This window comes from Triturus cristatus, chromosome 11 (genome assembly GCF_964204655.1).
Source record: "Triturus cristatus chromosome 11, aTriCri1.1, whole genome shotgun sequence".
Classification (NCBI taxonomy): Eukaryota; Metazoa; Chordata; class Amphibia; order Caudata; family Salamandridae; genus Triturus; species Triturus cristatus.
Window position 1 is genome coordinate 832,425,575 of NC_140594.1, and position 144,179 is coordinate 832,569,753.

A 144,179-nucleotide genomic window follows, 5' to 3' on the forward strand; every position below is an offset into this window, starting at 1 on the left:
GGCACACAACTTTACACAACTCCATTATACACCACTCCCATCTACTGTATTGCACTCCACTCTGGTCTACGCCACTTCACACTTTGTTATTCCACTCTACACCACTCCAGTCTACCCCACTCCATTCTAAGCTATTCCAATCTATGCCACTCTGCTCTACACCACTCCACTCTGCACTGCACCACTCCACTATTTGTTATACCACTATGTACTGCTTGGCGCCAATGCAGGCACCCTTTCTCTATGGTGCAAGGGTGCGTGCGTTGAAGTTAGGATTGTTTTTGGGCAGAAGGGTACACCATCCTGCACAAAAACAATCATTTGATGCTTTTTACTCTTGCTATGTGTGCTGCAGAATGCAGCACACATAGAAAGAGGAAAAGGTGTTGAGAAAAAAAAAAATTCTCCTCGATAGACCTCCTCTGGAAAGGCATAACGTCTTGAGACATTCCCAAGTCTACCACTCAAAGTATATTTGGGAATGCTCCAAAAGAACACCCATGGTCCACCAATGGAAAACCTCCATGGGATAAAGTAACGCAAGGCAGTGACTCACACATCCTTGCGTTACTTCAGATTTAACAAGCCCCACAGGGCCAAACAAGGTGACTTGGTAAATCTCATTCTAGGTTTTGCATTGCCGTGTGTCCCCTTGCGTGGCACAAGGGCGATGCAAAACCTTTGATAAATATGCCTCTATATTTAAAATGCATGCACTACCTTTAAATTATTATACCTTTATATGTTACTACTATAAAAGCCAAACAAACTAGACAAACATTAGAAATTATAAAATTATAGTTATACCTTAAATTTATCCTTCAAATTATTACAACTTGTACACCACTATATACAGTGTAGTGAACTCACTGTAGTGAAACACTACATTAACTTTAACTTGTGCTTTCTCAATGCACTGCTTATACCCCTTTATATTACATCACTTATACAATCGTAAATTAGCACAACTGTTATTACATTGTAATTCACATGATTTGTCACAACGCAGTGCATGTTAGACTGGTGAGTTATAGGTAATTTAGTGTGGCCACTGAGATGCCTGCTCCGTATTCCTGTGCACATGTCTATCCAAAATATGAAGGAGGTAACCAGTCCATCAATCCTCATCCACTCCGACCATGTGCAGGAGAGGAAGAATATGGAGCTCTCCCTGTTCTCCTGTCCGGGAGAATGGGTGGGGTTGTGAAAGAGGATGCCAGATCTGTGCCAACACACAATCTATGTTTGTCTGAGGGAGTTGGCCATGCCACTCAGGGTGGGCTTCTGTGTGGCCCAAGAAGGACTGCATCCCGGGTGTCCCATAGACGCAGGGGCACCTAGATAAAAAAGCCAGAGCTTTTCAGTTTGACACATCAAAGCTAAGGGCTAGAAAATCTGTGTACTGGGTTTCATAATGCCCCAGGAAGAGCAGGGGCATCATACATGATTTAGACTTTATTGTTGACACCGGGAGGAGAATAGCAGGCCCCAAATGAGTCCCATTATTCTTTGTTAATATTGCCCTAATTCTCTCAGGTCGTCAAATCAGTGACTCTGGGAGAGGTTGGGGATCGTTCAAGCACTTTTGAAGACAAGGAATTTAGCTCACAGGTTCTAAAAACGCAAGGACACCTGCTGTCTTAAGGCTACATTGTAGAAAGTAGAAAAGTGGAAAAATTAATGCACACAGTGTATTGAAAATTGATATGCTTTAGTGACAATGACAAATGTAACAATGAATCTCTGCATGTTGTGATGAATGTCATTATAAGATCATACCATCCTTATTGTTTTTAACTTTGTTGCATTGTTTTTTTGGGACCTATTTCTGAGGTTAAGGTGGTGAGACCTGAAAAAGCAAGTAGGTCCTTCCTTTTGATAACATTAACCCCATTATATGGTGCTTAGAATTTTGTATGGATGATTGTGGTTTTAGGGTTTAGTGCTTGCTGGGTGTGTGGACGTTTAGGAAGGCATCGCCATAGGTATTTACAACTGTCATCATGTGTATATTGTAAGTAAATGCATAGTATTGTGTAGTGAGTGTGCTGTAAAGTACTTTTCCTTTTTAAATGTGGAAGCACTAACTGGCAATGATTTATTTGGTGTTATTTGTTGTGCACTTGCTGACTGGAGTACTAGTTCACAGAACCTCCCCTGTCAAGGCCTTGAACTGCTCTGTGTAGATACCCCAAGAGATTCAATTTCTACAACATGGTACAAGGTTCGCCGTAAACAAAAGGTTGCAGATGTACTATTTGAGAAGAACCTACACTCTTCCTAACTAATAAATCACTTTCTTACATCCTCAAACAAGTATGGTCATTCCCCGTTCCACTCTAGAAAAGGTCAGATTTTTACTTTAGCCATGGGTTGGTATAAATCCCTTTCCAGGATGGGAAAAGGAATGGATTACCACCGAACTTGCTGAAGATGACAATTTTTTTCATGTACAGAAAAACAAGTGTGCAAGTTTGCACAGGGGATCCTATTCCTCTGTGTGGAGTTCTCGACTATTGAGAACTCAGCACAGCAGGAATAGGATCCCGATGGGTCCGATGAACTAGCCAGAAATCTGCATATAAATCTGCCCTTGACACAGCTTTTCATGTGAGTTTCTGTGAATCTTTTGAAATCCCAGTTGTAAATCTACATTTGCATGCAGTTCTAAATCTATGAGTGTAGATTTACTCCTTTCTTTGTGAATTGAGTGCACTTGGTGCTTGTGAGATATCTGTAACTAAAATATTAGGTAATCATATATTTATGAATTATTTTGAAGTGCTTATGTGGCTATGTTTTAATGGTGCCTTGATTTTAAAGTGACACCTTTGCTTTAAGGCCTTGGCTCCACAAATTAAAGTAGGATTTCACAGTGCTATGGCTGTTGGGTTTATCACTGAGTGTATCCAAAATATATGCAAATAGAGTGTGACAATTCACACATTTTAGACATTATTATGTGTAAACTGTTTTTGACAGTTTGTTAAAGTGGCACAGAAAGAATAAAGCCTCAGGTTCTGTGTTTAATTTGTTTCTTGGCACCCATCATGAGTAGAAACATTTCTCCATAAAATTGGACAGCTTTCAGTGCTAGATATATATTACAGAGAGCTTAGAGGGCTATTGTAAGTGTAATGAAATAACTACATATTAGGCAAGAGTAAGTTTGCATAGAAAATTGTGGTTTGACCTCGGTTATTATAACTTATCATTTTGAGTTACTGTATCACTAGTAGGCCAATGATTACAATTACTGATGGAGAGGTAGAACTAGTATAGCAGGCTGAAATGAGAAAGAAACAATAATTATACGTACACTCAATGTGCCTTTTTAAATGTACAGCATATCAGGTCAATTTGCACTGCAAACAGCTGGTCACTTCCTAGACTCAGTCCTAACATTGTGATGTCACTCTGCAGTAATCATAAGACAGCTTTCTTACGTGATCACCTCTCCTCAATGCTACAGGAACCCTTTGTGGATCTATGTGCACTGGACTGCAACTCCATAAATAAACAACAGTAACATCACAGTATGTACATCAATCCTGCATATTAATTAATGTCACTTACCAGAGACAATTGGAACTGCAGTGTTTCCATTGATGATATCTTGAGGACCTGCTCTTGTTCAAGGAAGGAACGTCAAACCTCGTGCCTCACTTACTTCATTACTTCTGCAATTTCACTGCTGCATTAGCATCTTCATACATATTAACTATCAGGCGATCAGTCAAGGCATGGTGCTTCAACCCCTTGGTTTTCTTCCAAAGCGTTGTGGTTGTGTTACTGCTTGGCTGGTGAACCTGCACAGGCGTTTCTTTTCATTACAAAATGTATCCTCCTCAGTGGCAATGAGAAAGACTGACATGGTCTTCTGCTTCTGATCACCCAGGAAGTACAGCACTCTAGTGCAGCTTAAGAGCTTGATTCCATTTCCACCTTGAAGAGTTCCATCACTTGACTGAAATCATCCTTCTCATCTGAAACTAAGAAGATTGAAGATAACCAAATCCCTTCTAATTCAACTTGTTCAATACTTATCAATCACCACACAAATGACTGCCATTATAACATTTCATATGTTATATCCATTTTCTGCTAAGGAATGAAACACAGCCTTGTTCCATTCTTTTTACATTGTTCTCCCACATGTTTTGCATCAGTGTTTTGGGATCTTTGCTGCAGTCAATGCAGTTCCTTTTTTTAAATAACTGTCAAGAATGCTAGACTGAGGAAAGTTACTCCCTCAATCCATTCTGTACTAATGATCTAGGATCAATCAATTTGCCCTTATCGACCTTGCTTTACTTACGCATCTGATCTTTCTATCACAGTGCTGATGGTAACTAAATAGTCAAACTGTTTGCCAGGCTGCAGTTCAATGCAGTTCAGGAAAAGCAGCTGCAAAAGCCTGGTATTTGAAGATTTGTTCAAGCTTTACATTGGGCACTCTGGAATACCCACTATTTCCCATAGGTCTAAACCCGGCTGTGAAACTTTCTGCAGCACTCAGATCCATCCCTAATCCTCCCATGTTCAGTCCACATGGCTTAAAATGAGAAGCCTTTGGACCTGCAACTCAACACTGTAAAGCCATCCATTCACAGTCAATCACCAATAGATCAGTACAATAAAATATCATTGGAAGAAAAGAATATTAACATATAATTCCAATTTCTCCACACAAAAGCACTCTTAATGCAGTGAGCAAGTTAAATCAATATCAGTTCATATCTCACCTTGAGGAAATTAGATTTTCGATCACGATCGCATTGAGCCGCCATTTTGTGCTCCGCCGCCATTTTGTGTTGCCCTCACTCAGGCAGCATGACGAACGAAGTCTTTTCTGCTTTTCCTGCAATATTGTGTCAAAATAGCCTTGTGCCTCTGAAAAGAAGATACCAAGGTCAGTGTGGTAGAGCTCCTTTATTGCGATCCAGTCACTCAGATTCCCCGGCAGCAACTGCCAACCCCAACCGCTCCACATTCCCTGCACGGAACCTTCATTCCAGGTTCCGTGCAAAGAACCAGAACGCGGTAAGAACCCCAACACACCCTCCTTCCTTCACAAAAAAACACAAACCCCTAATTACATAAAAACAAACACTACCCACATGAAAACGCATAAATCACCAAATACAGAAAGTCAAAATGTAACATAATCCTGTAATTTAACAGGAGATGACCTGGTTCTGGCAGGAAGAAACTTAGTTCTCAAAGGACCCTGTTGAGGAGCAAGGTTGCTTTCCGAAGTGCGACCCCCATGCGTATCCATGCTGGAGGGTAGAATTGTACCCTGTGTATCAACACCAAATCTGTCTCTCACAAACTCCACTTTGGACTTAGGTACCACAGAAACAGCAGACTTATTCCAGACCTTGCCATTATCCAGAACAACCACATGATCTCTCACCTTACTGACCTTAACCGGAGCAGAAAACCGAGAGAAACCCTTACGAACAAAAACAGGTTTCTTAATCCTTACCCAATCCCCTTCACACACAGAAGACTGCTTGGGACAATTAGAACCATACTTGGCTTGAGTGGCAGCTCTAACATCCGCCACCGCACCCAACCTTAGTGGATCCACTACCTTCCTTAGCATCCAATCCTTGTTGAGCTTAGAACCCGCAACTCTCCCCCTTAACAAGGAAAATGGAGACATACCAGTACTACAGTGTGGGGTTGTCCTCATTGCCCACAACACGTCCGAAATCACAACCTTCCAATCAAGACCATTAATGGAGGCCAACTGTAGCTGTTCCTTGATGACACGATTAAAACGCTCAACCAACCCATTGCTACGTGGATGGTAAAGGGAGGTAAGTGTGTGTTTGATCCCATGCTTGCTCAGAAAACCTTGCATCTCAGTAGACACCAACTGTGTACCATTATCTGTTACCAATTCTTCTGGAAATCCCTCCCGAAGGAAAACCTCCATCAGAAATTTAATAATGACACTTGAGTTAATACCATCCACAAATTTAACCTCTGGCCACTTGGACATATAGTCAATTAAAACTAGCACATATTTGGGAGAAACCCCTAAACCACTGAATGGACCAGCCACATCAAAAGCCAATTTAAACCAAGGTGTCTCCTTGACAGCAATGGGACTGACAGAGGATGGGCAAGTTACCTGAGATTTGTCACTCAACACACACGCACCACAATCCCTGACACAATGTTCGATGGACCTGTCAACACCCGGCCACCAAAAATCTTCCCTCACCCTCCGCTTCATTGCTCGAATACCCAAATGACCTTCATGGGCTAAGTCTAAAACCTTCTTCCGTAATGACAAGGGAACAACCAGCAACCCACCTCTGCGCAAAATCCCATCAACCAGAGACAACTCGTCACTAATTCTCGAGTAAGGAATCAATTCCTCAGGAATAGCAGTACTGTTGGGCCAACCCTGAATTACCAAATCAATTACCCTGCAAAGCTCCACATCTTCAGAAATGGCCAGTTTCCAATCCCCTTCAGATAAGGCAGCTCCCGTATCAGCAACAGTACTGACTGCACACACCATTTCCACAAAGTCATTAGCAGGTTCACTAACACTTACCGAAAGAGGCAACCTTGACAAACAGTCAGCCACACGGTTCTTCACACCAGCAACATACTCCAGGCAATAATTGAATTCATTCAGTCTGTACTGCCATTTAGCAATACGAGGCGTAGCTCTGCCACCACCTTTGGTGGTAAACAGGTCTACCAAAGGCTTATGGTCAGTTCTGAGAACAAAATTGTTTCCCCACAGGAAATTACGAAAATACTGTACACCCCACCATAGCGCTAACGCTTCCTTTTCGATGGTAGAATAGGTTCCTTCAGCACCACGAAGTGTTCTAGATGCAAAGGCAATAATTTCTTCCTTACTGTCCGATCTCCTCTGCATTAAAACAGCACTTAGACCCACATTGCTGGCGTCGGTGGTGACAATGCATTTGTCATTGATGTCGAAAAGTTTAAGTGGCTGTGCTTGTACTATAGCCTCCTTAAGTAACTTAAAATCAGACGCACATCGATCAGACCAGGTATACTTCACATTTTTCCTAAGAAGACTACGCAAACATACAGTTCTATCTGAAAAGTTGGGTACAAATTTAGCGTAATATTCAACTAGCCCCAGAAAAGAGCGTAACTGGTCCTTGTTTTTAGGTTCAGGTGCATCCTTAATGGCATCCAGTAATTTCATTTTTGGTTCTACACCCTTAGCGGAGATATGGTGACCAAGGTAATCCACCCCATCTTGCAGAAATCTGCATTTGTCTCTTCTTAACGTCAAACCACTAGATTTGACTATGTCCAATACGTGCCTAACTCTAACATCGTGCTCCTGTACGGTCTTCCCATGAATAAGAATGTCGTCCTGGAAAAACACCACCCCCACAGTGTTCCTGAACAAGTTTCCCATGAGACGTTGGAACACTGCGGAAGCTGATGCCAACCCAAACGGCATGCGTAAATATCGGAAAGCTCCATCAGGAGTCACAAATGATGTAAGATGTCTGGAGTCCTTGCACAGTTCGACTTGGTGGTACGCAGAAGATATGTCAAGGGAAGTAAAATGCCTGGCACCCTCCAAAGTCGACAACATCTCATTAATGTTGGGTAGAGGTTGTCGATCCACCCAGATGCATGCATTCAGATCGCGCAAGTCCACGCACATCCTAAGAGACTTATCGGCCTTGCGCGCTAAAACAATGGGTGACAACCACTCAGACCCTTCAATAGCTTCAATCACCCCCAATGCGCATAACCGTTCTAACTCAAGCCTCAATTCCCCACGCATACTGAGTGGTACCTTCCGTACCTTGTGCGCCACAGCTCTTGCACCTTCTTTGAGAACAATGCGGTGTTGAAATCCCTTGAGTTTGCCCAACTTCCCACTAAAAACCTCAGGGTAACTTTTAATCCAATCATTCTCAACGCACACATCAGTCGTGATGGTATGCACTGGAGCAACTTCAGAAAGACTAGCATAGTATTGTCTAGCCTCCTGTTTGGATAGCACCATGTCGGCATGATTCGGATCAAGGATGATTCCAAGTTCGCCTTGTTCATGCCATCCTAACAAATTCGCACCTTCCTCCACTATAAATACAGTACCGAAAATGCACTCGCCCTTGAATTCCAACTTTCCCTTGAATTTGCCTATTACTTTCACTCTTTTACCACCATAAGCAAAAATTCTTATACTGGAGTGAATTACTGGAATATTGCCCAAACCTTTAAAATCCTTGACATTAACCAAAGTAAAAGGGGAACCGGAATCAGCAAGAAACTTCATGCCGTTCCCATTCACATTTATAATACACACAGGACTTTTCCTTCTTTGACCCTCTCCGATAGAAGCTATTTCTACAACCCCTTCTTCTTGTATAGATGGCGAAGATAACATTAATAGTTCGTAACGCTCATCATCTTCATACACGCAGTCCTCTTCTATGGCCCTCACAGTACGAGGAGGTGCTCTATGTGGTACAGTTGCCTTGCACATCCGCGCTAAGTGTCCTTTCTTCCCACACTTGAAACAAGTCTGATTTATGGCATAACAAAACTTGAAGTTTCCCAGATGAGAGGTGCTACCACAACGATAACACGAAGGATGTTGTTCAACTCTTGTTTTCGGAACATTAGACACTGATGGTGTCCGGGAAGCATTGACGTTAATAGTCTTGGCCAACTTAACAGGAGCTTTTGTGGTGACTAGCTTAACCTCAGATGCAGAAGTGGTTTCAGATGTCGATACAGGTGTATTTAACTCTTTCATGCAAAGTTGAGAATGTTCAACACTCTTGGCTAAGATAAGAGCAGTCTCAAGATCAGGATCATCAGAGGATAGAAGCTTCTGTTGGACTTTCTTGTCACACGTGCGCTCAATTAGCTGATCGCGAATTATTTCATGAAATTCTCTATAGTTACATTTGAGAGCCAAAATTCTGAGAGCAGCAACGAAGTCATCAATGGATTCACCAGGCATCTGTGCACGCTGTAAAAATTTGTGCCGTTCCAGAACTACATTGCGCTTGGGATTAAACCTTTTATCAAGAGTTTTTACCAAGGAAGCATAATCATCGACAATTAGTGCATCCCCATCTTCACCACCGCTGGTGCACGTCCACACCGACTCCCGAGGTAAAGTTTGCAAAATTGACCTTGCCTCCGCACCTACATTGTACATTAGTAAGGCCTTCTTTTTCTTGGATGTGAAAGTGTCACCATTGATTGCTTCCAAATAAGCCTCAAAAGTAGCCTTCCATTGTTGCCATAGCATAGGAGGAGGACCAGGTAACTGTAAAAATGGAGGTGGAGCAGCAATGTTATCCATTGTTAATCTTGCATGGGTGAGTTGCTGCCACTTAAGATAAACACTATCTTGCAAATGCCACTTAAGAATCTTTGTACTACTACTAAAGATGTCTTTTAACGAAAAATAATAATCTGATTAAATTCCAAAATTGCTTTCTTCTGCTTAAAAATGATTACATGTGTACATAACTGTATATTGCCGTCTTCTGCATAAAAAATGCTTTCCCGTGTATATGACTGTACACTTTCACAAGGCTTAAGAATTGTAGGTTAAAAATGTTCCTTCTGAATTATTCCATCTGCCATGTCGACACTTCGCTTTGAAAAACGCAAGAAGGATTAGCGCTGAACCGCACGCACTGCCTTTATCCAAAGCGCATGCTTCAGAACGCCAAGTTGCCAAGGTTACAGTACACAACAACCAACAAGGCAAGGAACGTCAGAGCGTGACGCTCGCGCTAACGCCGCGCGCCGATCTACGCGCCGAGCAAAATACCAGAAAGAGGAGAAAAACCCAAAATACTCTCACCGCCGAAGATCATCGTTGGGGGAAGAGCAGCAGAGGAAGATTCCAAGTCCGGCAACCCCGAAGCTCGATGACGCTCGATTTCTTCGTGATCGTCGTAACAACAGCAGTGCAGGCAGAAGACGGAATCACCGAACAGATGAAGGGAAACTGGGAGCTGGACCAGCCCGTCGCCAATGAAAAGAAGATACCAAGGTCAGTGTGGTAGAGCTCCTTTATTGCGATCCAGTCACTCAGATTCCCCGGCAGCAACTGCCAACCCCGACCGCTCCACATTCCCTGCACGGAACCTTCATTCCAGGTTCCGTGCAAAGAACCAGAACGCGGTAAGAACCCCAACAGCCTCTGTTTACAAAGCTGGTGTTAGAGACTGGCCGAGTACGCTAATCCCTGTCTGGTTTTCCTAATCCCTTTCTTAACTATCTGTTGGTTCACACTATTCTCTTCTGACTTTATCTCATCTTCTGGCCTTCGCTGTCCTCTGCTCGTATTCTCTCGTTTCACAACTGTCCTCCAAAACACACAAACGTATCTCACCACCTGCAAGCCAGTTACAGACATGTTAATACCTACACCTGTGGGAGGGGTGGTAAACACAGTTGGAGGAGAGGCTTCTTTGAGTTACTCGATACTTTTGTTTTTCAACTTTTTCTATTGGCTCTGACTTATTCTTGAACTATTCTTATTGGTTTTTCATGTATGTTTCAGGTGTGTCCTTCGTTAATGTATATGTCACCTATGTACTATAAAAGATTGTGCGCCACGGAGTGAAGTGGTAGTCTCCTGAGAACATACCGTGTGTACTTCTAGGACAACTGTACTAGCTGCAGATAATAAAATCTGATCTTTTATGCCGACAGAGTGTCCCCGTGTCTCTGTTAACTGAAGCAGGAGAACCCAGGAGATTAAGGCATACCATGCGCCGCCAGGCCCAATTGGTTCTGGTTCTTCAACTGGCGCCCAACGTGGGGCGGCTTCAGAGGTAGTGGTTCTGCCTGAAGGTCGTGAGGAACCCCGCAAGAAAATTCTGGAGGAATCGCGAGCCACGTCAAGCGACCCCTGTATGTCGAAAGTGGTCCGAAGGTCTTTTGCAGCGTGGTTACTCCTTCCTGACGGCTACTGACGACTGCTGCCCTGACTGCCGCCCTGCCTTGGCCCTCTGTTTGGTGATGTATGGTAAAGCGAGATGATAGACGGGCCTCTGTTGGTGTAAGAAGACATCTTAGTTAAGTATTGGTGGGTCGCTCCCACATTTGGTTCTTTGGTTCTTTGGTCCTTAGGTTCTTTGGTTCTTTGGTTCTTTGGTTCTTAGGTTCTTTGGGTCTTTGATTCGGGTATTGCAATAACCGAAGCCGAGGGGTAAGTACATTTGTGCTGTGTTAATTAATTTAACCCCCTTGATGTTTGTGAACAGTCCAGTAAAATAACGATGCCTGGTCTGACTAGGTTTGAGAAACTTTGTTGTTTTGGTTGTAATAGGGATTCCCGGCTGGAGGACTCTTGTCTGATTCCTTCGGTTGGAACTCCCACTTATGAGCTCTATTCTAAACATGGTGTTGGCCCCATTGCCTTTAACGAGGCATGGATCCGATACACGAAGAAGGATGGTGTTTTAAAATGGCCAGAAAATGGTAGCTTTGAGCCCGACATACTAGATAATTTGGAAACTATTTTATTTAAAAGAAAAGCCCGGCCGGCAATGTTTGATTCTTTCCACCTTTGGCGTAAGGAAGCCAAACAGAGAAAAATTAAGCAAGAAAAACGAGATAGGAAAGCACAGGGTATGACAATTATACAGGCTGCTCAGCAACTTAAAGATAATGAAGTTGATAATGCAATGGAAATGTCAGAGAGACAGCATCGTATGGCAATAGATAAATGCTATCCGATGTTGCCAGCTTCCCCTTCTGATAGTAGAAAGGATTTAGAGGAAGATCCCTTGATGTCTCACCTACTGAGATTGCCTCCACCCTGTGTACAAGGTGCTAATGCACCCCCGTTGTTACAGCCTGTTCAGCCGCCAGTTGCGCCTCTGCTTGCTCCGGCTCTTCCACATTTGCCTCAAGTATTGCCGCCTCTGCCAGCTTTGCCTTCGACTCCTTTACCTTCATCTTCTTTGCCCTCTGCTCCCCCGGTAATTACTGATTCCTCTTTAGTTAGTTCGCCTAATACCTTGTCCCCTATCCTTATGTCCAATTCTCCGTCTATGCGTAAACGACTCACAGAAACGGTCTCTGGTCTTTTATCTCCTTTCTTTGAGGCGTTAAATGTGTCTCCGGCATTTTCTCGAAGACAGTCTCGTAGTCAGTTCCCAGCTTCCGAAGAACGAGAAAGGTTGGATTCTCTCGCTCGCAAATGGATTGAGAATTGTCCTCGGTATAGTGTACCCGACATTATGCCTACCTTCTCACAGTGGAATGCGCCTACGCAGAGATATGTTTTCAATGCTATGTGTGATACTCTTGTTAAAGTTTGGGAAGACATGGACTTGGGTTCGGTTCCTCAGGGTCTGTTAGATATTCAGGCTAATTTTGATAAGGGACTTATTGTGGGTTCTAAGGTTGAGGACGCTGTAAAGACACTTGTTTCCTTTAGACTAGGACAGCCATGGACAAAGTAAGGGAGTTGTGTCGATTCCAGTAGATCAGAATGGACCTTATGTTAATGTCACTACAATGGGCGTTTCAGAGCCATTTCTTTTAGATACTGGTGCGATGAGAAGTTCTATTATTCATTCAAAACTCCCTGGGGCACCTTTGTCTGGCTTAACGAATGCATCTGTAGGTTTTTCTGGTGCCCCAGTTCGTAATCCGGTTTCTTGCCCTTTGCCTATTCCAATTGGCCCTTATGATTTAGAAGTTCCGCTTCTCTTAACGAATGGTTGCGGCGAGAATCTATTGGGCTTGGATCTATTAAAAAGATTGCATGCCACAATATCTTGTTCTCCTTCTGGTGTATATCTTACTTTAGGACAAAAACTGTCTTCTCCAATGTATTTGTCTAAAGATCAATTCGCACCTGAATTGCTCTCTCTTCCTACAACGCTTTGGGCTACGGGTCCAAATGATGTTGGTTGTCTTGAAATTCCACCTTATGTTGTTACTCTCAAGCCCAATGCTGAATTGCCACGTGTTCCTCAATATAGAATTTCCACTGAAGGTGAAAGAGCGCTTCTGGAAATCATTTATGACTTGATTCAGAAAGATGTGGTTGAGGAAACGAGAGGTAACATATGTAATAGCCCTATTCTTCCTGTTCTTAAACACACTGATCCTTCTCAGCCTCCTGTTTATCGCTTTGTAATTGATCTTCGGGAGGTAAACAAAATTGTTGTACCACAGTTTCCTGTTGTCCCAGATATCACTGCGCTGTTGACAATGATACCTTCTACAGCGGTTTGGTTTTCTGTTATCGATCTGAAAAATGCTTTCTTTAGTATTCCCATCGCCGAAGAAAGTAGGGATATTTTTGACTTCTCTCTTGGAGGCCGAAGCTTCCGGTTCAAGCGCGCACCTCAAGGCTATTGTGAAAGTCCCTCTATTTATAGTCAAACTTTGAAATGTCATCTTGATGCTTTTTCCTTGACGTCTGGTGCTGCTCTCATTCAGTACATGGATGATTTGTTAAGCGCTGCTTATTCAGAGGATATATGTAAGAATGTGACGGTTGAATTGTTGCGACACTTATCCAATCTTAATCATAAGGTTTTACCTTCTAAACTACAAAATGTTCGCCAAGAGGTTACCTACTTGGGTCATCTCTTATCAAAGGAGGGAAGACGATTAACCCCAGAACGTATCCAAGCAATTGCGCAAATGTCTGTGCCATCCACACAAAGAGAGGTACGTGCCTTTCTGGGCATTACTTCCTATAGTAGGCAGTGGATCCCTAACTTCTCTCTGTTGGCCAAGCCTTTGTTGGCACTCACTTTGAAAGGTACGCCTCAGCCCCTTCCATGGACTGACGAATGTCAGAGGAGTTTTACTGACTTACGTACTGCTCTGTGTTCTGCTCCTGTACTAGGTTCTCCTGATTACAGTAAACCTTTTACGCTCTATGTTCATGAAAGAGAAGGTTGTGCGTTGTCAGTCTTAACACAACGATTTGAAGATAAACAGCGGCCATGTGCCTATTTTTCGGCTACGTTAGATCCAGTAGCTAAAGCATTGCCTAGTTGTCTTAAAGCGACAGCAGCAGCAGCAATTTCTATTCGACAGTCTGCTGGAGTGGTGCTATATAATACTCTCATTGTTATGGTGCCACATGCAGTGGATACTTTGCTAAACAGAACAAAAACACAGCATCTTACGAGTGCTCGTTTGTCTGGATATGAGCTGACACTTTTGGCTAGTCACGTGCATATCAAACGATGTAATACTTTAAATCCAGCTACTTTGTTGCCTCTTCCAGAAGAGAAAGGTGTTCAGGAACAACATGATTGTTTCTTTCGTACTGAGGAAAAGACAAAAGGTAGAATTGACTTAACAGATACGCCATTAGTGAATCCAGATGGAACGCTATGGGTAGATGGTTCTTGTTTTAAGCTTCCTAATCGAGAGACAACTTCAGCCTATGCTGTTACTACCTTGAATACAGTCGTGGAAACAGCACGCATCAGACATGACTCAGCTCAGGCAGCTGAACTGATAGCCTTAACCAGAGCATGTGTGTTATCCAAAGGAAAAAGAGTGAACGTGTACACCGATAGCCAATACACTTTTGGTGTGGCGTTCAATTTTGGACGTTTGTGGAAAGAAAGGGGATTCCTTATTTCCCACGGCACTAAGATACAACATGGTCAGTTGGTGACTGACCTTCTTGAGTCACTTGCTTTGCCTACCCAGATAGCAATTGTGAAGTGTAGTGCACATAAGAAGATTACTGACGATGTTGGTCGCGTGAATGCATTTGCGGATGAAGTAGCGAAAAAGACAGCCAGAGATGCTACAAGTCGCATGTATGTTGCGGGCCCTGCAAATTGGGTCAGAGAAAGAGGAATATATGAGGATACAGTAGAAAGTGTGAAATCAATTCAAGAAGAGGCTACAGAGAAAGAATTGAATAGGTGGAAAGAAAGTACACGAATGTTAGATGAGATGGGATGTTGGGTAGAATTGTCCGAGCACCAACGTTGGCTGTTACCAGATGCCTATGTACTACCTGTAGTTACTATGGCGCATGGTCCAGCCCACCTAAGTGCGAAAGGAATATGCAAGCTTCTGGCTCCAGTATGGCAAAATGAAGGAATCCCGAAGTGTGCAGACAATGTAATGAAACATTGCATTATTTGCTTGATGTACAATCCAGGAAAGGGAACCCCAACTCCAGCAGGTCACTTTGCTCCTCCGACCTATCCATTTGAAGTGTTGCAAATCGATGACATTCACATGGAACGATGCAACAATCTCAAATATGTTCTAGTGGTGGTATGTGCCTTCTCCAGATGGATAGAGGCTTACCCCCTGAAAGACAATACTGCTTTATCTACAGCCAAAGTACTTCTGAAGGAGTTTTTTCCTAGATTTGGTTTGCCGTGCATTGTCTGGAGTGACAATGGGAGCGAATTTGTGGGCCAAGTCATGCAAAAAGTTTGTTCAGGTCTTGGTATAAAACAGAAGTTCCATGCGGCAAACCATCCACAGTCAGCGGGTCTAGTGGAGTGCTATAATGGCACTCTAAAACTCAAGCTTGAGAAAGTACAGGCCAGTACAGGCCTTAGTTGGCCTGATGCCTTACCTTTGGCTCTTCTATCCACCAGAACGGCTGTGCATTCTCGTTTGGGACTTAGCCCTTATGAGATAGTTTTCGGACGCCCAGCTAATATATGGGGAGTCCCTCGCCCTAAAAAATATTCAGACTTGCCATACCCAATGTTGATTGATTATTTGCACGACCTCACAACTAAATTGCGTGTTCTCCATCAACAGGTTCAGAGCGCTTTGCCAGAGGCCTCCACAGACTCAGGTCATTCCATCCAACCAGGTGACTGGGTTTGTGTGAAGAATTTCCAAAGGTCGAAGAATTTGGAGCCTCGCTGAAGAGAACCCCGTCAGGTTCTCCTGACTACTCGTACAGCAGTAAAAGTTGAAGGAAAGAAGAACTGGATTCACGGTGTACACTGCAAGAAGGTTCCTTTGCCTTTGCCCTTTGATCAGTGGGTCCGCAAGGGTATAAGTGACTCTGAAAGCGAGAAGGTTCCACGATTTATACCTTTTAGTGATGCACGCTTGAATGGAACATAGTCGGAAAAAGAAAACGACGACATTCTCCAAGAAGCTGTACCACCACATTTTCGTCTGAATACCACAAATCCACGAACATTGTTTCAGGATCAGACTGTACCTAATAAGGCTCATTACGATTTAAGACCCAGACTGATGAAGAAAACTTGAGATTCTCTCTTCTATGTAGTTTCTATCCCGGTTGCAGGGTCACGGTAGGAGTCTTGGTTGTGACCTGAGTAGTGGCAATAGGCCTGCAGGACTTGCAGTGTGATAGGACGGCAGACTATCGTGACCAAGTGATTAAGGAAGATTGCCGTGAGCATCCATTTAAAAGATGGAAACTACATTAGTCGAAAGAGAGAGAAGGAACAAAATGAAAGACAATCATTGTAAAATAATATACAGTCGTTGTGGTATAACTTTATGTGTTTTCATATTATTGTGTATTTTATTGGCGTGTATAGGTTGGATTGTTTACGCCATGCAGCAAAAAGTTGTCCCTTCTTCTATCTCTGTGCCTTCTTATTCTACTATCTCTCCGCATCTGTTTCATACACTTCCTCAACATGAACTCGTTAGAAGAATCGAATATTACAATAATTCGTTTATTCAGTTATTACACCAACACCAATTAGTATTTAATACAACCAATTGTTGGGTGTGTGGACTAATGCCTCATACCACAGAAAAAGGAATGCCATATTTAGTCCTTCCGTTCTGTTATGAAGGTTCTGCTTGGGCTTATTTTGTAATTTTCTCTAACGCCTATCAAAGCCGATTTAAACGACCTGTCAGTTCTTATATTGGTGGACCAGATTTCAGTCATAGTTCATTGATAAAGGGAATGGTAGCTATGGCTAAAATCATGGAAAATAGTAAAATTTCTGTTGATGAGAGAAAAGCATATACTAATTGGAACGTCACTCATTATATCACTAGCCTTAGTGATACGGTTAAACAAGGAAAGTCCCCACCAATTTGGACTGTACCTCATCAAGGTAATTTCTGTTTGCAAATAAATGGCCAAACTACTGACCCCGAACAGAGAAAAATCTTTTGTTCCCATACTTACATCCACTCCTCTCAGAATTCACCGCCGTTAGTGCCATCTCAGGGCACGTATATTATCTGTCACGATAGAGCCTATACGTGGTTGCCGACTGGCTTTTCTGGAACTTGCTATATAGCTTTTCTTCTTCCCCCTACATACACTGCTTCTTCAAATTTCCATAAAAACAGATATGGCAGAGGAATTATTGATTCCAAAGACACAGCAGGTCAAGAGGGAGGAGACATCCTAAAAGGATTTCTTCCTTTTTGGGGTCCTATGGCAAACAGCAGGAATATGAGACAACTGATTTGTGTTGTAGAGACTACCATAGACATCACTGTACGAGCTTTGAGTAATATTACAGCGGAACTACAGGCGGATCGTCTTATGACTTTACAGAACCGAGTTGCCTTAGATGTTATTCTTGCAGATCGTGGTGGAGTCTGTAAATTGATCAAATCGAGTTGTTGTATTTATATACCTGATGACGCTCTGACAGTATACCAGGCCATCTTTAAATTACATATAATCTCTGAGTCAATTCATCAGGACGAAGGAGATTGGTCGTTATTGGGATGGTTTTGGGGACTACTGTCCAAATGGGGTTGGAAAGTGCTAACATTCCTTGGTATGGTTTTAGCCATCGTTTTCTCTTGTTGTCTTTGTATGCACTGTGGTCCCGCCATCTGCGACCTTTGTGCTACTATGTGCATCCCAAAACCTAAGACACAAAGAACAGAGAATTTTAGAATGATGTTACAGCAACAGCTTGATGACCTCATGGCCATTGACATCGACTCAGATTGACGTGAGTCTCTGTATCTTGCCTGAGTTCTGGCAAATGGAGGGTCTGAGGAAATTCGATTTTCAATCAAGATTGCATTGAGCCGCCATTTTGTGCTCCGCCGCCATTTTGTGGTGCTCTCACTCAGGCAGCACGACGAACGAAGTCTTTTCTGCTTTTCCTGCAATATTGTTTCAAAATAGCCTTGTGCCTCTGTTTACAAAGCTGGTGTTAGAGACTGGCCGAGTACACTAATCCCTGTCTGGTTTTCCTAATCCCTGTCTTAACTATCTGTTGGTTCACACTATTCTCTTCTGACTTTATCTCATCTTCTGGCCTTCGCTGTCCTCTGCTCATATTCTCTCGTTTCACAACTGTCCTCCAAAACACACGAACGTATCTCGCCACCTGCAAGCCAGTTACAGACATGTTAATACCTTAACCTGTGGGAGGGGTGGTAAGCACAGTTGGAGGAGAGGCTTCTTCGAGTTACTCGATACTTTTGTTTTGCAACTTTTTCTATTGGCTCTGACTTATTCTTGAACTATTCTTATTGGTTTTTCATGTATGTTTTAGGTGTGTCCTTCGTTAATGTATATGTCATCTATGTACTATAAAAGATTGTGCGCCACGGAGTGAAGTGGCAGTCTCCTGAGAACATACCGTGTGTACTTCTAGGACAACTGTACTAGCTGCAGCTAATAAAATCTGATCTTTTACGCCGACAGAGTGTCCCCGTGTCTCTGTTAGCTGAAGCAGGAGAACCCAGGAGATTAAGGCGTACCCTGCGCCGCCAGGCCCAATTGGTTCTGGTTCTTCAACCTCTTACCACAGAGCATAACTAAGCACCATATCAAAACTAATAGTAATACTACAGTAAACATTCAATTAACAGAATTTTTAAGAACATGCATCCAGTGGTTAATTTATAAAGCAGTATGTGCCAGGGCCTTCCTCAGGATGATACAGCAGTTAGCACCATCCATTGGCCCTGCCAGCTGTGCCAATTACAGTACCAACAACACTACTAACCACCACACTCCTACAAGTGTGACAATTTATACTATTCAAGGCCCCCAAAGTTATAAAAATGGCTTGGGTGACACGTATCAGTGATTGTTAATGTATATCAAATGAATAAATACCTTTTGTTATGCTCATACCCAAATTTGGCAGAGAGCGCCACCATGTGCAGACTATCAAATGTGCCAGTGCTAAGCGTTAAGTGCCGGTGCCAAGCACCGAAAACCACTGGCTCAAATTAAGCACTGCATGCATCCAAACTCAGAAGCCAAGCCTACCGCTTTGAAAGCACATTAAAACATCTCCTAAAAGAATCTGATCAAAAAGGCCTCCAAACGTATACACAATTTGTCACTAGTTTTTCAAATTCAGTGATCATACTTCAGACACCCAAACACAGTAAAACTACAAAATTACTGCTAAGCGAATTTCCATGATACAGGACCCACGGCTCAGGTTTTTCTCTTTTCCTTCACAATTAACTATCATTTATTTTTCATGATGTCTTTCATTAGATTTTGAAGTAAATTCTACAAACATCAAAGGCCATCAAAAAGATAAAAGAATGACATGGAAATTAAATAATGGCATTTATGAACTGGCAAGAGCATTACACCATTTTAATTACAACCACATTAAATATCTCTCTATATATATATATATATATATATATTATCTACTGGCGGTCGCCAGCAGATAGTTATAGTTAGGATCGTGTTTCAATAGGAAATCCGCAACATTCTATTTGGAATAACTTTGGCGCCGATCGACGAATCCTCGCGAAATTTTCAAAATAGGTGGGGCGCTCCGCTCCTTCTCTGAAAGTCTCGGGGGGATTCGTCAAGTGGGGGCTGAGAAAAAGGGAGGGTCCCAAAACACGTTTTCCCCATGCATTTTTCCATAGGACCTTTAGTCCAAGCTACAGCCCGAACGGCTGAACAGAATTACTTGAAATTTGGCAGAGAGGTAGTCATCAGGTCAGGGATGTGCCTTTTGCAGGTCTGGTGTAAATCTGTTCAGTATTTCCTGAGAAAATAGCATTTAAAAGCATATATATATCTGTAAGCGCGCACTGTGCGCGTACGGTAAAACTTACCGTACGCGCACGCTGCCGTGCGCGAGCGCGATTCTGATTGGTTGTTAGATCTTAATAAAGATTCGAATCGGTCGAAACCAGGAAGTGTCGGCCGCCATTTTGTCTCTCGCAGTCTGAGGGGGTGAAAAACAAAGGTGGAGAACGTGAAAAGGGGGCAGGGTGGACAGTTCCTGACCCCCTAGCCTTTGTCAGGGGGTCCCAGAAGGACCCCCAAGGGCCAAAATTTCCTTTAATTTTTTTGCGAAAAATCGCGGAGTACGCGTAGCGTGCGCGTACGGTAGAAACGGAAAAATTCTGCGAACTGCGTAAATTGGGCGCGCGGTGCGCGAAGCGCACCGTGCGCGTACGGTACGCGCACGGTGAAAAACCTTAAAAAAAAAAAAAATACATAACTTAGCATTTAAAAAACCGTACACATTCACTGAAAAAACCATAGGTTTCACACACGTTATAGTTAGGAATTAGCATTTAAAAAACCTTGCAAATTCACTTAAAAAACCATAGGTTTCACACATGTTATAGTTAGCTGGACATTTCACTCGTGAAAAACCATTGAAATTCCCCCGTTATAGTTAGTGCAGGCAACTATAACTCACGCGACCGCAATCCTCTGCTGATGACGTCAGATATTACATCACTGATGACATATGTGTCTTTCTGAAAAAAAAATATTTGTAATATATATATAGCTAAAAATTAATGGAAGAAGACATGGGTAAATAAGTGTCTAAATACAGTGATGTAATATCTGACGTCATCAGCAGAGGATTGCGGTCGCGTGAGTTATAGTTGCCTGCACTAACTATAACGGGGGAATTTCAATGGTTTTTCACGAGTGAAATGTCCAGCTAACTATAACGTGTGAAACCTATGTTTTTTTAAGTGAATTTGCAAGGTTTTTTAAATGCTAATTCCTAACTATAACGTGTGTGAAACCTATGGTTTTTTCAGTGAATATATATATATATACATACAAAACGTCATTTGAGATGTCATCAGTGATGTCATCAGTGATGTCACTGACCATGTCATGAATGATGTAATATGTGACATCATCAGCAGTGCATTGCGGGCGCGCAAGTTATAGTTAGCAGAACTAACTATAACAGAGGAATTTCTATGGTTTTGTACAAGTGAAATGTCCAGCTAACTATAAAACCCCTGAAACCTATGTTTTTTTCAGTGAATTTCAAAGCTTTTTTTAAATGCTAATTTCTAACTATAACGTCTCTGAAACCTATAGGTTTTTTTTTGTGAAATTCAAAGGTTTTTTAAATGCAAATTTTTAAGTGTAATAGTAGTTATACCTCTTTTTTTGTACTGATTTTCTACAGTTTTTTAACAGTTTTATTTATAAATATTTTATTCATTAAATAACATTATACTTTTTTCTGAAAATTGCAAAAAAAATTAAAAAATACAACTGAAATATTGTTGAATTTTTTTTTTATTTTTGTATTTTAATATATTTATATTCTTTTTTTTTTTTTTTTAATTCCAATTTTTTTTCGGAGTCTCGCACCCAAAGCGTACACATCACGGTGGGTGCGCGGATTCTAGCTACCATTTTAGAAACATCGTGAAGGATCCGCTTACAGTGTGCGACGGCTGCATGTTTTTCAGTTACATCATATACATTTAATATTACGTGATGTGCGCGATTGGTATGCGACCAGTCTGCGACTCCTGCTCCCACGCATTCACGACACATCCACATTACGGTACACGACGCTTGCGCGGTGGCAGGTCCCACGTGACATCATATACGTGCTGGAGCTGTTCTAAAATGATATGCATGTGTGTTTAATATACATATTAGGGCAAGGGACTATCTAAGATATTCATAAAATAATATATTTGTTCTTATAATAAACTTATATTATTTTTAAATATATTTTCGCGAAGTCGCGTCGGGTGCGTGCTTTGTGAGCGCAGAGTGCTGTGCACGATTGGTATGCGACCAGTCTGCGACTCCTGCTCCCGCGCATTCACGACACATGCACATTACGGTACACGACGCGTGCGCGGTGGCGTGTCCCACGTGACGTCTTATACGTGCTGGGGCTGTTCTAAAATGATATGTATGTGTGTTTAATATACATATTAGGGCAAGAGACTATATAAGATATTTATAAAAATAATATATTTGTACTTATAATAAACGTATATTATTTTTAAATATATTTTCGCGAAGTCACGTCAGGTGCGTGCTTTGTGAGCGCAGAGTGCGCCGATCCCATGTGACCTAAAAAAAAAAAGATTTCATTGGTTCATAACATTTCCCACTGTAACTATTGAAGAACCCCACCCATTTTAATCATTCTTGTTGGAGCATCTTTAGAGAGACATCTCTGTTCCTACAAGAACCCTTTTTGCTTGTTTTTTTGGGTGTTTTTCAAGAAGAATTCTTGCAGGAGGCACCACGTCCACAGAGGCAGGAATCTGTTGTGTGGAAATTCTTCACTTTTCCACCTGGAGAGAAGAAAGTAAATGCGAGAAAGGTGACGTGCAAAATTTGTGACCGAGTCCTGTCAAGATGCAGTGAAAAAAAATACTCTTGTGGCACTGCTTCTATGTACAAGCATCTCCGGACCACACATCTTTTCAATCTTGCTCGGGAGGAAATGAGGCGAGCTGCTTTGAACCCCTCACCTGCTGTGGCAAGTACATCTGGAGCGTCCTCAGGAACATCTGCAATGGACATTAGGCCAGAATTCGCCTTTCTCGAGCAACACTGCGTGAAGTGTAAGAAACTTATATGTTTCGGTGAGCAGTCGGTGGATGCAGTTAGTGCTGCGCAATGCAACCATCATTGTTAATTTTTTTTGTTTTTTTGTTTTTGGGATGATAAGTAATTCCAAATGTTTCCTGTTTTATTCGTTCTTTTTTTTGTTCATTTTTTGAAAAAGCACAAAAGAAAAAAGAAGAAAAAATAAAGTTCTTATCAGAACTACCTTATCTGGTTAAAGAAAGAACTATAATTGCAAGGTAATGTGTGAAAGTTTGGTTGAATATATTATACAGCATTATTGACTGAAAGAACGCATTAGTAGTGTATGGTGAATTTATAGGTGGAGATTTATGAGGAAGTACTGCAGCGTGACACTGCACTGTGGCACTTCTGAAGCACAGGGATGTGACATATGTACAGGAATATGTTGCAACTCTGCGCTTCCCTCTGCACTGCTGCACAAACTGCAGCCATGCGGTGACACAGGCACCCTTGCACCATGGTGCAAGGATGTCTGTGTCGTGTGGAGATTGTTCCTGTGCAAAGATTGTTTTTGTGCAAGAAGGGACACCTTCATGCACAAAAACAATCAGTAAAGGCATTTTCCTCTTTCAATATATGCTGTGGAATGCAGCATGCATTGAAAGAGGAAAAAAAGAGGAGAAATGAAAAGAATTCTCCTCGTTGCACCTTGCTCCACCAACTCTAGTATGGCGCAGCATTCACACACATCTCCAGATTTACGATTTCTCATAAATCTGGAGATGTGTCTTGTTCTATGGGTGTTGCGTGGGACCAACCTCAGCAACACCTATGGGACGCCCCTTCAACGCAAAGTTCTGTGTATGAAGTGGTCGTATTTACAAGGAGAGGAAAAACCACGCAGGGTGGCTTTTCCTCTCCTTGTAAATATGAAGGAGTGCCTGGCGCTGGTGGTGCAGGGTGCTTGTAAATCTGCCCCATAAGTGCTTAGGTATTGGCAGACTGATACAATAAGAACACAGTGCTGGATGGGTGGTTGAAGAATTGCATGAGACTGCCAGGAGGTATCCTACGCTGCATGGGTCCTACTTCAGCATTTAATGGAGTGGACCAATAGTATGTATCTGCTTAGAGATTTGTAGGGATTATGCACAGAATATTTTATGTGTACTTTTGTTGGTGCTTAGGTCATTATATAAGAATACCACTAGTATCTGGAATCATGACAGTGCTGCAAACAGAGTGAACACTTAATTTATAAGTGCTTACTTATTGGTGGAGTGATAGGATAAGTAGATAGTGGTAGATAAGTGATTAAAGAAGTGCATGGGACAGACTGGACGATTCCTACACTGCATGAGTACTAACTGGGTATTTAGAAGAGTGTATCAGTAGTATGTAGCTAGTTAGAGGCCTGCTTGGATAGTGCACAAAATATTATAGATATACTTGTGTTAGTAGCTAGACCATTCCATAAGTTCATGACTAGTAACTAGAATAATTACATTATTACAAACAGAGTGTATAGTGAATTTATAAGTACTTAGGTATTGGTGGAGTATTAGGATAAGTAGATAGTGCTGGATGGGTGATTGGAGAACTGCATGGGACAGACAGGAGGATTTCTTCTCTGCATAGGTATTAACTGGGTATTTAGAAGAGCGTATCAATAGTTTGTAGCTGGTTAGAGGTCTGCATGCATAGTGTACAAAATATTGTACCTGCACTTGTGTTAGTGGCTAGGTTATTCCTTAAGTATATGACTAATAACTGGAGTAATTTCAGTGCTGCAAAGAGAGTGCATGCTAAATTTATTAGTGCTTAGGTATTGGCAGAGTGATAGGATACATAGATAGTGCTGGATGGTTGAATGGAGAAATGCATGGGACAGACAGAAGGATTCCTAGACTGCATAGGTACTAACTGAGTATTTAAAAGACTGTATCAAAGCTATGTAGCTGATTAGAGGTCTGCATGCATAGTGCACAGAATATTGTAGCCGTACTAGTATTGGTGTGTCTATGGTTTTGAGAATGGTAGTCTGTAATTTAGGGTGCGCGGAGGTGCATCAGATGATCACGTAGATGATGTCATCAGTGATGTCATCAGTGATGTCACTGACCATGTCATGAGTGATTTAATATGTGACGTCATCAGCAGTGCATTACTTTAATCCAAAAAGGTGGTGGCCATATTAGCCTGGTCACGATGTGAAAATTCAGGAATTGATACAATAAAGAAACGAAAACAAGTGTTAATATGGACACAATGTCATTTCAGCATATCTTGCCCCGTGACCGCCATACCTGTATGTTCGTCAACATGACTTATTCATAATAAACATACTTAGAATTGCAAACATCAACATAAACAATGGACTACACATTACTTTAAAGTGAAAGGCTATCGGCCATATTACTCTGGGCACTTTCCGTATTATAATGGTTCTTACACAAATGAAAAGGAAAAAAAGGGGTGTTAATATACACACTGTTGGAAAACGAGGCAGCATCTGTGAGGCCTGCACAAATAACATGACTACATTTGTCCTTCACTGGGAACCAAACACCCAATTGTAGCGCCTGACGTTGCAGAGCAGTCTGAGGCTTACTCAAGGGAGGTGGTGTGGGCTAGTAATCGCCATTTGCAGGTGCACAAAAAAAACACTCAATAATTGATTGTCCAGTCTGTACTTTGCTTTATAAAAGTAAGAGTACATTTATTTAACACACACACTACTCAATACTATGCACCAATATACAAATATACATAAGCTGTTGGAATTACTTTGTGACATTGCATAGCATCTCCACCCCTCCCGCAAAGGGGGGGTGGGGTCTAGTACCAACACTCCCATGTATGCACATCGACTTGCTCCCAATGCAGATAGTTGAACATAACCTGGAGCTAGGGCCCTGCGCACTAGCACCATCCCAGAGGCGACCCACCCCATTACCTCAACAAGCATTAAAAAGGGGTAAACCTGCCTTGGTGACACATGACCCTGACTGAGCATCTCCTACTGACCATAAAGTATGCACCTCTATATCTTAAGGGCTAGCAGTCTGGGGACTTCACCTAAGCGCAGCAGCAAGAATCCATGTTTACGCACACTTTAGAATGACAGTACTCATCACCTTGGTTGTTCATTTGAATGCATTGCAATTACAGTCCCTAAAGGCATCACAGATGAAATCACAGGATTGCGCATATACAGCCAGACACCCTAGCAGGACTGTCTGGCAACATAGCCCCACTTGGCTTATGACATCTCCTTACACATGTGACTTACAGTCCCTTCAAAAGAAGTACTCCTGGCAACTACACTTCTCCTGCAGTGCGCTTCTTCACTTTAAAAGGAATCAGAGGTAAAAGCATGGGATTACGTAAATACAGCCAGACCCCCTAGCAGGAAGGTCCCGCAACATAACTCCATTTAGCTTAACATCACCTTACACATGAACTTCACTTTACACATGTGACTTTCAGTCCACCTAAAAAGAAATAACCAATAGTTAATGCATTTTGGTGGGCTGGCTGAGCCCTTGAGGGGTTATTCTTTCAGATGCCCCGTGAAACATATGGGTGGACTGTTCTTCTTTATGCTGGGGGAGGCTGCGGTGCTCCTGCAGCCCCCCTGCACCTCTTTTCACACATGAGGGTGACCCCCTCCTCTGGGGGCCACTAGGCACCAAAACGGCAGATTTCTTCGTGCTGGGGGGGGGGGTGAAGACTGCGCTTCTCCAGCAGCTCCCCCAGCACCTTTTCACAAGTGAGGGTGACCCCCCTCCTCTGGAGGCCACAAAGCATCAAAACGGCAGATTTCTAAATGCCTGGCGAGGCATTATGGGGTGCTTCATGCTCCTCTTTACCAGCCCCAGCCACTGGGAACACTCTCCTTCGCCCTCGGGGTCTCTGATTCAGCAGGGTGCAGTGTTCACTGGCTCCCTGCACCAGCCTTTCGCCTGGCTCTCCTCCGTGACCTCTCTTCTCCCTGCGCAGAGGCCACTGCTCCTGTGCACCGGTCCTGGCCTCTTCTTCTGGTGCTGTTAGGGTCCTGGGGGCAGTCGGGGGGTCTCTCCTTCCAACTGCCCATTGTGCCAGGCTCCAGCACCTTCAGCCTCAGCAGACCACACCCCAGATAGAGCTTCTCTTCCTGTGCAAGCACTTTTTAAAAGTTGAGTAGGGGGCTGGCAGGAAGTCTCTGTTGGTCCTATCAAACAGCGACACATCATGTCCCTGCCCCTGCTCCCCCCTTCTTGTCCAGCCTCTGGGTCTGTTAAAAATGGCGTCCAGTGTCTCTGGCCACATGGCCTCTGAAACCCAACTCCTTCCCTCCTTGGTGCAGCCTGGTGCCTGGCACCTAGTGATGGATGAGTCTGTAGCCCCACCCATCATCTCTTCCTGGAGAGGAGGCCCTCACTTGTGGAAGAAAGGCTATCAATCCACCCAGCTGAGGTCAGCCCTCAGCCTGGGTCTGGTCATGGCTGTCTCAGAGAAATATGACAGTTCTGGATGACCCAAAATCAGTACAAATATGACTTTGGACTCTGCAGAATACTTATTTTCACATTCGCTACATTGGACTTAAGTGCATGTCTGGAATCTATAGGCCTAACAGAAGTTAATCTAGCCATGGGCCCCACATCCCCATAGGGGAATAATGAAGTGAAAACACAGTAAAACACACTGAATTTCCCTGGCATGTTTCTTTTCTATGTATAAAGCCTATTCCATGTCACCACCCAATACTGCATAAGTCCTGCCACACCATTCACTTGGTAGCTGCTCCTGGACTGCGCACGCTAGGAATCTCCCCTGCGCAACCCGTACACGTGTGCACCCACATGTACACATGTGTCTGCATGTAACCAGCCCGGTGTCCCTTACTCCAGCTGCTGTGCAGTGGCCTGGTCAAGCCAATGGAACACCAGTAGAATCCCCATGCAGTCTCTTACATCCTGAGTTCACTGTGGGTGAGTCCCAACTTATGAGGCTCCCCCACAGTAAAAGCTCAACAATTAGGTGCTCAAAAAGCGAAAAATCCGGGCGGCCCATAGTGTCAGAACCACCTTCTAACACACACACTATTCATAAATAAAGTTCTAGTGATTATAGTTCCATTCCATTCACAGCTCATTTTAAATGTCATGAGTGATGTCATGAGTGATGTAACTGACCATGTCATGAATAATGTAATGTCTGAGGTCATTAGCAGTACATTGCGGGGGCGTAAGTTATAGTTAGCTCACTGTAGCAAAGCTACTGCTCACCAGGGAAGTCTGCTGCTGGTATTGAAAGTGCATGTTTCCGTCTGTATGTCAGAATGTTGTTGATGAAACAGAAGAGGATTTGAGAAGTCACTCAAAATGTGCCCTAATTTTTCTCTCTGCAGCACTAATCATACTTTCTATGGCAAAATGAACCCCGTCATTTTGTTCCTTTTTAAATAAATGTTTTAAGAGTTACCACTTTATTCCAATCAAGAAGGCTTCAGGTGTGCAATACGTTTGTCGTAAGTAGGACTGATAGCGCTCTAGTTGTTCTTTAGAACACTCTGGGAAGCTGCAGTAGAACACAAAGGAATCAACTGACAGTCTCTGCCCTTGTTGGATGTACATGTTTTACTGAGAATGTCAGACTTCATTCATATTAAAAGTGCATGTTTTAGTCTGCATATCAGAATTTTTTTATGAAATAGAAGAGGATTTGAGAAGTCAAAATGTGCCCTACTTTTTCTTTCTGCAGCACTAATCATAATTTCTATGGCAAAATGAACCCCCTCATTTTGTTCCTTTGTAAATTAAATGTTTTAAGTGTTACCACTTTATTCCAATCAAGATGGCTTCAGGTGTGCCATACTTTTGTCATAAGTAAGACTGTTAGCGCTCTAGTTGTTCGTTAGAACACTCTGGGACATTCTGTCATTGGGCTATACTTGGGCTACATCTGGGTGATATTTGGGCTACATTTGGGCTCTTTTGTCTCTGGTGGCCATTTTGGGAGACTTATTTGTTATGAAGTTTCCTAATTTCCTCATTTACTACAGTCTCCTCAGTAGGAAATACTTTCAGTGTTTTACTTTGGTTTCATCAAGAAGGCATTCAGATGTGTCACACATTTTCCATAAATTCAGAATGTTAGCACTCTAGTTGCTTATTAGATCACTGTAGTAAAGCTACTGCTCACCAGGGAAGTCTGCTGCTGGTATTGAAAGTGCATGTTTCAGTCTGAATGTCAAAATTGTTTAATGAAATAGAAGAGGATTTGAGAAGTCACTCAAAATGTGCCCTAATTTTTCTTTCTGCAGCACTAATCATACTTTCTATGGCAAAATGAACCGCCTCATTTTGTTCCTTTTTAAATTAAATGTTTTAAGAGTTACCACTTTATTCCAATCAAGATGGCTTCAGGTGTGCAATACGTTTGTCATAAGTAGGACTGTTAGCGCTCTAGTTGTTGCAACATGGAACATGGTGGGCGAAAAGGATGGAGCAGGGGCATGCACAAAGACATCGGAGGGCAGGGGGAAGGAGAATAGGGGCAGCAAGTTAAGCACAGAGGCTAAGCAGGAGGTCAATGATGGGCCATAGAATTGGGCAATGGAGGGCAGGAGGAGTGGACTGGTACATCATGCTAAATGGAGGGCAGTGGCAGCACATCAGACCATGCATGCAGGAGGGAGGAGGCTAGTCCATGGATTCAGACAACAGAGGATAGGGAGGAGGTGGATGGGGCAGCAAGCTAACTGTTCAGAGAAGGTGGGTATTAGGAACTTTATTGTTTTTTAAATGTGTGTCTGTGCGGACTACTTAAAATATGAACAAGTATGCAGCATAATCTCACTTTTATTCAGGAAGAAGAGGACGTTTGAGACTGTGACTCCGGGCTCACTTGGCAGAAACACCCCCTGACCCTCCACCCCCCATCGCAAAATGTAATGCCCGTGAAAAGGTTAGGTGGACGCAGTGGTATATAGAACATAGTCCTGAGAGCACGATTGAAAATGAAAACTACATATAGTATATGGTATAAACTATGCACCAAAAAGTGTGATATAAGATGAACCGGGACGTGAAATATAATATGCAATACATTGTGCGCAATGACAGATTCATTGGAGAGCGCGAGATAGCACAGGCACTAGCGCGTGCTATGCGATATGTGCCTTGGAGTGTAATATGCACAGGGCAGTGTTGTGTAACCTAACTAGTGTCTAAAGTTGTAATATAAAATATGTGCTGGGGAGTGTAATGTAGCATATGCACTGTGACAAAGATATGGATCCCAAATTGTAATATGTATGGCATAGCGCTGTGCGTTATAACATAGGCATCGAGGAAGGCACGTTAGATGGGGCAATATAACGCGTGCGAAGGCAAGTGTGGCATGACATATTCACGGGGTGGTGTTACAGTGCACATGGGCTAGAGAGTGTCATAGCATATGCACTAGCTGGTGGAATACAACACAGAGGTGTGTGGCACTCGGCGGGCACTGGTGGGTGTAACACAGCATTGGGCTCAGCCAGGAGCACGCTGTGACTCTCAAGTGAGGATCGTCTCCTTTCCGGAGAGTAAAATAAAAAGTATTACACATCCGGCGGTGGATGTGTGTTTTATTAACCGTGAGGGGGTTTCTTGCATAGTTTGGTCGAATTTTTGTTGAATCCCCTTTGAATGGCTTGGTGTGCGTGTGTATTAAATGTGCCTGTCAATAGCTACCCATGTTTGTATAAATAAACAACAAGGGTGTCTACTTGGAGAGTACCCACCGGCAAGGGCGCCGGGATTAGGCACGGTAGGGCGTCAGACACGTCAGACCTTCATTAGCGGTGTAAATACATTCCACGTGGATTCATAGTATGCATAGTCGCCTTTTAATGAATATCACGCAAATCGTCATGGTGATAGGTACATACGGGTTGTCCAGCATGTCCTAGGTGTTTCTATAAATATATATTTTTTTTAAATAATAAAAAACAAATGCCGGCACCGGGGGATGGGTTCCCCGGGGCCATAAGTGGCCTGAAGAGGGGGGCAACGCAGCACCCCTCCTAAAGAATAATAAAAAAAAAAAAACACCTTTAGCTTCTAGTTGAAACATGAATGACAATTAAAGTACCCGAATTCCAATATGGAATAAAAGGGAGAGTAATTCAAATCACAATTGACAACAGTCTTGCAACCATGATCAAGGCTGCAATGGCTTAAAAGCATTGGTGGAACAATGATGTTAATTAAATATATTTGGAACTCGAATTCCACAAGTGTACAGGGTAATTTTTGCTTAACAAATGATTGGGGAGATGGGTCACATCCTAATGCTGGTACCAGCAGCTAGAGCACACTGCTTTGACTGCTTTGTTTCATGATATACATACACACATATTATACATATTATTCCAAGGTGCCCGGATTTGAGGACGCACTTCACAAAAGACGATTCAACTGAAACTTTATTGCCTCCGAAGAAGTGAATACGAAACGCGTCAGGCTAAGTGAAGTGGCTGTCATATTGATCGGAGAGAATGCTGTTTCCATACCTGAAATAAAGCGAGTAGAGAAACTGCTGTCTCTCGAGTGCGTCTCATCCGGATGGGTAACTTCAAGCCTGCATATGTTTGTAGCCACCCTGCTACATAGACTGCACCACCCCTGGTGGGGGCCACGAGGTTAGGAAATTGCCGAGCCTCAATCTGGGGATACAGTTAAGGATTGAGGACACCGCACTCTCGCCGAGACTCATCCAGAGCTGTGTGAATTTTTAGACAGTAATTGTGCAATCCATCTGAGGAGTGATATCGTTTTGGCACCACATCGCCCAGAATGCCCTGTCTCATCTGAGCAGCCAATTAAGGGCGGGCAATCTATTTAATTGGGAGAGCGTGTCAAGCACAAACCAGCTTCCGCCAGATTCCGAAGAAGTGAATACGAAACGCGTCAGGCTAAGTGAAGTGGCTGTCATATTGATCTGAGTGAATGCTGTTTCAATACCTGAGATAAAGCGTATAGCGAAAACTGCTGTCTCTCGAGTGCGTCTCATCCGGATGGGTAACCTCGAGCCTGTATATGTTTGTAGCCACCCTGCTACAGAGACTGCACTACCCCTGGTGGGGGCCACAAGGTTAGGAAATTGCAGATCCACTCATACACCCACACACCCACTCAGACACTTATTCACCCACTCACTAACCCACAGAACTGCTTACACACCCACTCACACACCTGCACAGCCACTCACATACCATTTCACGCATCCATAAACCCACTCACACACCCATATGTCACTAATACATCCACTCAGAGACCTGTCACACAGCCCCTCACAGACCCACACAGGCATTCACAGGCATTCACATAGCCACATACGCTGGATGCGGGGGATGAAATGTATATATATATGTATATATGTGTGTGTGTGTGTGTGTGTCTATATATATATATATATTCACAGAAAAAAACATATATCCACTCAATCTACAGATTGGTATATATATATATAATACATATTTAAATTTCAAACTAAACTACATTCACTCGATGATGTCATCAGTGATGTCATTTGAGATGTCATCAGTGATGTCACTGACCATGTCATGAATGATGCAATATGTGACATCATCAGCAGTGCATTGCGGGCGTGCAAGTTATAGTTAGCAGAACTAACTATAACGAAAGAATTTCTATGGTTTTGTACGAGTGAAATGGCCAGCTAACTATAACACCCCTGAAACCTATGTTATTTTTCTGTGAATTTCTAAGGTTTTTTAAATGCTAATTTCTAACTATAACGTCTCTGAAACCTATGGTTTTTTCAGTGAATTTCAAAGTTTTTTTAAATGCTAATTTCTATCTAGAACGTCTCTGAAACCTATGGTTTTTTCAGTGAATTTCAAAGGTTTTTTAAATGCTAATTTTTAAGTGTGATAGTAGTTATACCTATTTTTTTGTACTGATTTTCAACAGTTTTTTAACTGTTCATTTACAAATATTTTAGTTATTAAATAACATTATATATTTTTCTGAAAATTGCCCAAAAAAACATTCAAAAATTATTTTAATATATTGATATTATTTTCTTTAAAAAAAATGTTTTTTCCCCAAAAAATTCGGAGTCGCGCACTCAAAGCGTACACATCATGGTGGGTGCGCGGATTCGAGACGCTATTTTAGAAAAGTCGTGAATGATCCGCGTACGGTGTGAGATGGCTGCGTGTTTTTCAGTTACATCATATACATTTAATATTACGTGATGTGCGCGATTGGTATGCGACCAGTCTGCGACTCCTGCTCCCGTGCATTCGTGACACATGCGCATTACGGTGCGAGATGCTTGCGCGGTGGTGGGTCCCATGTGATGTCATATACGTGCTGGGGCGTGCTGGGTGCGCAACTCCCGCAACAAACATTTTATGTTCCAAAATGATATGTATGTATCTTTAATATACATATTAGGGCAAGATATTATCTAAGATAGTCATAAAAATAACATATTTGTACTTATAATAAACGTATATTATTTTTAAATATATTTTCGCGAAGTCGGGTGCGTGCATTGTGAGTGCAGAGAACCAGGTCAGCAGAGGTGCTGTAGAGCCAGAGAAACCAGGTCAGCAGAGCCGTTGTAGAGCCAGAGAGCCAGGTCAGCAGAGCTGCCCTAGAGCCTAAGAAGCAGGTCAGCAGAGTTGCTCTAGAACCAGAAACCCAGGTCAGGAAAGCTGCTCTAGAGCCAGAGACCCAGGTCAGCAGAGCTGCTGTAGAGCCAGAGAAACCAGGTCAGCAGAGCTGCTTTAGAGGGAGAGAACCAGGTCAGCAGAACTGCTTTAGAGCCAGAGAACCAGGTCAGCAGAGCTGCTCTGGAGCCAGAGAAACAGGTCAGCAGAGCTGCTTTACAGCCATAGAACCAGGTCAGCAGAGGTGCTTTAGAGCCAGAGAACCAGGTCAGCAGAGCTGCTCTAGAGGCAGAGACCCAGGTCAGCAGAGCTGCTCTAGAGCCAGAGAACCAGGACAGCAGAGCTGCTCTAGAGGCAGAGAACCAGGTCAGCAGAGCTGCTCTAGAGCCGGAGAACCAGGTCAGCAGAGCTGCTCTAGAGGCAGAAAACCAGGTCAGCAGAGCTGCTCTAGAGCCAGAGAACCAGGTCAGCAGAACTGATTTAGAGGGCGGGAACCAGGTCAGCAGAGCTGCTTTAGAGCCAGAGAACCAGGTCAGCAGAGCTGCTTTAGAGCCAGAGACCCAGGTAAGCAGAGCTGCTCTAGAGGCCGAGAACCAGGTCAGCAGAGCTGCTGTAGAGTCAGAGAAACTAGGTCAACAGAGCTGCTCTAGAGCGAGAGAACCAGGTCAGCAGAGCTGCTGTAGAGCCAGAGAAACCAGGTCAGTAGGTCTGCTTTAGAGCCAAGGGACCAGGTCAGCAGAGTTGCTCTAGAGCCAGAGAACCATGTCAGCAGAACTGCTTTAGAGCCATAGAACCGGGTCAGCAGAGCTGCTTTAGAGCCAGAGAACCAGGTCAGCAGAGCAATTGTAGAGCCAGAGAACCAGGACAGAAGAGCTGCTCTAGAGCCTAAGAACTAGGTCAGCAGAGCTGCTCTAGAGCCTAAGAACTAGGTCAGCAAAGCTGCTCTAGAGCCAGAGAACCAGGTCAGCAGAACTGCTGTAGAGCCAGAGAAACCAGGTCAGCAGAGCTGCTTTAGAGGGAGAGAACCAGGTGAGCAGAGCCGCTTTAGAGCCAGAGAACTAGGCCAGCAGAGCTGCTTTAGAGCCAGAAAACCAGGTCAGCAGAGCTGCTCTAGAGACAGAGAACCAAGCCAACAGAGCTGCTTTAGAGCCATAGAACCAGGTCAGCAGAGCTGCTTTAGAGCCAGAGAACCAGGTAAGCAGAACTGCCCTAGAGCCTAAGAACCAGGTCAGCAGAGCTGCTCTAGAGCCAGAGAAGCAGGTCAGAAGAGCCGCTGTAGAGCCAGAGAACTCAGGTCAGTAGAGCTGCTTTGGAGGGAGAGAACCAGGTCAGCAGAGCGGCTCCAAAGGGAGAGAACTTGGTCAGTGGAGCTGGTCTAGAGCCAGAGAACCATGTCAGCAGAACTGCTTTAGAGCCATAGAACCGGGTCAGCAGACCTGCTTTAGAGCCAGAGAACCAGGTCAGCAGAGCTGTTGTAGAGCAAGAGAACCAGATCAACAGATCTGCTCTGTAGCCTAAGAACTAGGTGAGCAGAGCTGCTCTAGAGCCAGAGAACCAGGTCAGCAGACCTGCTGTAGAGCCAGAGAAACCAGGTCAGCAGAGCTGCTTTAGAGGGAGAGAACAAGGTCAGCAGAACTGCTTTAGAGCCAGAGAACCAGGTCAGCAGAGCTGCTCTAGAGCCAGAGAACCAGGTCAGCAGAGCTGCTTTACAGCCATAGAACCAGGTCAGCAGAGGTGCTTTAGAGCCAGAGAACCAGGTCAGCAGAGCTGCTCTAGAGGCAGAGACCCAGGTCAGCAGAGCTGCTCTAGAGCCAGAGAACCAGGACAGCAGAGCTGCTCTAGAGGCAGAGAACCAGGTCAGCAGAGCTGCTCTAGAGCCGGAGAACCAGGTCAGCAGAGCTGCTCTAGAGGCAGAAAACCAGGTCAGCAGAGCTGCTCTAGAGCCAGAGAACCAGGTCAGCAGAACTGATTTAGAGGGCGGGAACCAGGTCAGCAGAGCTGCTTTAGAGCCAGAGAACCAGGTCAGCAGAGCTGCTTTAGAGCCAGAGACCCAGGTAAGCAGAGCTGCTCTAGAGGCCGAGAACCAGGTCAGCAGAGCTGCTGTAGAGTCAGAGAAACTAGGTCAACAGAGCTGCTCTAGAGCGAGAGAACCAGGTCAGCAGAGCTGCTGTAGAGCCAGAGAAACCAGGTCAGTAGGTCTGCTTTAGAGCCTAGGGACCAGGTCAGCAGAGCTGCTCCTAGAGCCAGAGAACCATGTCAGCAGAACTGCTTTAGAGCCATAGAACCGGGTCAGCAGAGCTGCTTTAGAGCCAGAGAACCAGGTCAGCAGAGCAATTGTAGAGCCAGAGAACCAGGACAGAATAGCTGCTCTAGAGCCTAAGAACTAGGTCAGCAGAGCTGCTCTAGAGCCTAAGAAGTAGGTCAGCAAAGCTGCTCTAGAGCCAGAGAACCAGGTCAGCAGAACTGCTGTAGAGCCAGAGAAACCAGGTCAGCAGAGCTGCTTTAGAGGGAGAGAACCATTACTCTCTCTACTACTCACTCTCTACTACTCTCTACTACTCTCTACTACTCACTATCTACTACACACTCTCTACTACTTGCTCTCTACTGCTCGCTCTCTACTACTCACTCTACTAGTCTCTAATACTCACTCTACTACTCACTCTCTACTACTCCACTACTCTCTACTACTCACTCTCTACTACTGTACTAATCTCTACTACTCTCTCTCTACTACTCACTCTGTACTACTCACTCTCTACTACTCTCTACGACTCACTCTCTACTACTCTCTACTACTCACTCTCTACTACTCTCTCTCTATTACTCTCCCTCTACTACTCACTCTCAACTACTCTCTACTACTCACTCCCTACTACTTACTCTACTACTCACTCTACTACTCACTCTCTACTACTCACTCTCTACTACTCTCTACTACTCACTCTCTACTTCTCTCACTCTACTACTCTCTACTACTCACTCTACTACTCACTCTCTACTACTCTCTACTACTCTCTCTCTACTACTCTCTCTCTGCTACTCACTCTCTACTACTAACTCTCTACTACTCTCTACTACTCTCTCTCTATTACTCTCTCTCTACTACTCACTCTCAACTACTCTCTATTACTCACTCCCTAGTACTCTCTCTACTACTACTCTCTACTACTCTCTACTACTCCCTCTCTACTACTTACTCTACTACTCACTCTACTACTCACTCTCTACTACTCACTCTCTACTACTCTCTACTACGCACTCTCTACTTCTCTCTCTCTACTACTCTCTACTACTCATTCTACTACTCACTCTCTACTACTCTCTACTACTCTCTCTCTACTACTCTCTCTCTGCTACTCACTCTCTGCTACTCACTCTCTACTACAAACTCTCTACTACTCTCTACTACTCACTCTCTACTACTCACTTTCTACTACTCACTCTACTACTCTCTACTACTCACTCTCTGCTACTCTCTCTACTACTCTCTACTACTCACTCACTTTTCTCTATTACTCACTCTCCACTCTCTACCTCTCTACCTCACTCTACCTCTCTCTACTACTTTCTACCTCTCTACCTCTCTACCTCTACCTCTCTACCTCTACAGCTCTACCTCTACACCTCTACCTCTACACCTCTACCTCTCTTTACACGCACACATATGCACATATATATATGCATATATATGCATATGCATTTATATACATGTATGTGTACATATTATCTACTGGCGGTCGCCAGTAGATAGTTATAGTTAGGATCGTGTTTCCATAGGAAATCTGAAAATTCTATTTTGAATAACTTTTGCGCCGGTTGACGAATCCTCGCGAAATTTTCAAAACTAATCGGGCGCTCCGTTCAGCTCCTACCCTGATTCGTCAAGTAGGGGCCGAGAAAAAAGGGGGGTCCCAAAGCGCGTTTTCCCCATGCATTTTCCCATAGGACCTTTAGACACAGCTACAGCCCGAACGGCTGAACAGAATTACTTGACATTTGGCAGAGAGGTAGCCATAAGGTCAAGGAAGTGCCTTTCGCAGGTCTGGTGTAAATCTGTTCAGTATTTCCTGAGAAAATAGCATTTAAGAGCATATCAATATCTATACGCGCGCAGGGTGCGCGCACTGTGCAAGCCCAGTGCGCGCACCTTGCCGTGCGCGAGCGTAATTCTGATTGGTTGTTAGATGTCAGTAAACATTCAAATCGGTCGAAATCAGGAAGTGTCGGCCGCCATTTTGTCTGTCGCACTGAAAAGGAAAGGTGGAGACCGTGAATAGGGGGCAGGGTAGGGAGTTCTTGACCCCCTAGCCATTGTCAGGGGGTCACAGTAGGAGCACGAAGGGGAAAAAAAAAGATTTTAATTTTTTTTAAAAACATCGCGAGGTGCGCGCACTCTGCGCGCACCGGAAAAAAAAAATAGAAATAAAAATCACGTTTAAGTGTTTAGATATTAGGTGGCTCTAAAAAGAGCCCTTGTGTTTATTGAGTGTTTTTCGGTACCTACAAGTAAGTACCGATGCAGAGTCTAAAGTTCAAGAGGAAGACTCTGTTCCCTTCATCATTGAAATGTACACCGTCTCCTCTATAAATGTCTTGCATGTTGTAACGCAAGTTGTTGTGGTATATAGAACCCATACCATAATCTCTGAGGAAAGCAGAAACAGACTTATTGACGTGCTTTCTTGCTTTGTCAATTTGCAGACAAAATTGGTTGGACCAGTTCCACTTTTGCCTTTGGCATATATTAGAATATACAAAGGCAGTTTGTGGAAAAAGGGACATCAATTGCAGAAAGGTGTCCTTAATAAGCATTTCCAGACCTACCCCAGTTAAAGTGCCTAGGTCATTACCACCACAGTGCACAATAAGAAGGTTAGGCTGTGGGAGATGTAGAAAGGTTTTCACCAAAGGCATTAATTGGTGCCACTTTAACCCTCTCTGACCAATCCATTTAATGTCTACATTTGGCAAAGCAAGGTCTTTGAAAATACCTCTTTTTTCTGCATACTTTTCACTCCAGAAGACATAGCTGTGACCTACAATCCACACTGTGAACATCTTCCAAGGAGAACAGGATGCACTCAGGAGGTGTCTTTCAGTAGAATGGCAATATGAAAAGAAAGACAGTTGAAAAATGGAGGCATACATACTTTTTTTAATAAAAAGAACTCATTGGCTGATTCAAACCATTTTACAGTTAAAACTAGGCTGTATGTTTACATTTTTAAAAGCATGTTTTGGATTGGTACAGAAAAATGTGTTCCCACTGAACATTACTTTGGATTTGCTGTTAGATTTGAAAAGTCAAGCAGTCTTGCTCTAAGGATTAGAAACATTGTTTGCTGAACTTCTGACCTCTCTGCTCACACCAGTGTTCCATGACCTGTTGCTATGGTAGCAGGCAGAAGTCATGTTGGGGGAAGGGATGATTTTTAAAGGGGTTGAAAGTTGCAACCAATAGACATGTGTGATTCCATTTGAAAAAATGTGGGAAGGACTGTGATTTTACATTAACATGTATATGTGGGAAAAAAGAGAGGAAAAAATTGCCATTTACTGGTTGTGGAGAGAGGAGAGAGGTGTACAGCTCTGAGATTCTGGCTCTGATAATCTGCTGTTTGAGTGCCACATTTCTTTCTCAACTAATTAATTTAAAAAGTGAGTTATGAGTTTGAGAGGGGAAGTATGTGGTGTATTTTGATATAAATAATAGAATTGTCATTCTTGTTTTAAAGTTGTGTTTTACATTTTGTGATTTAGGAGAAATTTAACTGTCTTGAACTTGTAACATATTATGGAGTATGTCTTCACTGTAAGTTAAGGTGTACTGGTATCACTGAGGAATACTGTTTTGTGCCTAGAATCACATCATGAGTCTGTGTGCACACAGGATTTGTTGTCAGAGATTTAATTTGTGTTGCTCTTGTTCTGTTAGCCTTGCACTCGCAGAAAAGGGGCAGTTTGTTTGCTTAAAGTGTGATGGTTAGCATTCAGCAGAAATTAGTTACTCACAAAAAAGAGGCAAATGCAAACACATTTGAAAATAGCATGGTACATTTTCCTACCACTTTAAAAGTTGTGTTTCACATTTTATGTTAAGGAAGATATTTAAGTGCCTTGAACATGTTAGATATTATGGAGTATGTCTTCACTATAAGTTAAGGTGTACTGGTATCACCCAGGAATACTGTTTTCTGCCTAGAATCACACCATGACACAGTGTGCACACAGGAATTGTTATCAGAGATTTAATTTGTGTTGGTCTTGCTCTATTACCCTTGCACTTGCAGGAAAGGGGCAGCTTGTTTTTTGTAATACATGGTCATGGTGTCAAGGAGCTGTTAGGACATGTGCTCTTTTCTGCTTGTCTAAAATATAAGAAAAAAGTGTCAGGCTGTCACAGTAATTATCACTTACTCCACCATAGTACTAAATGTGCTTTCAAATTGCCAAAGAAAATATCGCTTTGTGCCTAGAATCACACCATGAGTCTGTGTGCACACAGGAATTGTTGTCAGAGATTTAATTTGTGTTTCTGTTGTTTTGTAAAACTTGCACTTTTAAGAAAGGGCAGTTTCTTTTTTTCAACTGTGTTGCTTAGCACTCAGCAGAAATCACTATCTGAAAAATGAGAGGCAAAAGCAAACACATTTGAAAATAGCATGGTACTTTTTCCAACCAATTTAAAAGTTGTGTTTTACATTTTATGTTAAGGAAGATATTTAAGTGCCTTGAACTTGAAAGATATTATGGAGTATGTCTTCACCATAAGTTAAAGTGTACTGGTATGACCCAGGAATACTGTTTTCTGTCTAGAATCACACCATGAGACAATATGCACACAAGAATTGTTGTCAGAGATTTAATTTGTGTTTCTGTTGTTCTGTAAAACTTGCACTTTCAGGAAAGGGCCTGGTATCACCCAGGAATACTGCTTTGTGCCTAGAATCACACCATGAGACAGTGTGCACACAGGAATTGTTGTCAGAGATTTAATTTGTGTTGCTGTTGTTCTGTAAAACTTGCACTCGCAGGAAAAGGGCAGCTTGTTTTCTTCAACTGTGATGGTTAGCACATGTAGTCTTACACACATATCTGCAGTCTTCATGCAGTTGAAAAAGTCTCCATGCAGATCTCTCTTGCAACTGACAATACACAGTCTCCAGAAACACACTCTTTGCACACATGCAGCAGCTTCTCCTACACTCCCAAGCATAATCCTCAGCTGTGTGTTGTGTTTCAGATAGCAGTGTGTAACGCGAACAGATTGAATGTCACTAAGGCTCTTTTCCTTTGCTCTACTCTAATCACTCACCCTGTAACACATGCTGATGGTCTCAAGTAGCTATTAGGACATGTGCTCTTTTTTGCTTCTCTAAAATATAAGGGAAATGTGTGAGGCTGTCTCAGTAATTATCACTTGCTCCATCCACAGTACTAAATGTGCTTTCAAATTGCCAAAGGAAATATCGTTTTCTGCCTAGAATCACAGCATGAGTCTGTGTGGATAGAGGAATTGTTGTCAGAGATTTTATTTGTGTTGCAGTTGTTCTGCAAAATTTGCACTTTCAGGAAAGGGCCAGCTTCTTTTGTTCAAATGTGTTGGTTAGTACTCAGCAGAAATCACTAACAGAAAAATGAGAGGCAAATGGTAACATATTTCAAATCAACACGGTAGATTTTCCTTTCAATCTTGTAATGGGTGAGGTAGTTCCTACATGTACAAAACTCCAATTAACCTTTACCAAACATGTAGTCTTACACACATATCTGCAGTCTTCATGCAGTTGAAAAAGTCTCCATGCAGATCTCTCTTGCAACTGACAATACACAGTCTCCAGAAACACACTCTTTGCACACATGCAGCAGCTTCTCCTACACTCCCATGCATAATACTCAGCTGTGTGTTGTGTTTCAGATAGCAGTGTATAACGCAAACACATTCAACGTTACCAAGGCTCATTTCCTTTGCTCTACTCTAATCACTCACCCTGTAACACATGCTGATGGTCTCAAGTAGCTATTAGGACATGTGCTCTTTTTTGCCTCTCTAAAATATAAGGGAAATGTGTGAGGCTGTCTCAGTAATTATCACTTGCTCCATCCACAGTACTAAATGTGCTTTCAAATTGCCAAAGGAAATATCGTTTTCTGCCTAGAATCACAGCATGAGTCTGTGTGAACAGAGGAATTGTTGTCAGAGATTTTATTTGTGTTGCTTTTGTTCTGTAAAACTTGCACTTTCAGGAAAGGGCCAGCTTGTTTTCTTCAAATGTGTTGGTTAGCACTCAGCACAAATCAGTACCAGAAAAATGAGAGGCAAATGGTAATACATTTCAAATTAACTAGGTAGATTTTCCATCAAATCTTGTAATGGGTGAGGTAGTTCCTACATGTATAAAACTCCAATTAACGTTTACCAAACATGTACTCTTACACACATATCTGCAGTCTTCATGCAGTTGAAAAAGACTCCATGCAGATCTCTTTTGCAACTGACAATACACAGTCTCCAGAAACACACTCTTTGCACACATGCAGCAGCTCCTCCTACACTCCCATGCATAATACTCAGCTGTGTGTTGTGTTTCAGATAGCAGTGTGTAACGCAAACAGATTGAATGTCACTAAGGCTCTTTTCCTTTGCTCTACTCTAATCACTCACCCTGTAACACATGCTGATGGTCTCAAGTAGCTATTAGGACATGTGCTCTTTTTTGCTTCTCTAAAATATAAGGGAAATGTGTGAGGCTGTCTCAGTAATTATCACTTGCTCCATCCACAGTACTAAATGTGCTTTCAAATTGCCAAAGGAAATATCGTTTTCTGCCTAGAATCACAGCATGAGTCTGTGTGGATAGAGGAATTGTTGTCAGAGATTTTATTTGTGTTGCTGTTGTTCTCCAAAATTTGCACTTTCAGGAAAGGGCCAGCTTGTTTTGTTCAAATGTGTTGGTTAGTACTCAGCAGAAATCAGTAACAGAAAAAAGAGAGGCAAATGGTAACACATTTCAAATCAACAGGGTAGATTTTCCTTTCAATCTTGTAATGGGTGAGGGAGTTCCTACATGTACAAAACTCCAATTAACCTTTACCAAACATGTAGTCTTACACACATATCTGCAGTCTTCATGCAGTTGAAAAAGTCTCCATGCAGATCTCTCTTGCAACTGACAATACACAGTCTCCAGAAACACACTCTTTGCACACATGCAGCAGCTTCTCCTACACTCCCATGCATAATACTCAGCTGTGTGTTGTGTTTCAGATAGCAGTGTATAACGCAAACACATTCAACGTTACCAAGGCTCATTTCCTTTGCTCTACTCTAATCACTCACCCTGTAACACATGCTGATGGTCTCAAGTAGCTATTAGGACATGTGCTCTTTTTTGCCTCTCTAAAATATAAGGGAAATGTGTGAGGCTGTCTCAGTAATTATCACTTGCTCCATCCACAGTACTAAATGTGCTTTCAAATTGCCAAAGGAAATATCGTTTTCTGCCTAGAATCACAGCATGAGTCTGTGTGAACAGAGGAATTGTTGTCAGAGATTTTATTTGTGTTGCTTTTGTTCTGTAAAACTTGCACTTTCAGGAAAGGGCCAGCTTGTTTTCTTCAAATGTGTTGGTTAGCACTCAGCACAAATCAGTACCAGAAAAATGAGAGGCAAATGGTAATACATTTCAAATTAACTAGGTAGATTTTCCATCAAATCTTGTAATGGGTGAGGTAGTTCCTACATGTACAAAACTCCAATTAACGTTTACCAAACATGTACTCTTACACACATATCTGCAGTCTTCATGCAGTTGAAAAAGTCTCCATGCAGATCTCTTCTGCAACTGACAATACACAGTCTCCAGAAACACACTCTTTGCACACATGCAGCAGCTTCTCCTACACTCCCATGCATAATACTCAGCTGTGTGTTGTGTTTCAGATAGCAGTGTGTAACGCAAACAGATTGAATGTCACTAAGGCTCTTTTCCTTTGCTCTACTCTAATCACTCACCCTGTAACACATGCTGATGGTCTCAAGTAGCTATTAGGACATGTGCTCTTTTTTGCTTCTCTAAAATATAAGGGAAATGTGTGAGGCTGTCTCAGTAATTATCACTTGCTCCATCCACAGTACTAAATGTGCTTTCAAATTGCCAAAGGAAATATCGTTTTCTGCCTAGAATCACAGCATGAGTCTGTGTGGATAGAGGAATTGTTGTCAGAGATTTTATTTGTGTTGCTGTTGTTCTGCAAAATTTGCACTTTCAGGAAAGGGCCAGCTTGTTTTGTTCAAATGTGTTGGTTAGTACTCAGCAGAAATCACTAACAGAAAAATGAGAGGCAAATGGTAACACATTTCAAATCAACAGGGTAGATTTTCCTTTCAATCTTGTAATGGGTGAGGGAGTTCCTACATGTACAAAACTCCAATTAACCTTTACCAAACATGTAGTCTTACACACATATCTGCAGTCTTCATGCAGTTGAAAAAGTCTCCATGCAGATCTCTCTTGCAACTGACAATACACAGTCTCCAGAAACACACTCTTTGCACACATGCAGCAGCTTCTCCTACACTCCCATGCATAATACTCAGCTGTGTGTTGTGTTTCAGATAGCAGTGTATAACGCGAACACATTTAACGTTACCAAGGCTCATTTCCTTTGCTCTACTCTAATCACTCACCCTGTAACACATGCTGATGGTCTCAAGTAGCTATTAGGACATGTGCTCTTTTTTGCCTCTCTAAAATATAAGGGAAATGTGTGAGGCTGTCTCAGTAATTATCACTTGCTCCATCCACAGTGCTAAATGTGCTTTCAAATTGCCAAAGGAAATATCGTTTTCTGCCTAGAATCACAGCATGAGTCTGTGTGAACAGAGGAATTGTTGTCAGAGATTTTATTTGTGTTGCTTTTGTTCTGTAAAACTTGCACTTTCAGGAAAGGGCCAGCTTGTTTTCTTCAAATGTGTTGGTTAGCACTCAGCACAAATCAGTACCAGAAAAATGAGAGGCAAATGGTAATACATTTCAAATTAACTAGGTAGATTTTCCATCAAATCTTGTAATGGGTGAGGTAGTTCCTACATGTACAAAACTCCAATTAACGTTTACCAAACATGTACTCTTACACACATATCTGCAGTCTTCATGCAGTTGAAAAAGTCTCCATGCAGATCTCTTTTGCAACTGACAATACACAGTCTCCAGAAACACACTCTTTGCACACACGCAGCAGCTTCTCCTACACTCCCATGCATAATACTCAGCTCTGTGTTGTGTTTCAGATAGCAGTGTGTAACGCAAACAGATTGAATGTCACTACGGCTCTTTTCCTTTGCTCTAGTCTAATCACTCACCCTGTAACACATGGTCATGGTCTCAAATAGGTGTAAGGACATGTGCTCTTTTCTGCTTCTCTAAAATATAAGAAAAATGTGTCAGGCTGTCACAGTAATTATCATTTGCTCCTCAACAGAAGTAAATGTGCTTTCAAATTGCCAATCAAATATCGTTTTCTGCCTAGAATCACACCATGAGTCTGTGTGCACACAGGAATTGTTGTGAGAGATTTAATTTATGTTTCTCTTGTTTTGTAAGACTTGGATTCGTAGGAAAGGATCAGCTCATGTGATAGGATTTGAAAAGTTGAAAAAAAAAATTGTAATGAATTAAAATTACATAAAGGTATTTTTTTTTAGTTTTTTGCAGGTATTGCTGAGCAACAGTGAAAAAATATAAAGATGCGTATAAAGTCAAGAAAGAGAAAAGAAAAGAAACAAGAACTATATTTGAAGACAACTTGTAAAAAAAAAATAGGAGGAGAAGCGTGTGTTGGAAAACAGAAAAAGTCTTCTGGTAAGCAAACTAAAGAATTTTTAAAAAATATCTTCCAGAAAAAAAAAATGATCGAAAGATAAATTCAAACAGTGTTTCAAGTACAAAACAACAACAGAGTCGACAGCAAAAACAAAATGCTAATGTAGACTCAGAAGTAAGAAAGAGTGACTTAACACGGAAAATAGATTTTAAAAACATTCGTCGAAAAATGTTTCAGAGAAGAGTGATGTTAAATTTGCTAAAGGATGTGAAAAAATATAAGAAAAAAACCAAATTTTATAAGAAAAAGAAATAAATTGAAAGTATTGTTACCAAGGCATTAGAAATAAAAAAAAACTATTCATTTTAATTTTGAACAGGATGCGTAGATTAGATAAATTAGTCAATGCAATGAAGTCACAAAGCAAAAGGAAAAGAGAAGTAAAAAAAAATAACTTTTGTAAAGTGTTCTTAGGAGAATGGAAGCATAGTTCAAGTACTGAACCATTTTTTAATAAAGAGAGTTATCTTCAAAGTAATAGTTTGCTGCATGCAGTTGACACCAATGGAAGAGCATATGAAGTTAAGGATGGTTGTGTAATGGAAAAGGAGAAAATGGTTCCAAGAAATGAGGAAGAAGTGATGGCTGATGAGGTTATGGGGAGACGTCCTAAAGCCCCAGTGTACACTTGGCATTTTAGTAGTATTTGTACTGTGCGTCAGGAATCTATTGATAAATTACGTGACTTTCTAAGAGAATATAGTAAAAAGAGTGTTAAACAGAAAATTAAGGTGCTTCAAAGACTAGATCCATGCAGAGTGAGAGAGAATACTGGTTTGCAAGGACATTCTCTGGCTTGTCTATCTAGGAAAGTGTGTCAAAGTGTTTTTCACCATTTTAGGATGCTCGCTGTTCATCATACTGAAATGAGAAAGTTTGTGAGAACATTGTATTTTGCTAAAAGTCCAGCACTAAAGTTGAATGAGTTGAATAATGCTCTGTTCCGTGGATCTGTATCAGATGTAGTGAAAGTTACTGATGAGATTCAGTTTTGTTACTGTGGTCCAGAACAAGAAAGTGCAGAAAATGACACAGTTATTGATGAAAATGTGGAAGAGAATGTAGAACTTACTGTTAGTAAACATTTTGAAGATGAAAAGACAAAATTTGCTATCATCTCTAATGAAAGACCAAATATTACTTGTATTTGTTGCCGGAGAAGCCATTACAAAATTCAAACAAGGAATGTTGATTTGTATAAAAAAAGTGAAAATGAAGATAATTATAAGTGGAAGGATTTTGCAACATATATATTTCTGGAAAATAGTTTTGATTTGGGTGAAGATCAGCGTATTTGTAAATACTGTTATAACAAGTTAGAAGAAAATAGAATGCCAGCAAGAGCTGTACATAATAAATTAGAATTGGTTGATATTCCTCCAGAACTTTCTGATTTAAATACGTATGAGTCTATACTCATTCAATGTGTCCATCCGTTTCAGACCATAGTGCGTATGGAGCCAAAAACAGGTAAATTACCTCCTTCGGATTTACAAAGAGGTTTAAAAGGAAGAGTTGTCTATTTGCCATTGGATTTGAAAAAAAATATGGAAACAATTGATGCAGATACTTTGGAAGCTGAACCATTAGTTATTCTGGTTAATGGAGTACCAACAAAGAATAAGAAAATTTGGCAGGAGCTGGTGGATGTACGAAAAGTACAACGAGCAAATTTGTATTTGAAAAACAATAATAAATGGTATGAAGCCATTTATATGGATGAAGATGAAGAAGAAATACTAGAAGACACAGGAATACCAACTGGGCAAAAGTGGATAAGTCAAAAGAAGAAGAAATTTATGAACATTTCAGCATACATCCTCTTCATTCTAAAGAAGTTATGGGAAACGCTATTGATCTGTTTCAGATGAAGAAAGCAAAAGGAACTCCTGTGAGTGTATGGGAGGAGAGCTTGGAAGCTTGTTGTTTTCCCCAACTGTTTCCTACAGGAGAAGGTGGACGATATGATGAATGTCCAGTACAGATTCCTGCTTCGGAGTATCGGACTACAAGATTATATGCAGAAGATCCCAGATTTCGTCAAAGTATTCCTTATTTGTTCCATCTTTTATTTGAAAGTGACTTGTCTGCACTATCTTATGCAGTAAATCACATTTTAAAAACTGGAGTACATCTACATAATGTGTCAGCAAAGGACTTTCTCAACAAAGGGCAACGGCGAGATGATCATTTGGAATCTCAATTGATCAATTTGATGGCTTGTCACGTGGAACTAATGAATATTGGTACCGACGCCATGGAGAATTGAAGTGTATGTTACGGAATTTAGGAACTCCTACATGGTTCCTTACCCTGAGCTGTGCTGAGTACGCTTGGGATGATTTACTGGATTTTCTGCGAGAGGCAAATTCAAACATTGAAAACATCCAATACAAGACAGCAGGAGAATTGTGCTCATTAGATCCGGTTAATGTTTGCAGATATTTCAATCATAGATTTGAGGCTATGATGTCCTTCATCTGCAATAAAAAAAATCCACCTCTTGGAGAAGTTGTGGATTTCTTTTGGAGAAAAGAGTACCAAGCAAGAGGTGCTCCTCATATTCATATGCTGTTGTGGATCAAGGATGCCCCAAAATTTGGAACAGATGCTGATGAAGCAGTTTTATCTTTCATTGAAGGATATGCAACATGTGCTATACCTAAAAGCACAGAAGAGAAAAACTTAAAAGAGCAAGTTTTACGTTTCCAAAGTCATCGGTGTGGAAAATACTGTCGACGAAAGTACAAGAGTAAAGATAAATTCTACATAAAATGTCGATTTGGATTTCCACGACCTATTCTTTCAAAAGGAAGAGTAAACAGTTTTATGTCAGCTGTGCGACATACTATTACAAGAAAATCGCCTAAGAATACCTACAACCTAAGAAGAAAAGAAGAGTCAAAATATATAAATGACTACAACCCAGTCATTTTATCCATGTGGAATGCTAACATGGATATACAGTATGTGGCTGACAATTCTATTGCTGTTGCTCGGTATGTCACATCTTACATCACTAAATCTGAGAATACGGAATTGAAGGAAATGTGGGAAGAAATTTCTCACGAGAAGACTGTCAGTAAGAAGCTATACAGTTTCAGTTTAAAGATGTTATCGCATCGAGAAATTGGATCCTACGAATGCTCAGATAGGTTATCATCTGCAAGTCTGTACTCGAAATCCAGAAGAATAATTTGGGTAAATTTAGGCCTTGCAGGATTGCGAAATCGGGTACTGAAATCTATTCGAGAAATTGAATATTTAGCAGAGTTCGAACCAGAAAGTAGAGACATTTTAAGAACAAACATGTTGGACACATATTACCCACAAAGAAGTCATCACCTTGAGGACATGTGTCTTTATGAAGTGCTGCAGAACTTCATTTTTAAACAGAATGCCACAGAAGATATCAACAATGGAAAATATAAAGTCAGTGGTGAGGAGGGATGTTTGGTGAAGCAAACAAAAGGAAGTTTGATAAATCACCGGAAGCTGAGTTGCGACACTCCTGACAAAAAGGAATTTTACTACTTGGCACTTTTCAGCTGTTTAAACCATGGCGTTCAGAGGACTACTTGGAGAATTCCAGAGTTATGAAGATTCCTTCAATGCTAGGAAAGACAGCATAGAATGCAGTACTTTCACAACTTATGTTCAAATGTTAAATGAAGAAATTGAACAAGAAGCAACAATTGCAGCTGAAGTAGCTAGAGACAGTTCTCAAGACAGTCAAAGTTCTGGGACATTCAGTCAAGATCCTCTAGGACAACCAATCGTAGAAAATGAAGCAGCAATAGCCATGAATGAAGTGGAAACAGCTATGAATCAAGCTCAGGAAGATTTAGTAGACTTAACATATTTGGAGCAGCAACTGAATGAAGAACAAAAACAAATTTATGAAGAAGTCAGGAAAAAAATTGATCACGGATTACTACATGAAAATAAAGAGTGCTCATGCACATCTTTTGAACCAATGAGAATGTGTGTAAGTGGACAAGCTGGAACTGGAAAAAGTTTCCTAATTAATCTAATTAGAAGCTACCTACAGAAGAAAATGGATTCCATTTTGTCTTGTGTTGTTACTGCTCCAACTGGGTTAGCAGCGTATAACATAAAAGGAGTTACCTTATATCGTTTGCTAATGTTACCAGTAGAGCATGAGAACAATATACAGTACCACAAACTAGCAGGAGAAGCATGCTTGGAAGTTTCAAGAGTAATGAAGAAATTGAAAGTACTCATTATTGATGAGGTAAGCACGGTATCAAACTTAATGCTTGCCTTTGTGCATTTAAGAATGCAGCAAATTCTGAAGACAGAGTATGACGTGTTATTTGGAGGAAAACACGTCATAGTTTTTGGGGATCTTTTGCAACTTACTCCAGTTAAAGGACAACCGGTATTCCATACTCTTACACATGAAGACACGAAAAAGTCGTTAGGAAGTATAGGTAATGTAAATATTTGGACATATTTTGAGTATAAGGAACTCATTACCAATATGAGACAAGCCAATGATGAAGACTATGCAAGTATTCTGAAAGATATAAGAATTGGACTACTCACAGAACATGGCAGAAAAGCATTACAGAGTCGATTGCTGAGTAATTTGTTTACAACAGAAGAAATAATTCCAGAGAAAATATACAAGAAAATTGCTGAAAAAAATACTGTAATCTGCTTAATGCCAACACTACATGAATGCTCTGTATTCAATCAAGAACTTTTGAAATTGGAAAATGAAGAGATCATAAAACTGGAAGCTGTGGATAAAATTCAACATGAACGAATAACTATTATATTGACAGGCAAATTGGCTACTAAATTGGATTCTCTGGAGAAAAACATTTAAAAAACAGCTGGTTTGGAAAAGAATCTTTATGTGTGTATGAACTGTAGAGTAATTTTAAGACGCAATTTGGATGTAGAAAAAGGTTTAGTAAATGGAGCTAAGGGTAAAGTTGTGGGTTTTGTAAAGTACCAGAAAAAAGATGGAATTGAATTCTTAAAAATAAAATTTGATCAGATTGAAGAGGTTAAAGTCATTAGTCGTTGTTCAGTTCGTTTTTTGCTGGTGAAAGACTTATATGTACGTAGGAAGCAGTTTCCGATTTCTCTAGCATATGCTGTAACTATTCACAAGTCTCAAGGATTAACTGTTGATAGTGCTTTTGTAAACATTGGGTCTACTGTGTTCAAAGAAGGTATGGCATATGTTGCTTTGTCACGCGTGAAAAAATTATCTGGTTTATTCATGATAGACTTTGATGACTCAAAAGTAAGTGCTGATGCAAACTGTGTAAAGGAGTATAATAGATTAAGAAAAAGCTATGCTCCTCATTTAGGTCAGTATCCTGTGTTTGAAAAACATGTTGTTTGTCGGAAAAGGAGATTTGAGAATATCTGTAATGAGGATGTACAGAAGAGAAAACAAAAAGATAGTGATGTGACTGCAAGCAAAAAGAAAAAGGACAGTGTGGAAGAGGTTGTTGGTTGTCATTTTGAAAATAGCTCTGGTGTCAACTGCTACGCAAATGTAGTGCTGAATGTTGTATTTTATCTTGAAACTTTGCAAGAGCAGATAATACTAAATCATGAAAAAAGATTCTGTTCTTTGCTGAGTCTCCTTTATGAGAAGCTGAGTAATGATAAAAATAAAATAGAAAGTGCTTCTGATGTTAGAAATCTTTTAGATGTATGTTCTGGATGTACACAGTTTACACAAAATGTCCAGCAGGATGCACAGGAATTCTTGATGTATATCCTGATGGTACTGGAAGATGAAGGAGTAGAAGTAGAAAATGTATTTGGTGTCTCTTATACATGGGAACATTGTTGTGATAACTGTATGAACACAAGCAGTAGTAATGTAGATTCTGAAAGGTTCATATATTTACCAATACAAGAAAGTAAAACAGTGACTTTTAGTAAATTAGTTAAAGATGCTAATCACAACATGGAATGTTCTAAATGTAAATCTGAAATGTTGTCAACGTTATTTTTAAAGAAATATGGACAGTATGTAATTTTAATGGTACAACGTTGTAGAGCTGATGGAACAAAATTGGAAACTTTACTAAAGAAGTTTGTTGGCAACCAATTATCTATATCTGGAAAAACTTTTGTAGCAGTTGCAATAATTTTTCATGATGGTCCTTCTATAACTTCTGGTCATTACACAGTTTATCTTAAATGTGAAAAAGGATGGACACTGTGTAATGATTCTCAATTGATTTTCAAGCAACGTTTGCCTTATGATTTACCCAATTGTTACTTAATTTTTATGAAACCCAAATTTTAAATACTAAAATCAGCATCGGAAGAAAGCATTATTAAAATTTAAAAGGATTAAAATTGGATATTTCACTCAAAAGGGATTTTAAACTTACCATTTGGCCTCAAGGAAAGGTAAAACAAACAATTGTGGACTTCTTTGACAGATATTATTTTGGAAAATGTTCTTTTGCAACAAGGTTTACAGACGTTATTTCTTGTAAATTGTTATTGTTCTTAAAAGGTATTTTTGACATTTCTATTAAGGTATGTTTTAGTGAGGATACATTTGGGGCTTTTTTAAACAATCTTTCAGATTGTTTTTTTTTTGCCCGCTGTTAAATGATGAATACAATTGATTTCACTATTTTCAGTGAAAATCAAAACATTCTGAAAACAGCAAAAAAAGGGCAAAAAAATGCTTTGCTAAATATGAAAAAACATGTACTGTTTAATAAAGTGTATTGTTGAATATTAATACTTTTTTTCTTTTTTTCAGAACTAGAAAGAAAATTTAGAAGATGTAATTCAGTTTCCTTGTAATTAAATAAAAACATTTATTTCTAAATAATTAACTTTGATGGTCAGGTAAGTTTAACATATCTGTATGTGTCACTGCTTTCGTTTCATGCTTCCTTTTCTTCAGCTCTCCTTACTCTGCTTTTCTCATTTCTCTTCTCACTCTCTCTTCCTGCTTTACTACTCTTTTGTAACTCCCTCACTCCTTCTCTACTACTCCCCTACCTTTACTACCTCCATCACTAATTTTTCATCCATGTTTCTTTCTCTGTATCCATATGTCTTAGTCTTTTTAACTGCCTTACTCCTTCTCAGTTGTTTGCTCTCTGTATCTGTCACTCTCGGTTTGTCTGTTTTACCCTTAATTTCCTTAACATCTCTGGGGCACATTTACAAGCCACCTGCACCACCACTACGTCACTTTTCTTGACGTACTAGTGGCGCAGGGTGCTTTTCCATATTTACAAGGAGAGGATAAGCCACTCTGTGTGTCTTTTCCTCTCCTTGTAAATACAGCCAATTCAAATGCAGCACTAAAATGAGCTATTATCTTTTTTGATAGGTTTAGGGTACCTATAGGTAAGTACTGATGCAGAGTTTAAAGTTTAATAGGAAGACTCTCTTCCCTTCATCTGTGAAATGTACACCATCTCTTTTTTAATTACTTTGCCACTCCCCTCTCTTTGTCAGGAAGTCCCTGAAGGTTTACTAAAGGTGAAAAAAATGATTTTTTTTGTTAAAAACCCCATTGGGTGCGCGCAGGGTGCGCGCACCCCAAAAAAAAAAAAATGACAAATAGATTCAAAAAACAAGTTTTTGTGTTTTGATTTTAGGTGGCTCTAAAAAGAGCCCTTGAGTTAATGTAGGGACAGAGGAAGAGAAAAACGGAAAAAAAACAAAAAAAAACTATGGCCTAGTGCAAGGGTGCTCCTCAAATTTTCTTTGAATGCGATCAATACTGCTCTCACCCATAGTAATAAGAGTAGCACAATCCATGCACCGTGTACTCATCCTCCCAAAACAAGGACGAATATCCAGAGGTGTGTTAGAAGGTGAAGGCACCATTGCAGAAGAAGTACTCGGCTGAGCTGCCGAAGATGTGCTCGGCTGAGCTGCTGCAGATGTCATCGGCTGAGCAGGTGGAGGGTTTGCTCCAGAAGCTTGATGAAAAGTCACAGGATGCATTTTCTCAACGTGCCTCATCATAGTGTGAATACTAAAAGAGTACTTCTTATTAGCATTCCCACGTGACAAGATGCGTTGACAAAGTATGCAGGTGACCTTTGGTGGATTCATTTTCTTTTGTCCCTCAGGAAAAGTGAAAAACTGCCATATAAAGGAGTCTTTCTGCTTCCTCTGCCTCTGTCTCTCGAGTGTCCTGCTCACTCTGAGAAGGTGGCTGGTGCTCTGCCATTGTCTCACAAAAACAGAGTAGCTCCTTCTCCAAGGGAATCAGAACTAACAATGAGGGGAGTGGGTGTAGTTTTGGAAGAATCTGGAACTGAAAGTACTTTGAACCAATGAAAAGTGATGTTTCTTGATCACATGACTTACCATGAGGGGATTGGGTGTGGTGTTGAAACAATCTGAAACTGAAAGTAATGTAAACCAATTAAATGTGTTGTTTTATTAATCACATAACTCGAGGTGCGCGCACGGAGCAAGCTCAGAGCGCGCACCGTGCAATTACGCATGCGCAAACGCGTCCGCGCGCATGCGCATAAGTATTATGCGCATACGTAACGCGCATACGCAGCACGCGCGCATGCGCGAACGTCGGCGCGCGTACTCTATGCGTATACGCGAGTGTAGCGCGTGGTGCACGTATGACGCACGCATGCATACGTACGCATGCGTACTGGGTGCACGCTACGAGCGCGTACTAAAACGTACGTATGCGTACATATATAACGTACGCATGCGTACACAAAAAACGTACGCATGCGTACTAGGTGCGCGCTGCGAGCGCGCACTAAAACATATGTATGCGTACGTAGATAACGTACGCCTGCATACATGAAAAACGTACGCAAACGTACTAGGTTCGCGCTCAGTGCGCGCACCCTAAAAATTTATAGAAAAAAAATAAATAAAAAATAAAGTGGACATAAGTTAATAGAAGATATTAACTATGCTGTTCAACTTTATCCAAATTCAAAGTAAAAAAAAAATGACCCACACAAAATTAAAGGATACAGATAATTTATAAATGTATACATAGGGAAATTTTTGAAAAAGAAATATATAAAAAATATATTAAAAAAATAAAAAATTAGCATTTAAAAAACCTTTGAAATTCACTGAAAAAACCATAGGTTTCACACACGTTATAGTTAGGAATTAGCATTTAAAAAACCTTGCAAATTCACTGAAAAAACCATAGGTTTCACACATGTTATAGTTAGCTGGACATTTCACTCGTAAAAAACCAATGAAATTCCCCCGTTATAGTTAGTTCAGCTAACTATAACTCGCGTGCCCGCAATCCACTGCTGATGACGTCACATATTACATCACTCATGACATGGTCAGTGAAATCACTCATGACATCACTGAAGACATCTCAAATGACATCACTGATGACATCACTGATGACATCATCCATTGAGTGTGTGTTTCTTAACAATTTTAATATGTTTAATATATATAGGGAAAGGCCTGTTGAAGAATGAGTGGGTGTACAAGTGTGTAAATGGATGATTTTCTGTGGTGCGTAACTAACTCTATAAGTGAGCCATTAAATGTATCTTACTGCAGACTAGTGACTAAACTGTGTAAATGTCTGTATGTTTCTGTATGTTGGTGTATAAGTGGCTGCATGGTTTTGTGAATAGCTATATGAGTGTCTATATGAGTTATTGATTTCTTGTCTCAGTATCTGTATGGGTTCCTGAGTGTTTGTGTGGGTAGGGTGTGTGTGACTCTATGAATAAATGTGTGAGTGGATGATTGTATGGGTGCATAGTTTTAAGAGTGCATCTGTGATGGACTCTATGGTTGAGTGAGTGTATGTATGGGTGTGTTAGGGATGGAATGTATATCTCAGTGGTACATTTGTGACTAACTACATATGTGAGAGGCAGTATATATGCGTGTAAGAGTATATAAGTGGGTAGATGTGAGAGTGTGTGATTGTGAGAGTGACTGTATGGATGAGTGTGTGCTTGTATCAATGATTCTATAAGAGCGTAACAATGTGATACTATTTTTATGAGTAACTTGAGTGTGTATAACCGCATAGGTGAGTAAATGGGAGTGTGATTATTTGCATGACTGAGTAGGTGTGAGAGTACCTCTATGGATGATTGGTAGTGTGTGAGTGTGTATATAGGTGTATAAATGCATATGATAGTTTTGTATGGAGTGACTGTAAGTATGAGTGACTGTACAGGTGAATGAGTGGAGGTGTATGTAGACCTAAGAGTTAATAAGTGGGTATGTAGTTATTGGTATTGCAGTATGTATGGTTTGTGAAATGTCCAGCTAACTATAACTTGTGTGAAACCTATGGTTTTTTCAGTGAATATATATATACATACATATATAAACATATATATAATCTGCATATCTGTATAAATACAAATATAAATGCATGTATACATATACATATATGCATACATATGCATGTTATGTACATGAAAGTTTGAAAAACACTAATACAAGCAAAGCTAAAAAGCCACCTAATGACAAACAGAATTGCTTTAACTTAAACGAGGGTGAGACCTATTGCATTTTCAATGCTTGTTTACTTGGTTCCATCAGGAAGGCATTCAGATGTATCACACATTTGCCATAAATTCTGAATGGTAGCACTCTAGTTGCTCATTTGATCACTGTAGTAAAGCTACTGCTCACCAGGGCATTCTGCTGCTGGTATTCAAAGTGCATGTTTCAGTCTGCATGTCAGAATTTTTTTAATGAAATAGAAGAGGATTTGAGAAGTCACTCAAAATGTGCCCTCATTTTCTTTCTTCAGCATTAATCATAATTTCTATGGCAAAATGAACCCCCTCATTTTGTTCCTTTGCAAATTAAATGTTTTAAGTGTTACCACTTTATTCCAATCAAGATGGCTTCAGGTGTGCCATACTTTTGTCAAAATCTGTTTATTTGGTTTTAATATGACCATAGACGAGCAGCATATACAATACATACAAACAGAGCAAATAGAGGGGGAGAGCCAGGTGTTACAGAGAGCTAGTAGGAGTTTCATCTTCGTCTCAAGTTCTATGGCTCGAAAAGGTCCCCATTCCAAGCACATACAAGAAGTATTGTTATGTGCAAGTCTTGAACAGCATATCAATTGCCCCCCCTATGGGGGGCGTTGCAGGGAATTTTGACAGATATAACAAAACAGGAGAACAACAAAAACAAGGGTGCCGTGGTGCCATAAACAAAATATGTGTATTGGAGGGGTTAGGTGTCTGTATTCTCTTTGTTGATTTTGGGCGACGCGCACAAGCGGTGGAGAAGCTAGGCCCCTAGATAAGTAACAAGTTGAGGGCTCTAAGCCTTGGCGAGCAGTCCGTAAGTGGAAGGCCTTCAGAAAGGTAGCCCACCAGCGGGGACCAGGTATATTCAAATTCCTTCCTGGTGTCATCTATAATGTCCGCCATTCGCTCGAGGGCCAATGCCCTCCACAATTTTTCGTGCCACTGAGTCAGTGAGGGTGCCTCTGGTCGCTTCCATGCAGCTGCTAGGGCCATTTTAGCGGCCACCAGGCACTGCCACATAACCGAACGATCACTTTGTGTTTGACACTTTAAAAGGGGGTCTTGTAACCCTAACAGGATGTGTTCTAGGGTCTGCGGGATTGGGTATCCCAAAATAAGCTTAATTTGAGAGAGGATCTCCTTCCAGAAAGGCTGGATATGTGGGCAGTCCCACCAGATATGTTTAAAGTCGCCCAGAAGGCCACAACCCCTCCAACATCTGTCTGAGGTATTGGGAAAATTCCTATGTAGTTTCTGAGGGTATAGATACCAGTCATACACAACATTGTAGTGCGCTTCCCGCAAGTACATTGATCGGTTAAATTTTGTAATGTTGTTGTGTAGGCGTTCCCATTGTTTTCCCTCGGGTGGAGTGTCTATTAGGGTATCCCAGAAGCCTCTGTATCTTGGGGTGGTGCGGGGGCCTAAGGACTGAATAAGTTCGTAAAGGAAGGAGATGCTCCCCTTAGAGCCACTTCCTGATTGGGCAAATTTTTCAATGGGAAGCCTCCCTCCCGACGGGGGCGCGTCAACAGGCGGTAGGACAGGCGAGCCCTTTTCCCTTGCCAGATGAACTTAGTCACCATTCTTTTGAGTTCTGTGAAGAGGCCCCCGTCCACAGGGATGGGGAGACCCTAAAAAACGTAAAGCAAACGAGGGAGTGCGTTCATTTTTAATGGCGTCGATTCTACCCAGCCATGTGATATATGCTGTACTCCAACGGACCATGTCATTCTTTAATGGCTTTCTAAAGGTCGGAGATTTGTGGAGTGAGTCAAACTCCTAAGTATGTGATTTCCTTGGCTACACAAGAGAATGGAATGGTGCTCCTTATCTGACGCCAGACTTCGGCAGGAAGGGTTAAATTAAGCAGAAAGGACTTGGTCAGATTAGTTTTGAAGCCGGACGCACACTCAAACTGTGCCAGTTCTTCTTGGATGGCTTGGAGAGAAATTTGCGAATTAGTAATCGGAAGGAGCACATCATCAGCGAATAATTAAACCTTGTGATCGTCCAGACCGAAGCGCATCCCTGTGATAGCAGAGTTCCGCCTGATCTTGTGTGCCAGTGGCTCAATGCACAAAGCAAAGAGAAGGGGGGATAGCGGGCACCCCTGCCTTGTCCCGCGAGCCAGGGGGAATGGGGAAGATGCCACCCCATTGACTAGTACCTGCGAGGTTGGAGCATGGTAATTGGCTCGGATCATCCCTATGAAGGCCTCTGGGAAGCCAAATCTCTGTAAAACTCTAAACAAGAAGGACCATTCTACCCGGTCAAAGGCCTTCTTTGTGTCCAGCGCGAGAAGACCTGTTGGAATATGTTTCCTCTGAGCCTTTTCTATAACATGAATAATGCGTCTCAAGTTATCTGGGTCAATGAGAGAAGGGAGCACCGATTCAAGGCGGGTGGCTAAAATTTTTGTATAAATCTTGGCGTCCAAATTTAGGAGGGCAATTGGGCGATATGAAGAGCAGGCCGTGGGCGTTTTACCTGGTTTTGGGATCACTGCCAATATCGCCTCTCTCATAGACGGAGTGGTCTGTTGTGTTGTGGCGATGTCATTAAATAAGGTCGTTAAAAATGGAGTTACTTCGGGAACAAAGGTACGATAAAAATTAGCCGTGTATCCATCGGGCCCTGGCAATTTCGGAAGTTTAAGCGCATCAATCGCTTTCTGCACCTCCTCTGGGGTGATAGGTAGGGCTAGATCTTCAGTGACTGACTTGGGGACCTGGGGGAGATCCACGGAATCTAGATAAGAATGTTGATCTTGGGGCTGTGGGTCGTCGTAGGTATATAACTTGCGATAGGAGGTTTCAAAGGCTAGTGCCTTCTCTTCTTCCGTCTTGTGGGTGACACCCGCGTCATCCACAATAAGCTTAATATACTCACGTTCTTGTTTGATCCTCAATTGGCGTGCAAGAAGGGAGCCCACTTTATTTCCCCCTGTGTAGTTCCCAATTTGAAGCCGTAGGAGAGTCTTTTGCGCCTTATTGGAATATATTGCCTGCAATTTCCCCTTTATCACAGTGACTTTTTGCAATGTTGGTGCTGAAGGGGAGGTTTTATGTGCCGTTTCTGCGGCTTGTAATTCAGTTTCCAATAGGAGACGTTCCTCCTTTTGTTGGGACTTCAGAGTGGAGGCCAATTCAATACATTTTCCCCGGATGACGGCCTTGAAGGCGTCCCAGGTTGTGGCGTAGGAAATGAGGTCGGGGTCATTTTGCTCCAAAAATTGCTTTATAGATTGTCTTATCTCATCCCAGAGTAATCGATCTCAACATAGGAAGTTGGGGAAATACCAGCGCACGTGTTTAGGGTGGGGGTTCGGCCAGGAAAGTTTCAGTTCATGTGGGGCGTGGTCGGATAAGCAGATCGGGTGTATGTACGTGTGCAGTAGCGAGGGCAGCAGGGATTGGCTAAGGAATATATAGTCAATACGGGAGTATGTTCTATGGGAGTGAGAGAAAAAGGTGTAATCACGCACACCGGGATTACAGTCCCAAGCGCTGCAGCTGTGCCTTGAGCGCCCTACCTGCGATCCCCGCTGCCGTTCTGTTGGAATTGGAGGTGTCTAGAGCTGGATCCCATATAAGGTTAAGGTCCTCAAAGATAAGGATATCCCCCTCCGCAAAATTTTCTAGGGTCCCAAGAAAGGAGAGTAGAAAGTCCTGTTGTCCTTGGTTGGGTGCGTAGAGCGCAGCGAATGTACAGGCCCTGACCCCCAGCTCCCCTCTGACCAGGATATATCGCCCCAATTTATCAGCTTTGGATTCTTGCATCTGAAATGGGACCTCTGTATGAAACAGCAACGCCACCCCATTACGTTTATTAATATGAGGTGAACTAAATATTTGCGGGTAGGCCCTATGTTTTAATCGGTGTATTTCGTATTTTTTGAGATGCGTCTCCTGCAAAGCGGCCACTTGAACATAATGGTCTATCAATTATTTCCACATGCACTGACGTTTATGCGGGAAGTTAAGTCCCTGAACATTCCAAGTTATTGACTTAATAGCCATGTGTAACCTCCCCTATGAGTATGCGCCGTTCCTTGACCCCGTACCAGCCCAGCCTCACCCCCTTCTGGACTGCCACCCTCCCATGCAAGTGGAAAGAAGGAGAAAAGAAAAATGAAAGGAAAAAAAAGAAAAAAACTGCACCACAACACCCAACTAATTTAACAAAACTACTTAAACTATAAAAACAAGTGTGGAGAGTTCCCATCATAGAGGGAAGACTCCTTGTATGCACACACTCGAAGAGCGTGACCATTCCCGTGTCCCATGCCCCTTGAACAGTAAACGTATTAAGGCAAACAGGTAAAGAACATGATATATCTCGTGTGCGGCAGTTTGCTTTGCTTCTCCTTCTCATTTCCTGAGTAGTAGGAGGTATATGCCAGAATGTATCTAAGTCCGAGCGGCCACCCCAGGTCGTGCAACCTCCCCCGCCTCCCCTCCTTACCACACCTCCGGCAGCCCCCGGACGCACCGTGCGTGTTGCACCCTTCTCCCACACATGGGCTATCGAGGCGCAGCCACAAGTGTATCCAGGTTACACACTCATGAGTGGGAAAGCATAGAGGGAGAATCAATTAGAGAACAGTATTCTTCTCAGGTGTTCATTGCAAATCCTCCGCTCCATCCATCTCTCCAGTCAATCATCTGTAATCCCCTCCCGCTGGAGAAAGATCTCCCCATATGTCTTGCCGGCTTGCAGTTTATCTGGACTGTTTTGCAGTGTTCCTGCCCATCTGTTTCCATTGAGCCCCCTCCAGACGGTCGGGTCTTTTCTGGGCCCCCGAGTCGTCCTTTGGATTATCAGGTACCTCCAGACCTAGCATGTCTGCCGCCTCCGTCAAGTCCTCGCAGTGGCACGTTTTGTTGTTCCATTGAAACGTGATCCCAAAGGGGTAGGTCCAGCGATATTTAATGTTCTTGGCCCTTAGAAAATTAGTGATCGGACGAAATTGCTGGCGCCTCAGGAGCGTAGCTGGGGCCACGTCTTGGTAGAGCGTGCATGTGGTGTTTTGAAAGGAGATGGTGTCCAGTAATCTCGCCTTTTGTAAAACCTTCTCCTTTACTATAAAAGAGCTGAATTTTGCTAAAATGTCTCTTGATTTGTTAGACTCCCCCGGACGCCTCGGCCCCACTCTGTGGACTGTCTCTAGCGTGACCTCCAGGCCATCTTTCCCCAGGAGAGTCGAGAAGAGCCCAACCATGAACGCCTCGAGGTCTGGGCCTTCGCTTTCTTCTGCCAGGCCACGAACGCGGATATTGTCACGCCGGCCGCGATTCTCCAAATCTTCGCATTTGATTGTGGCCGCTCGGAGCTGACTACGTAGTTCCACTACTTCTCCTTCCAGGGGTTTGAGCGGTTCTCCACATCTTGATATTTGTCTTCGAGGTCAAGCGTCCGCGTCCCTGTCGAGTCTACATCCGCCTGTAGAGCCAAAAGCTTCTCCCGCACCTCTGTGTGAAATGCTTCAAACGAGGCTTCCATGTCTGCTTTAATATCTGCTTGGAGGTCCTGCCTAAATTCTCGAAGGGAGGCCATAAGATCTTACCATGTTAACGCCATTGTCGAGGATCGTGACGTCGTTCCCTTTTCAAGGGTCTTGGTGGCTGCCGTCTCGAAGTATTGTTAGACCTTATTTTTTGTGGTCTTTTTGGGCGGCATAAGGCAGGCGCCGCCGGGTCAGCCACCGGCCGCCTTGCGTTTCCAGCTGGTCGAAGGCGCTGCTGCTGAAGAGGGGTTCTGAATTTGCCAGACGTTTCGCAAGGCTCCGGTGGTCGGAATTCTTGCGACCTGGTGCGCTAGTCCTTTGATTACTGGGTTAGGTGCGCCGCCGTACTCCGCTGCTCCTGGCGCCACAAGCCAGCCGCTTAATAATGTGGTCTTTGTGCTCTCCTCTGGCCCCTCTCTGCGGTTTTCAGGATGTTTAGGGCATATGTTGAAACCTGGGGTTTACCAATAGCTTGAATATGGAGTGCCATGAATGGCGCCCATCTTAGGGTCAGGCATTAAAAAGCAATAGATTAATACATAATTCAGGCCACGAAGAAACCAACCCTGCCACCTCTGATAGAACTTGTAGTCTAGGTCAGGAGGTTTGCCGCAGTTCCAGTGCCCCCCCTGTGTGCACCACTTGCCTGGTTAGAAGCTATGATGGCGGTGGCCACATGTCATTGGGGATCCCACAGGCCCAAGATCGATGTTCCCAGCTCTCCGTGCCGGGCTGCAGCCAGACTCTGTGTCAGGGAGGGGAGAGAGACACCGCACCAGTGCAGCTTCAAAGGAGGAGACATCTCGATGTGCAGAGCTCCTCGTTTACTGCGGGCCCGCCGTTTTAATGAGGCTGAGCACCCACTGCAGGCCGCCCCCCCACCGCGTCCGCCAGTGTCCTCATGAGCAGTATTGTCTTCCAGGTAGTATTGTCTTCCTCCCGGCCGGAGGGGGTGCCCGCACCCGCTCCTACGAAGCCGTGCGGGGTCTGCAGAGATCGTAGCAAGACGCCGTCAGGGACCCGCCACAACGGGAGGCGCCATCTCTCCCCCGCAGCTCTCAAAACCGTCGCCACAGGCCAAAGCAGTTTTCGGGCTCTTCACGGTGAATGTCAGGCGATCCGCAGCATCCCGCTGTCTGGGAGATCACCATCAGCTTCCCCGAAAACGGTAAGTTTGCCTTATAGAACGAAGTTGCGCAGGGCCTAGGACGGAGCTGATCAGAAATCCGTCCGATCGACCATGATGGTTGGCCATGCCCCCGTGCCATACTTTTGTCATAAGTAAGACTGTTAGCGCTCTAGTTGTTATTTAGAACACTCTGGGACATTTTGTCATTGGGCTATACTTGGGCTACATCTGGGTGATATTTGTGCTACATTTGGGCTCTTTTGTCTCTGGTGGCCATCTTGGGAGACTTATTTGTTATGAAGTTTCCTAATTTCCTCATTTACTACAGTCTCCTCAGTAGGAAATACTTTCAGTTTTTTACTTTGATTCCATCAAGAAGGCATTCAGATGTGTCAAACATTTGCCATAAATTCTGAATGTTAGCACTGTAGTAAAGCTACTGCACACCAGGGCAGTCTGCTGCTGGTATTGAAAGTGCATGTTTCAGTCTGCATGTCAAATTTTTTTAATGAAATAGAAGGATTTAAGAAGTCAATCAAAATGTGCCCTAATTTATCTTTTTTTAGCACTAATCATAATTTCTATGGCAAAATGAACCCCCTCATTGTGTTCCTTTTAAATTAAACTACTAACTCTCTACTACTCACTCGCTACTACTCTCTACTACTCACTCTCTACTACTCACTCTCTACTACTCTCTACTACTCACTCTGCACTACTCACTCTCTGCTGCTCTCTACTACTCACTCTACTACTCTTTACCACTCACTCTCTACTACTCTACTCTACTACTCACTCTCTACTACTCTCTACTACTCTCTCTCTACTACTCCCTCTCTACTACTCACTCTACTACTCTCTACTACTCACTCTCTACTACTCTCTCTCTACTACTCACTCTCTACTATTGACTCTTTACTACTCACTCTCTACTATTCTCCACTACTCACTCTCTACTACTCGCTCTCTACTACTCTCTACTATTCACTCTCTACTATTCACTCTCTACTACTCACTCTCTACTACTCACTCTCTGCTACTCTACTACTCTCTCTACTACTCACTCTCGACTACTCTCTACTACTCACTCTAGTACTCTCTACTACTCTCTACCACTCACTCTTTACTACTCTAATACTCATTCTCTACTACTCTCTCTCTACTACTCACTCTACTACTCTCTACTACTCAGTCTCTACTACTCACTCTCTACTACTCTCTACAACTCACTCTGTACTACTCACTCTCTGCTACTCTCTACAACTCACTCTACTACTCTTTACCACTCACTCTCTATTACTCTACTACACACTCTCTACTACTCTCTACTAATCTCTCTCTCTACTACTCCCTCTCTACTACTCACTCTATTACTCACTACTACTCACTCTCTACTACTCTCTCTCTACTACTCATTCTCTACTATTGACTCTCTACTACTCACTCTCTACTATTCTCCACTGCTCACTCTCCACTACTCACTCTCTACTACTCGCTCTCTACTACTCTCCACTATTCACTCTCTACTACTCACTCTCTACTACTCACTCTCTACCACTCACTCTCTGCTACTCTACTACTCTCTCTACTATTCATTCTCTACTACTCTCTACTACTCACTCTAGTACTCTCTACTTCTCTCTACCACTCACTCTCTACTACTCTACTACTCATTCTCTACTGCTCTCTCTCTACTACTCACTCTCTACTACTCACTCTACTACTCTCTCTCTACTACTCAATCTCTACTACTCTCTACAACTCAATCTCTACTACTCTCTACAACTCACTCTCTACTACTCTCTACAACTCACTCTCTACTACTCGCTCTCTACTACTCACTCTCCACTAATCAGTCTCTACTACACTACTACTCTGTACTACTCTATACTACTCAGTCTGCACTACTCCACTACCCTCTGCTACTCACTCTCTACTACTCACTCTCTACTACTCTACTACTCCCTACTACTACTCCCTCTCTACTACTCTCTGCTACTTTCTTTTTACTACTCGCTCTCTACTACTCTACTACTCTCTCTACTACTCACTCTCTACTCTCTATTACTCATCCTCTACTCTCTACCACTCTATCTCTCGCTACCTCTCTCTCTACTACTCTCTACCTCTACCTCTCTACCTCTACCTCTCTATCTCTACAACTCTACCTCTCTACCTCTCTCTACATGCACACATATGCACATTTATATGCATATATATGCATATGCATTTATATATATGTATGTGTATTTATATGCATACATATATAAACATATATATAATCTGCATATCTATATAAATACAAATATAAATGCATGCATACATATACATATACATATATGCATACATATGCATGTTATGTACATGAAAGTTAGAAAAACACCAATAAAAGCAAAGCTAAAAAGCCACCTAATTACAAACAGAATTGATTTAACTTAAACGAGGGCGAGACCTATTGCATTTCCAATGCTTGTTTACTTTGATTCCATCAAGAAGGCATTCAGATGTGTCACAAATGTGCCATAAATTCTGAATGTTAGCACTCTAGTTGCTCATTAGATCACTGTAGTAAAGCTACTGCTCGCCAGGGAAGTCTGCTGCTGGTATTCAAAGTCCATGTTTCAGTCTGCATGTCAGAATTTTTTAATGAAATAGAAGAGGATTTGAGAAGTCAAAATGTGCCCTCATTTTTGTTTCTGCAGCACTAATCATAATTTCTATGGCAAAATGAACCCCCTCATTTTGTTCCTTTGCAAATTAAATGTTTTAAGTGTTACCACTTTATTCCAATCAAGATGGCTTCAGGTGTGCCATACTTTTGTAATAAGTAAGACTGTTAGCGCTCTAGTTATTCTTTAGAACACTCTGGGACATTCTGTCATTGAGCTATACATGGGCTACATCTGGGTGATATTTGTGCTACATTTGGGCTCTTTTGTCTCTGGTGGCCATCTTGGGAGACTTGTTATGACGTTTCCTAATTTCCTCATTTACTACAGCCTCCTCAGTAGGAATACTTTCAGTTGTTTACTTTGATTCCTTTAAGAAGGCATTCAGATGTGTCACACATGTGCCATAAATTCTGAATGTTAGCACTCTAGTTGCTCATTAGATCACTGTAGTAAAGCTACTGCTCACCAGGGAAGTCTGCTGCTGGTATTCAAAGTGCATGTTTCAGTCTGTATGTCAGATTTTTTTTAATGAAATAGGATTTGAGAAGTCACTCAAAATGTGCCCTAATTTTTCTTTCTGCAGTACTAATCATACTATCTATGACAAAATGAACCCCCTTATTTTGTTCCTTTTTAAATTAAATGTTTTAAGAGTTACCACTTTATTCCAATCAAGATGGCTTCAGGTGTGCCATACGTTTGTCATAAATAGGACTGTTAGCGCTCTAGTTGTTCTTTAGAACACTCTGGGAAGCTGCAGTAGAACACAAAGGAATCACTAACAGTCTCTGCCCTTGTTGGATGTACATGTTTTACTGAGAATGTCAGACTTCATTCTCACATGACTGAGAAAGATAATGTGAATTTATAGAAAATATGCTCTCAGGTTAGCTTATAGATCTCCTTCCAAACCTCTGTGGGAAAAGCATGAGAAAATATTTTTCTCTCAAACATGATTCATGATATCCCAGCAGAAGGCTTTTTCACATGGTAAAATCACCTTAGAACACACCAGAATTCCTAAAATGAGTATGATACCATCAACAAATGATTTATAATGTAACTAAAGTCTTAAAACCTTCGATTAACTGCAATGCTTTTTAATGAGGTGCTATCATGTATATTGGTCCCAAGATGGCTGCCAACACTTCTTGGATGAAGTGCTGACAGCCAATCAGATCTCACGATGAGATGTGTGGTTAGGCTCCGCCCAGATATATATGTGGTTTTGATTTCGATTTTCTCAGGAACTACTGAACAGATTGACACCATTTAAGCAAAAGGCACGATTCTGAACTGAGGACTACCTCTTTGCCAAATTTGGTGTAATTCCGTTCAGCAGTTCGGGCTGTAGCTGCGGCGAAAGGTCCTATGGGAAATTGCATGGGGAAAACACGTATTGGGACCCCCCTTTTTTTTCTCGGCCCCCGCTACACGAATCATCCCGAGACTTTCAGGATAGGAGAGGACTGGAGCTGGCCAAAAGTTTTGAAAATTCGTGAAGATTTGTCAATCGGCACCAAACTTATTGGGAATAGAATGTTGCAGATTTCCTATGGAAAATGGGTCCTAACTGTAACTACCTACTGGCGACCGCCAGTAGGTAATATGGAGAGAGAGAGAGAGAGAGATATGTTTCATCAAGTGATTACATAATTGAAACAAATGTTTTAAATATATAAACAATTAAATACCAATTATAAGATGAACTGAAAAACATAATAATTAAGTTTCATTCATTTACCATGAAAAAAACACTATCTACTACTCACTCTACTCACTCATAAACCCAATAAACCAAAACATGCATTACAGTCATATTTTTTAAAATAATTTAATTTAAATTTCACAATACCGTATGTATTGAAATGAAACATTATACAATGTAATAAATAACAGAATAAAAACAGTATTTTTTGGAAAACATATTAAAAACTTTCTTTAATATTATGCAAAAATGCAAAAAACATGATATATTTAGCTTTCAAATTTTTGTTCATGATATTTTTGTAGGCACCATATTGTGATCATGATATTATGGTCAGACAATATTTTGGAATTGATATTTAGGTGGATTGTCAGATATTAACTAGCGAAAATATCCTGTCTGATATCTAATTTAAAAAATATAGCTCCATTGAAATTAGTAATAGAAAATCTTCACCCAATGAAGCACTTTTTTGTAAACAATATTTAGCCTGCAATATTTATGCCAAGTGATATTCTTCAAATGGATATTCTGACACACAACTGTCTCATACATCAATCTCCAAATCACTCTCAATTTCAACCTGGCTTCAAAATTGTGTCCTGAGTTAACCACCACACTGGTTAGCCTTGGCCCAGTTTTACATCTTTACTGTGGCTCCCACTGTGAAGAAAGTACGAATAATGGTCTATGTAATACAAGAATCATACTTGGGCAAGGACAGGGTGGTCTGGTAAGCTTGGGATGTGTTTCGCTGCTACATATTGGCCTTTTGTATAATATAATCAGGCAGTGCCAGCATCCATTTTCTACATTTATACCATGTTACTGTTTATTGTACCACTCTGCCTAGGTTGTTAGGCAAAAAAAAAATAAGGGCCTGACATACAAAGGTTTTTCACTCTCTTAAAGAATTTAAAATCAGTCTTAAGCAGGACAAAAATGACCTTATTTTTTTGTTAACTGACAACAGGTTTACGAGACAGGGGAAATTTAGGTTTATCATCAGTGCTGTATTTAGTTACAGCATTAGTGTATTGTCTCTATTAATAATGCCCATGACTTGGATGAGTGCAGGGTGGTCATTAATTGCATGCATATTAAAGCCCTTGAAGACCTTGGAGTAGCCCTGGAACCTTTAACGTAGCAAACCAACTGGCCATTAAGCTAGGGGCCGATGTACGACCATGTTGCTTGAGCAAAATCGGTCGCAAAATGATTTGCACATGCAAAAATGGCCATATGCAATGTACGAAATGCACTCGCAAATCAAAATATTGCGCTGTGCGTGAATACCGACTCGCAGAAAATGCGACTGCTTTTTGCGTTATCCAAATTGCAACTCGCAAATTGTCACAAAATACAATGTATGGAGCAGATGCAAATTGCGAGTATGCGCAATTTGGTCCTTTTGTGTATGCAATTTACCACTAACCTGAAACAGGTGGTAACCAGGCCCAACCTATAAAAACCGTCCCAGAATGCATTAGAAACCTTCCCAAAATGGCTGCCCTGTATGTGGTAGCCTGGAGGATGCGGATATTGGCTGCTCAGCAGAGGAGGCAGAGACAGGAGAGGAATTTCAGAGTCAGGCTGACATTGTTTGAGAAGACAGAGAAAGAGATATATGACCAGTATAGGTTGAGTAGCACTGTCATCCTAAACCTCATAGACACCTTGAAGCTACAATTGGAAAGCAGAACCCAGCACAGCAATGCAATCCTCACACCTGTGCAGGTGTTGTGCTCCCTCCACCTATTGTCCACTGGTAGCTACCAAGATGTCATTGCAGTGGCTGAGGTGTGTCACAGAGTGCGCTTTCGCGTTTCTTCCACAATCTCCTAGATGCCATGCTACACAACATCCATCAACACAACCATCTGCCCAGGAATGATGAGGAACTTAAAAATACCAAAATGCTATTTTATAGAATAGCAAGGTTTCCACAGGTTGTAGGGTGCATAGATGGGACCCATGTGCCCATATGTTCACCCTCATGCATAGAATACATATTCCGTAATAGGAAAAGCACACATTCACTTAACATCCAAGTTGTCTGTGACACAAACATCATCACAGACGTTGTTGCCAAATATCCTGGAAGCACCATTGACTCATACTTTTTCAAACACAGTGCAATATACCTGAAATTAGAAAGAGGTGACTGATGAAGGATACCTACAAGGTAATGCATCTCTATGCCCACAGTGAGATGTAATTGCATATAAATGTCTATCTGCATGTTGTCTCAACTTCATAAATCTCCTCCCAGGTGACAGTGCGTATGCCCTGCATACGTGGATCCTCACACCGTACCTGTATCCCACGAACGCACCTGAAAAGGTGATACAACAGGGCACATAGATGCACCAGGTCAGTCATCGAGCGCACATTTGGCATCCTAAAATCATGATTCCGGTTTCTTCTCAAGAGTGGCGGGGCCTTGCAGTATGTGCCTGAAACAGTCTGCAAAATGGTGGCAATCTGTGCCATACTCCACAACATTGCCTGCAGGCGTGGCTTGCCCATGGAGGTGTCTGAATCAGAATAGGGAGATGAAGACCCTGGCCCACCAGCCCACTAGCCAAGGTAGGGAGGCTCAGCAGCAGAAGGGAGAAGGCGCATGGACCACATACCCAGACATTCCTTTTCAAGCTACATCATTACCATTCACAGTCTATACACAACAAATTACACCACAAACAGTTAATATGAGTATTTGAATTTCCCTTTATTTGAAGGGCATGTCAATGGGCAATAATGGACAACCTGTCCATATCAATCAACATAAACAAATGTAACTGGAAATGTCATGTGGTTACTGCATCACACAAAAAAGGCACTTTACTGCCAAACAACTTATCTTTTGCCTCTATGGCGAGCATGTGGGGATCTGGCACATGGGAGCATTGTACGCCAACTGCTGCTTCGCCACTGCATCGGTGCATCTGGAGTAGAGACACTGCTGCGACTGGACACCTCGCTGTCAGCTGTCTCTGTGGCTCCTCCAGTAGCGACCATGTTGGTCTGGATTGCTTCAACTGCAGCTGTAATTTGTTGCAGCCCCCTTGCAATGTCATCGCTGTAGTGGCCATTTCGATCTCCAGAGCCAGGGTGCGCTTTGTGTGTTGTGTTGTAGCAGCTGCCATCTGAACAATTTCCCTGGTCATGGAGTGCATTCCGTGTGTCCTGCTGCACTTCATTCTCCTGTGCTGCACTCTCTCCTCCTTCAACTCTGTGCATAGCTGCCCAATAACTCCTGTCAGGGCATCAAATTTCCCCTCAATGCGTGCCTGGTTATCAGCCATTTGTTGGGTGATCTTGAGGCATCCCTGGCTCAACTTTGTGTTGATCAGCCTAATCTTTTTTTCTTGCAGGTGCTGAACCTTCAACATGGATTCCTTGAGGCCAACAAATGCCGACTGAGTGCCTGCTCTGTGTGGGTAGGAGCATGCATCAGAGCTTGAAACCGCCTTCCGGACTGCTGTGTTGGACAGTGAACACGGACCCTTGTGCCTAGAGTACGATGGGATAGTGCTTGCTGCTGTGTTGCTGGTGTGTCAAGCGCTGGAGCACTCCCCAAGACATGTGAACAACCTGGCTCATCCTGCCCTTCCTCCATCTGGACCTGCTCCTGCTGGGCATCAATCACATCTCGACTTGACTCTACTCCCAGAGGTGTATCTATTTTACAAAAGGGAAAATCAAGAACATTTTCTAAGTCACTATCTTAGTGGTGGTACTCTGTTCACAACTCATGTCAGTCCCTAACTGCACTGTTTGTGTCTCGTGCTCCAATTCCCATAATGCATAAACAGTGACTTTTAAAACATGTTGACGGAGCATGTCGATACTGTTGGGTCTGGGTGTGGGACATGCATGTAGGGAGCTGGCTTTAGTTTGACATAATATGGCATACATTACTCACTTACCAGGGGGTGGTGGAGGTTGAGGTGTGTCAAGGTTCCCAAATCCCACAACTGCCTCTCTCTCAAGGGTAACTTCCACCATTGCCTCTGCTGCTGAGGCTTTCAGGACATTGTATGGGCCACCTCTTGTTCCTTGTGCTATGCGAAGCCGTGCTGCCACCCTCTCCTTGGCCCTGGAGCACAGGTCGTACCACCTTTTCTTTATATCATCCAGGGACCGGTCAGCCACACCAAGGGCATTTACGCGCAGCTGGATGTCTCGCCAGATTCTCCTTTTACCAGATTCAGGAACAGTATGTGAAGTCCTACCAAAAAGCTGCTCGTGATCTTTGCAGCATTCTTCAATTATTATGTCCAGTTACTTTTCCAAAAATTTTAGTCTGCGCAGCCTCTCTTTCCCTGCCTTCTCAGTGGCCATGCTGGACATCTTGCTTTGCTGTACACTGTTTGGCTTTCAGTGTTGTACTGTGCTGCTGCACCTTGCCATGTGCTTACAATTTTGTTCAGGATTCTCCAGGGACACCACTTCCTGGTTTGAGGTCCTTCGGCTCTACCCGAAAGTGTTTTTTAAAACTTTTTTATTCACACTCGCTATTTGTGCATGCAAAAGGTCTGTTTTCAGCCGCGTATGCTATTTGCACATGCAAAATGCCTGTTTTCCCCCGCGTACGCTATTTGCACATGGATATTGCCTGTTTTCATCAGCATACGCTATCTGCATGCATTTAGCGAGTCGCAATTTGCCTATTCGCTAAATTGCTATGCAAGTTATTTGTGAGTCATAATTTGGGGAACAGTTGTGTTCGTACATTGATTTTTGCGACTCGCAAATTGCGACTCGCTATTTGGCGCAAATTGTGAGTGGCAAATTCATGCAGTCGTACATCTGGCCCCATAATTTGGTTAATGACCTGTCCACCCAAGGCAAGGACCTCACACAAGGGTAGAATGGTAAAATGGTTATCTGAGACTGCCAACACATTAGATCAGGAACCATTAGAGAGCATCCTTCAGCTGATTAGTTCACTTCGGATCTAGCGGGAGAAAGGAAGGAGTGCAAAAGACTAGAATGATTAAAGAGGAAATACAACTCTCTGAAGCTTGCTTGTCACACCATCTACTCTAACCAAATTGTAGGAGCTAACAATATTACTAAAGAAATTTCTAAGATTGTGACAGATTTTACAGGCCCAAAAAGTACAGCCCCCCCACTTGAGACAAATTCATTCCTCTGTATGAATCTGTATATTGTTTTGAAGAGAAAATTAATAAAATTCAGAAGAATCTCTTAGATTTAGAGGACAGTGAGTCCAGGGGCAATGCCCATTCTATATGTATGCATCCAAGTCCACTGCAAGTTGTCTCCGTTCATACCGCCGAATGACTCTGAACTAATAGAGACTTCTTCACCAAGTGCAAATCGGACTCCCATATGGATCCTTTCCTCCCTCAGATTATTAGGCATTTAGGGGTAAGTTTAAGTTCAGTCTATAAGGAGCTTTTCACTATTTCACTCAGCTCTGGGGTAATCCCCACTTCTTGGAATAGGGTGAATGTTATCTCCCTTCTCAAGAAGCCTAATGCAGATCCTGAAAACCTAGCTAATTTAAGACCAATCTCTCTGCTGCCGGGGATCTCGAGGATTATTGAGAAGATTGTTAATAGTCAGTTGTTGGTCTACTTGAACACCTTTACCCTCCTACACCCGTCACAGTCGGACTTTAGAGCCATTCATAGCCCAAAGACAGTGCTTATGGAAATAACAGATCCCATTAAATTTGCACTCAACGTCGGTATAAACGCAGCTCTAATCTTATTAGATCTCTCTGTGGTGTTCGACACGATCTTTCATGAGATCCTGTTGCAGCACTCGACCGCCATCAGAGGGGAGGGCACTGCTCTTGCCTGGCTGAGCTCCAACGTGGGTGACAGAGAACATGCATTGTGGCTGAAACCATTCTAATCTGAGACTACAGTTGTCAAGTACAGAGTGCCTCGGAGCTCAGCCATGAGCTACATGCTTTTTAATATCTACATGACACCACTGGTTTACCTTATTGATTTTTTTAGGCATCCAAGTGGTGTCCTATGCAGATGATACCCAGCTTCTGCTGACCTATGACAATAGCAGTCAGATTCAAGGTTGAAATTTACTGCATGTATATCAGCAGTTAAGGATTGCCTTAAGGCCAATCTGCTCCAAAGCAACTCAAGGAAAATGGAGGTGTTTTTGTTTGGTGCAAAACCCCTCAACAGCTGGTCAGGAGTATGGCTGTCAAGTTGCACTACTTTACCTCCATGTATGGAGGTTGTAAGTATCTGTTGATGCTCATTGACACTCAGATTTCCTTCAAAGCACATATTTCAGCGGTGGTCAAGACCTCCTGCAGGATTTTGAGGATGCTTAGGAACTCTCTAAACCTCCCTCCTTGGGATGCTCAGAAAACAGTAGTAGTTTAGCTGCTTATCATTTCCAGTTTGGATTATGCAAATATTCTGTATCTAGTAGCTCCAGACTATCTAACTCATCGATTACAATTGGTACAAAATATGGCAATTTGTAGCTTGTTTAAACTTCTCAAGCAAGCTTCCGTAGTGGTTCATGCCACTTACTACAAGACTGCACTCAAATATTTGTCCAATAGGATGGTGCAATGCTGTCCAAAAAGAACCCTACATTCTCAGTCAGCAAGGCTTTTAACGTTTCCCCGATCCAAACAAAAGAAAAGGGGCAGTTCTACCTGCTTGGATCTTGCTGCCAAATATTGGAACCAGCTTCCTCTCCCTCTTAGATACATCTCCGAGAAGAAAGCTTTTCACAAGTTTATGAAAACTCATCTGTTTGAGAAGTAGGATGTAAGAGCCCCCATACTGACTGTTTGCCTCAACGCTGGGGCACTCTTGTAGCAACTGTGGCACTCTACAAAAACCCTCATTCATTCAGTAGGGGTGGGTGTAACTTGCGTAATTCTGAACAGTGCAATTACTTCGAATTATATGAGAAATGTAATTCTGCATTTAGCACTATTTTCTTAGTGTAAAAATACCCTGTCATGTCCAAAATGGATTGGACGATGGATTTTGTGCAAACAAATAGTGCAAAATGCAACAGCACATGAATATCAATGCAAGCAACCACGCTTGGGGTAGGATTTTCCTCCAACTTATTGCTGGCATTTAGCACTAGTTTATTCACACAAAATGCACCCTCTTTACATTTTGCCCTAAGAAAATAGTGCTAAATGCAACAGAACTTGTTACAAAAGAATGTGCTTGTGACTGGCATTATTTTGAAAGCTAAATGTCTTTGCTAAATAGCCAAACCCATTGATTTTAGTTAGAACCGGTGTATTTATTTTCACCTTTTTATTATCACTATTTTTTATTCTTAGTTATTTCTTTCAATCTGAGAAAAGACATGTGTCGTGTCATATCAATATATCCTTGTTCTCAAAACAATTTACAAACACAGTTAAATGAAACATAAATGTGCTGTTCTCGAAACTATTTAGCAAACACACTTAAATAAGACATAAATGTGCAATACAACATATATCATAAACACTTTTTACATGAAAAAACATTTTAACATAAAAAAAGACATCCAATAAATATATCGCTATTGGTGGTATGCTTTCGGTTATGATTCTTAAGACTCTTTAATGTCTATATTCGATATCCAATCTTATACCGGGCACTTTAGATTTTTGTGAAAAACTGGAGATTTCTCTCTCTGATCACAAGTTTAATTCAGTGACCCTCTGTATATTTATCTGCCGACGCGTTTCTGTTCCTGGGCGTGAAGTACCAGGAGACTCATCAGGGCAATTGTATTTAAACAGCAATGGCAAATTCTGTAAGGGTATGTGACATAAAACAATTATTACAAGGGGCTCCTTTCTATTTGCCTTTGATTCACTAGTCTCATTATTAGTGGTTGAGTCATTTACCTTAGGCTTCTTATTTATCTTTCTCTTCTTTGCCTATTTTAAACCAGCAGGTAATTGTTCACAGTAGATTGTAGTTCTGTGTGAAACAGAGTTCTGTGTGAAACAGAAGAAACCGTCATTGATGTGCCTCTGTATTGCTTTATTTAAATGTTTATGCTGTTGGCAGCTGTCTCCTACCTTTCTTTCTTTTTAAATCTGTTTATCAAAGTTGTGTGGTGGCAGTTGCAGCCCTATAAACAATAAACAGGCTTAATGGTGCGCTTTGCATTAGAGGAACAAAGTTAGACTTATTTTATTTTTCTCTCGGTATGCACTTGTTATATATTGTACCTTCTGGCTGGGCATTCATGACCTGCTGTGCACTCAGTGTTTCAAATCTTTGTTGCAGCGTCTCCTTACAATTACGGGGCTTGCTTTTTTAACTTCACTCGCATACTCTGCAGGAAATATATTTCAGAACGTGGTTACTAGTTATCGTTCTCTGTCTATTTTGGCAAGCTATTGCTACCATATCTTTTTTATCTTTTTCCACTTAACTCATTTTAGATCTCTATTCTGCAATTGCTCTCAACTCCTTATTTGTTTGGACAGCAATGGAGTTTGTTCTTGGTGTTCAAACTAATATGGTATCCATGTGCTTGGGAGTTGTAGTTCCTGAGTGTTGTCCAATAGGACCCTATTACCTTGAAAAACCATTGCAATGCATTCTGGGTGCAGTCGTTTTTTAAGTTTTTGATAACTCTGACATACTATTAAGACCTGTCAGTGTACAGTTGTACTTAAGGATGAGGTAAGCCTCCTTCCTAATATCAATTTGATGTTTAGAAGTCTTAATGACCGCCAGTATAGTCCATTTGAAGTCGTTTTCACTGTGAGATTTCTCCCAAAAATGTTCTACCATTGGTGCAGTGTTCACTTTTTTCCTTATTCGTGATCTGTGTTGCGTGATTCTCGCATTGACTTGTTGGTTTGTTTTGCCTATGTATATTTTAGAACATGGGCAAACTATGGCGTATACCGCGTTCTTGGTTCTACAATTAGTGAAATCATGATGTTTCCATCTGATGTTGTTGTGGAGTGGCAAGCGACACAATTGCCGCACTTGTGATGACCTTCAATAGGTTTCAAGTTCCATTGTGTTAATAAATCACTTCTTTGTTTGGGTAGGGAGGTATCGGCTCTGACTATTTGCTGGCCAATACTTTGGCTCTTTTTCATTGCAAATAGTGGTTTGGGAAAAGGGCATTCTAGGTTTTCAAGGAGGTGCCAGTTCTTCAAAACAATTTGTCTAAATTTGTTTGTGTCAGGGCCAAATGTTGATACGCACACTAACCTGTCTAGGGGTTTCTTCTCTTTGACAGAGAGGAGGGTTTCTTGTGGTGTGAATCTCGCTCTTTTTGTGGAGTGTCTGAGCAGCTTTTTGGGGTACCCTCTTTTTGTTATCTCATTACAAAAAGAGGTGGCATGTTTTTCAAATTCCGATACCATTGTGCAATTTCTCCTAATCCTTAATAGTTGCCCATACGGTAGGTTTTCCTTGAGGCCTCTTGGATGTGCGCTTTTGTGGTGTAGTATTGTGTTCCTGTCTGTTTTTTTCTTATAAAGGGATGTTGTTAAACACTTGTCAAGGGGGGAGACCTCAACATCTAAGAATGTCATTTTTGTTGTACTCGATTCTACAGAGAACTTGATGTCTTGATGTCGGGCATTCAACCATTTGTGGAACGAATTCAATTCCATCTGGCTCCTCTGCCACAGGACCCAGATGTTGTCGATGTATCGTTGCCACCGCAGTAAGTTTCCTTGTAAGGGACTATTTTGTTCTATGTACCCTTTTTCATATTGGGCCATAAAGAGCACTGCCATCTCTGGTGCATATGGACATCCCATGGTGGTGCACTTTACCTGCATAAAGAACTGATCGTCAAATCTGAAGTAGTTCTTTTTAAGGGTGACCTCTGCCAGTTGTAATATGAACGAGGTGGGAACCCTATGTGGGCGCTCCCTGCTATCCAAGTATAGCTCCATCACTTGCAACGCCTCATCCTGAGGTATCTGCGTGTAGAGTGATGTGACATCGAATGTCGCCATTATTTGTATCTGATCATCGAATGGGGTTCCCTCAATCTTAGTAATAAAATCTGTAGTGTCACGCAAATATGACGGGACATCTTTGATAAAAGGCTTCAAGAAATGATCTATATATTTAGAAATTGGCTCCAAGATAGAGTCACACCCAGAAACTATGGGTCTTCCCGGTGGGTCTTCTAAATTTTTATGTATCTTCGGTACGAAGTACAATACAGGGGTTCTTGGAAATTTCTTGGTTAAAAAGTCAAACTCTTTTGGTCCCAAATAACCTTCCTTTAGTCCTAGCTGCAATATTTCAGATATTGTGGCTTGTATAGATTGTACCGGATCTTCCTTAATTGGACGATACCAAGTCTGATTATTTACTTGGTTCCTTCCTTCTCTCATGTACATCTCCCTGGGCCAAATCTCCACGCCACACCTTTATCGGCCTGCTTGATAATCACCAATGTATCTTGTTTGAGACTCTGTATGGCTGCCTGCTGTTTGTTGGTTATGTTCCTCTGTATGTATTTCTTTCTCCGTTCCAATGTGGTAATGGATGATAAGACCGTTTGTTCGAATGCTTCAATTTGTTTGGGGATATTTTGTGTGGAAACAAATTTGGACGTATTCCTCAGTCCTGTCGTCTCATTATTTGCTATTGGTTCATGATTAGCAAAAAAGGCTTTCAACCAAATTTTTCTACAAAATTCAATTGCCTCTGGTTTTATTGTTGTGCAGTCTGTATGTCTATTTGGGACGAATTTTAAGCCCAGATTTAGTATGGTTTCTTCCTCTTTTGACAGCTGCTTCTATGATAGATTGACTATGGTGGAGGCTTCTACGATTTGTAGAACCGGTTCCTGGTTTTCATTTCCCATTGTGGTTTGTATCTTGCCTTTTGATGTTGACCCCTGTCTAAAAAAGCTACCTGCTTCTTAGGGACACCTTCTCTAGGACCTGATTCTCCAGAGGAATCTGATGACGAGGTGTCTGAAAATGTTGAAAAAAAGTTTTTGGGAACGTCCCTGATACGTGGTGAGCCCTCTACGTGCCTCTATTGAGGTATAGTAATCCTCCTTGAGGAATGGATAGACATGTTCAATGTTGAACGTCTTGGAGTCTCTTTCAAATTTAGCACTTTTTATATTAATGGCACTATCCTTGAATATCTGAATGTCCTTATCTATTTTCTCCGATAGAGCCTTCTCTTCTATGACAGACTGGTTGTCCTTAATAGCCTGTGTTAGCTGTTCCAGTTCCTCTGCTTCTTTCAAGCATAGCCTTTGAGCCGTCTCGATTGTGTGGACCATAAGGTCTCTACTGCACTTCGTGTTGATGAAACTAAAGCCTTTTTTGTATTCACTATCTTCAATGAATATGACGGGAACGTTTTTAACTTGGAGTCCCCAAGGGATTGTCCCAGATTTTAGGTGATCCAAGAGAAAATGTCCGTGCAACTCGGTACGGATATGTTTTTTATGGAGGCGGACTAATTTTTCAGTTTCAGTCTGTTGTCTTGCTGATGAATTTAATGAGATTGTTGAAAATTCTATATATGACTTTCTGTATATGACAACGTGTCTTTTTCAGCCATATTTTTACAGGGAGGGAGCCTGCCTGTAATTGGTTTTATCGGTATCACTAGGGAAACACCTTATTTTGGAGGTCCCTACTCACGCGGGTCATTACCCGCTCTATAATCAGGAAAAAGAGAGGAGTTAGGCCCCAGTCTCCAAGAGCTCCAAAAAATAGGTCTATTATGTACAAGGATAAGTGAGTTATACCAGATAGGGGAATGCAGAAAAGATTCACGGGTAATAGAGGCCGGACTGACAAGGGGCTTTAAAAGAGAAGAGGTATATTTAAATAGGGGAAATAAAGTATGAGGAGCTTTAGTAGAGAAACAAACAACTTCACTAAAGGAGAAGGGTAACAGAAGCGTTTGTTCAATGAGAAGCCAAAGAGGAGTAAAAGGAGAGGGAGCTGATGCGAGCCATCGTGAAGCTTGACGTAAGGAAAAGGATCTATGATAGAGGCGAAAGTCAGGGAAATTAAGTCCACCATTGGATTTGGGCCTTCGAAGAAGAGCTAAAGAAATTCTAGACTTCTTGTTATTCCAAAGAAATTTTGACAGACATGAGTCAATACGTTTGAAGTAGATTGCAGGAATATGAACGGGTAGCATAGAAAATGTATATATTAGAATAGGGGCTATCATCATTTTGATCGAATCTAATCGTCCCCAACAAGATAGAAAAAGAGGGTTCCAAGCGGAGAATAGTTGTTTAATTCGAGACAAAACTGCAGACATATTTAGTTTGATTGAAGAGAGAATAGAATTAGAGAACCAGATACCTAAATATTTAATCTTCGAACTGTTCCAAGCAAACCCAGTAGATGAAAAAAGATGGGGAAGGCAAAATTTAGTAAGAGGAAAGACCAATCAACTCTGTCAAATGCCTTCTCTGCGTCAACAGAGATAGCAGCCAGAGGAGTAGAAAAGGATGAGACTTTATTTAGAACATTAAGGAATAAACGAGAATTTTCAGAAGTGAGGCGGCCTTTGACAAATCCACATTGTTCTTTACCAATGAGATGGGGCATAAAGGGATCTAAGCGCAAAGCAAGTATTTTGGAAAATAATTTATAATCCACATTAACTAAAGAGATCGGACGATAATTCTTACAAAACTGGGGGTTGCGACCATCCTTAGGAATGAGGCAGATGGTAGCCTCCTGGAAAGTGCCCTCCGCCTTACCAGATACATAAAACGATTGAAAAAGTTTTAAAGGTTTGGGAAGTAGAAGATCAGAGAAATGTATATAAAATTCAACAGAGAAACCATCTGGACCTGGTGACTTACTTTTGGATAGGGTGGTCAAAGCCGCGGAAATTTCGTGTAATGAGAGGTCAGCTTCAAGGTCAGGAAAATTAAAATGAGAGGTAGAGGGATTAGGAAGTTTTTCAAAATAGGCTTGAATCAAAGAAGGAGTGGGAGGAGATTCTGGTGTATAAAGAGTGCGATAAAAACACTGAAATTGGTCAAGTATGTCCTGATCTTTATGCAGCAAGGTGTTATCAGAGGAGTGAATGGCTTCAATGAAGCAACGTTGTTTGCGGGATTTAAGGTAGTTAGCTAAGAGTGTCCCTGCTTTATTGCGACCACCATAATATCGAACGCTACTCCGAAGAAGTATCGATGAAGCATTATCAGTAGTGGATTTATTTAATTCCAATTTAGCGCGGATGAGATCCGGAGAAATAGAAGTACTTGAGGAAGTATAGAACTTATGTTCCAGAGATTTAATATTAGCTAGTGCAGATTTCCGTTTCTGAAGAAAGAGTTTCTTTTTCCTGGAAACAAATTCAATAATGAACCCACGCGCCAAAGCTTTAAAGGAATCCCAGAGAAGATGGGATGGAATATTGGGATCATCATTGAATGAAAAGAATTAATTAACAAAAGAATGAAAAGAAGAAGAGAAATTATGGTCAGCAAGAAGAGAATTATTAAAGCGCCAACGAGATGACTTGGGGCACGGGGGGAGTAAGTCAAGATCTGTTACGATAGGGGCATGGTCCGAAATGACTATAGGTTCAATAGCAGAAGACAGTAAATTTTGAGATAAAGATTGAGAAAGAAAAATGTAATCAAGGCGAGAGAAATATGCATGAGGGGGAGAGAAAAAGGAGTAATCTAGGGTGTCAGGGTGAGAGAGCCTCCAAGAGTCAGTGAGATTTGCTTGAGAAATAGTGTCCAGGAACTGTTTGTGAGGATTGTGAGGTAGGAAACGAACAGTTGATTTACGATCAAGAAACGGATCCACAATCTGGTTACAATCACCACCTAAAATAAAAAGGTCATCTTTATATTGAATACATTTGCTCGTAATTAAGGGCCAAAAGGAAGAATCTAGCTGTGTAGGACCATAAACATTAAGAACAGTTAGAGGTATAGAATGAATTAGTAGCCTAGTTATAATCCACCTACCTTCAGCATCAGTTTCTTGCAATAAAACTTTAAACTTTAGCTTCTTGTGACATAGAGTGGGAACACCATTTTTCCTACCGGTACAAGGCGAAAATAAGACCGTACCCACCCAGCCTGTTTTTAACTTGAGAGACTCAGGTTCAGTTAGGTGGGTCTCTTGTAAAAGAACTATATCAGGATTATATGAAGCTAGGTGGTAAAGGATTCTCTGCCGTTTAATAGGGCTAATAAAACCTTTTACATTCCAGGAGATTACTCTGAATTTAAAAACTGCAAAAAAGTAATAGACTCAAAAACTGCAGCAATAGTTAGAGATAAGAAAATGTCAATAAGTGAAGGAAAAAGGGAGTGAAAAAGAAAGAGGGAGGAATCAGAAGAGAAGCTGAAGCAATTCAAAGCATAAAGATTTGAAAATGTACAGATAAGAAAATAGGGTAATAGCCCAATCAAAGAAAGAATAAATGTAAGCAACAAGGTCATGGGAAAGAAAGGGAGGAGAGAAGGAAGAACAGAGGAAAAAAGCACAAGAAGAGACAGTACATATCCAACAAGGATGACTGAAAAAGACATACCTGAGGGGGACATAAAAGAGACGACGAGGCTATGGCGACACTCAACAAGGGAGACCTCCCAAAGTCAGGAGTCCAAATCGCACAAGGACGAAAAACTTGAAGGAAGAACATATGGGATGTAAAAAGCATACCAATCGATCTGAATGACAAGAATTAAAATTAAAAGGCAGTTAGGGTGAAGGAAAAAGCATAAAAGCACATATAAAAATATATATCACAATTAAACAAACAACTGGAAAAATCTGAGAATTGAAACAAAAACAAAAAGAGGTATGTAAGGAGAACAACTAGAGGAAGAAGAAATATTATAAGAAACCTTACTTAAATTCTTCAAAATATATCACTATAACAATAAAAATAAATACAGAAAAATATTATCCGAAAAAACCTGTAAGAAAAAAGAAAGTTAAACAGTCAGCCACAAGCAGAAGAGGAAAAATCCATGCCATTTTTGGTCTGAATATGAATAAAGTTCTTAAGTTCAGCAGGGTCTTGAAAAGTCCAAGTTCGGTTTTGGTGAGTAACTTTAAAGATACACGGATGAAAAAATCCGTATCTGGCACCTAGAGAGCGAAGAGGAGTGCGGAGGTTCAGGAACTCTTTCCTTCTTGACGCAGTGGTATTAGAAACATCCTGGGAGAGAAACACTCTTTGACCCAACCAGGAGACTTGACGTTTGGATCTCGCTGCAGAAAGAACTGAAAGGAGGTCTGTAAATTTCAAGAAGAGAATGATGACTCCTCGTGGCTTTGTTGAAGTAAATGTGCGAGGACCAAGCCTATGAGCTCTTTGAATACTAAGCGAAGTGGAGGAGGGCATATCCAAGAGTTTCGGAAGAAAGGAGGAGAAGAACGAGACAGGATCGTCACCTTCCAGGGATTCCGGCAGACCATAGACGCGTAGGTTGTTCTTTCTATTTCTGTTTTCCAAATCCTCTGTATGTCATTGGAGAGCAAGAACGGATTTTTCCAAAGAGGAGATACGATGAAAATTAACTTGGATCTCTGAAACCTGCTGCTCCATAGAGGTCACCCTGCTTTCCATAGTCGACCATTTCTCCTCCAGAAGTTGCATTTTGGAGTTGGTTTCTTCTACAAAGGGACGTAAGGCGCGTATCACCTCTAAAAGTAGTTCCATTGAGATAGGAGATGATGGTTTATCCGGAGGAGGAGAGTCGTGCTTCAACCGTTTAGTTGATGTAGTAGGAGAAGAAGATTTGTTTGAGTTTGACTGTGATGGAGAAGGGCGATTGGAAGGAACACCCGCCATTTGGTCTGCTGTAGAAGAAAAGTCTGAAGGGGAAAAGGAAGATGATGGCGTGGATGCACTCTTCGAGGGAACAAAAACGAACTTTGGGTCACGTAATTTGCCCATAGAAACCTGAGAGCTCAAATGTTGAATTGTGTAAAAAATGCAGGAGACCAGAGAAATATAAATTCCACTCAGAAAACTGCCAAGCAACCAGTATGAGGTAAACGGATCTCTGTCAGAAGAGTTAACAAGAACAGTCTTTGTGATAAATTATGGCACAAATAGTTAATTCATAGGCATCCAGAAAAAGAAAAAACTCCTCAAAGCTGGCACAGAATACGTTTAAAAGGGACCAGTGCTATGAGTCAGTCAGAAGCACCAAAGCTGGGACATTGAGGCAAAGTAAAGCAGCGTGTTCCTTACTGTAGCTGACTATCCAAGGTAAAGGAAGGAAACATGCAGGCAGCAGCTGAAAAGAATAAAAGAAAGCTGGACTTGACACAAAGGCCGCAGGATTTGGTGATTAGTATGGTGACAAATACATTGAGGAGATAAAATCACTGACGTGCGCGTTAGCGTCGCGCAGCATCTCATCAACACAAAATGGCGGATATTCTGAGGAGATAAAGTCCGCGAGTGAAAACTCGTTTATAAATCACCAAAAAAGTTCATGGTCGCGCTCACCAGTTGCGCGCCGAGTTCCGACGTCAGGAACCATCAAGAAGTCAAACACAGAGGCGCGAAAACTTTAACAGCATGCCGAGAATCGTCCCGATGCGGCGGAGCTCCGGATTCAGGCGGCCATCTTGTCGGCGCCGAAACCACGCCCCCCATGAAGGATACATTTTAATATCGCAGAAGTGGTCCTGGGAAATTACCTTAATCCACTATTACCTCCTACAGCCAAGATACCTATTAGAGTAAACATGAGCTCAAAAATCGACTATTAGGAAGAACAAAAAGATGACTGACATGCTTACATGAATCCCAGCCACTGGTAATCACTCTGGACTTCATTCTGCTCTATGGTTTTGAAACTTGTCTGAGCAATTAAAGAGAGAGTCAACCACACCCACATCAGTCTTGGTCCCTCCCCAAAAGGGAAAGTCCACCTTAAATTGCCAGGGCACATCCCCCTGAACGGCAACAAAAGCCACCCAAGTCCAGTTACTGCCTTGTTTTGCATCCATAGTCTTATGCAGCTGGAGACATAAGGTACATCATGCTTGGGACCCACATTTTGGGTATAACTCCCCTTTTCGGGGGGGGGGGTAATTTTGCCTGGCAGGTCGGATTGTTCCTTTTTGAGCAAGACTAACGCTAATTTGCATTGGGTTGGGCGTGGTCTAAATGTTTTTAGGGTAGAAAAATACATGAATGAGGGACACAGTAACTACCAGTAGCGGAGGTTAACTCAAACATTCTGCCCATCACACATATTTGTTTTCCTTGTCAGAAATGGACTGTGTGAAAGAATGCAAACTATTTTGGGGCATATTATCAAGCAGGGCGTTAAAAGTATTGCCGCTTTAGCGGCAGAAAACTGCCGCTAAATTGGCAATAATGGGCTTGATAATATGCCGCAGAGAATTCCAATAGAAGCCCATGTTCACACCAGAACATGAGCTTCTATGGAAATTCTCAAGGGCATATTATCAAGCCCATTATTGCCGCTTTAGCGGCAGTTTTCTGCCGCTAAAGCGGCGATAATTTTAACACCTTTTCTTGATAATATGCCCCTTGGTTCCTCTGAATGTGTGTAACATTTTCTTACTTCCAGGCCATAGCGATGGAGGCAGAGGGTTCCAATTGACTTTACAGGCCTTCTTCTAAGGTAGGATGCCATCATTGAAAGGTTGGTCTCATCGAGGCACATTACCCTCTGACAAAAGTGGGCTTTGTCATTCATCGTACAGTGATGGAGAAGGGTGCAAAGAGGATGAAGCACCCTTACACAGTGCCTCACCTTGGGCCAGATGTAGGAAGCATTTTTCCAGTCGCAAACATTGTATTGGGCCATTTGCAAACAGTAAAATGCATTTTGCCATGTACAGAAGGCAATATGCGGCTCTGTAACTTGTTACTGAATCGCATTTTGCTTTTTCAATTTGGTATTAGGAAGGGACGTGTTTAGGGCATCCCTTCCTAATACTATATAGCACTGGTAGGTATGAATGTTTTGTGACCAGGAATGCAGTCACAAAGAATTTGAAGTTATCACAAACTTTAAGTTGGTGGTAACCAATTTGCAAACCCATTCGCAAACAGGACCCCTTCCCCTTTGTGAATGTGGGCCCCAACATTTTTTAAGAGCAGGCAGTGGTCCCATGGATCACTGCATACTATTAAAAAATGAAAAGGAAATTTTCATTTTTCTTTTTTAAATGCATCCTGTTTTCCTTAAAGGAAAACGGACTGCACTTCAAAATAAAACACTGCTTTATTTAAAAAGCAGTCACAGACATGGTTGTCTGCTGTCCCCAGCAGGCCACCATCCCTGTAAATGCTGGCCATTACCAAAGGGTCGCAAATTGTGACCTGCCTCATTAATATTAATGAGACTGGTCTCTTATGACCCATTGGGAATGGCAAACAGTGTAAAACACACTGTTGTACATAGATGTTTGAGATTTCCTAATAGTGAATTGCAAAAATTCGCTATTAGGAAATTGCAAACAGAAGTCTATGTACATCTGGCGCCATCCTCCCACTGTTCGGTTATGACCGCTGTTTCTATCTGTATATTGTCTAATACCCTATTGAAGAATAGTTTCACCAAGGACTCGGGTTTAATTAAGTTTTCTGGGAGCAAATGTGCAATGAACACAGTTCTTACAATATCTACTTAGGCACACTATGCGTCATGGACCAATATGACCATGCTGCACCTTTAAAGAGGAAGAGGTTGATTGATCCATCTAGAGAGCAAACATTTGTGATTCTGCAAGAAAAGGAGCACGAAGGTGGATGCACAGGAAAATATGTCAAACACTTGCCAGACCTTGAGACAATAATTAGTTTTTCAGAAATAAATTACTTAGGCCAAAAGTTTGTGGCCTGAATGGTCTGTTGTCTTCAGCCTAATGAAAAAAACAACTCAAAAAGGCAACCTTGCAATTGTTGAAAAGGAAAGTAGGGTGGCTCTGTTTCTCTTTTACATGAACTATTCTAGTCTATTTTATGAATATGTGGAGTTCCTTTGCTGTAAAGAAGGTACCTCAATTCAGAATTAGAAAATTGGAATGATGGGAGCTCCGTTGAAAACAATGGAGTAGCTCCGGGCTTATAATGGCTGGTATAAGCATTCCAGTGTTTCTTTGTTCACAGATGTTGCTGTGAACAAAGACTTCAGGGAGCCTGAGGGGATTTCAATCCCCTCTCACTCCCTGAAATCTTTGTTTTATTTGTTAGAACATTCTGCCCTCTAGTGGCAGAATGTTCTAATAGCCTTATAGCCCTTCTAGCTGGTCTATACCGGCTATTAAAGTTCCGCTCCCTTGTTAAAGACCCTCGCCTTCAGCTTGGGCCTTTAATGCTGGAGCGGGCCTTTAATAGCCGGTATAGCCCGCCACGGCGGGCTATAAGGCTATAATAAATTATTGTGGGGGTGAAACACCCTGAGCGCATCCTTAGAGCTGTCTGGTGATATTACAGCCCTTCATCTATGGATCCGATATTTACTCTCATAGCCTGTATCCAACACAGACCACGGCCATGTGCACCAACGAAATTCTTTCTGTAGTGCTAGGTGCAACACCCAGAGTTCTAGTGTGAACCGAGGAGAACGCTACAAGGCAACAAGTAGCAGCAGGTAAAATCGCTGCCCTGTGTTTTTCTGCAGGACGTCCTTTTTGAACCTTGAAAAGGACAATGATCTTTTTTCCACAGAGAAGGGCGAAGTTAAATACATCACCCACTCTGGCTTCAGGGAAGCTGTACACCCATTGGTCTGCTGAAGCATAGAGATGCCTGCTTGTCTGGTAAGGGCTAGCATTGTCTTCCTCAATCCCTCATTAATTTTCTCTACTCTACCTATTTTGTAGTAAGTATTCCTAATGTTTCCATCATTCCCATAGTCCCTTCCATGGGATTCAATTCACCAAAAGGCCAGGAGTAGCGGACGTGACAACACACGCCACTTGAAATTTACTTTCACTCCCACTCACATGCTTACATATACACACACACTCTCTCCAATAAGCACAGTCCCACCCGCAAGCATGAACACAAAATACATTGAAAAGCATTATTTTGCTCTCCTCAGCTGATAGTGGAGTCATATTCCAGCTACTAGAACACATTTTGTATTACACGAACAGGGAATAATATAACGTTTATTCACTGTCAGTGTAATAAAACAAATTTACAGAAAACAAGTAAAGTGGATCCCCAACCGACGTCCATAAGGACGAGCTGCCCCTGTGTTTGGTGAAGTGATCTTGCCACCTCAGAGGGCAAGGGTCACAAAGCCTGTCCCAGGGGTCGCCAGGGGTCCCAGTTACGACCGCTGGTGACCCCTAAATGACGTCTGTGGTCCCTTCCATACTTACTCGACCAACATATACCTACATTTGCATAGCTTTCCACCACCCTGGGAGAGATCGCCATACAAACAGATAAGACAGTCGAAGGCAGCGATTTCCACGTGTAGTATTGTGAATTACAATTCTCTATAAGTAAATAATTCTACTGAAGTACTACTTTAAATACTCCACAATGCTGTTCGAGAATCGGGTCTATATTAATTTTTTCTCTTATTATTGTACGAATGATATTGAATCCTATATTTTTTACTATCCAATCTACCTTGCATTTCTAAATGGCCACTAGAGTAGATTAACATAATAGATCCCTTGTCATGTCCTAGCCTGCACCATCAGTTGTATTTGTTTTCCTAGTTAGCATGCTTTGCGAATGTATTCCAGTGAACTAAGCCAGGCAACTACTCACCATGATGGAGTATCCAGTTCTGGCATCTGATGAACCAATGTAAAAAAGTTTAAGTTGCATGCCGATAAAGTGCATATGTATATATTTTAGTAGAGAGCTCAGAATACGTAACACAGGAGGAAGAAAGCCACATGACTCCCTCCCACCTAGCATTTATCATGTCATGCTCAGATGAAAAGAGAAATAAATAAATCCAATCTAACACTACAAAAACATTGCCCTAGTAAAACAGATGTGCAAAAATTCCACCAACATGAGTAATCTAATAGAAAGGAAAACTCTGAAAATGAACATTCCCAGTGGTCTCTCTAATTATTAAAATTACATCCCTCGGTGCATTGTGAAATTGCTTTAGCAAAAAAAACGCATTGTTTAGTTTGTCAAAGGTTTTCCTGTTCTCTTTCCCTTCCTCTTGAAAATTATTTGTTATATTTCCTTTGATCTTGCTCAGTGTTGCGCCTCCCACTTCAAGAATCGCAGGCCTAGAATCAAACTGTTTAAGAAAGCATTTTGAAATTGCATTAGAAAACATGGTGGGTTGTGCCTTGCAGTTCACAATATGCGGCCACCATGGATAAGGCTTCGAGATATTTGAAAAGGTGGCTGCTTGTTTTTGAAACATTACAGCCGATATTTAGCAATCTTCACAAGTTGATAAAATAAAATGAGTGATTGAATTGACTTTTCTTCTAATACATGGTTCTTCATTAATGTGCATGTTTGTGTAGTTGTTTACGTGAGAGACTAAGCTCCAGAATGATTCAATGGATAGTTCAAAGAATGGATGAGTGGATGAGTGGATGAGTGCATGGACAGATGAATACATGAACGAGTGAAGGCATGGATAGGTGCATGAATTGGTGAGTGAGCATGGATTGAGGAATAAGTGAGAGGTTGGGTGGATGAAAGGGCAAATGAATGGATGGCGATATGTATGGGGGCACAGTGATTTTCCTGCTGCTGCTCTTGCCACCAGTGAGGGTGGTAGGGGACTTGTAATATCTGGAAGGCCCTTGACACAGGAAGAGACTCTGCCTGCATTTCCTGTGTGGCCAGTGCTACAAAGCGCCTCATCATCTACCACAGCACAGGAGGCAGAGATATTCCTCCTGCTGCTCTTGCCGCTAGTTAAGGTGGTAGGGGACTCGTAGTCCAAGAAGGCCCTTGACACAGGAAGAGGGTCTCTGCCTGCATTTCCTGCCCTGCCAGCGCTATATAGCTTCTCCTCATCTCCTAGGCATGGGCCACGCCTGGGCAAAGCATGAGCCAAGGGCAGGTTCATCTGTGTCTCAGAGGCCGCCGGTCGAGGCTAGACCGGGCCACCCCCCAACTCATTGGCCATGAGTACCTGTTTGACTTTTGGGAATTTGGGATTCTCTCTGGTGCATACTTGTCAGATCCTGGGGGCATACTTGTGAGTTCATTCATTTGATTGCTGGAATTGCAGAAGGATGCAAAAGCAAAAGGGAGAGGTTGTCAATGTGATGGAAGACCAGCCCAGAATATAGAACACTTTGTTGACCTTCCTCATTAATGTGGTAGGGGCTTTGTCAGAGGAAATTATCAAGCTGGAAGATCAGTCGTCCAATTTTGCTACAAACGTTACTGTTGTTAAAGACTTTGTAGAAACCCAGACACCGATTGTGTCCTTCTAAACTTCATCCCAGCTTGATACTGGCAGCATACACCAGGAAATACTGCTTATGTCAAACCCAAGTTCAACAGTTCCTCCTCCTATAGCTGCAATATTCCGGAATCACTAAAAGGGCCGGCGAAGTCTAAGAATGTAACTGCTGAGCTCTCCTCTCTGACTCTGGGGGCAAAGAACTTAGGAAGCCAGCTGTTCTGGCAGTTATGGATGGTTCTCACAGTCTCCCTTCAGATATTGCTTAAAAACGTTTGGATGCTGTGCCCCCCCCCTCACCCACCAACTATTTGACTATACTGGAGGAAAGGCTGGGAAAAGTAGGCAGGGGTATTGGTAACACATTAAAACTGCTGGAGAAGCTGGAATCTAGTTTTTGCAATTGGGTCTCTCTGCCACCTAATGACACGTTTCCTATGTTACAAGCTCCTAATCCCCTGCAGATAGGGCTCGCCCATGCTTTAAACACTAGAGCGCCCGTAGTCCTTAAAGACAAGGACAAGGTAAGTTGCCTCATGTCACCACCACCAATTTCTCGGGAGGGTGCCAGTTGTTCTAACATGCTTCCTACTCTGTCATAAGCACATGGCCCATGTTTCTACAACCCCTCTCAGAATATCCGTCCTCGAAATCACCTTCCTAATATTCCGACCCCAACTGATATCATTTTATCGAAAGTGACCTTACAGCTGCCCCCTGCTTCAGCACCGTAGGTTTGTGTGATGGCTGTTGTCTCCCCGCATAAAGGGGGAGCAGTAGAGAGTTACAGCATGATCAAAAATAAAGTTCTTTATTAGCTTTCTAGCCAATTGGGTCTCTCACATTGTTTATTGTCTAATGAGATCATTATGGTGCAGAGGTTGGGCTGGATTGCTGACACTGATAAAATAGGTCTTGGTGACTGTATTGTGGTTATTTATAGGAGGCCTAGTTGGGTCGATCAGATCCTGTTTAACCCTAGGCTTAATTCCTTATTGGGAATCTTTTATCCACCTAGGAAAGCCGGTTTCCACTGGGAGGTGCTGTATAGCTCCCTGAGGGTTGGGCAATTGATCTCTACCAAGGTTGCTGTTAACCCATTTGTCAAGTTTAGCAAAAAAGTGTTCCTTGTATGCCAGCTTATTGAACAGGACTGACAACCCGCGACTTTTGAGAGCAGGCGGAGGCCCATATTGAGAAAGAGGTGTCATTGGGGACTCTTAAAACACTTGAAATATTATGTTGGAATATGGCAGGGGTAAGATCTTTACCAGCTGATGACCATGAGATTAGCTTGCTAAAATAATTTGAGATTATTTGTCCCAATGTGGTAAATATTTAAATTACCTGTACTATTTTTATGCGGTAAAGTCTAGTAAGAATAACTCAGTAAAAATAAGAGGCAGAATCCGTGGTATTAGAGGTTCTGAAAAGGACTTTATTCCTTACAAAGGAATCATAGTTATAGTTCGAACTATGGCAATCATATTCCATCACCACGAAGGTTCAGGAAGGGATAGGCAATACATTATTGACAAGTAATGACATATATAAGAAAAGCATTACATTGAGACAGATGCAGGAGGCGTAACAGCTGATAACACAGATAAGAATACACATACGTAATGAAAAAGGAGTTACCGTAGGCGTGCAAAAGGCGTATACTAGAAACGTCATTTAAGATGATATCATAAGTGGGTGGAGTCATAAGAGATCCTTGCAATGTCAGCAGAAATACTTTGGCAGAGATGCGCGCGCAGCCGCATGACGTGTGATTGACGTGTGACTAGAGGGTGCAGGGGACTTGACATTTAGCTCTACATGTGGAGACAGAAGTCTGGGGGGTCAGGTCAACCTAATCCCAAATCATATCTAATATCTTATGTTTAAGGAACTGTATTATCCAAAAGGAAGGGTCTCTCGGACAGAATCTATTCTATACTGACTATTAGTGCGTGTACAAGCGTCTAAGTGTCTACATGAGATGCGTGGGGGCAGGAATCTTCCATGGTAACAGGGGCTATAAATTACTTGCATGAAGACAGTGAGACCGGGCCCTTTGCTCGGGAGCCGGAAGGATGTTTACCTAAACTACTAGACAGGAATGTATTGGATGAGGAGCGGAGCAGATAACTTGAAGGTTGAATAGAGTCTTGGCAGGCAACAGGCTGAGCCGGGCACCGTTAGCCGCGCAGGGAGTAGGACAAAGTTCATGGATACAGATGCAAGCTCAGGCTGGAGCTTTCAGAGGCAGAAGGCAATAAAAGACTTGATGGCAGAATTCAGGGCCTATTCGCCTGAACTGTAAAACGTGGAAAGTGAACGACATAAAGTCGGTGGCCTTTCATACTTAGGAACGGAATATCTGACCCATTCATGGCGGATCTGAAAGAGGACATGTTGACGGTGGACGCACATGTATTTGCGTCTTCATAACTGGAAGTGGAGGGAACATACATGTACTTGTAGCATGTACATGGAGCCGTTGGGGTCTAAGATAGGGGACATAACTGATCATAAAATTCATATTTCCTCATTCCCTCCTTGTCCCCTACGGACCCTTCATAAAATATCGATCTTCATTAATCCATCAATCTGTTCATATAGCATCATTTGCTCTTCTTTCTTCTTCCGGGATCTTGAATGAAAACTTGAATGTGGAATACACGATGTGGCACACAGACCACAAATCGCTGGCCCACATTGGAGACACAGACAGCAACTGAATATTATGAGAAAGCCAATACCTAGGAAGGATAGGATCCTCCATCCCCAGGCTGACAACACGCTCCAGAGCCAACCGGACCAAGTCCAGGTGCCTGGACTCTGGTGTATCTGGCTTACAATCTTATGAAGGCGAGTTATGGCTTTATATACTGATGGTGCATTTTGAGGAATGAAAATGCAACAACTCGATCCGATGACTCTACAGGCTCCGCCCCTATCGGCCAGGATGACGTCAAGGACAAGACGATTTTGAAGAACAACAATCCGCATCGCAGACTGCTCCTCTGTTAAGTTGCCTAGGGCGGAAGTAGTTTCATTCACTACTGCTTCAAGGGTTCTAGTTAATCTACGTATCAGTTTACTATTGGTGACAACACCTATATAGGGAAAGAAACCTTTATTGAAATCTGTGTATTGTTCCCATGCCGTTTCAGTGTAGTCGACAATCGGGAGATCTCTCTGCTGTCTATTGTGTATTAAATGGGTATTCCTATGATAATCAGGAGGGGCTAGGAAAACAGGTGGCAAAAGGAATGCAATGTAACAGGTACCATCCCAATCTGGAGGTAAACGTATATATGCGGTATGACCACAAACGAAGTAGGAATGACGTGAAGTTCTAAATGTAGACTTGCCTTGATCATTGAATTCGATCACAGTAGTGCATTTACTATGACCCATATATACTGAACCATTCTTTCTTATACATAGTTCTCCTTTAACTGGAAATACTGACATAGCGGGCAAGATTGGTGTAGCTTCGGATTCAACATTCAGAATCATGAGGTTAAGTGTAAAGTTACCTAATCCATATACTTCATTTTCTAGATCAGTTCCTGTTCTTTTGGGAAGTCCCTCCTTGTTAAGGTAGCAGACTTTAAGTAATACTGAGTTCAGGTTTCCCCATACCCTGTTGTCTTGATAAACTACGGAATTTGAATCTAGGGAATTAATCAAACTAAACCATGCTCCACAGGAGCCATTGTGTGTGAATGGATACGGAAAGAGAGGCAGAACTCCCTTGTATTTCTGATAGGGAGGGAGTCGGCCACATATCCAACAATTGGTTGCGTTACTGGTCTGATGGGAATGATGTAACATACTAATGAATGTGTTATTACGCAGCGCAAATCTATAGGACAACTCATGTGGAGGTAATTCACTAAAAGAATGTTCGGCAGTAGCATTAAAAGCATGCTTGGAAATAGGATAATATATATGCAACAGTATACTTGCAGTAATAATTAAAAAGCTTAGAAAGAACATAATCAATAATGTTACTACACAGTGACTACGAAGTGATTTACAGTATTCATGTCTTTCGATCTGCTTCTGTCTAATTCTTTCTCTGTTTCGGTCTAGAGGATACATGTCAGAGACAAATTCAACCGATTCACCTTGGAGAGGACTTAAACAATCAAATTGTCTGACTTGTTAGACCTTAGTTTTAATTTATAGAGTTCACTTTCGGATTTCTCAGCAAAAGGGAGCTTTGAGTCAGTCTGTGAGGGAATGCAGGGCTGAGTGTTCACATCGGACGGTAGTCCATAAAATTTCTTGATATGGCTCGAGTGCAACCACCCTTTACGTCCCTCAATCTTCACGGCTGTCCTTGTTGTTAGCAAGACGAGCTTGGGCGACTGCCACCTAGGCTCCAGCTGGGTCTTCCGGTCAAAGTTCCTCACAAGAACCAGATCCCCTGGAACCACGTCATGCGGCTTCACCTCAGTGTTATCGGGAAAAGCTGCAGCTACCTGTGAACGACAAGATTGTAGTGCAGACATCAAGGAAGCCAGGTAATCTGTCAGCATATTACAATCAACATCAGTAATTTTACGAGGTATAGGCGTCCCCCACATATTTGGTGGTCTACCAAAGATCACCTCATACGGGGATAGCCCTGTTCGAGAATGTGCTACCATTCTCATGTAAAAGAGCGCAACTGGTAAGGCTACTATCCAGTCGACACCTTTTTCTCTACAGATTTTGGCAAGTCTAATTTTCAGAGTTTGATTATGGCGTTCCACGAGACCTGCTGCCTCGGGATGTCGGACACAGTGGAATTTCCATTGATAGCCTAACAAGAGTGAAACGTGTTTCATTAGCTCGGATGAGAACGGCTGACCGTTATCTGAATACACAGCACGGGGCAAACCATACCGTGGGAAAAATTCGCGAACCAGCTGCTTGGCAGTGGTCGGAGCAGTGTAATCTGAGACTGGGTAGGCTTCCGTCCAACGGGAAAGCGCACATACAACTACGAGGACATATTTGAATCCTCGACAACGTTCCATCTGGATATAATCCATCTGGAGGATTTCAAAAGGGTGATCGGGAGGTTGAAATCCACCTTGCTCTACAGGAATGCTTTTACCGGGATTGAACTGACAACAAATCATGCAGGTACGTACTTTCTGTTTGGCTGCTGCTCGCAAGCGTTTGTTGAACCAAATATGTTGGATACTATCTAGCATAGCTTTTTCTCCTAGGTGCGCTGGACTATGTATTGTATTAATGATAACTTGGACCATGGAATCGGGGAGAAACCATATAGATTTTCCCTTCGTCATCCATCCCTGATCTGTTTGGATCCCTCCTAGTTCAGTCCATTTCTTTATTTCTTCTGGTGTAGCATGTGTCTGTATGTCAATAACATCAAGGGCGGGATCCTTAACTGTCATGCAGTGTGTCGATGTCGGAACTATTGTCTTTGTCATGTCAGTTGCATGAGTCCGATTCTGAGCTGTCTGTTTAGCTGTTCGGTCTGCTAGATCGTTACCCTGGGAAATAATGTCGGTAACTTTTGTATGGGCCTTGCATTTCATAATAGATATTGCAGTAGGTAGATGAATTGCATCTAATAGAGCTTGAATGAGGGGACCGTGTTGAATGTTGGCACCGTGAGAAGTTAAATAACCTCTCTCTCGCCAAAGGACGCCGAAGTCATGGACGACTCCGAATGCATAACGTGAATCTGTGTATATGTTAACTTTCCTATTTGTGGCTTGAATACAGGCTTGTGTCAGAGCGATGAGCTCTGCTGCTTGAGCTGACAAGATGTTAATACAATTTGTCTCAATAACTTCAGTGTCTGTTGTGACTGCATAAGCGGCCACTAACTCTCCTGTACTTGTTCTCATGCATGAACCATCTACATACAACGTCAGGTCTGGATCTGATAATGGAATGTCTGTCAGGTCTTGCCTAGGTTTCGTCGTAATAGTAATGACTTCAATGCAATCATGTGTCAATGGGTCTGTTCCACTTACTGGCAAAAGTGTGGCAGGATTTAATGTACTACAACGTCTAATTTCTATGTGTGGCTGGAACAATGTCAATTCATAACCCGTCAGTCTTGCTATCGTCAAGTGTTGTGTTTGTGTCCGGTTCAAGAGAACCTCTACTGTGTGTGGTACTTGTACTGTCAATTGATGTCCTAATACTATGGCATCGCTTTGTCTGATCGCTAAAGCTGTTGCTGCAACTGATTTTAGGCACGCAGGTAGAGCCTGAGCTACCGGATCTAATGTGCTAGAAAAGTAAGCACACGGTTTGTGTGAACCTGCTTGTTCCTGAGTGAGTACTGACAAGGCAGTACCTTCACGTTCTGTAACAAAGAGTGTAAAAGGCTTACTGTAACATGGTGTAGCTAAAACAGGTGCTTGACATAAAGCTTTCTTTAAGCTTTCAAAAGCTTGTGTATGTTCCTGAGTCCAAGGGAGGACAGTCAATGTCGCTGCCTCCTGAGTTGTCAACTGAATGAGTGGTTTTGCTAAAAATGCATATTGGGGGATCCACTGCCTACAGTACGAAGTGAGGCCTATGAAGGCCCGTACCTCCTTTTGTGTCTTAGGTGTTGGCATGTTTATAATTAACTGAATGCGGTCAGGTGTGAGCTGTCTCCCCCCCTTGGCCAGTAAGTGCCCAAGGTACACAACTTGCTGGACACAGAATTGTAGCTTCGAAGGGGACACCTTGTGTCCCTTGTCGGCCAGAAAATGTAAAACCGTCAGTGATGCTTTTTCACATTCTTGTTCGCTTCGCGCGGTGATCAACAGATCATCGACATACTGAAGCAGAGCAGTGTTAACTGGCATGTGTATACTGTCAAGTTGTCTTTTCAGTGCTTGGCTATAGATGCTGGGGCTTTCTGTGAATCCTTGAGGTGCGCGTGTAAATTTGAAGCTTCGTCCATTTAAACAGAATCCGAACAAGTATTGGCTTTCCGGATCGATTGGGACGCTAAAAAAGGCGTTCTTGAGATCAATTACAGTAAAGAACGTTGCTTCACAATCAATGGCTGTTAGTAATGAAGAGATATCTGGGACCACAGGGTATTGTGGTACAATGCATTTATTTAATTCGCGCAGATCAATAACTAATCGATATACTGGAGATGCTTTCGGATCAGTTCGTTTAAGAATCGGAATAATCGGAGAATTACATATATTGGAGTCGGTTTCCACAACCACTCCTTGTGCAATGAGCTCGTCAATGATTTGCAGCAAAGCCACTACAGCATCTGGAGGTAACTTGTATTGTCGCATTCGTGGTAATACCACTCCTGCTTTGAGTGTTACTCGATATGGTGTAATGTGCATACATCCTACATCAGTGGGGCCTTGTGCCCATAAATGTGCAGGTAGATTCTGTAACCGGTCATCTATATCTCTTGACACGTAGTGACCTTTAAAGTCACGTAAAAATAATCGTACTCCTTCTGGAGAACAACATATTATAGCTCCTAGAGCTTTCAATGTCTTTATACCTAACAAGTTTTCTGGACATGATTTAGTAAGCAATAAATCTGTAGTTCGTGTCAATGGACCAACCGTAAGTGGAAGAGGTTGCGATACTTCATTAATAATAGGCTTTCCTGAAAAACCAAGGGAAATATTCTGTGAGCCTGAGAGGGGTGCCCCTGGAACTTCGCTGCGACTTATAGTTGTTCTGCTTGCCCCTGTATCAAGTAAAAATTTTCTGTCTTTCCCTAATACTTGACTATGTACATAAGGACCCTCTTGATCTACAGGGACCTCGATAAGGGGTAAGCCAAATTCCTTCCCTAGGCTATTTCATGTGTATCGCTGATAATCGGGATAGTCAGCTTGTGCATACTGGTACATCTGTTGCGTCGTTGTTTGGGTTGCAGCAATAGGCTGTACCTGTGACGTTGCTACGGTCTGTTGTGGAGCTGGCATAGACTGTACATGCTGAGGGACTTGTTGTTGGATCTGATCCTGTCTAGGTGGACGTGGTCTCTCCTTGGTTTTTACCGTAATTCTTGTTCATCCATAGAATCAAGCATATGATACCCCCTTCGGTCTCGGAGTAATTTATCAGCAGCCTGGAATAGGTGTTCAGGAGACCTTGTATTTAACATGGGGACTTGAAAATTTCTGTTACATTCTGGACGTATCGGACGTATTGGATCATTAAAGCATCTGGTATTATTAAAAGATCTTCCTTTACCTACATAAGCCATCGTTTCTAATTGTCCTGTGGGCATTTCTGATTCTTCCTCCTCCTCTCCCTCTGATTCAGTTTTGTCTGCCTCTAATCTGTCTTTATGTATTCGTTCTACTTCTTTGCGGATCTTTCTGTTCATAACTACTATACACGTTTGTTTATCATGTTTCCCTTCTGATATATTCTGACCCCATCTGGTAAGTATTTGCATTTCATCCTGATCTACCCCAGGCCTGTCTTGGTTTCTGATCACGCAGTTTATGAAGAAGCGTAACAGTTGTCTCTGTATATCTACTTTCTGGTATTCCATGGCTTCGTTAATACTTTCAGGGCCTCGCCCCGATTGGACAAAGTGATATATATTGTCTAGATGTGTAATCATTCCTGGTAGCGTCGTTAAATACATTGTAGCTCGTCGTATACGTAGTGATGACAGCAGCATTCTGTCATGTTTACCGGGCACTGGATCATATCTACAATCCACGAGATGTTCCTTAAACATATCGGAAGTTGCTAGTTGGGGTGTACGTTGGTACGCTAAATCTCTAAGGGATAATTTATTTCCTCGCGGTGGCGTGGCAAAAATTGCTGTCGCACCTCCTGTTGCACCGTCTGAGGTGCTAGGCATGAAAGGATTTGTTGGATGTAAGGTAGAAACTGTGGATGCAGGAAAAGCGGTAGAAACAGATAGACCTGTGGGAATGTGCGGAGGAGTTTGTTGTTGTTGAGGTAGGGACGGATGATCTTGGCGTTGAGCACCATCGGCAGGCGGTGCATGTGGTGGAACATTAACATATTCGGGAGCTACATCGTCTAAATAGGAAGAAAGGAAAACATCCTTTGCGGTCTTGGGGTGTGCTTTTATCGGGAGTAATGGAGGTGGCAGATCTTTCGGTGTTTCCGGGGTGGCCTTAGGTAAACCTTCGGCCAGGAGAGGATACATACCATTCATAAGAGTGTTTCGTTGTCTGTCTACTTGTTCTACTTTTACTCGGGTACCTTCCTCAATTAATATGTTTTCTCGGGCTTTATTTGAATTCTCCCTACTTTTCTCTTCTTGTCTGAGCGCTTTCTCTGTGCGTCTATGCGATTCTTTACGCCATAATTCAATGGCATCTTTCTGTGACTGTCTGGCTTTCTTTTTCCATAATTCTTCTTCTACTCTCATGATGCAATCTGCATCCCATGTCCCAGCTGCGGGCCATCTCTGGTTCTCTGCTAAATCCTTGGTGTAGTCCACCCATAAATCAAGATATAATACGGCATCTAGACCATGTTTATGGTACATAAAGTACCCTGGAGTGTCTCTAGGTGGAATGGGAACTGCTTCTTCGAGTACCCCTTTTCTAGTTTTGATCTGTCTTAATTTTGAAAAGAACGACATCTTAAACCTTGCTACTTGATTTTGAACACAATTAATACAATGAATACAATAATGGACACACATTCATACCACAATTTTGAAAACATATTAAAACATTTAACATTTAACATTTAACGAACAATGATAATTAGAAGAAACTAGTTACTGACATAACACTAATACCAGATAATACTGGATTATGTACAAGACATACTAGATATACTGCTAAACAGTACAGATACACTGCTGAAACAGTGCAGACCGGGTCTGTGTACCCAAACCCGTCTTGACCGGCACAAACCAATGTGCACGTCTAAACGCCTCCCCAGCAACGGTACTCACCGGGTAGCACGGAACGGAAGGCCTCGGAACGGAACTGAACTGGACTGGACCGGACTGGACTCGACTCGACTCGGAACTTCGGAACCTGGTGGGCCTCTGTATACCTCGGATCTTGCTCTCTCAGCTAGGCTCTGGTCGGGATACTTCGCACTTCTCACCGCCTCGTCTGGGTGTTGATCGCAGCCTCAGTCACTCCCGCTTGGCCGGAGGGAGATACAGGAAATCCTGTGGGTACGCGTAGTTGTCCGTCCAGCTGTGGCAGGAGACCGGGCCTGCAACGCACCTCCGGCGCGTGAGATGAGAAAGTGTCCCTGTTCGGGCGCCAATTTATGTGGTAAATATTTAAATTACCTGTACTATTTTTATGCGGTAAAGTCTAGTAAGAATAACTCAGTAAAAATAAGAGGCAGAATCCGTGGTATTAGAGGTTCTGAAAAGGACTTTATTCCTTACAAAGGAATCATAGTTATAGTTCGAACTATGGCAATCATATTCCATCACCACGAAGGTTCAGGAAGGGATAGGCAATACATTATTGACAAGTAATGACATATATAAGAAAAGCATTACATTGAGACAGATGCAGGAGGCGTAACAGCTGATAACACAGATAAGAATACACATACGTAATGAAAAAGGAGTTACCGTAGGCGTGCAAAAGGCGTATACTAGAAACGTCATTTAAGATGATATCATAAGTGGGTGGAGTCATAAGAGATCCTTGCAATGTCAGCAGAAATACTTTGGCAGAGATGCGCGCGCAGCCGCATGACGTGTGATTGACGTGTGACTAGAGGGTGCAGGGGACTTGACATTTAGCTCTACATGTGGAGACAGAAGTCTGGGGGGTCAGGTCAACCTAATCCCAAATCATATCTAATATCTTATGTTTAAGGAACTGTATTATCCAAAAGGAAGGGTCTCTCGGACAGAATCTATTCTATACTGACTATTAGTGCGTGTACAAGCGTCTAAGTGTCTACATGAGATGCGTGGGGGCAGGAATCTTCCATGGTAACAGGGGCTATAAATTACTTGCATGAAGACAGTGAGACCGGGCCCTTTGCTCGGGAGCCGGAAGGATGTTTACCTAAACTACTAGACAGGAATGTATTGGATGAGGAGCGGAGCAGATAACTTGAAGGTTGAATAGAGTCTTGGCAGGCAACAGGCTGAGCCGGGCACCGTTAGCCGCGCAGGGAGTAGGACAAAGTTCATGGATACAGATGCAAGCTCAGGCTGGAGCTTTCAGAGGCAGAAGGCAAGAAAAGACTTGATGGCAGAATTCAGGGCCTATTCGCCTGAACTGTAAAACGTGGAAAGTGAACCACATAAAGTCGGTGGCCTTTCATACTTAGGAACGGAATATCTGACCCATTCATGGCGGATCTGAAAGAGGACATGTTGACGGTGGACGCACATGTATTTGCGTCTTCATAACTGGAAGTGGAGGGAACATACATGTACTTGTAGCATGTACATGGAGCCGTTGGGGTCTAAGATAGGGGACATAACTGATCATAAAATTCATATTTCCTCACCAAACAGACTTGGGAACTCACTGGGATTTAATTCCTTGATGAATATGCTGCTATTCATGCCCATGGGACACATTTGTCACATGATAGAACAAAGTGGGGGTTGGTGACATTTTTGAGCCTAGGATTAGGTTGGGACATGGAGAATTTGGTCAATATATTAGGTGTTCTCCTAACCTTGCCCCCACAAGACAAGTGTTTTAGTAATTAATATCTACAAATTAATCTTGTTGAGAGAACCATTGGAGATAGAATTAGAAAGGTTTTTGTAGGGTTTCCTCCTGGCTTGGGCTATCTCTCCATTGATTCTGCTATTAGGGGATTTTAATATACATCTTTGCTCACAGTGTTGTCCCATTACGGAGAAGCATGACCCCCTTCCTGAGTCACAGCAGGCTCATTTTATTCACTCCCAACAAGGGGACATTTTAAATTTTATGCTGTCAGAGTTTAATCTCATCAATTTTATGACTAAATCTTACTATAGCTCTACCAATTTACTAGCTCATTTGCAACCGTTTTTATGAATTCATGGATAGTCTGATTACGGGAAGAGGCCTTAGTTCTATTATTGATTTTATTTATGTGTCAGCCTGTCTTTTACCTTTTCTGATTAAGTTTAAAGAGGAATGCAATACCCGTAACAATCATAATCCTCTTTTTGATGAGTTTAGATGGTATGATTTTGGAGGGAAGAAAACTATCCCATATAAGGAGCAAGGCCGTAGAATAGGTTTGGGGAAAAACATCCTGGAGAACTTCCTTAGGAAACTGGTACAATCATGTTGTAATGATTTTGAAGCACGTTTACAGCTAGACACACCTGATCAAGTCCTTCTGGACTCATTTTCGAATATTTGTACAGTAGTGAAGACCGCTCTCACTGGGGACAGGAGAAGGGGGGACAAACACAGATCTGAGTGGTTTGGTAAATGCTGCACAAAGGCCCATAAAGATCTAATGATGGTCCTGCACCAAAAACAGAGATCCAAAGAGGCAGTGAAGGAGGCCAGAACTCAGTATAACATGGCAAGTAGGAATCGGAAGAATGCTCTCAAATGGGAAGCGTGGGATCAGTTAGCAACCACATGTGAGTTAAGAGACAGCCCATCCTTTAAGAAAGTAGTGAACCAGCCCATTTGCAATGAGGCAGTCATACCAGACTTAGTCCAAACTATCCCAGCACAGGATTGGGTCAACCATTATGAATCCATGTGTTCTATTGAATGTTATTCTCCTTCTGATACTAACACTTTCTTCATCAGAGGGGGAGAGTTACATTTTGAGGTGGTTGAAGTATCAGAAGTCATTAACAACCCTTTCATCCATAAAGCTTCTGGTCAGGATGGAGTGCTAGGGGATCTTTTTAAATCCTGTGTTGATCTCTGGACTCCCTTAGTCACTCAACATCTAAATGCAGCTACAAAAGGGCACATCCCCCTTCCTGACAAAAGTCAGCAATTGTTCCAATCTTTAAAAAAAGGGAACCGATCAGACTCAGCCTGTTAAAGGCCCATTTTTTTAGTAGATGCCGAAGTGAAAATTATTGGCTGGGTATTGTTGGATCGGCTAACTGAACGGGCAGAGAATGGGAAGACCATGTCAGATATTCAATGCAGCTTTAGACTGGGTTGAGAGACGATCAAACAGAATGTTGATCTCTATTTACTGATCAACAAGCACACTATAGTAAAGAATTCTGTCCATTTGGTCTTCATGGACCTCATTACAGCCTTTGATACAGTGGATAGTTCGAAGTTATGGGCTGTACTAGAGGCCATTGGGTTAGATAATGCCCTTGTAACGTTCTTGAATGATTTGCACGCTGGGCTTGAAACATCAATAAGATTCAGTCCCAATGGGGAATGCACAATGAACTTTCAGTTGGGGAGAGGAGTCCACGAGAACTGTGATTTAGCCCCCTTGTTTTTTGTTTTATATTTTAATCAGTTAGAGTAATTGTTAGACTTGGCGTTTTCAGTGGGATTACTACCAGAACTTTTGCTTTTTTGCCTACTGTTTTTGACCCTGTTTTTGTTGGTTTTAGGACTATGGGAACTTTACCACTGCTAAAGTGCATATGCTCTCTGTGTAAATTATTATTATGGATTGGTGTTTCCATACTTGGTTTATTTGATTTACTACTAAGTCCCTAGTACAGTGCACTATGTGTACCCAGGGCCTGTAAATCAAATGCTGCTAGTGGGCTTACAGCCCTGATTGTGACACCCACACAAGCAGCCTTGCAAAAGGTTCTCAGACCTGCCACTGCAGTGTCTGCGCAGTGGTGACAGCCATGTCGACCTGGAAAGTGCAACCACATGCCAGGCCCTAACCTTCTACTTTATTACATGTGAGGCACCCCTAAGGTAGGCCCAAGGTACCCCTGTGGGCAGGGTGCAGTGTATGTGAAAGGTAGGACATGTACTGGTGTGTTAGACCTGCCCTGATAGTGGAATACAGTGTATTTCATTTCTCACTATTGTAAGGCTATCTGTCCCATAGGATAGAATGAGAGGGACTTAGTAACATCTTACAAGTTTAACTTCCCATTGGGACAAGATAGAGAAATGGAGTTTAGTATGCCTGAACTCAGAATGTAAAAATACATCTTTTAGCAAAGACGATTTTTATGTTCAGAGTTCGAAAATATCTTTTAGAAAGTAGGTATTTTCTTGCTTGGCCATCCTGTGTGCCTCCGGTGGGTTGTGGATTGACTGTCTGGCTTTGGAGTGACAGGGGCTGGGAATGTGTATTTTCTACAGACAGCCACTGGGGAGGGCGAGGTGTGTCCTGCCTTTCCTGAGTGAGTCAGGGCTGAGCTGAATAGACCTGGGCTGCATTCAGAGTAGTGGGAAGAGTTTCACTGGCACCTGAATAGGCCTGGTCTACATTGAGAGTGGTGGGAGGAGATTTTTCTTGCATCTGAATAGGCCCTGTCTCCCTTGCACAATGCTGTCTCCAACTCCTGCCAGGAAGCTGGGCCAGATAGGAGAGAACTGGTTTAGACTGAGCTGAGAGACTTTTGCACACGTGAACAAAGGAAAATATGGTATAAATATTGGAGCCCAGGCCCCATAACTTTAGATTACTGCTGAACTAAGGAACCTTCCAGGAAGAAGAGCTGAAAAAGCTGTCAGGAGGAACTGCCACTTTGTTGTGTGCTCTGCTCTGTTTGCCTGCTGCTTGCTGCTTCTGTCTTGGGCAGGGAAAGGACTGGATTGTACTCTCATCATCCTGCTGTTAGAGTTTTCTCCAAGGGCTTGAATTAGAGCTTGCCTCCTGTTGGAAGTCTCAGGGAGCTAAAAGACTTCAGAGAACTCACTTGGATCAAGGAACCTGCCAGGAAGAAAAGCTGGAAGAACTGCCAGGAGGAGTACTGCCCCTTTGCCGTGTTGTTGCTTTGCTGGGTTGGCCTGCATTCGCTGCTTCTGCCTTGAGCAGTAAAATGACTGGACTGACCTTTCTTCACTTGTCCCTGAGTATCTCCAAGGGCTTGAACTAAAGCTTGCCTCCTGCTCACGAAGTTTCAGGGACAGCATAGACTTCACTTATCTTTGTGTACTACTTCTGGAACTGCGGATTCAGTTGCCACTTAGGGAGACATCATTACTGACACCGCTGCTGGCTCCCTGTCCTGAAGGCACCACAGAAGGCACTGCTGCAATTCTCACTGCAACCCTGGTCTCACTGAGAAAGACTGCCACCACCACCGAGTCACTGCTTGCACCATGACCTGTGGGCACCGCATGCTGCACTGCCTTGCTTCACTTCACTGCCCTGCTATCACCAACGATGTCACTGCCCGCTGACCTTGACACCCTTGACTGCATCATGGTTTGGGAGCACCACTTGTAAATCACTTGACGTACAACTGCATCCCACACCGCAGTCGGGCTGACCGATGCCAGCTCCCATCAACCCCGCACTTCTGCTTGAACTATGATATGTTAGCACCGCAATGAGCACCGCTCGCACTGCAGCCCTGGTCTTACCGACGCCGCTGAACGACCATCACCGAGCCGCTGTTTGCGCTGCGACTTGGGGGCACCGCACGCCGCACCGCTACACTTCACATTGCAACCGCGACGTTTGCTACAACTGGCCCGCTCCGACCTGGTCACCCGGAACAAAAGGTTCTGTTTACAAGTCTGCTGACACGGACGCCAGTCCGCACCGTTGCTGTCAGCCAGAAATGTTGGATTCTGTTGTTTTCGGCACCGTGGTAGCCCCGGACGGAGCTGCCGGCTTGGAGGAACTGCATTTTAAAGCCATTCTTGCAAAGTGCATATTTTTGATTACTGTATGTTGGTCTTGTATTGTTTGGTCTTGTTTGCACAGATGAATATTGGGTATTTTTCAAAAACTGGTCTGGTGTCCTTTTGCAGTGTTTTCAATGCATTACTATATGTTAAATGCAAATGCTTCACACACTGCCTCTGAGATAAGCCTGAATGCTCATGCCAAGCTACCAAGAGGGCGAGCAGAGGTTATTTCAGTAGCGTATCCCCCTTATCCTCACCAGAAAGAAGGGTTCCTATGTGGGAAAAGTTGCAAACCACTGCCAATTAGGGAGTCCTATTTCTAACAGTGATTTTTGGTGTTTCTGTGCTAGGATGTTCCGAAGGTTGGGAATAGATAGGTCCCTATATATTACTGTACGTGGACGATACTGTAGTTATTGCATGCAAAGCTAATGGCCTGCAGCTCTTGTTCGACCGTTTTTATGAATTTATGGATAGTCTGGGCTTGAAAACAAATTTTACAAAATCATATACTATGGTGCTAGGCCCTAAATAATACTGATAAATTCTGCTATCTTGGCATTTGGCTAGACAGCAAAATGAACTGGGATACCTTGAGTGCCCACATACAGTTCTGTGATAGGGTAGCCCATAGCATCAATACCTTTTCTAAGCATCTTGGTCATACCTATATCAAATCCAGTATGCACATTTATAAAGCCAAATGCGTCCCAACAGTGTTATTTGGCACTGAGATTTGACGTTATAAGCCATGCTACCCCATCCAAGTTGCTGAAAAAAAATTCTTCGGGAGGATCATGAGGAAGATACCACAGAGTATATCTTCAGAGATTGTGCATGAAGAACTGGGTGCAGGGTTAATTTCTGATTATATTCAAATCTGTCCCGTTCTGTCTGGTTGAAGAATGATCTGGAATTTAACAGACTAATTCTTAAAAACTGCTTGGGCCTGAGTGTTGTGTACTCATTATGACATGGTGAAATCCTCCTGTAAAATAGAATTGCATTAGACACTTGATATGCTACTTTTGCACAACTGACATCTGTCCTATATTTGTTCTCCCAGCTCAAAGCAGGTTGCCATAAACCATCGGTGCCTCCAATTTGCCCTTCTGAAATGGCTGCTGAATTGGACACTTTAATAAAAAAATGTATCTGTCCTAAATTTGCTAATTTACCTCATAAGTACATACGTCCCCTCTTCTTGTAGATGAATTTTACACAAGTGAGTCCAGATTTATTGTATCTTCAATTTTTAAAGTTACAATGTTTGTTTTTGTGTATCATGATTTTTAGCAGGGGTGTTTCACACCTCTTTGTGAAATGTTATGGACTGTTTTAGGTGATTTTATTGAGCTGTTAATTTTTATGAATTTGTATGATTTACTGTGTTAAATTGAATAAGGTGCCTTTTGAATTTGACTACATGGATAACTTCTCCGTGAGGACATGGATAGTTGAATAACTGGTAAATGGTCAATGAATGAATACGTGCATGAATGAATGGATGGGTGGGCTGATGAGTGCGAGAATGAGTGATTGAATGGACAACTTGTGCATTGATGAAGCACCATTGCTCTGTAACTCTTATTGCCTGTTCAGACTTGTACAACCGCTCAGAATTCTTGAGTGTCTGCCTACAATTGTACTAACAACTCGAACTTTTGAGTTCATGCTGAGCTTCCTACCATTACTCAGTAATCCTAAAATGTTACTGAGTTGCACCATTACCACTAATCCTCAGTACTTCCTCAGTTTTTTTTCATTGTTCGATAATGCAGATATCTGCACCATCATCCAGAATTTTATTTTATTGTGCCTGTCTGGATTTGCACCCGTCATTAAAAGTCTTGACAGCATGCAGAAGTCAGCACCACCACTTAATAATTTACTGTGCAAATATTTCACATCTTTATAACTATATAAGATTTATATGCACCAGAGGACGCTAGAAGGCGAGCACGCAAGATGGCCACACGAGCGTGAGGCTCCGGTGGCCCGGGCCGCAAAATTCAAAATAATCCTCCACAAGGTACAGTCACGCCATATCAGAAGCATAATCTATGACCTTTAAAGCAGTGGGGCACCAGTGAACATTGCGGCTGTCCTCATCAACAACAGTACCTGCAGAAAACACAGAGAGACGCAGATGGTGGAGGAGATACAAGGTGGCCGATGAAGACATGGCTGGGCTTCACGTAAATCAAGCCCAGTGCGTCAAGCAGAGAAAAGGCCGGACCATGAACACCACGCAACAAATAAGGTGAAGAGGGGCGCAGTAGGCCCTAAACCTGACAAATCGACGCCTGGCTATGCCACCCAAATAATACCAGTGCCAGCTCTGTACAGTTGGATGGAGAGACTCGCAATGTGTCAAGTTGAAATCAGCAGGCCCCAAGTACCTGCACCCAGCCCCTACCACTCGGATAACTGAGGCTGGCTTGCGATCTATGCCGCTGCAGTTTGAATAGCGTGGGGCAGACTGGCGAAATTATAGTGACTGAGGAAAGAGGTGCTGGGGAACAGCTCAGGTGCATGACACAGGTTAACTGCCCCCTGTAGGCCAGACGCTCCATGCCGAACAGCACGTGAGACTAGAAAGGAAGAAAGGGCAGCACAAGAATAGACAAAGTGAAGCACACTCGGCAGACCACTGCGGGGAGTATCTACCGCTCTAGGGGCTAATTGACAGTGTATAAAAAGACAGTCCAAGACGTGACCCCCAGTAAATAAGCCTGAGCCACCAAATCAGAAGCGCACAGACTCCAATTTAAAGGACACAAAGTGTTGCAACTGTGCATGTAAAAAGTTTAATCAAGCCAACTGCACAACAGACATGGGCAAAATGGAGGGGAAACATGCTAAGCTGAGCTTCGAGGCACCTAAGGTTTTGTGCATGCAGAAAGACAACTCAGAACAGATCGGAACAGATCTCCCCTCAGACCCCACTGGATGATGACTTGTAGTCCCTACTTCTCACAATGAAGCATAGTCTCAATTCCAAAATGGATTCTATGTTGGCTCGCATGAGTTTCATTGCCCAAAAACTTGAAAAACATGATAGCCGTATTACAGAAGCAGAACATAGGATATCAGAATTGGAAGACACATCGGAGGGCAGGAAAGAGCAACTACTACAAATGGACTGCCCGTTGAAAGTTATTGCAGCCAAAAATGAAGAATTAGAACCACGCTCAAGGTACGAGGCACAATAATGTACACATTCTTTGAGTACCCAATGGGCGAATACAGGGCGCATGGAAGAATATGTCAAGCGTATGCTACAAAAAGTTTTTGGTGCTGATGCTTTCTCCCCACAACTGGTGATCTAGAGAGCTTATCAGTCACTGGGACAGCGCCCTCCCCCTGGTGGCACTTCTAGACCCATAACTGCTAGACTTCTTAATTTATCGTGATTGAGACATCACCCTCCGCCTAGCCACGCTCACGTTTTACCCAGATTTGACTGCTACAGTGCAAGAAGCTAGGAGAAAGTTTGTGCCAGTGAAATGAAAATTACAACAAGCCCAAGTTGACTATACAGTGATGTACCCAGCACGCCTCAGGGTTACCAACCAAAGAAAACAACACTTTTTCATTAATCCTCAACAGGTAGAAGACTTCCTAAAACGTATTCGCCACAACATGTCCAGAACGAGCTCAACCGGTTGCCTTCTTGCTCACCCTCACCAATGTCAAAACAAGATCAGCCAAGATTAAAGCATAAACAAGGGTGAGGAAGTCTGGACTCCCCAACTGACCATTCCCCAGACATTACGCCACAGATTCAGAAAAGATGGGTAGATGGTCCTCCCTCAGAGACATGTGTTGTCACTAACCACAGTGATGGATCAGCTATACATCTCTGATGAACAAAATAAGTGATGGTTCATTGGGACCTTGAAGGGTTCTGGAAGCGGACACCTCCCCCCACCCCCCCTTTCTCCTTGTTTTTCCTTTTAAGAGGGAGGAGAGTTGCCATGCCCTCTGATGTTACCTCTCTAGGAGAAACCTTCTTAATTTTCTTAGGTTTTATTCTTTCTTTTGTTCTGAATTGCTTTCTGGAAAAGGCACAACTATTTACTTTAATTTTCCCATTTCACCAGTACTTGCTCATTAGTCTTGCAATACAGTGGGAATATTAAGGGAGAGAGTCCCTGGTGGGACCCCTGCAGAGCTAAGGTGGGGTCCACAATCGGAGACAGAGCCTGGAAGGAGTACAGTAAGTGAGTTATCGTCACGTGTTGTACCAACAGTTATTGTTTTTTGAGTTAACAGGGTGAGGGTGACTTGATTTCAACAAGTTTGGGTTGTCGTTGTGGGAGAGGGCTTTGGGGTGGATATTGCCAGGACACGTAATTCAAGCTGGTTCTAGCAACGTGTTACAGTTATTGATACAGATATATTTATTAACATGACATTGTCATTTAGAAAATTATTTTGTGTTATTATGACGAGATCCCAGAAATGTTCGAAACTTCATATTATGTCCTAGAATGTACTTGGATTGAGTAATCCATGCAAATGTAGGAATATACTTTCCTACTTAGATAGACATAATGTCCGAATTGCACTATTGCAGGAGACACTCTTCAGTTCCCTAGTAAATTCTGTTTTTGCAGCTTGCTGGGTGGAACATAGGTGTTTCGCATCCTACGATACAGCATCATGTGGAGTAGATTGAATTCACATTCTGTCACTATAGTAAACTGCTATGGCCCCAACATGGATGATCCCATGTAGTTTGCCTCGCTTTGGGGGAACATGCTGAACATTGGATCTACATACGTGACATTAAGGGTGATTTTAAAACTCCATTAGAGCCCACGGAGGACAGATCATGCCCACAACCCCATCATTACACCATAGCCCAGGGTCAGATGCAAAGCATAATCGTGGACAATCATCTACTGGATGTCTGGAGATATCTCCATCCCACCAATAGATAAGGTACCCACTACTCAGAGAGCACACAAAACGTTCTAGACTTGATTATTGGGTAATCTCCAAAGTAATGGGGCCCTGGGTAGAACAAGTTGACCATCTTGCTCAAACGTATTCATATCACTCTTCGGAGAAGATGGTGTAGGCGCCTCGTGACACTGGTACTCCATATAGAAATTGGCAACTTATCTAAACGACATTGCTAGATACGGTGTTTAGGGTGGAAATAGGGCAGGAAATGCAGGATTCTTTTCAGCGCAATGTCGGGTCAGTTATTCACATGTCAATGGCATGGGATGCCTTTAAAATTTCCAGGAGAGGGCTTTGCTTTGCTAAGGGGAAAGGAGTATTATGGGACATACGGAACACACTCCAAAAGCTTGAATCTGATCTGAAAACAATGCAACAGGAGTCTGGGTCTTCCCCTGATGGGGATAAACAAGCTGCCCTCGGAGATAAGATGCCTGAATACTAAGACACGGTGGAAAGAGAATGTTTATTTAGGGGTAAATACTTTAAAGCTTATAGCTACGGGAAAGGGGAAAGACCAGCAAAAGTAGTTGCCTACCTAATTCATAAACCTTGCTTCTCAAACTATGTGATGAAAATACAAGACTCCAATGGTACTGTCTACAGGGATACGTCAGACCTGCTCCAAATATTCAAAACATACTGCTCCTCCCTATACGCTAGGCAGAGACAGCAGCCTCTCAAGCTGACCCTATATCTAGAGAAAGTTACCCTGGGATGGTTGGGGGAAGCACAGAGAGAATTCTTAGCCACTGCACTAAAAGAGGCCAAGGTTCATACTGTGATAATGCAGATGAGATCAGGGCGAGCTCCAGGATCGAACGGACTCCTGAGCGAATTTTGCAAAACACACGTGGAATGCTTAGTTCATTTACTAAAACAGGTGTACAAAGAAGCTAGAGAGGCCGGAATCCTAACCCTGACCATGAGAAAGGCAGTGATTATCTCTTTACATAAGCCTGGAAAACCAGCTGATCAATGAGAGTCATACAGGCTGCTTTCATTAATCAATTGTGATGCCAAAATATTGGCTAAAGTCCTATCCAACAGATTAAGTCTCCTTAAGGACTCCCTGGTACTCCCAGATCAAGCAGGCTTCATTCCGGGACGTGCATCATACCAGAATCTCCCCACTCTTTTTATCTGTGATGCAGGACATAGACCCTGAGTTAGCGGTAGTGGCGGTATTCCTGGAAGCCACCAAGCGTTTGACTCAGTTGAATGGGACTACCTCTTGGGAACACTGAGACGCATGAGAAGGCCCCTGAGCTTCCTCGAATGGTTTGAACTGCTCTATTGCCAGCTGCAAGCAACAGTTCTGGTCAAAGGCGTATGCTTGCCTACCTTCTCGATAGCTAGAGGCACAAGACAGGTGTGCCCACTATTCCCCCCTTCCCTTTGTGCTTGCAATCAGCCACTGATGGCTAAACTACCACAGCATCATAAAGAACGGGCCCTCTGATACCCTATCAGACATACACTAATATCCCTTTACGCAGATAATGTCACTCTATATATTAGAGACCCACAAATAAACATAAATCCCACACTGCGCGGATTTATTGTTTTGGGGGAATACTCCGGCATATATATTAATTGGGCCAAATAACAATTATTCACCCTAACTGTGGCAGTCCTACCATACACGCTGGACTACCCAATAGAGGGGTGTACAGCAGAAGTAAAATACTTGGGGATCACGATTACCAGAGATGGAACTGAACTGAAACGTGTCAACTATGGTAAAACACTAGCAAGGTTGACTGACTCCATTTCGCGATGGATAGCCATGCCCCTATCTCTGGCAGGGAGGATTTCTATGTTAAAAACGGTGATACTGCCCAAACTTGTATACCTTTTTATTAAAATCCCAAACAACCCCGGGTGAGCATTCTTCGCAGCTCTGAAGACACAGCTGATCCGATTAGTATGGGGTGGCAAACAACCCAGGCTCAAGTGGGAAATACTGACTCGCCCCTTTTCACAGGGAGGTTTTGAGGCCCCTGACCTACCTGCAATTATATTACTTATGCGCACAGCCACACTTTGCAGCATATTGGTTTCACCCATTCCTGTGCATGCCACACCTCGCTGTAGAATAAGGGTGTATGGACCCGAAACCACTGACTGGGATCTTATCGGTAAAGCCCAAGATTAGTGATGCATACCCTACCACATGTAGCATGCACCACGGTAGCATGGCAGGGGCTAGCAGAGACACTGGACACATCAAAGCTGTACTCGCCCCTATAACCCCTTCCGCACCACCCAGACCTGAAAGTGACTCAGGAATTAGATTGTAGCCAACTGTTGAGTAAAGTTCAGATGCAGACGTGGGGAGACTTATATGAAGATATAAAGTTTCGCACAAGGGAGCAATTCTTCCATAGGAGAATGCCAACATTAATGGATCTATTCTTATATCTTAGGCTAAGGAAGAGTGTAAAGGCAGCTACCCCTATGTTTCAGCAGGAACCGCCCAGTCTTTCCCCATTACATGCGTTTCTAAAAACCACTTCACCCACACATGTGACATCTCTCCTATACCATAACATACAAACCTCTCGTAAGGTATGCCTGACGAGTCCGCGCACGGGCTTGGAGGTTGAACTTGGTGCTGCCCTGTTGGACAAGAAGTAGGTGTATTGCTGTAGACAGACAGGACAGATAATCGCCAATAGCCGACTATGCATGATACACTATAAATGTCTTCAACGTCTCTATTACACACCGGTTAAACTGTATAAATTCCAGTTAAGGGACAATAATAAATGCTATTGCTGCTGGGGAGTAGCTACTGACTTTCTGCATGAAGCATGCTAATGCGCGGAAATCAATCAATACTGGCGTCAGATATTCAATGCATTGACACAGATGATCGGGTCTTCCTTACTAGTATCGTCCATCACAGCCCTATTGGGATATACAGAGGAAATAGAGGCAGCAGGTCGAGAGTACACTGCACTGGGACTATTGATAGCCAAACGTGGGATTGCCTGCAGTTGGGGTAGGGGAAGGGCACCCACGTTTAAGGAATGGATTCACGGCCTCATATTCTGGAAAGAGCAGTCACTTACTTATGCAGCACTCCTCCCACTAACCTCTAGGCCGAAAGACATGTGAGACCCCCTGAGAGCATATTTACTGACCAATCAGATATAATTCAAGGGGATGGGCTGAAAGAAGGCTATACGAGATAGCAGTCATTTTAAAACTATGGACACAAATTAAAGTAGACCCCCTCAAAAAATGTGTGCTGAATTCTTGGAAAGGGAGTGATCTCAAATGTTAAATGTACATGCATAGGACGAAGTTTTAGCAGGCTGATAAGAAGCGGAAAGAATGGATCATGTTAAGAACCTGATAGTATTCAAGGCTCAAGCTGACAATGTCTATTGTAGATGAATATACTTTAATACGAACATATCAAATGGAAATCTGGATTGAATACGTGCTTCTGACTTTGTTATATGTGAGATGCGGATAAAAAGATTTGTATAACAAAAAAAGGTATATATGCACCAGTGAGACATTACCAATATAATAAGCAGCTGGAACAATGACATTTGTTGTAGGATCTTTTAGACCCTTCCAAATTTTAATCTGCAATGTCCTAACAAGCATTTGCAATGCAATAGGTCTCGCATTTACGCGAGTTTAAGCTATTGGCATTGTAAATGACAATGCCTTTTATTTGTTTTAGAAACGAAAACGAAAACAAAAATAAAAGGCATTGTTATTTGCAATGTCAATAGCGGATACTCGCGTAATGCGAGACCTATTGCATTGCAAATGCTTGTTTTATTTTAATGCAGATTTATATAGCATGAACTCGGACCGAAGGTATTGAAGCGCTTTCCACGAGCACCGGTTACATTACACATTCAGGCATAGGGAGATTAAAGTGATTTGCCCAGAATGAATCACATTGCGACTCCGAGGCTCAAGCCGTGGTTTCCCAGCTCCTAAATCGGCAGTCTAGCCGACGGACTACAACCTCTCCCCAGAGTTAACTAGTTCACAAACATACATTGAATCTGTGAAAAGGCTGCGCGCGGCCCGGGGAGCTGCTCGGGCGGCACTCGCACAACGAGTGAGAGAGGAAAGCTGTTTACAGTAATCACTGCTAATAATCCGATGTAATCTCACCCGCGATAAAACAAAAACGAGACGAAAAGAGGCAATTACGGCCGCACATCACTGAAAACGGCGAGAGAGGCACGCATTAAGAAGCAAGTCTGGACAAACAAATAAACATTTTCATAATGCAACCTGGGCACGCTGTTTCCTTGGAAACCCGCTCTGAGCTAATGCATACGTGTTGGAGGAGTTTTGGAAAGTTTTATCTTTGGAGCCAAACTTTGTAAGTGGGTGCTATCAACAACAAACGTGAAATGAGAACAGTTAAACGTTTCTATTCAGTTGCCGGTGTGTTCTATGTAAAACAGAGCGTGCCTTGTTATTTTGGACAGCAAGTGCTGTTCGTGATTTAATTTAACCACTTTTTAAGAAATGCATTCATTTATGTACATGTACATCCATTTTATCGGTATTTCTCTATGTGTACAAATATGCATAGTTTACGCTCGTGGGCTGTGTGTACACACGTATACAGGTATGTTCCACACTCATCATATGGGTGCTTTGTACATATAAATGTATGTACTGCGTGCATGTTCTGTGTACACAGATACATATCATACACCAACGGAATGCGTGTGTCTTGTTTACACACAAAGGTATAGTCTACGCTCATGGGCCGTGTATGTGTTGTGTGCATACTTACATAAGTACTTTACATACGTAAAGTCTGCGTGCCCATGTGTTCCGTATACACTTCCTACCATGTGTATAAACAGTCATGCACTCATGAAGTCCGTCCACCAGTATAACGTATCTCTCAGTCATGGATGCTGTGCGTTGTGTACATATCCATACCTATGTTCTATACTCGCCCCGTGCGTGTGGCCCTGTTGACACATGTATGCATCTCCTAAGGTCATGCAGATGTGTACACATGCTAGTATGCTCTAGTCTACACTCTAGCTGAGTGTGTTTTGTAAGGGTACATCTTATGGATATTATAGACTGAAGTAGCATTACTTTATACATTATAGTGCAGTAACGGAGTATCTAGAACTATTGAAGAAAGTCACGAAGAATGTACAGTTTATTCATTTATTTATTTTAGTCACCATCACACAGTGCAAGGGATCCGACAGGTTATAGCGTCAAGAGGCTGAGCGCAGGAAGAGATTATAAAAATTGAGAGTTTGTAAACTTTAAAACAAGCAGGAAGGGGGTGGCAAATGGTGTTCACGGGCGCTTTGATGTCCTCAGTGGCCGCGCGGCTCACTGAAAACATCAAAGCGCCCACGAAATGTAAGTGATCGCGATCACACTTCAAAGCGCGGCTGTGTGACAGGCGAAAGTGAAAGAAAACGAGTGCTTTCAGGCCTCCAAATGGTGCGCGCACCCGGCACACATGCACTGTATTTGGAGGCCTGAAAGCACTCGTTTGCACTTCCAAAACTCGCTTACTATAAGTCTCGCCAGAGCAGCGCTAAAGCGCTGTCTCAGGCGAGACCTAAAAACTGGGGAAAATGCGTTGCGTTTTATGACTTTATGTTCCGGACATGTTGGAAAACATCTTTCTAACCCCCCCTAGCGGACATTTATAGATCTGCAGTGTGGTCACAGCCTTGTTTTGAACAGAAAAAATGTTTCTAGCACCTTCACTCCTCGTTCTGTCAACATTGCTACAAGAAAAAAAGTGCATCAGGTATTGAAGAAGAAAGCTTAAGAGAATGGAAAAATATTTAGCATATTCCTGCCAAAAGCAATTATTTAATGCAAATATAAATTTCTTTAGAGAAAAGGGTGGTCGCTGATGCTGCTCAAAACCAGTCAGGATCTAGATGATTTTATTTTTCTAAACAACTTCAGGAGAAATACTCAAAACAATATTTAAAGGTGTTAAAGAGGAATGTGGCTGTTGAAAATTGGAGACTTGAAAAACTGACAGGAACATTTCATCTTGAGAATGTGTGAAACATTTCTGGTTTGATCTGTCCACCTGCTAAGAAACTGTAAAAAATAATTTGTAGACATAAAGGCAGACAGGGCTTATTATAGTCAAACTAGGTAAAACATAAAATGGACTGTATTTCAAAACAGTATGGCACATGGATTTAAGTACTCTACTGATTCAATAAACATATGGCTCCATTCCATGTCTGCATCACATTATTTGGATTCCAATTTTGCAAAACCATTCTTCATTTTCTGTATATTTTGACTGGTCAAATATTCATGCCTTATGAATGATATCATCATTCTGAATGAAGATATTTTTGCAGCACATGTCTGTTTCATGCGAGCCCGCACTGTATAATGTGCCCTGCAAGTTTATGTGGATTTGAAAAAAGTTCAAAAGACCAGGTGGTATATGAACTGCAATTTACGCCAATCCTGTTGTTTTTGCAGCATTTAATAGGTGCTCTCTTTGGTAAGCATGCAAAAAATTATGCATGAAAGATTTTATGGTTAGGTACCTCTTTCAGGAGCATGAATGGCTGATTAGTGGTGTAACAAGGGTGTTGTTGGCTTTAATGCAAGCAAATACACTATCCCCACTTTCTCTTTGTGGGGTTGTGAAAGCTATGCCTAAGGTGCAGTGCGACCCTAACACTCCTAGGCCCCAGTATTTCTGCACCCACTTCGTGAATGATAGCTAGGCTGATTCACAAATTCAGTCAAAAGTCTAAGGGGCACATGCATCATTGTAAATACTGGTCACAAAGGGTCAGTTTCGCAGAATCTGCCCCTTTGCGACCGGTATTTTTGCATTTGGGATGCATCAACCTACATGCAATTTCTCAATGAAGGTAATCACAAATTTTGGGATTACCTAAATTGCTAATGCATTTAGGGAATCACAATTTGCGATCCCTCAAATGCAATGCAAGAAGCAATCTGAGATTGCCGACATTGCATTAAGGAATCGCTAATTACCTAGATTTTCAAGGGGATGATAATTTGTGATTCCTTTGAAAAATGCACAAAAGTGCATTTTACAAAGTGCCATGTGGCGCACACACATGCCCTTAGGGCATGTGTGTACGTCACGTGTGCACACATGCCAATTTCGGAGGTGCCTCAGGGTGGCCTTTTGGCACCCTTGCACCCTTGAAATTGCGCATGCGATTCCCAGTCATTCCTATGGGCCTCCCGGACTATAGGAATGAATGGGAAGCAATTCCTTATTTGCGATTCACAATTTGCGAGTCGCAAAGAAGGAATGTGTAGGAATCGGAAATTTTATTCGATTCCTACATTGCGATTTCATAAAATTCGCAATTTAGGAATCGCAAATGCATACTATGATGCATGTGCCCAATAGAAACCGACCCAAAGACCTAGTGGATTAGCCGTTTGACCCTTTCTATGAGGTCTATGTAATTCCTATTTTGGTAGAATCATGATTTACAAATAATGTCGTAATAAAGCATTCCAGATTTTTAGTCACTCTGACAATTCATCAGGTAAAAGCTGAGGAAATTGCTGAACTGGAAAGGGGCAGAATTAACTGTGGATTCTGTGTGAATACCTCAACCTGTAGTGATTCTTTATTTCTCATACAATGATATTCTCCACATCTGAAATTACCTATGAATGTGCAATCAATAATATTCAAATTTGGAATCAGACATATGGATGGGGATTCCCAAGGCCTTCATGCCCATGCCTATTCCCATCTTGGATTTTTGATTTTGTATTGTATTCACAAATAACTTTCTTAATGGTTTGAAAACGTATGGCACGTGTTGAATTCCAGCTGCATTCTTTGAAATTCTACCCACATGCTTGAAAGACTTTCCCTCATAGAACATCTAACTGTTTAGGATTGGTGTAAATGTATGATTTGCATTTTAGTTCGTTTTTTATATTTTGCGTCTGAATGACTGGAAGATGAGTGGAGGCACCTGTGTTTTTTGCTCTATTTTTTTTACTGCAAAATGCATCTTAGCTTCCAAAATGGAGCCGAGGATGCATTTCACAGTAAAATAACAGGAACATGGTCATGTATGGGTGGGCATTCATTTGCCTATGGGGGCCCCAAGTTATGGAACTCCATCCCTGAACAGCTAAGACAATGTCCTTCACTATCGAGCTTCTAAAGACAGCTGGAAAAATGGCTGTTCTGAGCTGCTGGCTCTGTTGTCCCTTGCCTGATGTTTAGCGCAGGGAAACCCCCTAAAAATAAACAAGTAGAGCACTGAAGTTTGCACTTCCATTTTGTATAAAATACTTTGACATTTTTACATATTTACACAGAGGGAACTTATGTGAATTTTACACACCACAAACCATGTTTATCAAGATTTGCAATTTAAAAAAGAATAGAAGTCTAGATTCTTGTAGATAATGTTATTTAAGTATAAAACACTTGCAAATTGCACCCTCTGAGATTGACCATTTCCGCCACAAGCTGTTCAGTCAAACTAGATGATGGTTGGTTAGAGTAAACAAAAACGAGAGGATGGGAATTACAGCTCACCAGTTGTAAAAACTTTTCTAATGATCCAGTTGTGCTGTATAATCTTGGACTTTGCACTATCTATGTCCATCAGTAACAACATGAGGGCTGGGTTACACAAATTGCCAGGTGCAGTTGCATTGAGTTGCTACTTAGCACAGTATTACATATTGTAAGGGTGGACTCACTGTTTGAGAGGACATAGTTAACCGTTACATATGATAATCATAGTTTTAATTTTTATATTTATAATTAAGTATATTTTGAAGCCCTGAAGACATCCTAAGAGAAGGAACCACATCGGCTCCTTAGTTCATGCTACAATCAGTGCACTTTTTTCTGAGGAATGGATAAATAAAGAATTGAAAGTGAACTACATTTTGGACCACTATGAGTCTCACTCCAATTGAAAAATAGAGCAAATTAATTTCTACCATGTAGTATGAAATGAAGCCTTGCCCACATTGTACAGATTTTTGCATAAGGGCAGAAAAGAGAACATAGATTATTTTTTTTATGTACGAGTGTCTTTATAAGGCAGTTAATATAGAACATTTTAATTTCATTGCTTGGAAAAGGGGATAACACCAGTTGATCTAAATTATTGGGCCTGATTAACAACAATGTTGATGTGATCAACTCTCACAGATATCCTGGAACTCAAATGTTAGCCAGGAATACCACAAGAGTAAGCCACAGCACTTACTCATGGGGAATTATTTGTGAATCCGGCCCTTTCTTTCTGAAGGAGTTGTACTGAAAGAGATAACACAAAATTAATAGAGAAACTCATCGGTGCCTCAATTCAGGCAGATCTTTGAATGTCTCAACTAGTGAAAAATTCATAAATCTTAAGGCACATGTAACAAAATGAGACCAGCAGAGATGTATGGAATCCTATTGAAGGTAGGATAAGCATAATATATGGGTAATTTCCTATATAAAATAGCTCTTAATGAGATCACTTGGGAGTTAGCACCTAAGTTAACATTAGAACTTCTTGTACAAATCCATAATGGTAGATTAATATAATTATCACAATCAATTCGCAGAAAACTCTCTCCTGGAATGTGGTTTTAGACTGATAAGAACTGTAATGCAAGAATGTTTAGGGTTAGATTCGTCGCTCCACTTAGGATATGTGGTCTAAACCTTGTGCCCCTACACTCTGAACTCTTGCACACAATGGTAAGCCAAGAAACTGACAGACAACAGCTGTAGTTCAGGTCCAATTCTTAAATAGAGCAAGCATTTATGTAGGTCTTGCACTCGAGTTTCTGCTTTTCAAGGCGCAGACACAGGATTTCGTGAATATGAAGACGCATGAATGAAGAAACTATAGTGATGAAAAAGTTGACAAAATCTGCAAATGTCAAACTACATTTTAAGGATGCTATGCCTAAAATAATAACATTGATAACATATATGATTAGCAAAAAAAGCAATATAGCATTTATTGAATTGGGGAAGAATTGGTAAGGCTTAAACAAAGTCTTAGGGACTCGAGTTAAGGTTAGTTTTTGGGTTATGGTTAGTAGTAGGGTAAAGCTGGGATTAGGGTTAGTAGTAGAGTTAGCGGTAGGCGGTGCAGATGAAGAAAAAAAATTCATTTAGGAGTTTGTCATGGTAGTTTTACCATGTTGTTCACAACAGAAGAAAACATGCATTTAATGTATCATTCTAATACTAGTATATATACTGACATGGTAAACAATGTATTTTCTGATGTGTTTGTGAACTGAGTTACGTACGATTTTATATGAATTCCTAGGTGCATGTCCAAAATAAATCATATTGATGACTGAAAAAAATATATATAATCTTTTAAACATTCGCTTTTATTTTTGCATCCATCCTGGGCTGCGCAGTAAAAGGAAAATGAAATCTGCACTCAATATTTGTAGGAATTCACACCTCTGAAACCCATCAGGTTTTACTGATACTGGATGTGGCAAATCATTTTTGCACCTATTTGTCTGCTCTTGATAAGTTCAAGAAACGTCCAATTGTCTCAATCGATACTTTGTAAGAGCTACTCCAATGTACTAGTACATTATGCTTCCGAAAGATGAAGCTTCTGACTTTAAAGAAATGTGCTCTGTATCCTCTAAATTTGAACGAACCTAACCTGACATTAGGCTCTCTTGAACTCTGCCAACAGAGGCTTAACTTGACATTAAACGCAATACTTATGTCTGTGAAGTATCAGGAAGCGTCGGGCTGTCAATCAAAATGTTCTAGAACATTTGATCTGGGCATGATATGTGAACTTCCTCATCATTCATTTGAACATTCATATTTTTGAGGAATTATATGTTTTGACTTGCAGAATTGAACTCAATAGGAGCCAAAGTTCTGAATTTAAACTCTCTTAAGTGTCATGTAAGTTTTATAAGAATTACATTCTTACATTTAGTTTCTAAAACGTGAACTTTACTAAAACTACTAAGTGTTTTAGAATGAACACCTGATTTAGTTCACAAATACATTGAATCATCTCTGGATTTGGTATTAAATCCCCTTTGACATTGAAAAATTCCAATTACAATGGTGGTGTAAACAAGGTAGGTGAAATATGAAAACGGTGACACTAAAAAGAAACTCAATAAAGCTTCCACAACTAGAAACTTCAATTAAAGTTGTCAGTATCACCTTTCTTAATAAATATGGAATCAGGGGCACTCAATTGTCACATGTTTAAATTAATGTGCAAGTAAATTAAATTGGTATACGTTTCAGAAATCTACACTGTGATTATTTGTGATGAAAGAACTGCTGCTTAGACTTCTAGTGATGTTGGGAATAAGAATGATAGTTCCTCATGCTAGTCTGTCATTGTTTTGGCTAACTAATATAACTAATTGTTATCAACATTAGCAAATTCATTAGTTGATCAGATCATAGAAATTACTGCAATAGGTGTCAATTACAAAAAAGTTGCATTATGATGGTTGACAAGACTTAACAAGACAATAAGTCTTGTTATGTTATTTACTTTCTAATCCACAAACATTTATTTGTAGTGCAAATAACTAGTTGCCCTGCTTTGTGTTATGTTGTGTCAAGGGGGCATTTAGTAGGAGTTCTAGGGCAACCACCCATGGATTTTGATGCAAAGTCCTTTCTACTAACATGGTTTGAACGGGCTTTGCATAAAAAAAAGATGGCTGCCTCTCAGAATATAGGTGCAAATTGACTCCAGAGTTTCTCACGATCAGATTAAGTGGCTTCATGTAGATGTTGAGTAGTTTTGCAGCTACAATTGAGCCTTGGGGGACCCCTCAAACTATATTTGCTGTCATAGATGTGTGCTTGCCAGCTCTTACCAGAAGCTTTCTATCAATGAGCAAAGATGTGAACAACCTCAGCACAGTGGATTTGAAGCGCATGTCACAGTCAGGATTAGAGATAAGCCTTTCATGGTTGATTGTTGCGAAGACTGCAGGTAGATAGTGAGCGCAGCATGATTTTAAAAATACTGATACACAACATGTTCATACATAAAAGACACAAAAGAATGAGGGGTGCTAGTGGGCACACGGCAAGATGGCTGCGCATTAGTGCAGCTCCGCTGGCCGTGTTATCAATCCGCCCATTATCCTAATAATAGACGAGGCAGCGCAACACATCTGAAGAAGTATGGCGCAAGCAAGTGCACTAGTACCAATGAGAGCCGTCGGGTGCCCTGCTGGGCGAACGATGAGAGAAAAACGGGTGAGGTGAGGCAGCGGCAGCAAAATCAAGATTGCGGCTGTGTATCTCCACTGAAATCTTCAGCCGCTATTGCTGGCGGCCCCAGAGCCACTCGGAGTTGTGGTGGAACGTCGCTGCAACAGATGGCCTGCTGCTGATTCCCTGAGTGAAAAATCGATGTGCGGAGAAAGGTTTGGAGCGGGCTGTGAAGCGCTGCTGATGCCTCATACTGGCTGCGGTGAGAGACGTTGAGAATCGCGGCCTGCGAGTGAGGCCTACGGATTCTGCAGTAATTACCCATATGCGCTAAGGCACCCAGAGGACCATTCCGCGTGCATGGTGGCAGGTTGGTTTGCTGGCATCTGGCTGCAGAAGCAGAGGCCCCCTCGGAAACTGCCCCAACTCTGGAATCCACACTCCTGGTGATGCAACACAGCCTGCAATCAATTGACAGCAAGACAGATGCTCAAAATCTACGCTTGGATCACATGGCAGCGAAACTTTACAAGCAGGGTACCAGGCTGGGTGAGGTTGAGCAGCGAGTATCTACTGTGGAGGATGACCTGCACACTGTGTCGAACAAAACTCTAAATATGGTGATGGTGCTTGCAGTTATCCAAGCCAAGAAAGAGGACCTGGAGGTGAGGTCCAGGAGGAATAACATAAGGAAAACGGGGCTGCCGGAGTCGACCAATGTTGGTAACTTTGAACTATTTGTGGAAGGGCTGCTTAAAGAGATCTTTGGCACTGACCATCTATCTCCTATGCTTGAGGTGGAGCGAGTCCACCATTCTTTGGCGACGCGCCCATATCCGGGCACCCCGCACCGACCCATTATTGGGAGGCTACTAAACTACCATGAACGGGACACGATCCTCCGCCTGGCCCGGGAGAAACGACAGATCATGCATGAGGGGACCGCATTGGCGTTTTTTCTGGATTTCACCACTGCGGTCCAGGCTGCTAGGAAAGACTTCATCCCTACAAAAAAGCTATTGCAGGCAGAGGGAATCCCTTACGCCATGCTTTACCCAGCGCGCTTGAGGATCAGACCTGAGGGTGCTTCCAAGATCTTTACCAATCCAAGGGCCACCAAGGAACATGCAAAACAATTAAAAAAGCACCGCAGTGAAACCACTACTGAACTACATGAGGAGGAACAGTGAGAACTGGATTGTAACCACGAGTTGTAAGTATACCACTGGGGATGGGTCGTGACTGCTGGACTGCTCTGGTGGATGAGATGGGGCTAGACTCGCTTACTCTCTCCTCCCCAAAGGATGGGAATATTAATTGGTGTTCTAATGCTGTGTTGGAAAAACTGCACCTGGGGTTGATGTCTCGCTGTAGCATAGGTATGCAAAGCAAAACTGTAAATTGGTGCTGACCTACAATACTTGATTGCTGATTGGCGCTGCTTCGTTGAACTATAGACATACCCGGCCACCTCCCCCTCACATTGGGAGGCTGTTTGCGCTCTTGTGTCCCCTAATAGGTCTACCACAACTGTTATTTTGGGTTATATGGGTATTGGGGTGTTCATTAATCTGGGATGCCTTTAGCAAGTTGGGGGTGCTGAAGTGGGTGGGGGGTTTTGGGGGTGGGGGTTACATGGCAGATATGGGGGAGTGGATGCCATGTTGTTCCCAATGTTCTGATCACATCAGTGTATTGCATGTAATGGTACTGTACAAGGGTATGTAGTTTTGCAGGTCTGGGTGACATTATTAACTTGATAACTTGGAATGTGCGTGGGTTAAACAACCCCAAAAAAATCCATAATGTGTTAGCTTTCTTGGATAGGCAGGATGTTCAGGTTATGTTTCTCCAGGTTACACATCTCACTAAACATACAGAACTAAATGTTGGATTTCGATGAGCTATAGTGCGTGTTGCGTCCTCGTTTTCCTCATATTCTAGGGGTGTTATGATTCTGGTCAAGAAAGGCACTCCATATACTCTCATCAAATCTGCGATGGATGAGCAGGGGAGGGTGCTACTTGCAATGGGTAAGCTGGGTGACACGATGGTGCTGTTTATAAATATGTATGGGCCCAACACTGATGACCCTGCTTTCTTTAATTATGTGTATTTCTTCCTACCCGCCTTCGGTTGTGATATGGGGTGGGGATCTGAATGTTTGTTTGAACCCCCGATTGCATCAGCCCACCAATGCGGATAGGCTTGGAAAACAAGTGGCGATGGCCCTGGGTGAATTGATAAAGGCAGAGGGACTGATAGATGTATGGAGGGCTCGTAATCCAGGTGTGAGAGAGGGCAGATATGTATCGACAGTGCATGGCTCGTGGTCCAGGTTGGATTTCTGGCTAGTTTCTAGGGAGGCAGCCCCCTGGACTGTCTCCATAAAGCACCTGGCTAAGACACTCTCAGATCACTCCCCAGTGGTGATAGAAGTGAAGGTGCCAACCTGTGTTAGGCCTCCATTTCAATGGCAGTAACAGCCGTCCTCCCTAATAAACCCTGTGTTCCGGCCAAAATTGGTGCGGCGATTAGCAAATATTTTCTGACAATGAGAGCTCGGTGGACAGTATAGGCACATTATGGGAAGCCTTCAAGAGGGAGTGCATGGGAGCCCCGGAGTATTAAGAGATCTTAGGAACATGATAAGGGCTCTAACAGATAGGATTGGCAGGTTAGAATGGGAATATGCGCTGAATCCTATATCTGGCACTCTTGCCCACATACCACAGTTGGTTTCTGAACACAATCAAACTGCAGTTCAGGAGGTATTAGACAGATCCAGCAGATCCAGGGCACGATATTACGGTGAGGGTGGAAGGCCTAGCCTCTCATTGGCACATATGCTATCACTACCTAAGGGACAGGAGCACATCACTGAACTGCTGGATGAAAATGCTGTCGCCCAGCACTCCACCCCCGAGATCAGCAGGGTATTCATTGATTTGTATTCCAAACCATATGGGAACAGGCAGACAGTCCCTCACGATGTAGTCAATAATTATCTAGACAATATTGCATTGGGGTGGTTATCAAATGGGCAGCATGAATATTTGACACAACCATTTGATGTTGATGATGTTAAAGAGACTTTAATGTCCTTACCGTCTTGTTAGGCGGTGTGACTTGATGGTCTACCCAGTGAATTCTATATGGCCTATATCGAAGAGCTAGCCCCACAATTATTAAAGGTCTTTGCCGAGGCCTATGAGAATGGTGCATTACCCCCTTCCCTCAGGGAAACTTTGCTGGTTCTGCATCTAAAGATGAAGCCATAATAAGTGTGAATCGTATAGACCGCTATCCCTCATAAACATAGATACTAAAATTCTAGCAAAAATGATTGCATGTAGACTGCAATCTCTAATTCCCAAATTGGTTCTCCCTGATCAGTCGGGATTCGTTCCCAAGTGCTCCACAGTAACAATCTCCATACAATTTTCGCAGTGCTGCACCACCTAGATCCCGAGACCCTTGCTGTAGCGGTGCTGCTGGATGCACAAATGTTTTCGACTTGCTTCAATGGGGGTATATGTTTGTAGTTTTAGGAAGAATGGGAATGCCGCTGATCTTTTTGAAGTGGGTATGATTATTATATACAAACCCGGTTGCCAGGTTGTGAGTCAATGGATGGGTGTCTGATGAATTTCCAATCTGCAGGGCACAAGGCAGGGCTACCCTCTTTCTCCGATGCTTTTTTCTCTGGCTTTGGTACCGCTGGCATGTAAAGTGCGCCAGAAACACACAGAGGCCATACTGGGGTTCAGGCAGCGACCTCTAGTTATTTCGCTCCATGTGGGCGATATGTTATTATAGGTCAGAGATCCGGCAACATATTTAGCATATTCATTACATGAGCATGTCATATTCGAGAGGCAATCCGAATTGGGGATACACTGGGGAAAGTCCACGATTTTACCATTAACAGACTGAACTCTAGATGTTTTGCTAGATTACCCTCTTTCCTGGTCTGTAGACCCTGTGAAGTACCTGAGGGTTTGGGTACATAGAGACCCTGAGACTGTACTAAATATGAATTATGGATGCACTGTCACCACTATCACAAAACAGATTTCCCGATCAATGCGCCTGTTGTTGTCAATGGCAGACCGTGGTGAAGATGACTGTGCTTCCTAAGCTCCTTTACCTATTTGTCAATATTTCAAAAAAGCTAAATATAAAAAATATTAAGACTCTGCAGTCCTGTCTGCTGTCCTTGGTGTGGGCTGACAAGCAACTGAGGTGCAGTTGGAGCACGTTATCATTGTCCTTTGAACGCGGGGGTTTGAAGCACCAGACCTGCGTTTCTATTATTTGTGTGCGCAGGCACAGTTCGTGCACTATTGGTTTTTCCCGCAGAAATATTTGCCACATTTACCTGTGGAGGCAGACACTGCATATCCAACGCCGTTGTCTGCTAGAATTCTATATAAGCGCGAGGAAGGTAATGGAAGGGAAATTAACCCAGTTAGTTGCACTGTCTGGGCGTGGGGCACCCTTCCCGTCCTTGCTGGGAGAGATCATATATATGCACCTGATATACCAATCGCTGCCCATCCGGGAATCTCGGCGGCGCGGGAGCGTGGGGCACTTGACGTGCTTCAAAGTGCAGGGATTACTAAAGTAGGGGACATGCACCGAAATGGTACATTCTTATCTCTGACTGATTTTCAAGCTGATTGACCATATAAAGCAATGCATGGTTTCATATATGCCAGGCTGCGTGCGGCGGTCCTCTCTATTTACCCAGATTTTTCTCAGGAACCACAAAAGATAAAGGCGTTACAAGTGGTGCTAAAAGGGGGTGAAATCAGAGGGCTGATTGCCAGAATATATGGTGCCACTCAACGAGAGAATGAGTGGTCTGATTCCTCTGCACTAGATAAATGGAATGCTGTCCTGGCAGTCCCCCTCTCCCAGGAAAACTTGGAGGTCTGCTGCAAACTAACTGGGCATCTGACTGCCAATTGTAAACTCTGTATTTTGCATCAGATGTATTACACCCCTACGCAATTGTTGAAATTTGGGTTGCGGAATGATGCAAGATGCCCTCGATGCCAGCAGGAGGGAGCGATTTTCATTCACTTAGCATGGGAATGCCCTTTCTGTCAGAGAGTAGTGAGAGCTCTTACAGATATGACACTGGATAAAATTAAATTCTCACCAGACGTATGTTTGTTGGGGTTTCTAAACACAATCAAACCATGTAACCGATGTATAGTTGCTATAGCCACTCTGTTTGCTAAGCGTGCTGTTGCTATGCACTGGAACACCAAGGTAGTGACAACCTTGGTCAAGTGGATTCGAGAGTGGATGTAAGGAGCAAATGACTGTTTATGCAGAGGAGCTACCAGAGCTCTCCAGGCCTAAAGACTTTTGGGTGCCACTCACCACGTACTTGTTAGAACACCCTTACCTGGTATAAGTGTATGTCATGAAATTAGCTATTGGAGATTTAATGCTGTGATAAATGAAGTTGTATTGCTGTACACTGTCGAACATGTGGTATGTTGCTTCCTTCTCCGCCATGGGGGTGTTGGGATGAGGGTGAGGGGATGTGGGTTGGAGTTATATAAAACAAAAACACTGCTGTATATTATGTGGTTTTATGAATGGCTGCTGCAATATGATTGGAATAATTGCTACTGTTTGCATATGGTGATTCAATAATAGAAAATAAATATATTTTTAAAAAAGACACAAAAGGTTGAAAGTAGATGTTGAGCACGTTAGACACAGTGGCACATGATACAGAGACAAGTGTAGTAGAAACACCATAAAAGCGTGCTTTAAACATGAGATAAAGAAAACACATTTATTAGACAACACTATACATAAACATACTGAGACCTTCTTTGCTGAGCCATTTCTATTTTTTAATTTTTCATGATATCTTTAACGTCAAGCTAATGTACTCCCCCCAATGGACTTTAAGTCTGAACCTTTCCCCCTTTTTCTAGGACCTGAGCTGTCAGAAATTTGAACTATCCTTCTGCCTGAAAGGGCGGTAGGACTCTGTAACTCTGCAAACAGAATTTTATAACCACTCGGTTTAGATTTGCTTAATGTTTGGTGCTTTAATACAAGCTGTGAAATTCTAAACCGAAGTCCTTAAGAAATTGTTCATTTTAATGAATTTTGACTGTTTAATACAATAACCATTTAATCTAAATTGTATCCGGGTCCATTAGTGAGTCCTGTTGGTTCTTCCATTTACACTGTGCTACTGCACTGATGTTTTAAATGTGTTTTAGGACACATCAGTGAGCTCTATCAGAACATCAGGTTTTACTTCTTTTATTCTATTTTGCTAGTGCAGAGATTTTGGTTTGCATAATCCTGACACAACTTAACATCTTTAGGAGGTTGGGTCTTTCCAGTTGCTATTCATTAATTCCACAGCATGGTCTTAAGTGAGGTGTACTTATATTTGATTTCTAAATTGTGAGTTGGCTGTCAATTAATGGTCTAAATGTACAGATAAAGTAATTTCCACCCCTTCTGTTGGTGGAGAAAGATTTATCAGGGGATCGATACCTCTGTGGCAAATGGAAACACTTTAGACTGCCTAATCGTAAAGGGTCCAGCACAATTAGAGTAGTAAGTAGAGTAAGCATATGAATAAGCCTTTTACATACGCTTTATGTTGCAACAGTAGTAACACACGGTACCCACTATGAAGTACCTCATTTTCATTTTCAAGGTTGCTGCAGATTCTATGCTGATGCCGGCCCGGAAGCAAGATCCATGACACACTAGATGGGCTTCTTATTCTAGGAATGAGCTAAAATTGAGTGGTGGAGACATCTAACTTTTTTTTAACAATTAAGGATTGTGTTTGAATTTCATATTACACCTTCGCAATTCTGCCACTGAATGGGGCTAGACTTGCTGAGGGAACAAAACTGCAGCCTTTATGCCCTCTCACTTCAGTGTTTATGTGCCAATACATAGTACTACTTTGGATTCTACAAGGGAATCTTTTTGTTGTTAACAAAAAAAAAATATGAGGCTATATTTAGCAAACAGTTCATAGGGTAGCTTGCTGATGAGAAGGTGGGACCATCGACCCATTCAAGACATTGTGGATGTTTCAAAAATATTGACAAAACTTTGCAGAAAAGGCTTGGCATATATGAGTTTGCAATTGTACTCAATCACAATGTACAATGTACAGTGTAATCCAAAGTGCAGTAGTGGGAAATCTATAAATTAAATGTAAGAAATAAAAACACAAGACACAGGAGAAAAGTCAAACTTGGTCATAAGTTAATCTAGGAATCAGTAACTATGATGTTGACCTTTGGACCCCAAGGGATAAATAGGTAGACTCTTCCTGAAGACCAAAGACCAAAATCACGACAGTGTGCTTTAAGTTAGGCATATAAGAGTAGTTCTGACACACTCCACATTATGGCCTGGATTTACCAAGACTTTGTATCAGGCTTGGTTACTTCTTTAACACAAATCTGACACAGAGTCAACTGGTGGGATATACAATCTGGGGCCAAATCAAGATTTGTGTTGGATTCTAACCCAAAGTAATGCACCACAGTGCAATGTGCTTCCTTATGTTACTTTGTGTCAAGGGGGCATTCCATGGGTCGTGCAGAAGCATTCCCAAGCAACCACCCTTGGGTTCAGGGTATACTTCCTACTCACAAAGCGCAGTAGACATGGGTTTGTGCCAGAATCCTGCACCTCCCTGAGGCAGGGATAATGAGGACAAATGATTCAATTTCTCCTCGTTTTTACCTCTGTGCATGTGCCCTCCGTACTAGAGCATACATACATAAAGGGGAATGTCTTAAAGTATAGCTTTGGTACAGGATGCAATTCTTTCTTGTTAAAAACTATACTGACCACACTGCAGATACCCTTACACCAAGGCACAAGGGTGTCTGTGTTGGCAAATAGCCGCTAAAAGTGTGCCAGCCCAGGAAGAGGACACAACAGTGCCATATCTTAGTAGATATGGAGCTGTTCTACTCTTTCCTGTTCATGCAAAGCAGCACAACTTAACACAGCAAATTTACTGTGCTGCATCGGGTAAATATTGGACTTCATGCTATTCAGAATAATATACAGCAATCATTGTTTGTGCACCAGTTCCTAAGCGGTTTCCACCATTTTCGCTTTGAGTTTTATCAGGACATTTTGCCTTCTTTACCAAGGCGAAGCGCCTGGCTAAACCTCTCCAGGTCCCCATTGTCACAGAGAATTCTAAATGGAGCCAGTACTCCTTGGACTCACCTTATAAGTTATCCATTGAGAGTTTAACTAACATGCCACATTGACCTGGATTCAACATTTAAATCCCCATGATGGAGGCAATCTGTTGTTACTGATTAGTGCTCTTGCACTGTGATTTGTCACCCGTCAGACCAATTGTTTCTGCCTCATGTTTGCTGTTCTGTTTAAAAGCAGTCTGTTGTTTCTCATTCATTTAAACCCGTCAGTCTAGTATACTAATCTATAGTTGAGTCAACTACATGTACCTTTCTCCGCATTTTGATTAATTGTTCAATAATGTTTGCTATAAATTAATCGATTTATGATGTGTCGTTTTTTTTCTAAAGCTAATGAATTGATGGTCTGTTTATTTTCTTCTCATTTGTCAAAGTAAAAAAGAACATATCACCTAAGAAATGCCATACACATAAAGACATATTGATGCATTGTACTCTAATTAATCAACAAGAGTCGCAAGATGCTGATTTGGTCAGAAATAACATATACTAAGGAGTAATAATAATTTCTATACTAAGGAGTAATAATAATTTCATATCAGATATTTGCCTTATAAAGGGCGCATAGGTGCACACGTTCGCTTTAAAGAAAGAAAGCTGCCCTATTCTCTGTTTAAGTCCCTATCAGAAAGAACAATGTGTGGTTTGAATTAGTGAGGCTTTAATTTTATTTTTAAAGAGGAGAATAAAGTCAGCGTGGAAGCTATCAATATAGGAGGCTGTGCAGAAAGCCTGGAGTGGAAAGAATTAAGCACAAGCATTAGAAACCAAATAACCCTCCAGCTTTGATGTAGCAATTAACTCTAAGAAGGCGATGAAAGGCGCAGGCAGCTATGATAACATTGTCTCTTTGTGATGAGAAACAATCACTTAATAACTTCTGAGAAACTATACCTGACTTCACGGTTCATGGAATGTTTAATAATTAAAAATACTTTTTACATAAATCTGGTCTGAAAGATCAACAATATTGAAAGCGCTCTCGAGACTTGGGAATTCCCCTCAGAAAGCATTAGCAGCCATTATCTAGCTTGTGATTACTGTACATAATGATGAGAAGGTAATTGTTATGAAACATGATTGGTTACATTCTTTATGCACCAAGAATTTCATTGTTGTCACTGCCAAGCTGTGCACAAGTGCTCCAATCTGTCACCAAAACCTTTTTTATCTCAGGCATGTTACCACCTCTCCAGAGTTATGGAAAACACTTTGGCTGTTGACACAACATTTTTCTTCAATTAGGTGAAATATCCATGACAAATATATATGATATTCTGTTTTCCATACTCTGCATGCCACATTTGCAAATTTCTTTACATATTTATTAAAGCAGAATTTGTCAACACATTCTGCACTCAGTAGTTGGTCGATGTGGGTGTTTTTAGCAACTCATTTAGAGAAGTTGAACTTTATGTAGGTGATCTTGGCCTAAAAGCTCAATGGTAATACCAAATGAAAACCTCTCCACAGCCCAGATTGGAATAATAAGGCTCAGACCTGGGGTGTATGCACTGTAGACCAACATGAACTGTTTAGCGAATGATATAGCCTGCCATGTACCCCACTTTACACTAGAGTAAGTGAAGAATAATCTGGAAATCTGTAGTCTAAGAGTGTTGTATGTGATTTCCAGATTTTAATAATTGATGGCTAAAGCTGCAAGCAAGAAAATGCAAGCCCGTTAAAAGGTGGGCATTCTGTTATGAGGGTGAGAGTTGCACAATTTGAATGGGTAAGTGTATTTTGCTTAACTGGAATAGGTAAGTGGCTTTCCAAAATGGGTGACAGATGAAAGAAAATGTAAGATGGACTTGTTGATGGCAGGCTAAATTGGGCACTGGTTGATCTAATGCCTCTCTCAAATGGTCAATAGGGAGTAAATACCCCACTGAAGTGTGTGATAATAGGGTCGTGTGTTGGAGAGTTTGGAGGCTGAGCTCAGAGGTCCAAGTTTGATCTGCATTGGTCCTTCTGTTGTTTTGTGGTTTAACCGAAGGGGAGTATGTAATGTCCTGTGCTCCTTTTGCAAGGCTCAGCTACAGACAGCTTTAGTTTTCTGTTTGCCAAATCTATTGTTTCCAATACATAATAGATAGCTAGAGTGGGGTTTTAGACAGCTCCTTGATCATGATTGGATGGCTTTATTGTCTATCTTACTTCTCTGCCTCAGATGTTATGGCTTTCCTCACCGTTATTGTGTTTGTGCCACCTAGGAGTATTTAGGTCAAATAGTGTTCTGATAGGATGCAGTATACTTCTACTTCTGATCTCCAACACTGATGTGACTATGTTCTTCCCCTCTTTTCCCTCCTTCCCTTCCCCCCCATCTCCCTCTATTGCCAAATCCACCCCCAGCCAGCATATCCTTGCCCACAAGCCCTTTTTTTTAATCAGAATTTTACCTGAAGCCCTATCAGCAAGTAGCAACATCAAACAAGTTAAAGAACAAATGGCCATCCACATGCTGTATGGCAGGCACCTTTGAATGGTTTTAATTTATTATAACAAATCCCATTCAATGAGGGGTACCATGGATGTGTATGCAACTGCATGCAATGTGGCCATCTATGAACAACATTTACGAAAATAACCAAAAGTGCATTCAAAGATGGCCACCATGGACATATGCACATCCATGGCAGTCATTCTTGGATGGCATTTCTTTTAACATTGCAAATGCATTACAAAATGGCTGCCACAGAAGCATGTATATTTGCAGTGGCTATCTAAACCATAAAAGAATTAAGAAAGCCAGTACAATTCACAGCCAAGATGCCAATGTCTATTAGTTTTTCCAATGTGAGAAAAGTATATTTCCCAGTGTGTCCCCATGTTATGATTAGGGATGGGTGAAACTTAGAGTTTTACTCCACAAAATTATGTGGAGTTAAATGAAATCTCCATGAGATTCTGCGAAGTTCTGCAAACAGACGGCAAGTGGCACATTATGCTGCTTGCGTTGATTTTTAGCCCTCAGAGCTTGTTCTGTGCTACACAATAAGCATGAACGGCACCACGTGGCTTGCCAGAGGGCACTGCGTCCTTGCTGCAGCTCGGTTAGATTTTTTACTCGAGTGGCAGCTTTTTACCGCAAACAGTCACAAATGACCGTGACCACCCACATGGGGCAAATCTCACCAGGTGCCCTCCTACCACCTGAAAACTTTGTTGGGGGCACCAATTTTCACTGGCATTCGCTAACTTACCATTATAGAGCTACCCAAGAAAATCATCTCCACCACACGGCGAATGGAAGAGTTTGGCCGTAACTCCACATTAAAAGCGGAACATGGAGTGACCAAAAAAACTCTGCAAATTTTGCTGGCAGAGAGGAATTTATCACCCACTCCTAGTTATGATTCAGAAAGTTTATGATGAGGCTGTGGTACGTATAGCGGAAATGTGAGCCTGATATTCCCCAGATGCAGACTGATACTGGCTTATGCTAAAACTGTGAGTATGTAGGCACCAAGTGGCTTGTACATTAGTACTGTTCCATTTTATACGTGAAACTGGCAGCTAGGAGAACAAATAGTCCATTTTTAAACTACCAGCCGAGGACTTCATTTGTAAAGGAAAGCAGTGCATAATTTGGGCTAGTATGCAAATAGCACCCTTTTAGTTCCTAGTAGGTTAAGAAGGACTCCAGTGGAGGTCTTATTGCTATTATAAAGATTTTTTACACTAATTATTACATTTTGCAAAAAATGCTTTAGGCGGTTATAACAAAATGTGTCTGTGAGTCCAAGGAACTCATCTGCCCATTATAAACTTTTCAGCACAACTTGTGGTTTCCATTCATTGTACAAAGTGCATGGTAGTATCACTGCTGTGTATGAATTACTGAAAAATAGCACGTCAGTTTACCTGTAACATTGTGGAGAGGATGAGGCATTCTCCTGGCTTAACCATTGAGAACAGCTTAAAGTGGAGTTTTGGTTTTGAAGGTTGTTGATGAATAAGTTTTATATTGCTCAATACCCCTAAAGAGTCAACAAAGCACTCCGATTTCCAAGGTGCCCTTTCAGATCACATTGTTGGAAGGATGTTGGATGTAGTATGCTTTATATCAGAGGTGTTGAATGAGTTTTGAGTACATGTTTTCAAACATGGTGTAGTGTGTGCTAAATCATATACGCATGAGGTGTTCTGAAGAGGGTGTATACCCACTTTCGACTGATATATATAATGTGAGTTTTCTGTATCAGGCCCAGTGATTATACGCAGGAAAACAAAGCAATAACTCCTGCATGTAGGAAGAAAACTCCCTGTGCATGAACTGCATTGATTTTTTTGAGGTGCATGAAAAGAAAATAAACAACTTTTTTTTAAGGGCAAATATGCCAACTCTTAAAATATGAAATTTGTGTGAATTACTGTCCTCTGTTATTTACTTATTTTGCAGATTTATATAGGACACCAACACCCTCAGAGAACTATCTGGAAAATTGAAAAGAATATACATAGTAACAGATATCACAAACACAGATGGCCTATTACGATGGCGTTCGGAAAGCTCCGACCTCCAACGTCTGTTTCAATTCTGACTGGCTGATAAAGATGCAGCCGGTCGGAATTGAAACTGGCCGGTCACTGCGGCTGGCTTCCAACGGGCTCAAGGAGCCTGTCCGCCAGGCGGAAGCGGCGCATAATCCTAAAGGGCTGGCCTTTCTGACATGGAATCCATCTTGGAAAGAGTGTTTAGGGGACCCCAGCAGGGCCTCCTTCCTGTTGATCCCTTCACCCTGTGGCAGGCATCCTGAGGTGCATGCCGAGGGGGTGCAGGGATGAACCACACCTCTCATTTACCTATGGGAGAATATATTGCGGCCAGTTTACGGCCACAATGCATGCTGCCAGAAGGAAATGAAGGCATGTGACCGAACAGTGTTTGGTCGCATCCTAATTGGGCGGTCCGGACGTCAACTGGGTGTCGGTCCGTCCCAGGACCGAGTCGGGCGAAGCACTTCCGCCCTACATCGAAATCAGCCCCAGAGTAAGAACTCATGTTGGAAGGGCAGTAACAATTTGGTACCTGAATATCCAGTTGGACATATCCTTGCACCAATATATTGTGGAAAACCTATTGTGACTGCAAAAATATCATGGGACATATTATTGAACATAAATATCATTTATTGTGTTTGGTAATATTATCAATGTTTATAATGTTTATTAAAATATTGTGGTGTTTACAATAGGCAGTAATATATAGTCTTAAATTCATTGCTCTATTGTTATGCTTTTTTCTTTATGTAAAGTTTTTTATTTTATTTTAATATATACTTTCATTAAATGGACTTTGGGTTATTTTGTATTTTACACGCTGTGAAATATTTTATTTTTTATTTGCTTTTACCGTTTTTGCAAAAATGCTACAACCATAAACAATTTACAAACATATTCTCTCCATGAGAATTGGCAATGACCTCAACCAGCTCTTAGGGCACAACATATCTTCCTTGAAGTAGCAAGGCATAATATTTTACAATAACAGAAGCTTTTTTAGAGTCACAGAGGAGATTTTAAAGTAAACCACCAGAAAATATATCTCTACCTGTAGTAAATCTTGGTTTAGTCATCATCAAAGTTAATTCTCACTGTTTGTGTTATGAAACGCTTCTACTGTGGTTTGTCATCTGAGAGGTATATAAGTTTAGTCATTACCAAATCTAAAACATCTGATGAATATCTTGGAATATGCTTTGTGTCCTCTGTACTTGACAGTCTGTCTGTAGGCACTTGACCAGGCTTGACATATATGTTTATACTGGTGGGGCAAATGGAGATATCTTGTTCATTACTTTTCTCCTAGTGGCCAGGGTGAGACTACATACAGCGCCTCACTGCCTTTTGGCTAGGTTTGCTCTATAGAAATACTGTATGTAGGTGTATTCTAAATTGTAGGTGTATTCTAAATTGTCCTTAAAGGTAGCTAATGTTTCCTTTTTGGCTCTATAATCAGAAGGTTCTATTAATATATGTAGTAATAGATCATAGTTCTTGGCTTGAATACTTCATTTGTAGGAACAGAGGGTATGGTGATTAATTAACGTATAGTCAACATATGGGGCTAGTTCACAAAAGGAAATCTACATGTGGAGATATCCGCACATGTAGGTTTCTGCCTACACCTAGGCAGATATTTTCTATGGGATGTTACTCACTGGTTCCAGGCAGAAAACTCTATCCTGTGTTAGAATATATGAACCTTCACCCTCATGCACAAGTGATTGGAGACTTTTATTACCAAAAGTATGTCTATAAAGTTATGAGTATTAACTTTAGGGTGGAATTGCTATATTTTGCAATCTTTGCAGTGTATGCAAAGATATCCAAGATGTGGCAGAAATGTGCACATACTTAGTAGAGGAATCTGAATGTAGGGGAATAGGATAACTTAATACACCCGATCGAGAACACAGGTGCCTTTCACACATTACACCATAAAACAAATAAATGAGGCACACACCATAGGCTCAGCTCTCTTCCACTTGGATTGCATGGTCTTTTATAATGCTATACACCAAAAGATACGCAACAGCCTTTATGATGCAGCTTACTACACTTTCGATGAAGAGGAATGTTGCTGAGAATAATACAGAACTGGAACCTGGAAATGGCTCCTTTATGAAATGCAAGAGTGACCGTCTGGAAATATGTATTTATTTAATTTATTTAAAAAGTTTATATAGCGCTTGCATCACCCCTGAAGGGGTATCGCTGCGCTTGCGGACCTACCAGAGGGAGCTGGCACTGAAAAATAAACTAGAACAGGGCAGTTTTCAAGGCATTTTTAAACTGAAGATGGTCTGGGCATTGCCTCAGTGAGATGGGGAGCTGATTCCAGTATCGGGGGGTCAGGTGCGAGAAAGCTTTCCCACCTGTCCTTAATTTATTAAACTGGGGAACCTTAACTCCTTCAGTGCCCATGACGAGATGGTCTCGTCATGGAGCGCGGTTGCGCTGTGCCCATGACAAGACTATCTCGTCATGAACCCCGCCCGCTAATGAAAGGCCCAGCACAGGGCGGTGAAAGGGCGGGGCACTGAAGGGGTTAAGGAGGGATTTGGAACCAGAGCGGAGATCCCTGAGGGGAGTGTATTGGGGGAATTTCTCCGCAAGGTAGACTGGAACTATTCCCAAACACCGCCTTATGAACAATACAGCATGCCTTGAAATTTATTAGTTTATTAGGCTTTGATTATCACACTAAAGAGCACTGCCATTTGCTTTAGAAGGGGAGTAGAGGTGCCAGGCAGTGGAATCTGTTGTGTTGCAAAGGGAATTCTTTAGACAGTGCCTGCGCCTTTCATCTCTCATAGAAGTGGTATTTATGACAGTCAAGTGCAGAGATTTCTACTTTGTGTTATGAGTTAGGGGTACTCAAGTTTTAGATGCCACTCTCATCCTTTCCCGACGGGTGTAGAGTCTGAGCAAAGACGTTATCTGACTGCAGAGAAGATTACCTGAAGTAAGGGAACTACTCTAAATCAGTTCCCAAGACACTGACAATGGTATCTACTTCCATATCTGGAAATGACTTGTTAAGTGGAACCTAAACTATTTAAATAGGGCCTTCTTATCATTTGGCCCATCTCAACTAATAACAAACATGTTTAGCAATAGACTACCAACAAAGTTTAACAACCTTTATTATGAAGACCTAGAACCTAGAAAATCTCCTAGCCTAAAGGTGCTAGATGACAAAACACAAGTCTGTTGCATCCTTATCAACGTTGTTGGCTGTATCTTTCTCAACATAACGTATGCTATATTAAATTGTGGATTAATGTATACCTGATTAGCAGTAGCAAAATAAACTGCAATAATATGAGACACAGCAACCGGACAACATATTTATTGAAAAAGAGTATATCTAGAGATCAGGCAACAAAACTGAAAGAAAGAATGAATTCAATAACTTCTTGTAAAAAATCAGATAGGAACTGTTAACTTAGGCTACCATAAGTGGCACACTTGATAGTTTGGATGTATGATAGCTGTGATCTAGTTACTTTGGGACTTATTTATGAGAGCCCTGCATCACTTTTACACCAAGTAAAGTGGTGCATGCATGACGCAGGGTTCTCAGAAAAAGATTTATGAAGCCATGCAAAGCAACCCTGCAAATCGCTGCACTGCCTTACTCTGCACCCAGGAGGCATTTCTTAGGCATTGTGGTGGATCTTCGACTAAGCCACTTTTTCACCAATGTGTTACCTTTGTCAGATTTCACTGTATCAGATTTTTCCCCGCAGAGGGAGACACAGTACAAAGAGATCAAATCTCAAGGTACCTACATGGCACCGAAGTCCCAAAACTTGTTAGACACGTTTGAGACCATGATCAAACAAGACATTTCCAATCTTAATTTACAATCTAAAACCAAATCCAACTTGACCAAAACTGAGGAATGGATCATACACCAACTAGCTAAGGATCAACGCTTGATGTTTCAAATGGCTGAAAAAGGTGGTGCACTAGTAGTGATGGGCAGGTGTTTTTATGAACAAAAAGTCACTGAGCATCATCAGGATACAAACATGTACATTAAATTAGACCAAGACCCCACTAACAACATCATAATGACATTGGATCAAATCCTAGATGAAGCTTTGGAGATGAAGTGGGTTTCTATCAACACCCCTAAATTTCTCAAAGTTCAACATCCCAGACGTCCTCGATTATACATACTGCCAAAGGTCCATAAAAGTTTATATGACGCACCATTCAGACAGATTGTGTCTGGGTGGGGTTCAGTTTTTGAACCAGCTGGCCAATACATTGATCATTTTTTGTAATCTTTTGTTTTAAATTGGAAAAGTTGCATTAAAGATACCACTCATTTTCTCCAATTACACAACAATGTGGATACTCAACAGTATAAACATTGGTTGTTATGTTTTTATTTTATTTTTATTTTATAAAGTTTTATATAGCGCGAACCAGATCCCGAAGGATATCAGAGTGCTTTACAAAAGGATGAAAGGGAGAGTACTACTCCAGTAACGATATCAGATAAAAATACCAAACAGTTATAGTCACAATAATTACAGACAGGTGGTACACAGCGAGTAAAGAAATAAACGGGTCAATAACAGGCTGCTACAGGGGGCAAACCTTACATCTGAAGGGGCAGAGAGCAAAACACTGAATGGTAGAAAGGATGTAGAGTCAATCAACACCTGTTGTAGGATCAATGGTTGCGCGCGAATGCACATCGCCCAAATTAAGGTAAGAATTTGTTCTATTTATGTAATAGCTTTATACACTTCAATACCATTGCAAGAGGGTTTGGATGCATGTGAGTGGGCTTTGCTCCAACTCCCTGAAATAGGAGTGAGCAAAGTATTAATTCTCTAATTGTTACAATTCTGTTTACTACACAGTTATTTGGATTGGAAAGAACAATTCTATCTGCAAATAAGCAGAACATATATGAGCTTTTCTGGGGCAAGACTATGTTTTCGCAGATGCAGAATGACATTAAAATGTAGTCTTCTATGGCAGATTTATAGATGACATTTTTTTAATATGGAATAACCCTCAAATTCAACTGGAATGCAAGATTCAAGAATTAAATCAAAGGAATCCACGTATTCAATTTACTCATACAATAAGCAAAGCAAGTTTATCATTTTTGGATGTGCTGATTACGAAAGGACCCAACAACCTGGATACCACTGTCTTCAAGAACAGACATATAGAAACAAACTTCTGTTATTTTCAAGCTTTCATCCTCCTAGTCTTCTTCACAATCTCCCGTTTTCACAGTTGCTGAGAATTAAGAGAATCGCATCAACTGAAGAAGCCTTGACTGGGGCTATGGAGAGTCAAATTGGAAATTTCAAGCAGAGAGGGTATCCATTATCATGCTGTGACAATAATTTCTTCAATGCGGAAACAGGATTTACTATCAACACACCAAGATGTCACAAAACAGGATGGTGTTCGTGTCAAAGTATTCCACTAAATCAGTGGCTATAAAAATGATTATTAAGTCCAGATGGGAACTCCTGCAATCAGAACCTGAATTCAATGGGTTATTTGAACAACAGCTACTGTTTGTGCACACCAGGAGCCGCAATTTGAAAGAAATGTTAACACAATCCAAAGCACTTACTAATACCGCGGAATCCAGCATGCACAGGTGTTTCAATTGCGTCAACTGCAACAATGTCATGTTAGGGAACACTATCAACCATCCACATTCTGGCAAGTTATTTAATCTTAGATATACAGGAGATTACAATTCTTCATTTGCTATTTATTGCATAAAATGCCCGTGTGGTTTAACATATGTAGGGAAAACTGAGCGTAAGATAAAAACCAGACTACCTGAGCACAAAAGCACAATTAGGATAAAGAATATCAAATCAACCCTGTCTCACACGGACTAGAACACCATCACACAATAGCACAACTAAGATTTACTATTTTAGAATTGGTGCAGATTAGAGCACGCAGAGACAACGCTAAAGTGTTATCACAGCGTGAAATTTGGTGGATCAAGTTGTTGAATACCATAACTCCGTTCGGTCTGAACGATTAAATGGACATGATATGTTTTTTATAATGGATCTTCATGTAAATGATTGGTTCACTTGTCATCAGGGATATTGTATACCAACAGTTCATTTTCTTGTATCATACAATGTTCGCTTTGGATAATAACTTAATTGCTTGCTTGATTATTGTTTCTAGATCTTTTCCCTAGGAACGTTGTCATTTAGGGCGTGAATGTCATCAACATTGTGCTGTTTAGAGTCGTTGACCATCTTCATATGTACCGGTATATTTCAATTCATCATTCATATTGTATATGTGCAAATTCATGGCAACATGATGCATAGGTCTTGTAAAAGAAAAAATACAATTCTTTTTTTCTCTTTTTTCTTTTTTTCTCTTTATCTTTTTGGTACCACAAAAGGGATTGGACTTCTGGAGCAGAGCACTCAATTTTTTTCTTCTTTCTTGTCATGATTCTTCTATGTGTTGTTTGATCTTACTGGCATTTAAGTCTAAAATATATGTTTTCTAGTGATAGTCACTTCATCTAACCATCATCGGGGTTGCCATATAGTAAAAGTCAACATCTGCGTTTTTGCAGGAGGTCCGTTGTATTAAGGAATTGCTCGAATGAGGCTCCTTAGTGGTTGTTCTACAAAAGTTCCTCTTTAACTTTGTTATATTACTCACCAATCAATCACCATGCTACACATATGTATAGACAGTATTTTGATGGTGTATGCATATTAGGAGCAGTTTAGACTGTCCATTTATAAATGGCGGCCAATCTGCGGTGTAGTCGCTACACAGACTGTTTGGTGTATACACAGTAGTAGTCGTGAGTTCCATGTGATTCGAGCAGAAGCAATATTGGTCATCCAAAGATGACGACCATACTTAGTCACCATCACAATGGAGACTCATTTAGTTCACTATCATACAGCGTGAGTTTGTTCTACCTGACTTCGCATTCAATGGGTACAGGTATCTAAAGTCTGAGACCATATTCAGTAGGTACACAAGCAACATCAAAAAAAACAATTTGCTCAAATTTTGAAGTTTCGCAGTTGAAGATACATTGTTGAGTGTCCACGTTAAGATAGCGTCCAACATTGTTCACTTCGTTAGTACGTCTTTAGTGTCTAACACTAGTATACATTTTGGCATGTCTCTTCAGTTTGATCGGAGACCCATAAGAGAGTTTGTCAGGTGTGGGACTCAGTTATGATTCAGATTGGTAAGTGGACTTATATGAGTTTGACAGTGTACTCGGCTTTGGCAATAGTGCATTAGTTTTGTAACAAATTCATTGTGGTTTCCCCTCACTCAGTAACCTCCTGTGTACAAAGGGCACACTGGGACTAATATACCGTTAAGTGTATTTCACAAGAGTGGCAGTGTTAGGGGTTTGCATGACAGCGTAACAATTTTGTGATAAATGAACTTTGGGTTTGCTTCACCAGTAACCTTCAGGGCATGATGGTTACATCTGGATTGTGAGCATGTGACGCGACATGAGGTAACATCAGCACTTCATCTTGATGATAGTTTAAAATTAATGCAGATACATAGAATTGACTCGCAGTTATTTTCCTAATTAGGAAGACAGTCCAGTGATTTCTCGACTGCACCAGCTGTGATTAAGGCATCACAGCAAGGAGCTTTGCTAACTAATACACAGTTTATTGTTTCCACGCACAGTGAGGTATGTCCTAAAGTGTGCAGTTTCCACAGTTCATCGCACTTGTCAGCAACATCAGTTCAGTTTTTATATATAGCTGTATATTTCTTCTACACTTTGCAGAATACACATCAAGAAACACCAGTATCTCTTTTGAGATTGTTGACTTACTGGTTAAGTCATCCAGTACGTGTATAGTCTTCTTATTCATCTATTCTGCAACTGTGGTGACGGGCATGTACTTTCTGGTTACACCATTGTTCTTACCTTTCAGCACCTGCTTAAGCATGTGGAGGTAGGCACTACGTCTCATTCAGACTTTTTTTCCATTGGTGGTTTTCTGTTACCAATTGGCTCATATTGTTGTTTGGTTGCTCTATGGTGATTGGTACTCTTTTCACACAAATCTCTTTTTCTTTTTTGTTGTTGCCATGTCTCAGTACAGTTTTGGTGTTCAAGCAGCTGCCCCTGTATATTAAAAGTTGATAACATTTTGTTCATTAAGATTGTTTATTATTATTTCTTTCAGAGGCCCCTGAAGAAGGGATTTGATGATCCTGAAATGCATTGGGCAATGCCATACTTTGGATGTTTAACATTTAATTTTGTTACATGAACAGTGTGATGTTTATGCTACACACACCTTTGTTATATTGTGCCAAAAACATTTTTACGTACTTTAATGACAAAAGAATTTTTGAGCCAAATAAAGGCCAAAGCACTTTGTTAAATGAGTAAATGTATCATTGTTTAAATGTGGTGATGCTTTGTGTACACTGGTCATTTGATTTTTGATAATGTGAATAACTCTAATTCACGCTGTGCAATCAGATATTGAGTGAGCAGTCACTCGTATATATTTCATATTCGAGGGGCAGGCAACCCTTTTCTGGTGTGCACGCATACGAGTTCAGTAAGTTTTATTCATTGAGGAACAGGTTTATATTTAGAGGTGTGCGCTAACACATTAATTTGGATTTTCCCATGCACCACCCATGGAATTTGACTCTGTCCCAAATTTACAAAGTTATGGAAACACCAAATCCATAAACCCCCTGAGATGAGGCGTAATGAAGAGAAATATGTTTATTTCTCCTTGTACTTTCCTATTTCCATGTGTGCTGCATTGTGCAGCACACATAGAAAGAGGAATACGCCTCTCTGGTGCCCCTTCCTGCACAAAAACAATCTTGCCTGCAAAGGAGGCACCCTTGCACCATGGTGCAAGAGTGCCTACGATGGCGCTAGGTTGCCAAAATGGCACCAGCGCACGCAAAAAGGACAGGAATGCACCGCATTGCTTAAATATGGTGCATTCCTGCCCTTTCACTTTGGCATAGGGCAGCACAGCAAGGTGCCTTGCTGCGTTGCCTTGCACCAAAAGACCATAAATGAGTGCCTTTGTTTCAGACTGCAACGCACACAACAATTGGACATTAATTGGGTTCATGTTTTTCCAAACACCCTTGTCCTTTAATCAGTAGCCTATCGATCTTTCCACTCTATGTTCAACCACAAAGTACACTTCATTGTGACTTGCTGTTTAGCCCATTGCAAATCGGGCTCTTTTGGAAAGTTGGCGTTACTCATGCAAAGTCCTCATATGGCTGTCCCCCTATTTATCACTCATGCAATAAAAACTCCTTTTAGTAATGAGGGTATATATA